At 40.5% G+C, this 142105-nt stretch overlaps 1 protein-coding gene and 1 long non-coding RNA gene across 2 annotated transcripts; one reads left to right on the forward strand and one right to left on the reverse strand.

Moving 5' to 3' along the window:
* Positions 1-19930: 19930 nt before the first annotated feature.
* On the reverse strand, positions 19931-24268 carry etaa1b (ETAA1 activator of ATR kinase b). The gene is made up of 6 exons (XM_058652417.1): positions 24025-24268; positions 23213-23341; positions 22959-23023; positions 22661-22767; positions 21157-22547; positions 19931-20553 (listed from the first exon to the last, which is right to left on the reverse strand). Exons 1-6 carry the CDS (start codon positions 24056-24058, stop codon positions 20441-20443), a joined length of 1839 nt encoding a protein of 612 aa, XP_058508400.1. The 5' UTR covers positions 24059-24268; the 3' UTR covers positions 19931-20440.
* A 32-nt stretch (positions 24269-24300) lies between these two features.
* LOC131474512 (uncharacterized) lies at positions 24301-117693 on the forward strand. Its single transcript, XR_009242296.1, has 5 exons — positions 24301-24363; positions 25878-25935; positions 38706-38782; positions 104130-104282; positions 116874-117693. It is a non-coding gene; the product is annotated as an uncharacterized LOC131474512 (long non-coding RNA).
* The last annotated feature ends 24412 nt before the right edge of the window (positions 117694-142105 follow it).

Below are 142105 nucleotides of genomic sequence, written 5' to 3' on the forward strand. Positions count from 1 at the left end.
GGGTGGGTTGGTCAGCACAGAGCCAGAATGGAGGCCCCACAGATCCAGTTTCTCTGTGATGGATGAGTTTGGCTGGAAACTGTCAGTGGAGCTATGACCCTGTTGATTGCATGCATGTTTCATGGGGTGATGCCGTGGATTGAGGCTACAGCTCCTCTCTCGCTCCAGACCTTTATGGCGCTTTTCTGTTATACAGTTCTAGCACTACTCGGCTCTACTTTGCTCGGTCTGGACAACCGAGGCCTCTGTTAAATATTGAGATTTTAGAAATTTCCTGATGAATGCATGTTTCATGATTTTTAAGTATTTTTTATTGTTCGGCATTGTTCGTTTTGTTTCTTGAGTCGGACGTCGAGCTCATCGTCCAGTGACGACGCTCTCTGCCTATCAGTGTCTCAGCTCGCTTGTAACCAGAGCAGGTACCAAGTACTTTGGGAAAAGCAAAAAAACAAGAGAGTCGAGCCACTTCAAGCCGAGTAGTGCTCAAAATCAAAAAGGGATGCATGCAGTGTACAGGCAGTGGGGTTAACTATTGATTTACCCAAAATTTTTGTTATGCTAGTTGTGTGATGAAAGAAACAAGGTCTGGGATTGTTCACATGTGTGTTATGATTGAAACCTCTCACATTTATTCATTCATATTTAGATTTTGGATACAAAATGACCCATAAATGCTCGGAAATGAACCGGAATCTCATCTGTTAACACTTTAGTGACTCAGGAATGCAATCGTCAAAACCTTCAGCTTTCACACAGTGTTGAATGTTACTTTCTTTCATTAGCCTGAGTACAAACGAGTTATAAAGGAAAGGGAGACAAAACGAAAAAAAAAAAAAAAAAAAGTTTTTGTTTTTTACCTACATGGGTGAATTCAAATAAGCCAAAACAAGCTCCTTGAGCATTTTAACCTGATGAAAATAAATTGTTGCTGGATTCTGGATTCTTGCTCAGAGATCCATATGGTGCTACGGGAGCCGGGAGATGGAGCTCCAGTTTCTTGTCACACCTGGTGCTAGCCAACAGCGGTGCCCAACCCTCTGAGCGCTATGGGAGAGCAGACTCGCCACGGACCGTACAAGCTGTTGTAAAACCCTAGGTGGCCATAATGAGAATGTAGTGTAATGTATCACACTGCTGGCAGTATTGGAACTACAGGCATGCTGGGCTCGCAGCAGACGGGAAGAAAGTTAATCACTGTCTTAAGGGCTATTCTTATGCTTCCTGTATTAAAAATGGAGGAAAATATCTTGGGGATGAAGTTTTTGTGGCTGTGGCTGTGTGGAAGGTTTTAATAAACGAGACGAGGCTGTCTGATAAGGCTCCATATTTACATGGCTCCACAGCAGAGAGTTCCTGAAGCCTACAAATAAGTGAGATGTTCACTGATATGTTACTGTAAGAAGTTTTTACCATAAGAAAGTGTTTTAAGTCACAGTCACACATGTTATGTCATGATAATGTTAGAATGATGCTGGCAATCATTCGGGATATTAAATCTCATCGGTACTGAAAATGCAAATTGCTGTTCACATTTTACAGTAAGTGTTTTCAGAGTCTCCCACAGTCCAAAAAACATGCAATATAGAGATTAGGTAAATTGGTCACTCTAAATTGTGAGAGTGAGAGTGAATGGTTGTTTGTATCTATTTATGTGGCCCTGTGATGGACTGGCTAACTGTCCAGGGTGTACCCTGATGTCAGCTGAGATTGGCACAGCACCCCCTGTGACCCTCCTGTGGAGGATAAAGTGGTAGAAAATGGATGGATGGATGTTTTCAGTACTTGAGGCAGTAAGTCTGGAAAAGCTACACACACAAACCCCTTCTGTTGGCCCTCTCATCAGAACTCCCTCCCAAAACACTGGACGTTGTGGTCCGTAGTGGAACTGGGAATTCTGCGGCTCACTCAGAAAATTCTGTATGTGGCTTGTTTTGGAGATTCAGGAAAGACATGGCCAGGTGCACATATCAGTGAATGATGGACAGGTACATTAGACAATCATTCCATGCAGTTTGGAGACAATAAATGCTCCTTTTGATATTGTATTTTGATGAGGATTACAACAAATGTCATACAATTGTCCCAGTATCAAATTACACACCCAAGCTTTTAAGATTAAAGATGAATATCAAGTGTGTAAATGTGCTGTGTAAAGTCACAACATTGTAGAAGAAAGTTGAAATTGCACCAAAACGTTTGTGTTTTATGTTTAGTTTCCCAGTGTGGCCCACACAGAGCACATACAGAGTACGTACTGTCTGCCTTTACGTGCAGTGTGCCATAACCGATGGTTGTATTCCAATCAGAAGCCGTAAAGCTGTCAGTGTGTGTCTGCGCCGCCAGAGGCCACTTCCTCACATCTCTCACTGGTTTGTGTGCAGAACAAACAACTGACGACAGATAAAGTAAGAGTTTAAAAAAAAACAAAAAACCTGATATAGAGGTCGATAATGACACTTGGGGTTTCTAGAATGACAGGTTACAGTGTGTACGCTGTTAGGTGTGGAGATGATCTTGACAAGTCAGGAGATAAAGAGCACACTGTTTCTGTGTGTGTGTGTGTGTGTGTGCGTTTTAGCAAATGCACTCATGCCTCGCAGGTTGCTGTATTTATATATTTGTGTTTATACGCTGTATAAAAAGTAAATAAAGTTTATTATGTGCATGCAGATGTGAGCAGTTTGTGTCTATGCATGTGCACATGCTCCGTAATTGAGTGTGTCTGTGAGTGAAAGGCCTAATGTCTCTGTATGCATGGGACTGTGGATGGGGCATCAGCCAAAGTGGCAGCCAGTGCACATAATGGAGTAGCCATGCCGAGGTGAATAATTCATGTGTGGATGGGAGCTCGGATGAGGATATCCAACATTTTCATATATTAATTTACTGCACGGCAGATGAAGGCTGATGAAGGCTGAAATATGCTAGAGTGCTTTATTAGCTGCATCTACGTCACTAAAAGGCCTTTGTTTTTGCGAGGGTATGGGGAGGGTTTTTTTTTTTTATTTCTCCATTGTCTCTCCTTTGTCTTCCAGAGTGAGAATCAGGTGTGGAAACATCTCCGCATGTTGTCTTGTTGTTGACTTTTTGGTTTTAATGAAAAATAAACTGATATTCAGTGACTCTTTATCATGAGTTTCCACTGTATGTGTATTCCCTTCAGGTCACTTTCAACAGCTGCTGAATGTGTGAAATGTGAAAAATATGGGTCATGAAGTGTAATGTATAAAACGTTTGAGCGTTATTCAACTTTGATATATTCAACTCTAGATGAATGGCTATAGTTTGCAGGATATCACGATTAATAATGAACAAGTAAGTTTAGTTTCTTAACAAACAGAAGTTAAAGCCTGAGTGTTATTAAACGTGTTTGCATGAGCTCACCTACCCCTCTCTGTGGCACTGACTCACTGATGAGATGGACACATAAATATCACTTGGATGAATGTCAGCTATTAAGCATGCTTGCTGTCCACAGTCCACTTGATGGTCTTCTGATTTGGTTCTTATGGTGATATAGTAGCTTTGATTGCTTAAGTAAATCCATACCTACCAGCAAGCACTAAAGATGAATTCTTAACTTTGATTCCCAGTGTGTCCATCTCTGGCATAATGCCCTTGGGAAAGACAAGTGAGCACTTAACTTTCTCTCTGCAGCTCCGACCCTAATGTGTTTATGTCTGTCAGATGGAAATGTGAACAAACAAATTCCTAATTACCCTCTGTGGAATAAGGTGATCGAGTGCTTTAAGAAAACCCCTTCCACGTACACTTTAAGACTCTTTATTGGGACATGTTATGTGCAAATCCATTGCTTTGGAATGGAGGAAAACAGCATTAGCCCAGAATGAGAAGGCATGAATATTGCATCAGAGCTTTGTTGTGCTCAGAATCTCGTCTCTTTAATGGTGCACTTTACCAACTAGCTATATCCATTAAATGAGTGTGCTTAATGTGAGTGTGCGTGTGTGTGTTCATGTGTGTGTTGAAGGGGGGGGGGGGGGGGGCTTATTTATGTGGAAAAGTGCAAGACTTTCTAAGAGTGTAAAACTGTCCAAAAATGATCCAGTGACAAATTGTTAAACCTTAAACAAATGATTGTTAAAACAAAAGACCTCTTCTGACTTCGGTGAAACTGTAACCGGACGAGAGAAAAAAAGGGAGGTGGAACAGTGAGCTCAGCTTCGACTGGACTTGTGAACAAACAACAAGATAATTCCCAACGCTTATCTTCTAAGATAACAGTTATGGCTGTTTGTTTAACTTCCACTGTGACCTCTCCATTGCTGCTTCTCTCCCCCCCCCCCCTCTACCTCTTCCCCTGTGATCAAGGTTGGGAAACTCAATACCCCCGATGTTCTATGTTTTCACCTGGTCGTCACGGTAACCCCAAAACATGGGGCGGCCGTGAATGAAATTCCTGTGTGTCATCAATCATTGGCCGACAAAGACGGGATTGTTGTGGTCTTTGAGAGACGCCGGGGGAATGTGCTGGCTGAGGCTGAGGCTGGGGGCCTTTGTGTGGTGTGGTGTGGTGTGGAGCAGCAGCAGGCCCTAAGCTGAGACCTGGATGTTTACACTGCTCTCCTGACACTGGCACTCACTCAGGTTCTGTAAAGAGAGGATAGAGAGAGAAAGACTGTTTTCACTCTTTGTATTTGACGGAAGGAAGAGATGGAGTTAATAAATCTAAGATTTGTTTAATAAGTCCTACATTTTGAATGGCACATAGTCTTTTTGTCAGGAAATATTGGAAAATAACCTCATGCATAGTTGTTGATGTTTAGAAATGAAGTAAACCATGAACAATAAATAAATAAAAAGTAAAGTTTTAAAATTATTATCACTACTAAAAAGTGATCAAAAGAAATGATGTAAAACTATGTCAGTTACCCAAGAGTAAAGCTTATGATAAATACATAAACAATCAATTTAAAGCCAGACTAAAATGTTTTTTTACATCTAGAATTGTAATGTGCTCTGTGGTGGTAATAATATCAGGCTGATTGTTTAACTTGTGTGTTGGTAGCAGGTGTGACTGCTCACTTTCAAACAACTTCCAGCCTCTGAATCTCGTCTCTTAGCCCACAGACTCATTACAGTGTCAACACTCAGGCTGCTTTCCTTTGCCTAATCAGCCATGCATCCTAAACCTGGTTATTAGCATGTATGAATGCTAACACGGCTATGACCATGTGCCATAATCCCCCTCAGCATTCCCCTCTCTGTAACACCAGGAATCTGTTTCACATTTGTGCGGCTCACTGATCCATCTTGGAGTGTTTGGGCCAAACATGGGAGGAAGGAGGGTGCTGTGAGATCAAAAGGAACAGTTTCTGAAAACAATGCTGTTATTTTTTTTGTGGTACATCTTATCTATGGAAATATAAATCTGTTCAGAGAAAGGAAAACAAAAATCACTCATGTTGTATGAAACCCTGTCATTCACCTGCCTCTTTTTCTCTTACAAAATGAATGTGATATTTTCTTCCAACTTACCTTTTGTGTAGCCCGGTGTTGTTTTTGTTGTGGTGATTCGCACGGGATAATAAACTACCACAACTGGGAGGAGTAAATTGAGGTAAATCGCCTCTACGACCAGCCGTTCACCCCCCCAGACAAGACACATGTTCTGTCACCCTACCCAATAACCCGGGGTGCCGACAAGGGCCCCGATGTGGGAATGCAAGAGGGGTAGCAATCCCGGTGATACCCGACCTGGCTACGGGCAAACACACATTAACATAGCGCCTGGATCATGCTTGATTATCCGCAGAAAACTACTTGTAAACAGGAGACGGCGGAATATTTATGCACATATTTACTGCTGGTCTATTCGCACGGGATTAGTATTACCTGGGGTAATTCCATCAAAATTTTACCTCAGATTAAAGTCGCCATAATCTTTACTCACGTTGTCTGGTAGTGATTACTGACATGGCACATTCAGGCGGGACTAAAAGCAATAAAGAAAACGCTGTTAAGCAAATGTCCTAAAGTGCTGAATTATCCCTTTAAATGACACTAGGATGGCACTGACAGAACCTAACACTGCAGCCTCTACAACATGCCTCATCTGTCATTCATCACTGATGACTGTACAGAGAACACAGAGTTATGCCTGCAACACACACACACACACACACACACACACACACACACAGCCACAGAGAAGGAATTGCATCACTGCAAACATTGTATCAGTCAACATTCTTTGTCGAGCAAAAACAGTGACCTTTCCTCTCACTGTGGATTGTTTTTTTTTTCGAAAGTTCATGGTCAATTTAAAGGCTCAGAGCACCGCTTCCTCCATTTCCTTCACCATACAAGATAAAGAATGGGGGTCAACACCTGCCGTTCCCTGCTTCTGTTAGTGTTTTGCTGAACTATAAGACACAAATACTGGCAGAAGTGGTGAAATCCAGACGTTCCATGGAAGTACTCCTCTCCTCTCCTCTCCTCTCCTCTCCTCTCCTCTCCTCTCCTCCTGATTTACAGAAGCCAATATGCTCAGGCTTCCTTGTTTTCTCCAGCGGGATGTCTTGCCCTGCCAGTAAATCTCGATCACCAATACTCTTCCATATGGCTACATGAAAATTTTATTGTGGGGAGCCTGAGGGTAAACGGCCTAGCTGGTGGAGAACAAGTGTGTGTGTGTGTGTGTGTGTGTGTGTGTGTGTGTGGGCAATGATTTGTCACAAGAGTCACAGGAGTTTTCTGTCACAGGAGTGTTTCTGTGTGTGTGTGTGTGTGTGTGTGTGTGTGTGTGTGTGTGTGTGTGTGTGCATGAGTGTATACAATCTACTCCATGATATTTCTTATGCGGATGATGCAGCATCTGTTCCTGTATCTATTTATGTGTAATGCCAGATCTGTGCCTCAATCCCCTATAATAAACAGTTTGTATTATATCCTGTCTAAATATGTGAATATTTTGTTGTTATTTCAACAAAGAAAAGCTTCCCAGGCGTACCAGATGAATTTCACTGAACTAAGGCAGCAAAGATGAAGTCAAGTAAGTTTTAATTGTTTGAAAGGTTTGTTGTACTTTCTGGTATTTATTCCCTGAGTTTAACTCCACCCATCTGGATTTGCAGCCCGAGTAAAACAAACACTGGCAAAAAAAAAAAATCAAAAATCTTTTTCTTACTAAAGCAAACCTGGAACAGAATCACCCACAGCTTCTGAAGAAGGCAGCGGGTTTTAACATGTTGCTCTGCCATCACTCAAAAACCATGCAATAAGTGACGCGTATTGCAAAACAAATGCAATATGGTTCCTTGAACAAAAGAGAGCAGGGAGGCTGAGATGTATTTTCTTTCACGGAGGCACACGTGACACAGTCCGTTTTAATCTAGTGTGGGCTTGTGTTGCTGCAGAGGAACTCTCATGTTAAGGTCTTCAGGGAACCAGCCACACTAGAGGTCACTGTTGTAGTTCTGGAGGGAACGGCAAGATCACTGAAACATGAATGTAGACCATAAATTAACATTTCCTGCTGTAGTTTCCTTTTAATTGTCACAGGATATTTGCCTGCGGGTCACATGTATGTCATATGCACTGCATGCGTGTCATGTTCCTTGTCCTTTGTGATTTTTGTCAATTATAGTGAGCATCTACAGAGACTACAGAGGCTTTACTATCAGTACAGATCATTGCAGACACTGAACTTTACCTAATAAATAACCTTCACCGTGTTTTGCCAAATCAGGGAGAGCAGGGTGTTTAATATTTTAATGAATATGGAGTAAATGTGATGCATTCGGTGACCTCATAAATATACAACACACTGCATTAATAAATCCTTTTTTTTGTATTTGTGTTTCTTTGTGTCCATTTGTTTGCTCTTTATTAGTCTGCTGTGTGTTTGTATCACACGTTTAGGTCTAATAAAACACCAGCACTAGTAAGTGAACAACCAGTGGAAATATCAGCAGTGCCATAATTCGGCTTCAATATGTAATCCTCACTCTTACTTCTTGGAAACTGTCTAAACAAAGACCTTTGTTATTCAGATATTACACACCTTGGTGTTGCTACTGGTTGGCTGCGAACTGCATTACCTGTCATTAAACATTCATGAGCTCCATCTGTGTCCTGGACATTTTCAGTCAGCGCCATGCTGGAACAGGAACAAGAAGGACACACTATTTCACATCCATCAGCGAGGGACACATAGGTCACACATGAAAATGTGTTTCAAAAAAAATTATTTGCTTTAGGACACCCACTAAAGACACTGTGGACGAAGCCACAGAGATTTCCAAAAGACTTCTGACACATTAAATCTCTGAGCGGGTCTGGATCCAATGGTTGCGATAATTCAAGCCACTGCTCCACAACAGTTACACTTTTTGTGCCGTTTAATTGAAGTTAGATTATCAAGCAAAGCTGCGGATGTGTGTGTGAGTCGATCTACTTCAGACTTTGTGAGGACAAAAACCTCAGCACTGGACCACCAGCGCTTCCCTGTAATTTGTCATGACAGCAGATTTGTTTTGGTTTTGGTTCTGCATTCTTCAAGTTTTGGTCTGATTCTGGTTTGGGATCTTGGCACAAAACCAACGCAATAGAAGTGATTTAGAGGAATCCCTCAGGATGTGTGTATTGATTGAATTTAAGAGTGCTAATTCTACAAATTTGCTCCGTGTTTCTTTACGTTTTTGGCAGAAAACGTTGCAGGTTCCTTTGATATATTCACTTAGTTCTGTAACCGTGGTGGCAGGTTTCTTGATGATCCACCAATGATGAGTGAAAGCAGAATATGGGAAAACTGCGAGCACAAATCACATAAAAACACAGATGCAGGCATGCACGCACAAACATGCACAAAGTTTGCACACGCAAGCTTGCACGCATACAAACATAGTCACACATGAATTAACAGACACAGACACACACTGAGCTGCAGATCTGTGCTTGATTGTCTTACCATCAGTCATTCTACAAGTGGTAATTGAAAACACATCTACCCTAGCCCCTGGCACCCATTACAAATAAGACACACTGGGGCTTTCTCCACACAATACAAAGCATAATAACAAATAGAGTCAGAACGACCAACAGAGAAAGAGAATCATTCTGTAGTTTTTGGCACAACATGAAGAGAACATTCTCCTAGTGATTGGTGGAGGTCCAAATCCGTTCCAAAAAGGCGAAAGAAGAAATATATGTTTCTCTGACAAACAGACACAGCACTTGTCCCAGGCTGATTCATAAATCGTCATATTCAGAGCTCGAGTCTTTGGAAATTCTATTAGTTCCGGATGTCTTCTTATCCTCTGGTCGCTCTAAAACTTTAAACATGAAGCCCACAGAAAGTCAGATGGATGCAGACACAGGCAAATGGAGTTAACCAACCACAGATACACATATTGTATTTTTCTAATACTGTATAATGCTTTAACAGAGACTCAGTCTGCTTGTGCAGTATCATTTGATCTGAAAACGTATATCTTATATATAAATTACTTCTACCCACACATTTTAAACATGGTGCCTACATTACCCACGATGCCATTCAGCCATTGATGTGTGTTAAGCCTGAGGCCGTTAGCCTCAAGCAGAGACTATTTTCTAACTGCACAACTCTCGTTTTTAAAACATTTTCTACATCAAAAAACATTTTTTACATCACCTTTAAGAATCTGAACTTTAAAGCTTCGTGTTTCGTGATATGGTTGGTGTAATGTTGACGTTGAGGCGTCCATTCATGTGCCGTACTTTGTCTGTTTACCTCTAAACGGTATCATCATTTGCAAAATCCACGTCATGCGATATTGAGGGAGACCTGAGACCTTAACTCGTCAGGGAAATGTTTACATACATTATGACTCCAGTGAGAAATAGACTCAATTTCCCGTAGACTTCCATTCAAACGGAGTCATTTTTGCAACCAGCGGAATCGCCCCCCTGGTGGCTATTGAATGTATGACTTCACCAAGGAAAGACTATAGAGCCTTGAGTCTTATACAAAACTCGCAATGCATGTACAGTAATGCTTCTCATTGTGTAAAATACGCTGATATGATTTACTTCCCATTTACTAACGTAATGTAATTACAAGAAAATGAAGCAACCTTTATAAAAATTCCCTGTATCTAATAATCCCAATACAACACAGCTAAATACAGAAATACAATGATGTGTCACTTCTGCACACACACACACACACACAAGCTCATGCAGGCCCACATGCAGTGGACAACAGGTACTACCTAATGCCTATCACATGTCAAGTCTATTAGAATGCACTGTGTTTTGTCGTGACCTGGAGGTATGAGGGTAAACAACACGAGACGTAATTGGCAGCTGAGAACGATAACACCTGCGAACAGCCCGCGTCCTGTCCATGTGGTCGGAGGGCATTCTCCACACACACACACACACACACACACACATACGCCACCATTCAAAACAAAGGCTGATCAGTGAAGCAGAAGAAAAGTAAGAGGAGATGGAGGAGGTGGGGGGCGGGGGTGTGAAGAGGAAAAAAGGCGAGGCTGACAAGCAATGATTGATGTTCGCCCATCACGCTAAGCCTGACACCCTCACCCCCTCCATTTGCAACAAAGTCACTAGTGTGTGTGTGTGTGTGTGTGTGTGTGTGTTCGAGTCTAAAACCCATTCAATCAATAAAGTGAGGCTCTGTGAATCACGGGCAACAGTCAGATTGCTGACTAGACAGAAGAAGAAGAGGCGTAGGAGAGCACATTTCACATGGAGATTAAAATCCCGCCACGGTAACCTTTAGCGTGGGCTGTGTGTGGGTGGTTGGATGGCAGTGAGTGAGAGTAGGGGGGCTGTTAGTAGCATGTAAACAGGCCTTATATGTCAAGGTGGCATGTGTGACACACAGGACAAGCATGTTTCGTCAACACTGACATGCAAAACTAATGTCGGAGTGAGTCGGTTCACGGGTTGAGAGGGAGCGATACATATGACGAAGGAAGAATCAGGATTCAATATACATGAACAACAAAACATAGGAATAAAAAGTACTTTGAGATTGTATTCTCACATGGGATCACTTGGACATTTTTCTGAAATTGTGTCTAAAGGGGGTTTGTAGAAAAGGTTCTGACATTTGTGGACAATGGTATTCTCACATATAGCGTCCGAAAACATTTTAACTGTCGCAACAATAAATACTAATACTTAGTATATTGTACACCCCACACATAGTTACATTCTAGAAACCTGCAAGGTAAGAACATTTTACAAAGACCAATAAAATAAGATTCATTTAAAAATAAATAAATACATATTGGACTCTCTGACATAGCTACACACACCTGCTTCTTACAGCCGGTTCAAGGAGGAATACCTCGGAATAACCTCCCTAATTAAAGAACTAGAGTATTAACTTGTTGCACCCACTTTACAGAATGATGAGGTCCCACGGCCATTTTAACAGACAATGATGTTTTACCATTTTTAATGTACTTCAGGTACAGGTAGGAGTATGCAAGGAAAGTCTTCAACAACCGCCAAAATTCAAAGTCTGAGGCAAACTCACAGAGGACATTTAATGCCAGCCTCGATTCCGAGGGCAGGGTGGATGCTTCCTGCAGGGTGAACTCACCATTTTGGCTCGGATGACTCCCCTGTTTCAGCTTCTCTTGACAGACTGCAAACTTGGAATGAGCTGCACCCAACACACACACACACACACACACACACACACACACAACAAACAAACAAACTAAAAAAAATGGAGGGTGGGTTTCAGGGACTAAAAGGCATAGTGATTTCCCTCACTGCCAGAAGCGACCCAGTTCCTTGTGAAGACTTTCAAGAGCAAATCTTCAAACAAAAACATACAAATCTGTGTTTATCTCTCAGCGGAGAAAACAAGGAGTGAAGCCTTGATGGAAATGTTTCATTTATTTTTCTTCCCAACAGCTGCTAAACGAGCAGCACAGATCTCTCGATTTGCATCTTTAGTTGCTTTGTTGATTTGATAACACATATTTGCATTCGGAAACAGCTCAAGTAATTTGACTGGGGACTCCAAATTTGCCTTTGAGGAGAAGACTGTGCTACAAGTATTGCTATGCTCCGTGTTGCCATTCTTTTCTCCTGGCATCCAACTTGGCTTATACTGCGTTTGTGTGTGTGCGAGCGAGGAAGGGTGTATATTAGTGAACATAACAAAGAATTATCATCTTATAACTGTGTGAGAGAGCTGTTGATCTTCTGTCCATATGAGCCTCTTTACACCTCTTCTGTCTGTCATAGTTTATCACAGCCAGGAACTGGAATTACTGGAATGAGTGGACTCCACTGAGCTCTGGATATGGACCAACCTGTGACTCCAAACATGGGTTTGTATTCCTGTGTGTTTGAGAGAAGTTACTTCAAAATATCTTTACGGTGAGATGACATTTGTATATTAATTTGTGCTTGTGTAGTATTCATCTAACTAACTTCCATCCATCCAAGAGTCAAGATAGACCCTGGACAGGTCATTAGAGACAACATTAACATTCACATCTGTGGTCACTTTAGCGTCTCCACTTAACCTCACCCCAAATCTGCATGTCTTTGGATTGCAGGAGGAAACTGGAGTAGCATGAACATGCAAACGCTGCACAGAGACACATCGGTGTAACCGGAATCTGAATGAAGAACCTTCTTGGCTTTAAATACGGTGTAAAGCGACTTTTCTCTGCAGCTGATGATCTAACATGTATTATATATACCTGCATTTATTTACTTCTGTCTTTTTATATACTGCATTTATGCCTCTTACAAGTTAGCACCCACTGTTCCATTGTGCATTTAATCATTGTGCATTTTCTTAACTGTTAAATGTCTTTTATGACTATTCTATGAGCCATTGAATTGACCCATGGGGACAAATAAAGTCTTTTGAATCGAATCAAATCAAATTAAATTGGAATTCAATTGTATTGAAGTGAACTGAAGGTGACTCAGCATCATGAACCACTCATCATCAGCATGTGGATATGTGTAGTATCCTGTGTTATCCTGTGCATGTGCGGTGGAGAGGTTGAGAGACTTAACCTATGTTCACACTATACGACCTTCAGAGTCTGAGGATCACGGAGCATCTCCCCCCCACACACACACACACATACACACGACATTGTCTTGTGACCGGGAGTCCATGCAGTCTCTGTGAGTTCACACTTCAAGATTTTTACCAAGACAAGCCCACACAGAAACACATGTGATAAGTAACTCAGGCGATTATTGGCAAAACCAGGCTTGATTTAGCTGGGTTTCCTGTCTACAGATCAACCACAGAGTTTTTATTGTAAAACTCAGTGGTTGATGTGTGTTTTTATTGTCTCTTCTCATTTCCAGCCAGTGTTGGCAACTTAGCGACTGTGTCATAATAATTAGCGAGTATTCAAACCCCTCTAGCGACTCTTTTTAAAAAAAGTGACCAGTGACAAACCTAGTGACTTTTCTGGTGACTTTTGGAGCCGTGAAAGTAAAATTGTCTTTAGGGCCAGACTATAGTTACCATCATTTTCTCACATTGCAATTGACAGTTTTTTTTGCTATTGTTTCGTTTGGTCCATTTAGGTCCATTAATGTAGATTGTATACATATTTTTTTTATAAAAATGTTATGGTTAAATATTTTCACGTTTTACTGTGAATTGTTGTCGGCTCCTAAGTGGATCATCAGGTTGAAAACCAAACCAAGTAAGTAAAAGTGGGTCACTTTAAAGCCCATTAAAAAACAAGAATCGACAGAAGAAAGTCATTTGTAGTTCTAAACATGTACAGACACACTGCCAATTATGCAAATTAGGTGATGACATCATTTAATGACTTTTAGGACAGCCAATAGCTACTTTCCTTACTGAGGAGTTGGCCACACTGTTTCCAGCCATTTAGATCCGTAACGTGTCAGAGAGGAACTGGTAAGTCTCCACGGGCTCGTCTTTGAATATTTCACACTTGGCATTTAAGCCGCCTGCTGATCATGAGCCGATTAAGGGTGATTAGCCGCGACTTACAAAACTCTGGAAGTTTGAACCGGGTTTAAAGGGGCATTAGGGTGGCTAACCTTGGGTCCTCAACAGGAGATGGTGAAGTGGCAGGTGCTTCTGTCATCTGTGTGTGTGTGTGTGAGAGTAAATGTTGATCTTCTTTGTGCATTGCTAAGGGAACCCCTTGGCCCCAACCAGTCTTGCTTTCCCTTTGCATTTTCCATGGTGTGTTTCTACATTGCATCAGTGTGTGTGTGTGTGTGTGTGTGTGTGTGTGGCGGGCAGCTGGAGTTTCACTCAGCTGGCCTTGCTTTATGTAGTCCTGCTTTAAATAATGAACTGTGTCTCTGCTCAGCAGGAGCCATTTTAACTCCAGAGCACCAAACTCCCAGGAGTTAGCAGCACTTAACATTTTAGCCCACTGCTAACGTATTATATCCAGTCTCAAACAAAGCAAACACTAATCTGCAAGAATACAATATTACTTTTATGTAAAAGCTTTGATATGGAAACAATTTACAGCCCTTTTTGCCCCAAATGTTCATAACAATCAGCCAGTAGCAGGGTGTATTAGGAAGCTAATAGCTAGCTTCCCTGCATCTGTTGCTCCCTTTTTCCTCAGGGGAAGATTTGGCACCTCGCTGTAAAGCCCAGCAACAAAATTACCTCAGCCTAAACCTGTCAACAGACCATTACATCCCTTGCTGACTATTATGGGCTGGGGGAAAAAAGGACCAAAGCCATTGTAGCGCAAAGGTGTTGGCAGATGTAGGCCGGAGGAATGTGGCAACAGGGATATTTGTTGGTCGTGTGCAATAGTCCTGCTTCTCAAAACATGGTGAAGTTTGCAGATGTTATCAGCATGCTTGAGAAAGCGTGGTGATGCCAGGGTATCAATATGGGATCTGTTTGGATGGAGACGATTTTTAAATATAACATAGTGCTAATCCAAGCTTGAACAATGAACAAGAATACGGTACTTAGGGAAGCCGAGTTGATAGAAGAGCTTTCAGTTCCCTCATAAATCCTTCAAAAGAGGTGTGTTTTTTTTCTGGTACTCTTCCACCACAAAGCAATGTTTCACATTAAAATAACAAAACTTTGGTAGACATCTTCATGCTTGTTAGAACTACTGTGTTTGGGTAACTTTGACCTTGACATGACTTATTTCCTTACTGTAATAATTTGAGTTGTAAATCACGAGGATTACTTTGCGATATTGCATTAGAATATTTTTGTTAAAACCTAAATAACCCCTCACTTGAATTTTCACATTGAATTCACTTACTGATAAACTAACAAATGGCAGGCAATGATTTAAATTGTTTTAGAATTAACAACATGAGCACAAAAGCATTGAAACACCTGAGGTGACATGTTTTCCTGATAACATCCTGGACTCTAAGAATATATTCTGCTGCAAAAAACAAATTATTGTGCAAGTCCGACTAAAGCCAGACTTTTTAAATATATGTAAACATGTTAGTCTGACAGAGATTGTGCTAAATCAAATTTCTCAAAGTCGGACTAACAGGCCCTGATAAAGCTGCTTCTGTACTGCATACCTGTGCATATGTGCCACACTTCCCACCCCTGGTTACACCTGTAAATAATACGGAGTCGGGACAGAAGAATAAGACAACAACGACAGAAGAATAAGACAACAACCAATTTTATGCTTAATCATCTTAATTGATTTTTTAAGTGAATGGATAATAGGAAGACTGAATGGACGTCGACAAGTGACCGTATGGTAAACCAGAAATCTCCTAATACGAAAAAAGCTGCCCCTAGCAGAGTGGAGAAAGACACACTTCAATAAATCATTTCCCCACCAGTGCTTGTTTCCTGGGACAAGGGCACTGGTCTAAATTAATAGTCAAGACTTGACCGTGCATGGAAACGTACTGATTGTCCACCACTGAGGGAATAGGGGAATTTTACAACACTCGGCTGAGCCCCCCAACCCCCCAGTGGTGAGGGCGGTCATACCTGGGGGCCCATGAATGGAGCCCTCAGGTAAAGCACTGTTGAAACAAATCTAAAGCTGCCTAATGACACACACCGTGAAACTCTTCACAGGTCATTTACATTGCTGACAGGCCACTGCTACAGTGCTGCACACCTCCTTCTCTCACCGGTGTGTGTGTGTGTGTGTGTGTGTCAGACAGAAAGACAGATGTGGAGAGTGACACAAATACACAAAAAGACGAAAGAGCGGCAAAGATAGACGTAGAAAGAAATGGGGGGGGGGGGGGGGGGGGAGGGGGGGTGATGTATGTGTGATATGTATTAGTCATACACTGGGAGGTAATCTGTAAGCTATGAAAACCGTGTTTAGCCTTTTTGCAGCATGGCCTCACAGCATGGGAAAGCCATTAGAGATGCTATCTCCAGCCGCTGGTCTGCACTTGGCTTAAGGAGGCAAGAGCTACCTCGGCTCATATTTCTAAAGAAGTTTCATTTATGTTCGCTGTTCTTCAAGTCTGTTTTGCGGAAGAGTGGATATCCTTCGAAAGTTTTGGCTCGTATCGATCTACTGCAAACGTAACGCTAATCCAGCACACGACAGTATGTGATTTCAGGTCTCATTACTCACTTCCGCTACTTCAACACCACACTGAGATAAGTGCAGAATAGGCAAAGGAGAGGGGGGAAAAGGAAGGGAATATATTTCACTCGTCCCTATATGAGCATCACCATATATTTATAAATGACCAAATTCAATTTTAAAGAGTGTGGTGCTAGGTCAGCTTTCTTTTCAAAGTTTCTTTCCTCACTGTTGGCTTTAAAAAGGTTAGTGTGCTGCATTAATATGTCGTGGATTGTGGCAAGTTGCCTCTGGATCCCGCAAAGAACACTGTTGTTCTTTTAGATTATCATTAATGACCTTTGACTGTCACCTCCCTCCTAAAGAGGAGTAAACTAATCATTTTAAATGGGATCTTAACAAACCATTGTCATTATTATAATTTTAAAGAGAAGTTGTTCCTCTCGCCTGCAAATGTATGTCTTTTTTTATCATTGCAATAAGTTCCTTGTTTTTACAGTTCCTTTGCACTCAGGACATAGCTTATTTGTTTTATTTATTTTACTCAGGATTTTTAACTTTAGCTTATTTATTACTTTTTGTTACTTCTGTTTTATTTTATTTATTATGTTACCTTTCCTCTGTGATGCTTTCTTGCTGGACTCCACTTCTGCACAAGAAATTCCCATGTGCCTGGACTGTACTGGTTTTATGCCCAAAATGACAAAATAAAGAATCTTGAATCTCGAATTTGAACAACCAACTGCACGTAATCAGCTCAAATTACCTCTTTTTTGATTATTTGGGAATGTGGCATTTCCAATAAGGACAGCCTTATCACACAAACCTCCCATTAAAGCATCAATTGTCCCAGTTTTTAATGAGTGAGAGGAAAGTCATTTCATCTGTGATTTGTTTCTCTTTTGTTCTATATCTTTCATCTGGGTCTTTAACCATGAACCTGGGACACCGCAGGGATTTTAAACAAACATTGAGCGTTGATCCATGAAGTAGAAATCCTCCTTTTCAAGTAAACATCTACAGAAGAGATCAGAGGTCAGTATCATCACAGAACACTTTTTAGCTGTCAGGCTGTGAGTACAAATAATAATTGTGTACATGCAGAGTAACATGTATTTGCAATCTTTTCTTTTAAAGGAACTTCATATGCAGTATGTTTTTCTCAGAATGCAGTTTAATTTGTACAGGAAAATCATTCTGTCTCTTCTACAATAGTATCATACTTGCTAAAGAGACTGTCTCACATGTTGAAGATATTCCTGGCAGTTCTGATTTTTCACAAGCTTTCAACAGTAGATCAGATGACACAACACAAATCTGTCCATCACACACTCTCCTTCCCCCCTAAATTGTTACCACACCATCCCAGGCCCTTTCCCAGCATCAATTAATGTCTCCACACATCAGTTTCAAGCTGTAAATTCTCCTTTTTCAAAAATGAAAACATTCACATAAGAATAGACAGTTTAAACAGGTGCCATGGTAACATAATCGTCACTGCGGCAATTACTGCCTTATGCCCGACTAACAGCCATAAATCACTCCCTCTCCACAAAGAGCACGTTGTGGTGCTCCACTCCTTTCCAATAATCAGAAATTGCTCCGTGTATGCCGTGACGAGCGGGCGCTGAAACGGCCCATTCTCCTGTTTGGTGGACGACATTTCGCTCTCTATGGCGACGTTACAGGGATCCTTCAGCAGGCACGATATTGTACCTGCTCGACACCTGTTAGCTTTAGCCGAGGGTTTCATCAGATAGTTGAAATAAATACTGGTCATCATCATAACCATAATCATAGTCATAAAGTCCAGGCGCCTTTATTCTGTTGCCAAATTGCCCTTCCATCTTACAGTAGGACTGGGTTCGAGAGGAGAAACAGAGCAGGATGGGACCTGTTATATATATGCTCAGATATATTCTCAAAAATACACACCTGTAGACCACACACACATACACACACACAAAAACTCCCTCACTCATTCACACACCTGGGAACTTTCACAGGCATGTAATGGCTGTAGAGACGGGCTTGAGGGAGCAACACTGTGGAATTCTCTTGGGATTACAAAGACGAATATTGTGCTACCCTCACACACACACACACAGTGCAGCAGGTGAGTAGAGTGATAAGCGGGCTAGAGGACAAATCAGCCCTCATATTAAAATAATCCCTCATGTCTAATAACAATAATATGCTGCACACTGAGGCTATTGCACACCACTCACAATGGTGTTCCTTTTCAGGCAGCACCTTGTTGAAAACAGATTTGAGTGGTTTGTGAAATGGGCCCATCATGTCTGCTTGACCTGTCAACAGAGTGAAATACACAGAGGTTAGACCAGTGGATGCCGGTAACTACAATACTGTGTTCACTCAAAATCCTGTCCAGCTGTTTGACTCCAAAGTTACATGAATGACGCAGCGAAAAAAAAAGACACCTAATGTCTTTTACAGGTGAAAACAGCTATAAATGAATCATCCATGGCTTCAATTGGAGTTTTAAAAACAATTCTGATCATGTCATCGTCAGTGGTATAAGACATTGAGCTTGTGATTTATATGGATATGATGCCAAACATTCAGCAGTCTGATGCTTGAGTGATCGGTTGTACTGTATTTCCATCAGACATTTTTGTTGGCCTGGAATATTTTCACTTCTGTCAAAACATCTTTATTTCAACTGCGGTGAGTTTGTGTAAACATGTAAAAGTTGTCAACATTGCGGAGAATGCATTTTGTTTCAAACAAATTGCATTAGACACATCAAGGTGCGTGTAGTTTTGAGTTCATGTCACATACGAGATTAATGTCAGTGTTTTGATCCACCTTGATGTGTATTTGGGGGATTTAAGGTAGTGTGATTAGAGCAGTCCCAGATGTTTCTTTCACTTTGGCAGAAACACACACATAACATGAAGATTTGGCAGAAAAATTGACAATTTAAAAAAAAAGTTACATTTGCTGCTTCTTAGCTGCCAACTGTTTTTGGATTATTAGTGATGTATTGAAACAAGATATAATCCACATGAATAATAGATCTAGTGTCTATGTATGTCCTACTAACAGTGGCTCCGTTCAGTTCCTAATGATGTTCTAAGGTACTGAGATAGAAACAAAGACATGAACGTTTCCACCTCGTCACACCTCACTACGATGATATCCCCTGTTGCAAGCCCATCTTCCTCATTTCAGTCTTATCCGCTGCATATATAAACGCATAAAACACACACGATTTATGGCTCTGTTTTTATTGCTGTTGGATTAACAGAAAGTTGCATAGCACGGCTATTACAAATAATCTCTGCTGACAGAGACGGGCCATAACACCTTTGGCATTATAATACTTGATTCTGGGAATAAAAAAGTGAGAGAAAAAAAACAGAACAAAACAAAAACAGGAAATTTTCATGTATAAAACAGACACCTTCATAAATTAACCATGCATTATGGCCCAAAAGAAACGTCTTTGTTTTGCACCACAAATGTTGTTTTTTTTTATTACAAAGTTAGGGAAATTGCCAAATAGTTTGTATTAATAAATGTTTAAGGCACATAATCTCTCTCATCATTGCATGATGGATTTCGTTTCTTGTCAGTCAAACTTGACATGTTCTGTATGGAGCTGAAATTATGATGTTGGGGGGGGGGAATGTCATTAGTTAAAGTGTGTTTTTGCTCAATGGATAGAAACTACTCTCTACTACTCTAACTACTGAAAAAAAAAAAAAAAAGCAGCAAAAACTTCCAGCAGTTCTGGATAAATATCAAGCGCTCACCTGTCCTTAATATTTCCATTTTGTGCCAAAGTGCCAAGTAAAAAAAACAAACGTGTTGATCGGGAAACTCTTAACACTTAACGAGTTGTGTTCAGGTTTATTACAGCATGATAATGTCCCTTCAGTCAGGATGCAGCTCCGTCATGGTTTGGAGGCATTCTGCATCCGCAGTCGCCTCCTGGCCAAAGCTTCCTGTTTCTTCCTCTCAATCTCAGCTGCAGAGCACTTCCCCGCCATCTGGCTTGTGACAAAAACTAGAGAGGAGGAAAGACAGTGAGAGGAAAAAAAAACAAATGAATGGAAACAATGAATATGGTTTCATAAGGAAAGCTGACAATCTCTCTCTGCTTGTGAAGAGAACCTGAAGAGAGAAAGAGAAATCTGCCCTAAATCAAACCATGTGTTCTGCTGCTTCAATTGTGAAGAAACAAAATTTTAATTTGTCAACACAAAAATGTTGCTACCACAACTAGGGCCAGGGGGTATGCATAATGAAACTCATTTTGTACAGACCCCCCCCCCCCCCCCCTTCAATCCCTGTGTCCAAAAAAACAAAATAAATCTGCAGTTTACTGGCAATGAAGCTTCCTGAGGTTTTGGACTCCGTAGCATCACAAATCAAAGACATGGCACAATATTTACTTGCTTTAGGGAGGAACTGTCCGAGAACACATGCACTGAACTGTCAGTGATTATAAGATCATCGTGTGACATCTGTTTTACGTCACTTTATATGAAAAAGGTAGAGGGGAGAAAGGAACTACAATCAAATGAATCATTTAACTGACAATAGGAACAAAATCACTGAAAGCCATTTCATCCTAATGTCTATCAATATCAAAATTCAGACAGCTTACCTTTGCTGCTTATTGCTGCTGAGTCGGACACATTTCTCTTGAAGGCTGTGTGATGGGACTTCTCTGTCGCCCTGGTTGTCACTGTATGTGGCTTCATATCCACATTCACGGCCAGCACAGTTCCAGAGGAATCCCTGCACTGGTTAAATGTGCCCAGACTGACGCGGCTTCCTGGGAGGCTCTGAGACATCCCTGACTTCTTGTTGGCACCTTTCATTTCAATGTTCCATCCCTGATAATTCACAGTTCCACTGCTGGTCCCAGGTAGTGAGTTAGAACGCGCAAAAGCACGTGGGGACTGTTGGTTGCTACTGGCACCTGCTTTTGTTGACCAGGCCTTGCCGATTGGCACGGGTGCGGTTGTTTTTCGCTGTCTCTCTACAGCAGTATCTTCCTTCGCTTGGCAGCTACTGGGGCTCACTTGCTGTGGCTGACTGTTGGAGATTCGCTCCACACTGTCACACACCTGGAGCAGCGCATCGTCGTCCCATTCGTCCCATAAGCCGTCTGAAATGTCTTTAATTGAGTCTGCAGCTACACAAGCCCCCCGCTGATCATTAGCGATCTTGTCAGGTTGAGGAGTAGTCAGCCTCTTTGTGGAAACAGATTTCTGTTCGGACATTTGTGGTTTAGCTCGTGTTACAGTGCAGCTGGACTTGGGAGCCTCTTTGGCAGCCGTCTGCAACTTGAAGTGTGGGTTGGACTCTAACTTGAAAGTGCTTCGGTTGGTCGTCTTTGGTTTGGGGCACAGTTTCTGGATTAAACTGCAGCTTGGGTTAGAGCGCAGGTCTGAGCGTTGATGGGAAGAGTTTGTGTCTGCACTCGGTTTACAAACAGAGGTCGAATGTGCAGCATTTATCTTAGTGTTGGGCTGAAAAGTGTTTGTCGGGTTGGTGTCCTGTTGCTGGTCAGGATTCTGGGTCAATGCCAGCACAAAGGAGTCATTAAGTAGGTCATCATTCTCCCAATCATCGTCAAAGTCATCACAAGATCCCTTTCCTTCAGCAGCTTGTGCAGCTGATCTGGACTTGTGAGCTAACTTGAGCTCCAATTGTTGGGGCTCAGCTAAGGTTGTAGTCGTGGGCAGTTTTTTTAATTCCTGTGAGCAGGCTGACACAGAGGAGCCCTGGCTGAGCGGGCCACTGACTTTCTGAGTGGAAGAGTCAAACAGAGCGTGCAACTCTGCCTCCACCTGATCCGACGAGGAAGGACACTTCAGGTCTTTCACGTCGCCACGGAATGATGTCTCTGTTGGCTTAAATTTGGAAGTGTTCACACATTCTTTGTGGTTACTGTTGACAGTGTTGAGATGCTCGGAAATCTCCTCGTCTTGCTGCATGTTCTTGTCAAACTGCTTGGCCAGTTTCATTAGGTCCTCTACACTGCTCTGCCTGTGGAGAGGATGAAACAAAAGAGAAAAGTAAAACAATCTTTAAACCAAAAGAGGAAAGGATAAACTATTCCTATTGATGACAACTAATCAAGTTATATATTGATAACAGACCGAGACCTCCTCTTGACTCTTGGCTCTGAAACCTCTGGTGTGCAAGGGACAGCACTGTCACCGATCCACTGCAGCAGAGATGAGTCAGTTGCTTTCGGTTTTATGCCCTGTGTAACGGACAACCACAACATCTAATAAGAAAACAGTTCATTTTGAAATACGAAAAGAGCAAACATAAAAGTTTAGGGCAACATACAGAACACTGTGACAAAACTATTTATTGCTCAAATAAAAAGTGAACTTTCAAAAAGGACGGTTGGACATGTTAATTCACTGGTTGGCGGAAGGAATTACTGACCTTTGGGGCAATGCGGTTGGCAATATCTGATATCTCCACAACTCTGGTGTTTTTCATCCCAGCGCCTGAAAACAATGACAAATAAAATCAACTATCATCATTACAAACAAAGTAAATCGCACAAAATAACCATTCACATTCACAGAACAACCTTGTTTTATAATTTCATTGAAAGATATTCATGAAAGCAAGTGGATTTATGTATGTTATTTCAGATATGAACAGGATCAAACGGAATATTTGAAATGTTTCACCTGCGTTTGCTGGAGTGGGAGAGGTCGGATCCCAGATAATGTCTTGCGATGTTTCCGCATCACCTGGAGAGTCTCCATTATTCAGGCCTAGGTACATGCTCCAGCCTTTGCGCTGAGGACTGTGCAAATCTGTGTGTGTTAAACAAATAATAAAAAGGTAAGTGAGGACTTTCAAAAGACATTTGAAAAGTCATTTGACTGCATTTAAAAGGTCCAGTGTTTACCATTAAGGCGGGTTTATTGGCAGAATATATTACCCATACATATGTTTGTACTTTATAATAAAAACGGTTAGGCTTCTGTAGCCTTGTAGAGACTTAATACATACTTAAAGTAAAAAAAATGGAAATGTTGGAGAGTAGAAGAGGAGATTTGTTTGACTGCTTACATCCATAAACACCTTTTAATGCAATATGTAGTCTTGCCATTACATGTCACTAATTCTTAGACACTGTACCTTTAAAGGGGAAACAATATGTGCACTACTGATGTCTAAATATGTAGATATATTTATATTTGCATGCTTGCACTGTTTGTTTTATGAATTAAAGTGCCCATTTTGACATTTGCTACATAAATAATGATGTTATTATTAATTTTCATCAACTGCCATCGAAGATAATACATTTCTAATAAAACAAACAAACAATAATACTGTATTTGTGGTGTCTAACAGAGGTTATTGTTTGTGTGTGTGTTGGAGTTCGATCACAACAGAAATGCAGACGTTTCTAAACGTCATTGGATGTTGCTGTTGTTGTTGTTTTTCCCGTGTAATGGTGTTGAAGCAGCAGTTGGACCCGCAGCCTCACCTTTACACACGGGTGTTGTTGTGGTCCCAGGCATCTGCGCTGCTCTCTCTCTCTCTGCAGCCTGCTACTGTTTTACAGTGATGACGCTTAGAGACGCTGCTCCACAGGTCAGCAGCAGCAGCAGCAGTAGTAGCGTCAGCAGCATCTGTTATCGGCATCAAAAAGGTTCACTTTAACGGCAACAGCGAAGCTATAATGCTCTGCTATGTTGTGTCTATTCACTGCATGATTCCCTGCCAGCAAGCCGCCATGATTGTACGTGACGTCAGCGAACTACGGGTGCCGACGAGGTTTCTCATTTCGCTCGATGGCGGGGTCACGGTTGAGCTTCAGAGGCAGGTAAAACTTTGACTGAGTTGTTTTAAAGCTTTGACAAACAACATCATCGGTATTATAAATACCTAATTGTTAAATTTGTTAAAATGATGATGTATTATGTCTAAAACAACAGTAAAAATCATGCTAGTTGAAGATGCTAATGTGGGCTACAGTCATTAACAAATGTATGTTGAAGTTTAGCACAGTCAAAACAGTTTAGTGTTTTTGAAAAGTTGTCTTCACAGATATTACTGGTGCAATTTAACCTTAGCAGAATGAGAAATTATTTATAATGTGGAGTATTTTTTTGTGATGTCAGACTCCAATTTGCAATTTTAGCATAGTGCTATGTCTTTAGCTACGCTGTGTTGCACACTTGTTGCATACTTTAGGGTGGGAATCACAGGGTAACTCATAACCGCACAACGATATATCACCAATAGATATTTGACCCACCCCTAATTCGTCATTATTTTGCAAGTAAAACATGGCTCCTGCAATGTCTTGTACATCTGTACAGAAACTGTAATCCTTTCTCAGTGTAGGAGCCAGAGTGAGATGGACACTCACACCTTTGGCCTTTTTTTTTTACAGCAGCCATTTGACATGTTTCAACAGGGAAGAGCACATGTTAATTAATGATGGCTCTGTTACATTCCTGTATGTCAGGACAGTGTGGCAGAAAGTCTTCATGCAATCTGAAACTGAGAAAGCTGAATGGAACACAGCCATCTTTAATTCAATTATTTACACCTGTGCTTTTCTTCTGTGACCTGTCAAAATATCTGACACAATTAACCCTTGGCTTAAAAATATCCTAGCCCTAAAAACATGTGACAACAACTTTACAGCAAAAGGTTAAACTTGAGGTAGTGCCGTTAAGAACCTAGTCACAACTTAAAGGAGCTGATGGAAGCATGTTGTTTTAGTTATTTAAACAAGGAAGACACTGGATGTATAAAAAGAAGAAGGAGGCTGCATATGTTCAGTCAAGATAACACATGATAGATAGTAACCCCAAAATATGATAAATAATAATTTATTACTGTGGAGCTCATGTTTACATGAACCTAGCTGACAATACCTACTTTCTGAAGATGATTTACTTGTATGAGAGTATATATAAATCGTGGAATTCTTCTACTTCTTTCAAAGTAATTATTAACTTCATGGGCCAAGGAAAAGACAAAAAGCAGAATATTGCCATAATACAATGAGAGTTAATCTTACAGAGAACATATTAAAATCAGTGAAATAATTTGCACACTAGGTGGAAATGTTTGCTTATAAAAGATGAGGGGCATAAATAGATAAATAAGAATAAAGTAAGGAAACATAAAAATAAAATAAACATCTACTATAATGCAATTTAAAAACACAAAAAACAAAACTCCAATAAAAAGAGGAGGAAATATTTTAAAAGCATTGTGTGGGAATGGCAGATAAAGAGAGGTAAATTCCTGTGTCACTGAAAGTAAAACCTGACCCCCCCATGCTGATTCAGTTCTTGGTCTGAACCTCTGTAATTTAAACAGGCTCCACCCTTTCCCAAGTCTTTTGGCCAAACCAGGAAGGACAGACACAGCAGATAAGGTAACACAAAGCACTCCAAATCAAATGCCCATACTTTAGTTAGAACAACAGTGTTGTCAAAGAAAATTTCCAAATATACTGTTTTATCCAACATTGTTAAAATGACAGTGAAGAAAAGAAAAAAAAGTGTGATGAGAATGTGAACAGACTGAACGTCTTTTCTTTTAATAATGATTAGGAGTTTAGATTTCAGAGTCGGATACAAATAGTGCATTTCCACGTTAATGCTTTCAAACTCATCATAATATACAGACATTCAATTTGAGATTATTTAGATGGCAGACAGCCTGGTAGCTGTTTCTGCCCATGTGTTTGCCAAGTCATCGTCATCAGGCTTCACTGGGCCTCAAGCTTGGTTGTTTGTGGATTCTTTGTTGTGATGCTTGTTGTTAGTGTGGATTACATGACTATTGTCAACAAGTCCATCACACTTTACACAATCGTTTATTATGTGACTCAAACAAATGGTTAGGAACAGTTTGTATTACATGTCGGTTGGGTGCAGATTTTATGTCTGCAATCTGGTTTCAATTTACGAAAGTCAGACTGGTAGACTGTATAATTTTCTACAGTCAGTAATGACCAGATACCAGCAGGTCAGATTAGTAACGGAGTTTAAATCAGTTATATTTAAGCTCATGTCACCTATTAGAATGTCTGTTTCTGCCTACACACCAATGACTGAGAATACGTTGTGCCCTTTTTACTTTGTAAAGCAATTTAGTCTTTTCTATTGTTAGTGTATGGAGGCTTTCATTTTCCACAACACACTTGTATAAGTGTCACACTTGATAATACATGGTTTCTAATCAATGTTCCAACAATTTGTTATATCACAAAATCATTATTTGTCGGAGCAAAGCCTTAAGATCAATGGTCAAACACGCTATTAAATCAGTGCAGTCAGATTAAGGATGACGGTAAGGCTTTTTCATGCCAGGATGGCTAATTGGTCGTTTTATCGTAAATTTCAGTGTTGAAATCTGAGCCTCAACTTAATTTACCCTTATAATTAAAACACCATTGTCAAATGTGACATCAAGGTCTAAGTGTATGAATATGTATATGTATGTGTTGAATTGTGTTTTATTTCTAATTCTCAGTTTGAGAGAGTAAAATAACCGTGATACACGACTTGAGATGATACATGACTTGTAGACACACTAGTGACTATTTCTTCAAACTGAAATGAAATGAAGAGTTGAGATTCTTCACATTTCTGTGGAGTAGTTTCCAGAATAAAGCACTAGATGGTGCTTGTATACCTCAGTGTGTGTGTGTGTAAATGCAGTAAGAAGAGTCAGTGTAGATTGGTTGCAGAGAGATTTGTGTAAAACATATTTTCACTGAGGTGCACTGCTATGGGAATAGTATGTTGTAATTGATAACACACACACACACACACACACACACACAAGCTGCAGTGCATTACTCTACTTGATTATATCATTCTGCTTTGATTGTTTTCATTTGGAAGCAGTTTATCAATATAGGGAATTGGAGAAGCCAATCACATGTGTTTCTTTGATTGAATGCCAGAAATTGTCATGAAGAGACGACCTATGGTCCGAGCCTCAACTTCCCTGGTTCAGGCAATATTCTTGTTTCATCAAAACATCAGGAGATATTTTACCATTGCTAACGATAAATGCATGGGATTTGAGAGGAACTGCAACATGCGTCATCTTTCAGGGAAACTCACTCTGATTTATTGAATGAAAAACATAAATTGAGCAGGAAAGAGATATGTGCAAGAAATAATTTAGGTGCCACAGATCCTTCAAGCTGATATACTAATGTTTAAGAATCCATATATCAGATGTTTAAGATTGACAATAGGCATATAGCTAAATAACTATTGGCAAGGGAAAACCAAACGAGATGACAATACATCCAAGGTACCAGAGTGCTATCATTTATACTACTGCAAGAGCTGCTGGTTTTGAAAAATGTAAATATAGTGTAGGTCATAATTCCTGCATACGACCTTTCTGTACATTTCGTTGGAGAACTGTCTTGTTTGAAAGCGTGAATGGCAGAACTGTGTAAAGCACTACAGTATGAGTGGTCATCAAGTCGAGAAAATTGCTATATAAATATAGACCATTTAACATATACAATAGGTGTTTTCAATTGAATAAAATTATTAGTCATTTAGCAAGCATTTTTTCTAAATGATTATTTGTTTGTCAATTAAATGTCGCTTTTAATAAGAAATGAACTTACCAGTCGCACTAATATCTTAACGTGTACTTTTATTTAGATTTTCTTAAGCAAATGTGTGAAGCACCACACATCAAACAGCGTATCTGTTCCTTTATTCAATGCCATGTTAGTTTTCTGTTGTCAGTGTTAAAGAGGTTAACTGGGACAGCCAGTGTGTATGTAACATAAATTTAATCAACAGTTAGCTACATTTAATCTTGGGGTAGCCCCATTGCTCTGTCAAGCGAGCAGTGTCATATCATGCTGCCACGCATATCCACGCCCAGAGGGCCCGCAGTCTAAAAGTCACTGTAACGCCCTCTGTCACACTGAATGTTAGCATCTCTCAGAAGTGATAGTTGGACCACAGAATAAAGGGCATGGACATGTCACTTTCACTTTGAATATGAGACATCAGTCCTCCACTGCCTTGTTTCTTTTATTCCGCTCTGCCTTTCCTTGTCATGTCACAGAAGAAACACAAATTACTGCCAAAGGCTGCACAGTTTAGCCCGCATGCTCCCTAAGCTAGCTTGATCCTTTCCCAGAAGCTTGCTTCTTTGTCTAACTACCTACCGCCTTCTTCTATTTATCGGTTACACCTCGGTTGTTTAGAAGCAATTAAGGAGCTAATTGTAGAGATTTCTGAGGACTGGGTATTATAGTAAAAAGTAAAGAGCTAATGGCTAATTGCCCAAGCAGCTGCTAGTGTTTATGAAGGAGGAGTGAACATGCCAAGGGATCTGACAGGCGTAGATGGCACGCGTGTGTATGTGTGTGTGTGTTTTTGTGTGCGTTTTTGTGTGCGTTGTTAGGGGGAATTGCACATCATTGCTGTGAATCCCAGGGATGCCTCACACTGGGCGACTGCCAGGTGAGCAAGACAATCAAGACAGAGAATATGGAGCTCATCTGAGAGAAGTGTGCATAAATGATAATCACCTCTGATGGTTGCTGGTGCTGTATCTCCAAGGAGTCGACAGTGTCTCCCATGTTTGTAGGTGACGGGTAGGCTATATATCCCAATGTTTATGCCACCTTCATCCTCTCTCACACCCTACTCACGCTTGAAGACCCCCCTTTGGGTTGGCAGTGCCTCATGACAGTTAGCATGTGGCAGAGCTCTCTGAAGTGGAAGGGATCCAGGATACTGGGTTTTCTGTGCCAGCTTCACCAAGCTGGGATTTCACCCATTTCACAATGTCTGCCAATGGCTGGGACTGTGAATGAAAGCATTTGAATCAATGCCTGCTTCTGCAGAGTCAGATCAGTGGGTTTTAGTAGTAGTTAGATGCAGCCTAGGGTGGTTTGGCGTCTATCTGAAAGAATCCCAGCAGCCTTTTTTGGTCACATGGGGGGGGGGGGGACGGGGGGGACGGGAAGTGCTAAAGGGCATCCAACTGCACTCTCAACCAGCAGTGGATGTTTGGATTGAAGAGAACATCAAAAGCAGGACAGTGGTGGTCTTGTTTTAATTTGCAAACATGACAGGTATGATTTCAGGATTCTAAGCATTGACATTTTCTATTTCTCACTTATGTTGAATGATCCACTACAAAGAGGGAAACATTAAAGCCTCTAAAGAGCAAAGGTGTAAAAGAAAACTCAAACTTCATTAACAGAAAACTCTGTGAAACTGACATCAACGGCCCTGTTCAAATTAACGGATAATGCAGATGACAATGATTAACCTAGCAACAAGGATGGAGTAAAATAATCCGAGTTACCTTTATTTTAAAAATGTCATCCGTTTTTATCAGGCCATCCTCCAAAACTTAATATCTGTAATGAAATAACATAATTTTAGTATATCCAATTAACCTCTGTCTTGACTCCCTTAGGGCTTCACTTAACATAGTTTCAGCTATTGTCTTAACTGCAGCTCTGCTTTAGGTGTTACAGACCTTTCCATCATCTCCATGGTCACCTTGTCTGGGTAAACTTTCGTAATATTCTGCATTATATCTAAACCCTTATCCATTTGCGCTTGAAGACACCGTGTAAGGCAGGAGAGATGGCTGCCATTTTGCAACATGAGGACGCAGCAGCAGCCACGAACAATGGTGTACAGAGGGGCGGTCTGTCTGCATACAGCACAGTGTAGCGGCAGTCTTTGACTGCTCATTTATTCTGTTTATAATAGCAAAGCTGATGATAAATGTCCCGCAGAGTGCACATGTGCTAAAATATTCATCAGTTGGAGGCCCCTTATTTGCAGAGGAGGAAAACCAATAAATTCAGATGTGAGCTACAGCCATGCTATATTTATATTAATATGCAAGATGATGGTTGGGACATTAAGATTAATCTGGCATGTATGTGCTTTTAACCAATTGGGGTGTTCTCGTGTTATAGCAAGGAAGGTGAGAAGGTGCTTTTGTTGTGAGCTTGGATGGAAATTCAACCACAATTTCCTGATGTTTTTGGATTTAATGATCTGAGTTAATGGCAACCTACAAAGAATACATTAATATGTACAATCCTCTGATTAAAGAGGAACTCAGTGACTGTTCATTTTCTTTTAACACAAATTAACAAACCACATGGTTTAGAATACTACAGTTTTCCTCAGAGTAGCACATGTTTCTGCACTGGCAGCTTGCAGGGCTTCCTAATTTCCCCTCCTGCAGTCTACTCTACTTTCTGTCCTTATTGCTTTCTTGTGTTCTTTGTCTCACTCTCTCCGGCTCCTCTTCCCTCTGTGGTTTTCTCCATGTGTGTTTTTCTCACCCTTTCAGCTCAGGTGTGCGGGGCCCAAGGAAAGAGGAGGAGGAGGAAGAGGAGGAGGAGGGAAGATAGGTGGGGAATTCTTCTGTCTTATACCCAACAGAGTCTCACTCTCTTGGGTTAAGATGACAGGAAGTCAGCCAGATGGCACGGAGTAGGTCTGCAGCATGTGACCTCCCCTCTGGGGAGGTAGGGAGGCAAGGAGGAAAGAAAAGCGCAGTGAGGAGGAGGGATGTGGATGAGTTTAAAGAAAAGGCGGTGAGGAGATGGTAGAAAGATGTGGACTGGAGCCTCTCATTGTAGTAGCAGTTGTTTCACCAAATTTGGACCATTTAGATTGTGATTTAATATATTTTTTTAAATAGGCCATAGCATGGTCCTATCTCACATGTGTGAGATATGGAGGTGTACTTACAAACAAGTCGTTTTTATTGTCAACAACGTCCTAGTCGCTACAAACAAGCCGTTGTAATCGCTCATCAGTGACACTCTCGTCAGCCGTGCTGTTTCAGACCAAAATCACACCCACAGAACACGGACTGTCTTGTGATTGGCCAGCCAACGGGAGCTTTCCCACTGTCTTGTGATTGGCCAGTTACCTGGAAGTGACTTAATTGGCACGTCAGCTGTCAGTCCCGCAGCTCCTCCTCTGGAAAGGCGGATGCACCGCTAGCAATTATCAAAACATTGAGTAATGTCCTCGTCACAACCCCTTCGCCGTAATCCCTTACACATTTGATCCGGAGTCTGACCCAGAGTCAGAAGACACTGTGACAAGTGAACCACCTCCATCACAAAGACTGCTGCAGGACGCCTGTAGCTTGGATAACGTTGTGGTTGCAGAGATGATAAACACACATGCAAATGAAACACAAGCGTAGCATGTAGCTAATGCTAAATGACAAAACAAGCACACAAAGACAGTTTTACGGTTTGTAAAAATTGTAATATACGTGTTGTTGGCACTGTACGTCACCGAATGTGCCCGGACTCTAGTGCCCGGACTAGGAGGCGCTGCTGTTCAGAGGAGTGGTGAAATTCACCACTGACGTAACTAGTCAAGGAAAACAATCAAACCCTGCGCTCTCAGCAGTGGCTGAACTGATTGTTATGGACTTTTAGGGCTTCATAAACGAGGTAATGACACAGATACACACACAAACGCAGCGTTAATTGGCACTTCTGGACCAATTTGGTGGAGCTTGGATAATTGTATACCTAACACAAATGCAAAAAAGAATAAATAAATAAATAGATTAAAAAAAACTATATATAATATCAACGGTGCAAACGTGGGCAGGAGCAAAAAGCGTTTACCGGTCAAACTCCTGAATGTCTGGGTTTCCTGGACAGTAGAATTCACTATAACACTGTAACTTTATGTGTTTTTATTCATACTCTAACCTGTTTGTAGCCATCTCTGTTTACCAGTGCAACGTTGATGTTGCCTCTGTGTGTCCTGACATGAAATAAATCACTTCCTGTGAGCAGCGTGGAAACATTGCCGGGCGACACAAGATCTAAACACCGCTATACTGAGAAACAAAGAGAGATAGTTGTGTGGAGCTGATGGGATTAATTGTTTGACAACGCTTTGAGTTTCAAAGTTATGCATTACAATTTAACACAAATGCTACTTTTAACAAAACAGCTGCTTTAGGAGCAATCTAAATCTTTACATTTTTTAATAAAGGAGGTGGAGCCACAAAGTGGTGTCATTGTTTTATAGTCATCGCTGATTGGAATCCCGGGTTGGACTGAGGGCCTTTCTGGGTGGTGTTTGCATGTATCCCCATGTGTGCATGAGTTCTCTCCCTGTACTTCAGTCTCCTCCCACTGTCCAAAGACATGCAAACTGAGTCTTATCTGAACTGGAAAATCTAAACTGACCAGGTGCGATAGCAAGTGCCTCCTTCCCCAGAATCATCAATGGGCAAGCAATAGAAATTTTGTAAAAATTAATGTTTTTTTTTTTGGTTTTTTAAAAAAAAAGGATAACACATTCTCTTCTTTTTTGATTGTTTGATTAAGTGTATGCAGAAACACTAAATAAATATGAAGTTCATAAAGACATGACATGAAAAACCTCAATGTGATGTTAAACAGAGTAATATATTGATGAGTTTGTGATTTTTGGCAATATCATGTACAGTTTGATGCAAAAAGGAACTTTAGTGTGAACTTTTACTGTACTCTTCAACTAATGTTTACAGTGCATCATTTAACGCAGATGGGTTGATTTCATTTTGCTTCCATGCAGTGTGAGAGTGAATTTAGGAAACAAATATAGTGCGACACAAAACATCAAAAGCTTATTTGCATATTTGCAGATCTGCATGTCCTGTCCACTAAATTCAATCTTGTCCAGAGTCTGTTCAGGGAAACGGCCACTTGGAAAATATACAACTTCATTTCCCACAGCTGGAAGTCACATCACAAGCAAATAGCTCCAATCTGGTATTGACATCCTCAGTGTCAAGGGTAAAAAATAAATTGACAAATTTCTCCACTTTTTATTATTAACATCCGCATACACACACACACAGATTTGCTCATCATATTGCGCAAACTTTCATTTCATGCACAACTCCCACTCTGCCCCTAACCAACCCCCTCCTCCCCTCTGTTGCTCTCCTGCCTGCGGTCGCCTTTGATCTTAATTTGGCTTCAGTAAAAGTCTTGTACATAGTCATTTTCATATGGATGCTTTGAACACACTGATGGAGGGCTCGTTGCTGCCGCATTCACTTTTATCGTGCAAGCCTTTTTCCCTTGGAACCCAGCGAGCATATGGTGAACACCCCTCACCAGAGTTTCCTACAACAGAAGGGACCGCCCACTCTTAGCATCTTCTATTCCCCGAGTCCTTCCATCACTCTGGGCGTAGAGATGTTAAAATTGGTTACACTGGTAGAGGTATAACAGCGGTGCTTATGAGGCAAAGTTTATTTTAATAGACTCAAGAGACTTTTAAATTTCCCCGTGTCAGCGAACCTGAAAAATGAGCAACATAAAAATAAATGCAGTAAATTGATATCTTGATCTCACCCATCTGTTCCTTTTTCTCCTGGATCAGGTCCTATGTAGGCGGACATCCAAGTCAACCAACAGATGACACATGAGTTCCAATATTAAATATTGCAATATTGAATATCTTTTAATACAAGAATGGAAAACTGTGTTTGCCCGTCAGAATTTTTCATTCCTGTTACTGAGTTCCAGGATGTAAAGATCATATTTCTTGCTCTGGTTTTTCATTTTACTGAAAAGAGAAACCTGGCCATTGTTTGCTATACAGAGAGCTACAGTCTTTTGCTCTCCTTGTTTTGAACTGTAGAGCTGCCATGTGCTGCCAAAATGTCTGTCAAAATGTCTGTCAAGAGACAACGACCAAAGCAGATCCGCTGTATCACAGACTTGTCTGAGTGAAGACTCTTGCATGTCGGTCCCAGAGCTGCATTTCGCTTACAAATTTAAGGTTTGTGTAAATAGAACAATGATTTGACAGTAACCACAAAGCGCATCATTAAGTTTCAGGAAAAGTCATTCATTTGTATAGTCGGAGTTAAAATTTATTTTTTATATTGCTGTTTCTGGTTAAAAACGGTTTAGACGATGCATTATGCTGCAGTATTTCTGTCATTAAATAAGCATATGATTTTACTTCCAAATGAACAGAATGAACTTGTGAAATAATAATAAACGGTTACAAATAAAACATAATTTGTACTGTCTAGACAGTAATTTTATTCACTTGCTTTGTGGGGATAACAATTTTTATCTTTCTATTGTCTAACTCTCTCCCTAGGATTGCTATTACATTGTACGTGAACAAAATACTCCAGAAGGGATACAGCAGTTATCTCATTATCATTTCTTAAATGTTTACAGCCATTGTCTTCCTTTACAGTGCAAACATCACGCTGTATATGTAAAAACGCTGCTGGGGTTGTTTTCATGCTTTTATCTTAAATACATTCTTTCCAGATTGTTCAGCCCTAGAAACCCGGTAATTACCATATATTATCACCTCCACAAGCTCCACCACTAGGGTTGCCATGTTTGAGGTAATTATATCACTCCCAAGTTGTCTGTGTAATCGCTTAACAGAAGAAGCCGCTCTGTATTTGTGGGAGCTTTGACACAAATGTTTGAAATCCTTTCTTTGTCCTCTGTAGTATGCAGTTGGAAATATTGTAGTTGCTCGGATTTGAGTTGCACTTGTAGTGTGAGCCTCTGGATTGAAAAATTGTAAAAATTGAAAATGTAAAATTTTAAATTTCAGATAAAATTAGACACATGAACATAAAAATACACGTGACTAAGAACAGAAAACATGGTGACAAGTAAACAAGTGCAGCAGCAAATATATTTTGTCGGTTGGGATGTTGGGTTGCGGGCGAATCCACAATCCACAATCCCATCTGTGAAGTCACTGTGAGCTTTTTCTGTATAAAACCAAACCATAATCCTTCCCTTACCTTAACCAAATGCCTAAACATAACCATGAAGTTGTTTAATAATGATATAGGCACTACAGGTCAGTATTGGGCTGCAAGGCCAGATATTTTGGCAGAAAACAATTACAAAGATTGTTTACCTACATATCCAGTATACAGTAAGTAAACTGGGGCTACAATGCCCTAGTCCATTCAAATTTCCTATTTCTAAAGGGGCATCATTAGCAGTCAAGCAAACCCAATCCTAACAAAATTATTGGCATAGTACAAAAAATAATCCACACAGATTATTACATGATGTGGATGGTATATTTAATAAATAATATCAAACAACTGTCTTAACAGCAGATTCACACATAAGCTGAATTCATCTCGGTTGTTAATGGAAATGCTCTGGTGGTCTTCCGTCTTTCTTTCACGAGTGGTCGTAATTGGCTCGACCAGTTCAGGATGGACAGAAACATGAATCAGTTGGTGACATTCAAATCAGTTCAGTTTCAGTTGTGATTGTTAAAATATATAAATAAAATAAGGCTCAGTCGTTTTTTGGTGTTATTGATTGTTTTTAGCCTCAAGTCATGTGACTAATTGCATCTGCCCATGCTCATCTGATGAGAGGAGATGTGGTCCCAGACCCTGAGCGTTTTAACAACCTGCAGATGAAACTCAACAGTTGTATTTTTTTCCTAATGATCCTGCCTTAATAATATCCTCACTAGCTTTATATGTACAAAATGGAATCTGGTAAACAGTAGATTTGCTCTTGTCATTGTGTTGCAGTGGAATGTAAGATTCCTAGTGTTATATACCACTGTGGGACAGGTTTGAGTACAACCAGTGACCTTCACTGTACTGGAGTGGAAGTATACATTTTATAGTTTGGTCAAACCCTGGACAAATAAATCTTTGGTTATGAATTGGGATCCTTACCATGGCAGTAGAAAACTTTCACATTTATGATGTGATGTTTGTGCAACAAAAATGGACACCGTTTTGGGATGAAACCCTTGTGTAACATCTATTCTTGTCGCTTAACCTCACCCTTACCCTGGGCCCATTTGAGGGTTTTTAGATTGTAAATAGCACAACCATGCTGGGACACATCAGACTCTTTCCTGCCACCACAGACACCATTATCATTCCGACGCTTATTTCAGCTGACTGTGATATTGTGCTGCATTTCCGTGTTTGGTGTTGTCTGTTTCCATCGCGCCAGCTGTTGGGTTATTTATAACTGTGGTTGCTGATCTAAATGAGCTAGTAATTAGGCAGCAATGCTTTTTAGGAGACAACCGCTCATTCCCATCAATCCATCCGCCCGTCCCTCCCTCCCTCTCTTCTTCCCTTCCTTCCCTCCTTCCTCCTCTCGTTCCTCTCCTCTGCCCTCACCTTCACTGTCTCTGTTGTCCCCAAACAGGAGACAAGTGGGAGATAAAGGGGAGACTTGACTTCACTGAATAATTGAAGAGGTTTTTACAAGAGAAACGGCTTGCTATCTGACCATATAAAGGTAACACATGGCGCACTATCAGACCTGAGCAGGCGCATACATGCACACAAATGTGCACTAAGGTGCCATGGGGTCAAAGGCACAGCCTAAAAAAAGCCAGACAGCTTTTAATTGGATGCAACTATCAGCAACATCACCTTCTGTCGACGTACTGCTGACACACTAAACCTTCACCCTGAACCTGTTTGAGCAGAGTAACAAATCTTGGCTGCTGTTGTGGCTTCACCAGGTGACTTTTGTTTGTATGTTTTCCGGTTGCTTTAACAGTCATCAAAAAAAAAAAAATGACGAAAAATGCCTGTAATCCCCCACCCATCTCCCTTCCCTGGTGAACAACCCTTTACCTCATGCTAATTTCCAACTTTCAAAGCTTGTAAACTTTATCTAATTATACACAAGTCGACGGACTCCCTCTTCCAGATTTTTGGCAGGTTGTGGTGTTAATTTATGAAAAACAAATGTGAAATATGCAGATGTCTTTTGTTTGAAGCAGCTGTTTGGTGCTGTTGCCAGGTTTCAATCAGGCGGTCTCTGGGGATACCCGTGTGTGAGATCTGTGGCCAAGGCCCCCCGTTTGATGTCTGACAGGGATGGAGGGATGAGGCTCAAGTGCGGGTGCTCATCCACAGCCAATACATGATTACAGTGCAGGGTGTGCGTGTGCATGCTTTTTTACTATGACATGATAAAGCAGGAAATTCCCAGTCATTTATAAAAGTAACGAGGGACAAGATGTAGTCTAATTATTTGATGCAGGAGAATTGATTTTAGTCTGAACTTTGTGTCGCTTCCAAGTCATAATCGTATATTAGATCACCACTAGATTTGTTGTTTTGGCAATGCTATAATGACCAAATAAATCTATTTCTCAATATCTTTATTGGAATGCAACCAGAAAAAAACTGGAAACATGTATGCAGTATTAAAACTGTAGTGTATAACAGATGTCACACATGTCGGTAACATTGAAACCATTGTCAAATGAGTTCACACAACCCCGATGAAGTGTTTCCGCTTCACTCTGTTTCTCAGTAGGACAGGGTTTTGTTTTTGTGTCAAAAGTAAAATGGCAGCAAACTTTGGGTCATGGAATTAACCGTGGTTCTCTGACTCCTGAGTGAGGTAGTGAGATACTGAAATGAACGTATGTTGAAAGAGAGTGGTCCGAATATGGACCTGTAATTGTCCTTTCAGAAAGCTCTGCGTTCTCACCTGATGCATGGAGTAATCTGGGGGTATTGACACCATCCATCCATCTTCTACCACTTTATCCTCCACATGAGGGTCGCTGGTGCCAATCCCAGCTGACATAGGGTGAAAGGTGGGGTACACCCTGGATAAGTTGCCAATCCTTTTCGGCAGGGCTGTCGCTAAATACGCCAGACTCTTCTGTTAAATGTTGAAATTTCAGTAATTTCCTTGCTAAATGTTGGAGATTAACACACGTCTTCAGGATTTTTAAGTCTTTTAGTTTTTAACTGACCGTTACAGTTCGGCATTGTTCGGTTTTGATTCCTGTGTCGGACGTTGCACTCATGTCTCTTCTAGCGACGACACTCTGACCAATCAGTGGCCGACACATCTGTCAATGTCACGTATACTATCGGCTCAGCTCGCTTGGAACCTCGCCAGAGCAGGTACTAAAAAAGTACCAGGTACTGGGAAAGCAAGCACTCTTTCAATCACACGATTCTATTGAAAATGCCAAATATCACAAACATAAAACCAGAATTTTGTATTCGCAAAGCCGCTCCCAAAGTGTGCTAAAACAACACAGGTAGTTGTGGCCACTTTGGCACCGTACTGTATCACAAAATATCTTCTTTATTTTGACCTTTTGTAAAACAAACTTCTTTTATTCCCAACAGTGCTCCCTCGACTGCGTCCTCAGAGGATCCAGTGAAGCAGGCCACAGTGGATTCATCTCTCCTGCAAATTGCATGCAGTAAGTGAACTCTGTAATGATCTCTTTTGATCTGTTGTATAAGTTTAAGTGAGCATCTCAAAGTAGAAGAAAAAAAAGATGAGAAGATGTGAAGTGAGATGCCAGGGTGCATTTACATCGACCGTGCTCTTACAAACGCTGGCAGCCATGTTCATGGCTAATTTATGGCGCTCATTAAGTGACATGAAACACACACACACAAAAAAATGCAGCAATTATCATTTATCTTGATATATTATTTACTAGGGATCATTTTCCTACTTGGTTGGGGACTGGAGTGAGAGCGGTGGAGAGGGGAGGAGGAATGAGATGGTGGAGGGAGGGAGGGAGGGAGGGATGGATGGAGGAAGGGAGGACCACAGGGGTTTGGAGACAGCTGGCAGAGGGAGAGAAGCAGTGAGAGACATGGAGAGAGGGAAGACAAGACAGAAGACAGAAACAATGTGGCGAGGCTGTTTGAGGATTTTTTTTTTTTTTCATGATCAATATCTCTACAAGGTTTTTGTATTAAAAAAACAAAGGAACTTACAAAATCCAAAAGATACTGATATAATCTATTTAATCTCATTGTTCACCTCAGGCCTACTCACATAACCTCCCCAACAGCTAATAAATACAATATATGGCATATAAAATATGATTAGTGATATAAAGACATGATTGCGCCTGGCCAGTTGAACTTGCTTTGATTAATCATTATGAACTATTTGAAGGTGCACTGTCCCACACAGGCTTCCACCAGACATAATTACACAATGTCATACAATGTCATGCTCGCAATATAAATAAGGCTGTATTATGATGATAGCATGTTTAATATTTGAGTGGTAATAATTTATAACCACATTCATTATAACGTCAATTTAATCACCAAAAAAAAGAAGAAGAAAAGTCTGTCTATAACAGTTGACCCTGTGAGCTGCTTGTTTGATTGGAGGTTTCAGAAGTTTAAAACTAAGGCAGCTTCAGAATTTAGTCTCTTTCTACGTCACATGTTTAATCAAAGAAAAACAAAACAATGCAACCACAACTCGGAGTGAAGGCCTCCCTCTCTCAACTAGGAAACGGTCATCACGCGGAAAATGTAAACAGTGGTTGTTGTGTGGCATAGGGAAATCCAGCTGTCTTGATACTATGTTCTAGATACTAATGCAGATGGTTTTAAAAATGACTCCTACTGCTTTAAGATTCAGTAGAGCCGCGGGCGGCGTGTGGCTTAGTTTGCTCACGCCGCCATGTTGGCAGGAAAAGGTTCTGAAAAATGTCTAGGAGTGCCAGTTTCAAGCTGTAAGAGTTCACTGTGCACTTTAAATCTATGGAGATGGAGCAATATATCACAGAACCTGACAGACTGATTATATCTGATTCTTATAATACCCCTGGGTGCTTTATCGGAGCCAACATTATTCCAGACCTGGAGCATTATCATATCTTCAACTTTCTGATCAACTTTTCCTCATTCTACCTCAGAGAATGCGTACATATAGCAATAAAAGCATGTACAATAAAGTATAAAGTCATAAATGATTTAAGGTAATTAGCGCTGAGTTTGTAATGCCGTTGATTCACAGTTTCCCAGTCTGCAGTTAAGCGGAAACTTAAGGGAAATTTAACATGCAGTGTTTGTACCCCTAAATGTGTTGAAGAGAATAAAAGTTTTATGAGTGTCATAGCGTGTCTCAAAATATAGTAAGGCTTTTCATTTTAGTCCAACATGATTTCACACTGGCCACACAGTTCGTGTAGTCTTGGCTTTGCAGCAAGAAGACCTGAGTTCGCAAGCTTTTCTGCATGGAGTTTGCATGTTCTCCCCGTGTGTGCATGGGTTTTCTCCGGATTCTCTGTTTTCCTTTCACATAAAACAACATGCAGATTTGTGGATTAGGCAAATTGGACACTGAGAGTGAATGCCCTGTGATGGACTGGCGACCTGTCCAGGGTGCACCCTATGTCAGCTGGGATAGGCACCAGCCCCCTCCTCATGTGAAGGTTAAAGCAGTAAAAGATGGATGGATAATTTCACACCAGTAACATGTAAACGTCAGTGTCAGTGTCTAGCTATGAGTGTGGTTTTTCCACCTCTGCTATCCTCAGTGATCTGCCATTAGCTTTCCCCTGACTGTTTTGGCATCCTGGTGCACAAGAGCTGTCCACCATCTTCACTTTTTATGAAAACGGATGAAGAGACACTCATATTGTCTGGTATACTGTGTATACAGGGCTTATGTATGTCTATGGATATGAACGGCACAGTCTCCTGCAAAAATGGCGTTGTTTTGGTCTTGACTCAAAACGTGATGGGATTGTGTGATTGGGATTGTTTTACTGAAAACGATAAGAATAGAGCATCCGGTTGAGTACTGAAGACCTTTTCTGAGAGTGTTGATGGCAAAGGTCTTCACGATAACTCGCACAGCAGCGGATCATCTCCCCAATACGTCCCCGATGTGTTGATACGTTTTTTTTTGCTCCTCATTACACCAGGGCTGGCTGTTAGTCACAACAATGTCACTGAGATGGCACTCTAATTAACATTATAAATATGTTGCATTCCCACCTCTACATTTTTCACTCTCTCTTTTGCTTTTTTGTTGTCTGCATCTCAACATAAGCTCCCCTCACTCGTTCTCAATAATTGTCTCTCATTCTTTCCAGCCATACTTTTTTTGTGGATCTTAATTTATTCTAAGCGTCTCCCTTTCTGCTTATTATCCTTTTTTTCCTCCCTCTTTACTCTTTCACGCTTTCTTTCTCCCTCTGTCTCTTTTTGCATCTCCCAAGACCCCCCCCCCCTTTTGTGGGTCAGTGACAGATGCCTAATTGAATGATGGATGTCCCTTTAATATGCTCTAATTGAACTACAGGCTCAGTGATTGGCTGGCGCTCGTGCTGTTGGTCTCATCTGATTGGTCAGACGTGTTGTGTTGAGGGTTCAGGGGTTGGTTGCTGGTTGAGTGCTACTGGCGGCTGGCAGGAAGGCAGTCCTACTCTCCATCTGTCTTTCTTCACACACACACACACAAACACACACTTTTACTTGCGATGACCAACCCACCCCCATCACCTCAGCCTTTCTTCTCACCTCTCCCACGAGGGAATGATATCCCATGCTCCTGTGAATCTTAATAAATGATGGAAATGCAGCCTGTTGAAGCCACATATATTAATAGCACGCACTTCTGTGTTTTCGTGTTGGCGTTTTGCCCTTGTCGGTCTCGTCTTTGTACTTAAATTCAGCCTGATGTTACAAGACCCAGCGTCTTCATCCGCGCGCTTTCTCCTCCAATCAGAAGCACACGCAATCAAATACAGGCGTGCGTTACATTCACCGACACAGAATGAGACACATGCGGGGGACACATGAACACATATAGACATGTATTAAACGCACAGACATACGGACACACACTGGTGGGTGTCTTGGACCGGCCCTGACCTGACAAGCGGGCGATGAAGATTAATGCATCCTCTCTGAGTGACAGGCTGGGGAATTGAAGGGCAGAGGGCCTCGTTAATCAAGAGCTTGACAGGTGCCATTCAGGCCCTCTGAACACAGCCACAGCTCCCACCCACACACACACACACACACACACACACACACACACAGAGTAAGACACAAACATAAAGCTGCTCTAAAACACTCACATTCCTTACTATCACTACCATCGCTCCCCTCCTTCTTTTTTCCTACCGCATCCGCTGTTCCACTTGAACAGTCACCGTTAAGCACAAGCAGACTTAATCATGCACGGCCAGAATTAAAACTCATTCCTCAGGGCCAGGCTGCCGGCACAGAAATAAGAAAATCAATCGGGCACTTGGCAAGGGCTGCCCATACACACCCAGACTCACTTTTCTGATCTCATTTGCAGGGGCCTTGCAGCTGAAGGGGACAGAGCTTTATGGTCATTTATTACAATTCACCAATGATATAGAGCTTCTCCATCATTACTGGCCAACCGTTAATTGTAAATTCCTACTGACGAGTAGGACTCCTGTCAATGTATCTTTTTTGGTTAAATAATTGAACACAATACAGATTATCTATGAGCTAAAATATTATGGTTTCAGATTAACTACAGATTAAGTTATGGTTTAGGGCCAAAAATTTAATTTGCATTTATATGATTGTGACAAATTGTGCAAAAATTGTTCTTAAAACAATTTTACTTGATCAAGTACACCTCAAACTTAAATCCAGTATTCGACAAATGAATGTCTTAATAACGTGGGAGAAGAACAATTCTGACTCAATCCGGATAAGTGTTAAGCTATAATGGTAAAAAAAAGGCTCATTTTATCATTTGTGCTCTCGGCAATTAAACCGCAGACCTTGTATTGTATCTCTTACCTGCATCAGAATGCTCCAGTGAGCCTGCTTTGTTTTTCACAGCCTGCTTTTATTAGCTAATGGAACTTAATATTTCATGAGATATTAATGGAAACTTGGCTCGTAATTAGTACTGCTTCACAGAAATAGGGGCATGTATCTTCATTAGGCATCGGAGCAAGTCTTTTTATCTTCATTACAAGCGTGCTACATCATTTTTCTCCCGCTTATTATGCCTTTGTTTTTGTTGCGCGCTTGTCGCTGTGTGCTCGTTATGCAGTGGGTCGGTGGTCGACGGTGACACGGCCATCTTTTGCAGACGTTGAATAACGATCCTGGTGAACGCTTTGGAATTGGCCCTCTTATCTTCACCAGCAGTGTCGATTTCTGTGACTAAAGTGCACCAGATTCTTTTTTCTCTGGTTTAATCTGAGTAAATACTGATGATGATGTCATTGAAACTACCTATTTATTCATTTTGAGGCCAGTGGAGTAGACGTGACACTGAGCTTTTGCTATCTTGCGGCGCATGCATTGGCAAAATCTGTTTTGTTTTTCCGCGCAGATGATAGGAGATATTAAATAAATTGGGTTCAAATCATTCAGCACATGAGCTCCCTATCTCAGCGACGCAGACACATAGTTAATGACAGACAAGACCATTGACCTTTGGACACTCTACTCGCTGTAATATTATTTGAAATGTCAAGGCATCTTGTAATAAACTAAGGATAAGTCTGTGGATGGTGTTTTGACGGGACACATTACTTAAGGGAATATTTTGTTTAAAGCTTTTTCACAGAGATGCATGGTATTTTCACAAGTTTTACATCACGGCAGATAAATGCAGTTTGAAAAACCATTGTGTAAAGTCTGCCTTTTTTTTTTACTTTTCAGGGGTCTTGTGTGATATTTTTTATTTTTTTTTATCACTGCTCATATCTGGAAGATGACAGTTTCGAGCCAAAGGCCTCAAGGGCGCACACCGTTCTAAGGCAGCCATTGCTCTTTACCATGGCGATTCATGGGGCCTCTATTTCCAGTTGTATTATCTTAATTGTCCTGGCAAGTATGTTCAGTGGTTATATTATCAATTTATGGCTCCTCTTGCCACCCCATTAATCCAGCCGTTAAAACACTGTAACCAGTGGCTCAAACTCCCGGTGAAAGGAACATAAACCTGTCCCAGGACTGCCAGTGGCGCTGGAGCCAAGATAGTGCTTTGATAGACGTGTAGGAGGTGTGCCATTTTTCTAAAACTTTTTTTTTTTTTTACTCTCCAGGTTATAGTTTGCCATCTCTCAGACGACAGTGATGTAAAATCATTGTATGAGGAAAAGAGAGGCAATATAAAAAAGGGATCATTTCCACACTTGTGCTGCTGTAATAACAGCTATTGCTTATGAAGACGGCAACAGGGTTTTACAGGCACATTGCATCTTCAGTAAGGGATTATGTAAAGTGGGCTGTTTTACCACAGATGTATCACAACGGCATGGTTTTAATTTCACCATGAGATACAACATAACTAATCCCAGCTGTGTGGACAAGTTAATTTCATACTGCCAGAATCAGCTAAATTGTGTATTATCAATGGTGCCTGAATGGTATATATTTATACAAGTTTATTTTTTGACTTTGTGAAGGATTAATTTAAATGGTCAACATAAGCTTTTTGCCAATATTGACCAATATGTTCGCTTGATAAGAGTTCATTCACCTACGACCACAGCTTCTACGTACATGTGAATATGCAGAATCTTTAAGTGAGAGACAAGAGTTTGGGGCTGGATTTCCGGTTCCAGTTTGACTAATCATGTCTGAGCAGCTTTGGTTGCCTGCAGGTGAGCACTATGTGCCGAGCTAAGGAGGTAGAGCACATTGATTAAATGACATCACGTATTAGCTTTTCAATGTATGTGCATTTATATGCTGACTCCTGGTAGTAGAGATGAGGCAAAAACGACCTACATTTAAAAGGTTTTGGTCACAGATGGCTTTTTTCACGTGAACTCCATACTTTCGTCTAATGTTGCACGTCGGACTGTAAATGTACAGCAAATTGAAACCTGGATAGCCAGTGTTTATACTGGAATCCCCAAGAAATGTGCCATTCCACGGTTAATTATTTGCTGGACAATTGTCGATGGTTTCCATCATTGATCTCACTGTTAGCAATGGAAACACAGCTGAACTTAATCTGTTGATGGAAACTTAGCTGTTTAAAAATGCAGCTTGGAAAATAAAGCAGATTATCTATATTCCATTGGGATGTATTGCTTGATTATTATTGCTTTATTATTATTTTTTATTCTTGCTCTTACCTTCTTTACTTGGAGATACCTAATCTCTGAATACACTCTGAGTAATTTGGAGCAGTAATACACTTTCGTTGTTGTGGAGGTTTCTTTAATTAGAATCCAGTGTATTTTGAGACCTTGTTCTTTGAGGCTTCTCATGGTTAGAACTGTGAAAGCCACATATATCCACAGCCTGTAGGTGATGTCATATGCCACAGGTCGAAGGTGGCAATGCCTGATGCAATTACAGACTTGTCATGTACTGCACATGATCCAGATGACTGGAGAGTGGTTCTTCCTCTGAGACTCGTCTTCTGAGTATTTTTTAAAAAACAAACACATACAGAACTAACTTTCAATACATTTCCATGCAATTGCAGCTCTGCGCCAAACTCTAAGCTCTAACGGGGGAATCAATTCATTGAGTCAAGTGCCTCTACTATGCTAGGTGGGGATACACCCTTTTCATCTTATTATTTGGAAGTTTCTGGTTTAGCTTGTGGCTAGTTGTTAGAACGTGGGAAGCAAAATGCTCAGTCTTCCATGAGCTTAAAAATATTCAATTATTTAAGATCACTGAGCATAACATTGATCCCCTCGTCAGTCCAACAAAATGTATCAGCCTGCATTTTGTCATTTTGTTATTTGTATTTAAAGCAGCGTTGGGAACCGTGGTGCATGTGCAGAGGCTCTGGTTTCGACTGAAAGTATGCTACAGCAATTCGACTCCCATTCTTGTTTGTCCAACTTTAAGAAATTTGATTGAGCACAATTGCAATTGGATTGTTGTGTATTTTAAAAGTGTGCATAGTATTTCTATTAATGTCATGTAAGCATACTTTTTTTTTGAGAACTTAACAAAAACGGAGCCAAGCAAAATAATTGATTGCTGAAACAAAACAAAAAAAAATATTTTTGGATGAACCTACAAATATATTGAAGTCAATATCAAGTTTGCATTAGTTATCATCGATTAATACCCAACATGTAGGCATCCATTTTGTGTGTTTGTTTGTGTGTCTGTGTGTGTGGGGTTCTGTGTGTACTATCTGTTTCGCCTCTATCCCTCTCCAACCTCTTTGCGTCTCCAGGCTGAAAACTGCACCAGCAGTAATTGCCTGACCTTTACGGCAGTGAGATAGTCTCATTAAGCCTGATGGATAATGATGGCGCCTCTCCATGCTACGTGAACCTCTGTGATAATGAAACAACAGAACAGCCCTGCTGCTCCACTGTGGGGTCACGGGAGAAGGCTGATAACCCAGAGAGAGCAGCCTGTTCCTGGCTAACGACAAGACCCAGAGCCCCCTGCAGTGTCACCCTTCTCCCGTACGTCCATATGGGAGATGGTGGTGTCATGGTAATGTGCTGTTCACATCTCCGTTTTCACATTCCTGGCTTTGATTTGAGACATTGATATTCTTGTGGTTGGTATATTTTCCCATTGAGGAAGATGAGTCAGGGGACACTTAGGGATTGAGAGTGTTTATATGTAAATTAAAGGAGGACTCCTGTGTTATTTTGCACTGTAGCTCATTTACTTCTGCCTGCTCATTTTGCAATGCATGCCATACACAGCGCTATAGCTGTATTTGTTATTTATGTTTTATAGGTTCGGTATTAAAGGTAGCTCATTGTACTGACCAAAAGTTTTAACTTATTTCTCTTGGTGTCACATAATGGACGCAGAGCACGTTCACACATATGCACGAGGAAGCATCCTCTCGACTGCGGCAAACCAGAGGAAACATGTCTCGGAACAAAGACAAATCAAATCACATTAGTTCTAAAAGCCACAACAACTTGCACAAGATTTAACAGTTTGTGAAGCAAAAGAAGTCAATTAAAAGCCAAACACAAGTTACTGCCAAGTGTAAATAACTGTGTGACTTCTCATTACTCTCGGTGCAACACAGTGAGACACAAACGATGTTTACCCGTTGTGAGCTGTCAGTGTCAGCAGATGTCAGTTACTGTCACAAACGGAAACACACTTCTCTTGGTTGAATGAAGACGGTTAACTCAACTAGCACCCGGTAATTAATTACTAGCACGAACATATACAGCGAGCCTTAAGTACTTTTGCAGCAGTGATACAATAATACAGCTGTTTGTTGTGTTTATTTGTCTCTGTGACCATAGATAATTGTGCACATTATATTGTGTTTTACCACTTTGTTAAAGTCATTTTCCACTTATGAGAAGCTGTAAAAATAAAGAAGGAATATGGCAGTCTGAGTGGGATATTGATGTATACATATAAACAGCATATCTCGTGTTCTGTTGGTTTTTATAGTCTGGCTCGTGTTCATAGCGTTTTGTTTATTAATGCTGAAAGGCATCGGTGTAAATGGTATCTAAAGCTGTGTTAATAAAAAACAACTTATCTTGAGCATGACCTTAGGCAAGACATGAACCTACAGTATATCCAGGTCAGTCATCACATATATTGTGATGTGTAACTTGATATACGAGAGCAAACATGTCATTTTCTCCTGCAAGGCCTCTAATGTCTGACATTAACAGAGGAATTATTACACTTGTTTTATTGGACTTGATGTGTACATACAGATACACAAACACTCATAAAATAGCGGGAAGGGTACACGCACTTCCATTAATTATCAGTATCAGACAGCATATGTGGATCAGACAAGGGACAGAGGAACAATGTGGAGCCAAATTAATGAGCAAAAGGTTGAAAGGAAAGGCACTCGTGCATCTCTTCATTCTGTGACAGTCAGTGATTCATGTGTGTGTGTTAAAGAAAAAAAAAGCTCTTAGCATTTTTTCTTTTTAAATTTATTTCCCTGAAGTCACTCAGCGTGCACAGTCTATTTAATGAGTTATTTGGGTAAATGATATAAAAACCTTCTTACTTTGAAGTATTGTCACTTTTATTTAAGGAAGCCATGTCTTCATAAACCCTCTTTGACTTTTCATCTGCCCTGCTCAGTTTGTTCAATTTTAGTATTAATCTCTATTGTCTTTGTATACTTGTGTGCAAATAAACTAAACTTGGATATGCATTTGTGAGTTTTCCATGTCAGGTTTTTAGTATTGTTTTGAACTTTTTTGTTGATCCATCAGGAGGAAAACGGAGTGGACATCACTTATTATATTTGCATGAGTTTGTTGATTTTAATTTTGTAATTATGCAGTTACCACATAGTTGTGAATGGAAGGCAATACATTTTGGACTATTGTTGAGATCTTTAATGAGTGAACTAGACCTGAGCAGTGATGCATTTAGGTTCTGTAGTAGAGTGTCGTAGTAGAATGGGCAGGAGAGAGCTGGGTCGATGGATAAGGGGGTCGACAAGAGGGCATGTGTCCCACTCAGGCAGCCAAAACCAGCAGGGGGTGCTGACACCCTGATAACCATGTGCTAACTCCCCCCCTCCTCCTCCTCCTCCTCACTGTGGCTTGTGGTCCGCAGCTTCTCTTTCTAGCTTTGGGAATAGGTGGATATTCAAGCTTTCTGAATAGTCAGTGTAAACCGACTGCACTGTTTCGTGTTGGCACACACATATTGTTAAGTGGTGCAAAACCGGCTAGATAAATACAAAGCCAAATGATATTTAATATACTTTACATTTTTTTTTTTTACTTTTAATGAATTGTTTTCCACGTTCAGAGGTCAGAGGATTAGATGTAACAAACACTTCCTTTGTGCTTAACGAAATGCCCTAGTCTTGCTTAAAAAGATGCAGGTTCATGTTCACTTAAATTATCCTAGTTTAGTTATTTTTTGTATTAGATATAATATAGTGAAGTGTGTCTCCTGTATTGTGCTGCATGTGGCCATAGGTTGGAATAACAGTCACATATTCACCACTGAAAAGTTTGATTACTTATGAAATCATAATTGTTAATCCAAAATGCCCTAATTATCCAATAGTATTGCTGTTCCACCAATAATTCCCTAATTAAGTTTTATAATTATTATATGTGGCTCGGGCCAGAGTTACTACGCAGTCTTACTTTTTTTTATTAATCATCCTTCATGAGCTCAGAATGTGAAATTAATGATTAATGAAGCCGAGTATCAGAGCTGTAAAAGTTAATTAATAATAATATTTGAAAAGACAATAATTATGGACCTACACGTCATGATAAAAAATCACTTGAATAACTGGTCAAAAGTAAAATCCTGCTTTTTCTGTGCAACTCTTTCTTCATGAAGTCTATGCATTTCATACATGGCATGAGTAGAGATCATATTTACCAACTACCATTATTTAGCAATATTTAAAAGAGCAGGTTTCCAAATGACTCCAGATAGAAAAAAAAAAATTCATATTCTTGAGTCCACATTGGAATATTAAGCCGTATACTCTAATTAACGCTGCAAATGAATTGATTTATGCTCTTAATATTACACTTACCAAGATAATTCTGCCTCAATTTAAGACGTAAGCCACACAGTAACTCCTGCGTTAGGTGACACATAAATGTGATGAGGGAAATTGCCTCGCACGCACGCACCTTCAGCCGCATCACGGATGACAAATATGTCTGGCATATGAGGAAGAAAATTAAAGCAGCGTATTTATCACTGCTACGGAAAACCAGCTGCAAATAGAAATACATACGTTTGTTCAATTTGTATTATATTTATTTAATTAAAAAAACAGCCTTTACACAAAACTGCAGTAAATGCTGCTGCAGCAGAGTGTGAAATGTTTTCTTTGTGTGTGCATGTGAATGTGTTTTTAGGGTTTTACAGTCAATCTCTTCACTAAAATATCTTCAATATTTGTGATTGATGTTTTTTATAAGCAGATGTTGCGCTGGTAGGATTGCATCCAATTTTGTTGTACAGTGTGAATGCGCAAAATATGTTCTATTCTATTCTGAGATCGACTTACCACTTCTTTTCTTTCGGCTTCTCCCTGATATTAATACATGTACAACACTTTATTATTAATTCATCATATTTCAAATTCACCTGAATATTATTCTATTCTTTCATGGCATTTTTTTTTTTTTTTTTTCCAGGCCCGGATTAAAGTCCTTTGTGTATGATTTGCTGGTTGGCGTTTTTTAATGCTGCATCATAGTGTGAGCTCATGAAGTGCCGCTGTGGGTCGCTGGGCTGTTCAGCGAGTGCTGTGTGTTACGTGCCGGCTGTGGGAGTGGGTGGGCTGGCGGAGCTCGGGCCAAACCAGGCAGGCTGGAGTGGATCAGCTCTGTGATAGTGCAACCCCCGGGGCCTCGCGCCCCAGGGAGAGGTCACAAGTTCAACTCCCTCGTCTTCTGGTCACACAGGAACCTCAGGGGCCTCCCTTTGTGTGTGTGTGCGCGAGTGTAGAATGCAGATTTAGCATGTGACTATAGAGCAGAAATTATATTTCAGATTTAATACCGAATACCAGGCATGAATTGGATTACTGCAGCACGTTTTACACTTGATTAAAGGCAGAGGACTACGGTGTACAACTCCTGATTTATTTATTTATTTCCTTTCAAAGTGCTGGCCCCAAGTCTCGGTATCGCTGATCCTGTTTGCGTTTCACATCACCTCCAATACATTTCAACATAGCTTGGGCGTATACATCATCGCTCTGCTGAAATAGCAGCGTTACAAATGCCCCCCCCCGGTTCCTCTCGGAGGACAACATGTAAAACATACCAGGACCTCTGTATATGTATTCAGTCCCTCCTGTGGAGAATTGAGCAGTGGAAATGCCATGAGGCAGGCTCTTTTCCCAACCGTCTCTTTGCGCTGCCTGGCGGACACTCATGGGTTCAAGGTTGTCATCTGTCGCCGTCTCCACAACACCACTGCTGTTTGATTTTCACATCGAGGTGCTAAAAGGAGCTTTAAGCGCGTAATCCCTCTTTGGAAAGCGTCCATTTGTGTAATTGTGATATTGTAACTTGAGAGAAACACAAAGGAACTCACATTTAAAAGGAGCTAATCTTGATAATCTGAAACGCTGAATGACGTAACATGCGGCCTCTTGATTAACTAACTGATAGTGATTGATTCCAACCTGTAAACCCACCCAAGTTCATGACGAGTGTGTGAAAAGTTCGTCTTTGAGTTATTTGTTCAACTAGTATGAGTTTGTAGTTTCTGCCTCCATGGCCCAACCTCTTTCCATATCACTTCCAACAATCCTGGGCAAAGAAAATCTTTAAAATCCAGTTTGGTGTCAGATATCTGCTTTAATTTGATAAATCCCAGTAACCTGGTACTAGGTTACAGCAAACACAGAAATATTTTAAATGCTATATGACCTGTTTCTCGTCATCCATTGTATCCTTATATTAGCAGGAGTGATTTTTTTTGAAGTCTTTAATCAATATGAGCCATTGCAAGCACCGGACAGCATCAGCTATCCATCGCTCACAACTGTTCTTTTTCTTAAAGGAAGGAACATGTTTAACAGAGGCACCTCTGCAGTGATAGATATCCACAATACTTCACCAGCCAGACCTTTGCAAATAGAATACCCTGCTGTGCTAAAGAAAACAATGTGTTTCTGAGGAGCAAAATACAATCCATCACCAAGTCTGTTAGGCCTGAGAGGTGGGAGTGAAAGAGGAAAGACAGGAGGCCGGGGAGTCGAGTGTGGGGCTACCTGGTTTTCACATCAGAGAAGGTTGGGGGGTAGAAGAGGGACTTGTGGCCTCTCAAAGGTCCACGAGCCACGAGTGCGGCACTGAAGGGCTGCGCCATTCACATAGCCGCTCCTGTTGGTAAAACTCTGCTGCGCCAGAGTCAGCTTTAATCAATCAGCGGCCGAGGTGAGAGGAGGCATTCTCTGAGATTAATTGTAGTCTTTAATTCAGGGCCTGATGTAAACAAGGAAGGAGCCTAGCTCATTGTGATTAGTATGTGACACAGGGGGCTGTGGGTGTTTATGTGATTTCAGGGTTAGTGAGCAGATAAGCAAATACCTGGATCCCTCAGACGAAATATAAATGCACATTCACCGGTCAAATCAGAGGGATTTTAATTTGGAAAATAAAATGAAGGAAATATGTCAAATTTCATTTAAAAATTTAATTTTAAAAGTGTAGTGTGTCACGACAAATGTCTCTTTGACTCGCACCATTCTGATTAAGCCTATAAACCCCTTCAGATTCTCTCTGTAATTTGTCCGTAAAGTGATGTTTAGATCTCATGTTGCCCAGCAACAAGTGATTTGTTTCATATCAAGAAAGGAGGCAAAAGCATTGTGCTAAAGTGAGTCGGCATGTGACTGTAAAACAAAGAGTGTAAAAAGAAGTCAAATTCTAGAGTTAAAAAAAAATCCCTATTGTTGACGAGATAAATGCTTCTTGTCTCCACTCGCCCCTGCGCTGCTGCTGTGTACACACAAACACTCCCTCAGTCATGTCTGATAGTATTGCTTGACAGAGCCCCTTTTCAGGTGAAGGACACAGTCGGCAAATTATGTTATGACTGTTCATGAAAAGAAAACGGAGGACACTTCGGACATTTGAACATACAGGGCTTCAGATTTAACACTTTTAACAGTGTGATTTTTTTTTTTTTTTTTTTTTTTTCATATTACAGCAAGAGTGAAACTTTTTGAGCATCTCCAACATGTGGTGCACTTTTAAAATGGCCACTGTTTATCAAGAAGACAGCTCATGATATCATTAAATGATTCCCAGCTGCTCTAAGTGCCATGAGGTGTCAGAGCAGGAGTCATTATAGATTGTTATGAGCAGCACAAGGACAAATCTTTCAGTCTACTGACATTTTAGATGGACCCACCTTTAGGTCGCTTTGCACAGGAACACCTTCTCTTAAATCTTTATCTCCCTCACCTGAAGACCTCGGCATGGATGATGTTGGCCACTCTTGTCCCGTTAGGTTTGCCCTCAACGACCTCCCCTCTCGTTTCCTGTGAAGACTCCCCCCCACACCTTTTCACATCCATCCCCACATCAAAAACATTATGCTGAGTTTTCTTTACACCGACCTGTGAGGACAGGCAAAGACACCTCAGTCATTACCTATGATAACTAATCTATTAATATTGAATGATGGTCTCATTAAAAGGTTCAAGTATAAGTCTAAGCTTATGTGTTAATGACATGTTAATGCTTCTGTCAATTATAAGCTGGGGTAATGACACCTGCGATGAGACAATATCACTTGAGGTTGAAGTCAAACTTGTAATTCCATCTCCAGAGAGGTTAAGTGGAGTGCTGATCCTTGGGTGGTGAATAGAAGATAAATGTTTCACTATGGCTCAGAGTATTATGTTCATGCTGTGGATGGGGAAAGTTAGAAGAAAAGTAAAGTTTAAAGTTGAACACGGGTGGAAAAAGGACCATTAGTTGTATTCTTATATGTAGTCCATATTCTTTGTTTGGATCAGTAGTATAGCTGTTTTCAGTGTTGTCTTGGCTTGGGTTTGAGAAGAGAACAAAGAAAAAAACAAACAAACAAAAACAGATTGTAATTAGAGTTGGACTAGTTCACTTTAGACAATTTAGCAGGACAATTTAGCCCATTTAACGAGACCATTTATGAGACTTTGTAGCAGAAGAAATAAAGTGAGGATTTCTTTGCCTCTTCTTTGCTGATTACATTTTTTACACCAGTTCAATTCCCTTTTTAAATAAAACAATATCATAAAGGGTGACACAGTGGTGTGTTGGTTTGCACTCATGCCAGATAGCCAGAAGTTTTTGGGTTTGGTTTTTTGGTTGCTGTGTTAAATGAACGTTCTTCTTGTGCCTGTGCGGATTTGGTTAATTTGAGACTCTACATTGATTGTAGTCGTGACTGCGAGACAAAGCATTTGTGTCTTTATCTTGGCCATGAGAGGCTGGTGCTCCAGCACCACCACAATGCCCCACATTAGAAGTCTGATGGATGATCCAATCCAATTTCTTTGTAAAGCACATTTAAGAAAACAACAGTTGACCAAGGTGCTGTGCAGTAGTATAACTGTAAAATAACTAAACGGATGTAAAAACAAACAAATGAAAACATAAAATATATGAAATGCAGTCGACAAAACATCTCACCCAGAAAAGCTCCATATTTTGTATATTTTCTAATTGAAGATGTATTCTCCTCAAAAAGTGTACAAAAGAAAATAATAATGTTCGAAGCAATACTATTTTTATATGTCTTTAGATAGAGATGAAATAGGAAAGTCTTTCAACATAGAGATGTTATTAAATTTGAATAGCCTGTACGTTTAGTCACTCTTCTCTGTTCTGGGCTCTCAACTCATACTTTACAGTAAGCACTGTTATACTGCAGGCAAGTAACCGCTTTGACCCAGACAACACGAGACCATTGGCAGCGACAGCCGTGATACATGCAGCTAAATTTTCTGAGACAGCCTCAGCCGAAGGTGAGCGTGTGAAAAAAAACAATTACTTTGATCCAAATGGGATTTACTTTCAGGGTGATATGCAGATGTTAATGAAATGATTATTGGATTTGGATTCAAATTTATGTAGCACGTTAAATCATATCTGTAAAGGTATGGCACCATCCTGAGCCTCCCTGATGCAGGCCTGTCTTCATGTCATATGGTGTTCATATCATCAGCCTGTGCCAGCTGTGCGATCAGTGGGATTGATCTGTTGGCAGCCGGACCATATTCATCAGTCTTCTCTCTCTCTCTCTCTGATCCCCTTCTTCCTCTTTTACCTTTTTACCAACCCCAGTCTTCTCTTCGTCACCATCCTTCTATCTTTCTCCTTCCATCTCTTGTCGTTTTTTCCTTCTCGTGCTGGTCAGGCAGATCGTCTCAATGTGAAATCATGGTTAATGTGCCATGACAATCTGACACAATGCACAGTCCAGGCCCTGCTCCATCTGGTTTCAATTTAATTTGGTCATAGAATCAGGGAGGGGGGTGTGTGGTGATGATGGTGGAGGGATGGGGGGCATGAGATGAAGGGTAGAAGACTGTCGGAGTAGGGGTGGGGTGGGTTGTGCAAGATGAAAGCTTGGTGTGTTATTCTCTGCCGAATTGTCTCACCATCCCTCATTCTGCCCAAATTGCCCTCCCCTCCTTCCATTAAGCATTAACCACCCCCCTCAAAAAGGTCTAAAATGATGCTGTTCGATCAAAGGTCTCCAAAAATATGTTAAAGATCTGCAAGGGGGGAACAGGCCATGGGCTGGCTTATTAAGACTATTAGAAAGAATTACTTGTGTGGTGGTGGTGGTGGTGGTGGTAGGGGCCAGTGACGGATCAGACCATGTTGAATAGGCAGGAGAAGTTTTTAGCCTTGGTACAAAGACGTAATGGGGACATCTTTGTGCAGTTTGCTCTCGTCAGGGCAAGATGGAAGAAATGAGACCATTACTAAACGGTGGACCTGTTAACAGCAATTTTCCTAATTATGGGGATGGAGCGATGTGTCAGTTACCACGGCGAACGTGTCAGCCCATCGGGTTGTGGAGACGGAAAGTGTTAACTCTTTAATGTGACTAACTAACAGGCTTCGCTTAGGCTGAGGCTTAATGACTTAATGGAAGTAATGATCTAAGGAAAGCCATATGTGGTAATGCTGAAGGGGCCACAGCAGTGGTCGCACTGAAGCAGGATACTGTATTATAGGCCAGATCTACATTCAAGGACAAATCAGCACATCAGTGGTGCTTTACCATTTTTGTTGGAGCTTAAAACTTTGAAGGATTGATATCAACTTTAATCCAATGTCTCAATGAGGCTATGTAAAAAAACTTTGATTTGTATGGATCGACAGGAAGCTATTACAATACATTTATTGGTTGAAATCTAATTTTGCATCATGACTAAAGCAATTTTAAATTGTGTGCATATTTGTAACCTCCCGAAGTTGATACTTCTTTTTTTATGTAATCCAGACAAATTATCTTACTGTCTGCTTAGTTATCTGCAAAATTGTAATTGGCACAGTTTGCTAAATTTGCCAGCATTTATTGATGAACTTGCATGTTGCAGCTGCATATCTCTCAGCTCATCTTTTCCTTCAGTTAGCATCAAAAGCCAAAAGATATTACACACTGAACCTTTAATTATTTTCCAACTATACAAGGAATAGATCTTAAAGATACACTGCAGTGATTCAGTAAACACCACATCCTGTATATGTTACATGAAGGCCTTTCCGTACTTTCTGCACTCCCTGACCACAGAGAGTTGTGCACATTCTGCTCATGCATACATGCCCGTGCTTCCATTCATTCTAAAATGAAGGTTTGTGTCAGTGTGGTGTTCCACACATGCTTACCTGATCCCACATCCCATTCCAAAGTCTTGTCTCACGTGGCACATGCGATATGTAGAACCTGTGCCGATAGACCACCAAATATCCTCCTTTTTTGAGATGCAATTTGCATTCATAGTTCAAAGTTTAGTGTTGATGAATCTGTTTTTCTGTTTACTAATTCGTATCTCATTGAGGCCGTAACCTTTTCAGTCCAGGTTCCTGGCCTAAATGAAGTGGTTTCTCAATGATGTGTTGACTGAGTCCGAACCTCCCCAGAACTGCACGTCTGCTCCCTCAGGGTGAGAGCCTGCTCAGTATGCAGCTGTAGCAACAGCACCTTGTTTCCTTATGGAGGTCAGGAATGCTTGCATGTCTCTTGGTATCCCAGTGGAAGTAGATGGAATGGGCCACAGAGATTGGGAGTAGAACGACAGAAAGGGCAGGATTCCCACCTAATCCATCACTTTTCATGCAGGGTCTGCCTCCTCTCCCCAGCCTAGATTTATACACCATCTATTCTATATGACCATTTTTTTATGGACTGCTATTCACCCTCAGCCATCTATAGTGAGGGGATCAGGGAACGCACCGGAAGAAATTAGTTCACGTCAGCTCTCATTTATGATGCGCTTAACTAGTAGGCGATATCGAGAGGAGATGGATTTACATGGCTCTATATTTCTGCCCTGCCCATTTCTCCTAGTCCTAGTCAAATACCCATAGCCATTTTCATTTAAGGTTATCGGGTCAATAAAACCCGGTGACCTCGGCCAATCATAAAACAGTCAATGCGGGAGAGCACGGATTGATTAAGTTCATAACTCGATTTGAGCTGCGTGGAGCCCGGACAATAAAAATTGGAATGAGTATAAATCTAACGTGAGGACATAATCCAAAGAAAATCAAAATGTAAAGTAGATGTTTTTAATGGCGTCTTTTTTCATAATGAGAACGTGGCCTTTTGGCTGAATGACTGTCGATATCTTTGATCCACGTCCTGGCCTTTTTCATCTCGCGTGCTGAATTGGTTGCAGGCCCAAGTTTTTTACTGCAGTACAGTCTTTAATATCGCTTTGCGAGGGTCACGTGACCCCGACTTATCACTTGCTCTAATCAGATCCCTTCAATATTCATCAGAGGAAAGTTATCAGCTCGGATAGATTGTTTATGCTTTGCTGGGGGCGGCGTCAGCCGAATCAACTCTATCCAAGCCACATGTTGGTAGCGCGGTCCCATTCTAGAAATTAGGCACACCTAACCGTGGACTCTGACTACCTTAACGTATTTAATTAAGAAGGTCAAAAGTTGGTGGAGCTAATTCTTCTCAGAAGTGAATTCATCTTTAGTTAATAATGTTAAGTCCATGTTGCAGGGCCTTTAAACATAACTGAAGTAATTGGATAAGAAGGCCAGCGAAGAATGGTTTCCTAGTGGATGTTGGCACGGAGAGATTATAAATGTTCAGCTTTAAAAATGTCTATTATTTTGATATTTAAATGAATAAAAAAAATTATTACTTCTGCCAAAGAGGTTATATGTTCAGTGTCTTTATAGGAATATGCAATATCTGCTGAACTTGTTTAAATGACTCAGTAGAAAGGTGGGTTATGGCTCAGTAACAACCCTTTACATTTCTGGACCAGATGTAATGAAGGGATAGATATAGGACTTTTTTTCTGCTTGCTTTAACATTGTAAGATTGGACATTCAACATTTTCACACATTATATATATGTATATATAATGCAGCAATAATGCTGAGAAAACCAGCTTTACATGGCTAATAGCTATGGAGAGGTAATATTTGGTGCAGCTATATATGCTCAGATCACACTTCTACTTCTATAATTTAAATGCTACGTGACATGCTGAGCTCACAGCTGCACATCTGCATTTCAATAAAAGACACATTTCATGCGGCATCTGTCTTATCCATCTCCTCTTTTTTGAACTCTGCTCTCCACACTGAACCAAACATATTTAAACTATCAGAAAGAAATTTCTTAAAATCTACCCAGGGATCCTTTGGGTGAACAGTGCACTGCAGTCAGCTTGCACAGAGCAAATCCAGCTGACTTTATGATCACACATTTGAGTGGGCATTTTGAAGCATAGGTCCTGGCTGAGCATGTGCCATGGTGGCCTTGTATCCATATACCCACACTGATGATGGCCATCGTGCAGCCTGGCAGATGGCGGGGAGCTTGAACAGCTTTCTGGTGTTTAATTATGATCATAATCAAGGGAAATAAAGATCAATTAAAATGCGAGTGAAACTAATGAAACGCGAGCTCCATGAGCGGGCGGACAGTTGTCCAAAATGTTTCTCATAATAAATGCAAAGTGAGTCCTAAGATAGCATTACTGTGAAGTGCTGGCTCTGCCGTAAAACACTGGTGCTGATGGCCTTGTAAAGAAATATTTGTTTGATGTGAAAGCCAACATATATCAGATTCATGTTACAGTTTTAATCCACGACACTCAATCATAAATAATGTTTGCTCCTCTCTGAGGCTGATATACCACAGTAATGATTTTATGGACTAAGGCTGTTTTTACTTTGGCCAACTTGAGATCGAAAAAAATGTATATTACAAATATATATGGTTAGCAACCCCTAAAGGGTTACACCAAAAGACAGGGAGAGTGTATTTATCGTCATCAAATTGTGACAAAATCGGAGATTTTGGCCCTTTGAATGTCAATTTTTAGGTTATTCAAGCCCAAGACATTTTCCTTGACTTTGAAGGAAGTTAATACACATTCGGCAATTGCTGTTCATTTGCTCTTCAGAGATGGAAATAGCCCGAGCAGCATGTGGCAGCTGGCAACAGCTCAACTGCCTTTCACAGAGCTGCAAAACTGCACAGTCCGTCTGAGTGGGATGCAGAGGCAGGAAAAGAGAGTAGTGGAGTGGAATGGGGGGATGAGATGAGGTGAGGGAGGATGAGACAGGCAGCAGGGTGGAGGAAAGGGGGAGGCCCAAGAAGACAGATGCCACCACTGTGGCCATGGCATTCTGGGATATTAATAGTCCCAAAGCCACAGTGTGCCAACCTTATTGGAAATGTGAGCGCCGCCATGCTGTGCTGCCATCACATGCTAGCATCAAAATGAAATGAGTAGAGGTGTGAAAAAAAAACAAAAAAACAGGCACAGTCACAGGGAGTTCTCTAGAGCCACAGAGGAGAAGTAATGTTGCAATACAGGTGTTGTACTCGTATAAAGTGATTTTTTTAGATAATGTCTTGAATGAATGGGTTCAGGGGAGCTGCACTGTAAAGTTGCAACAAGAGTCATTACAGTACAACATGCTATGTGCAGCTGTTATTGAGTCCTGATTGTAACGGCTTGGCTTCACATCGCTTATGTGTTAAAATGGTCAAATGTAGGTCAAACACTAACAAATATAAAATGTTTTAGTGATTTATTTATATATTTATATATATATAAAACTGCACTTTCAGCAATTAAACAGAAACCAAAATACACTGGATATAGAACCACGAGAAAACAGACATAGCTATTCACAATTTTTCAATTGCTGTGGCACCTTTGCAGTGATGGATGACTTAAAAATATTATCTTGAACAAAAAGGGGGTAATTAGTGACATTTGTTTTTTAAAGCCCTATAAAGCTGTATTGTTTTGTAAGTGCGCAGTGCTCCAGTTCAGAGCAGTAATGGCATAATTTATCTTTCCAGAGAGGGCAGACATGCTGCAGTTGATTGAATCACGCCGGAGTGAAACCAATCTTCTGTGATACAAGATCAGAGGAGGTATGTGTAATTGTTATAGGCATTAAGCTCGGAGGTTGTATACTTTGAGCATACAAAATACTCTCGCATATGGCGTACACTGTTGGTTTTGTGCACTGGAGCCATATGCTGCCACCTCAGCTCAAACACCTCGAAAGCACCATGTGTCCACTGGACAACTGCGGTCCATGACCAAGCATGTGGGACAAACCTAAGAAAAAAGCCATTTGTCCTCACAAATTTTAGCTTGAAAGGCAAAAACATTATATCAAATCAATTCTCACTCACTAATCAGCCAAGTTGTAGTTTTGGAATTTATGCATATGCATGTTAAAAACCATGTTTTGTTTTTTTTTACCATTTCTGTGAAATTTTGATTCTGGACATTTTAAAATAATACATTAGAACTCCATTCATTTGCTTCTTTATGTGAACTTGTTTGGTGTCTGCCTGGAGTGTGACTGTGATTCATCGCTTGTATACACTGAGAATAGAACAGTAAAGGTCACATTGTTTTCTAAATGGAAGTGATTTATCATTTTCGGAGCGCGAGTGTGTTTACCGGACTGCATTGCAATTTGACAGTTAGATTTGGTTATTATTTTTTGTTTACGAATGCAGGAATGCCGGTCCACTGCTGTTGCTAAAACAAAAGACAAGCGACCACTGTTCACAAGTTACACTTCTGTATAGAATGTGTAAACAGTCTGCCCTGAACCACTTTAACTGGGCAAAGCAACAGCAATATTTATTGATGCTTCATCACGTAACTCATAACAGTTGTGTTTAATTGAGTTTATTTGGTAACTGCTACTCTTCCCCGGGTCCACATTTAAGAAGAAACAATACAATGCAAAACAATACATTCACGCTACCATATACTAATAATGTTACATAAGTGTCATGGAAATCTCAGTATATGATATAAGTATAATTGCAATATAGTTTACAATATGAGAGGGATTTTTACATAATTATTCTCATTTTCATTTGAATAACATATTTAAAACGATTGCTGTGTGTATAGGTCAGGTCAATATTTACTATAAAATGGTAATTTAACACACATTTTTGGTATAAGAAAATATTGCGCCTCCTGTAGGCTGTGTTGCCATTTTGATAAAATTTCGATTCATTGTTGAGCCCTAATATGCACATCATTTTATTCCACGCTTTGTAAAACCAATTTAGCACATATAACCTGAGACATGGACTGGACAGAAAAAGAGACCACACTTTCTTTCTCTAGTCTCTGTTTTACTCATCTTGAGTTCTTGATCGTTTCTTTTACGGAGCTGGTGTTACACTCTCTCATAGCACTGCTCTGATGTCCCTCATAGGACACCTTAGAGTCGAACAGTGCACCACATCAGCCCAGTGCCGTCATCCACAGTAGCCCTGAATAATTCAACCATGCACCGCTGCCCCTCGCACACTGTTTGGAAAATTCAGTAATGAGTAAAGCTATAAAACGCCTCGGCGGGTTTTGCTGCTGAAAAAAAAAAAAAGGGGACAGTCTTGGATGATAGACACCAAAGAAGGTGGCGTCGGTACTGGGTGCTTTTTTCCCACAGATTTACTGTAAATGGGAGGGTCCACGAAAACCACAGAGAAAGGGGGGAAAAAAAACTTCAAAAGAGTGACCTGCATACTTTAACCCAATTAGATATTTCTGATGTTACTTTTGAGGTGTGATGCTCAGCCGAGCGTCCTCTGGCAGAACAAAGGATCTAAATGCATCGGAGTTTCTTCCCTCTTGATCATCCAGGGATTTTCAAGGTGTAAACATGAAACTGCTCAGGGAGGAATTATCTAGACAGGGGAAATGTTGGCAGGAGTTCAGAGGAGGCTTTGTAAAGTAAACCAGATTTATTCAGGGGTCTGTGATCAGTTTATTTTCCCAGTCCCCCAGTCTTTATGCTAGGCCTTCTTGTAATTGTCCTCATGTTTCAGCTAATTTCACATTTCCAGAGAGGAGTGCGGAGGTATGAAAGGAGGGAGGAAAGGAATCTGGCAGTTTGAAGGAGTAACACCCGCTGACTTTTATATTTTTGTTGATGTCATTGGGGGCGTTTTTACTGGATTCAGGAGCATTTAGGGGCGGTTTCACCGCAAAACCTCTTGGATTTCAAACACTTTACTACCACTTTTTAGAAATATTTCTAGTGTAATTTTGGGCTTTTGATGGATAATTTCTTACTTAACTTATCCAGACCAATTCTGTGCATGGTTAAATTAACATTGTTGTATCATTTATATTGCACCTTATTCAATAAGTACCATTTATTCCCTCATTAATGCAAATAAAAAAATAAAACATGAACCAGAAATGTACAGAATTAGCACAAATGCGAACAATCAGTATTGGGAAATTTAAGAAAGCCCTATAGTTCTCTAGTACTCGCGTGACCCAACAGCCAGACAATCAGGACCTCTTCTCAGAAACAGTCTGTGCTTTGAAAGCAATCCAAGAGGAGTAGCACACAATGTTGCAAAACTGTTCAAGGTCTTGCATCTAATGTTTCCTTTGATTGTCTCTGGCGGGATTAGGACACATAATATGAAACCCAATGAGGCGCGTTTGCAGGACGGCCAATCTAAAACTGCATGTTACTCCACAGACGTGATGTCACCGCGGTTTCTCTTCCTCAGTGCGGAGGATGTGCAGTCTTTCATGTGTGAAGAAGAGCGCCTGGCTCACGGTTAAAGAATTACTGTATTTAACAAGTGTTTGAACACAACTATATGAAACAATATTTCAAAACATTACTAATGTTTCCCTTGACCCCTCTGTGGGCTTTGTCAGTTACAGAGCATACGTTTAGTTAAATGTAAATAAACCCAGTAGCCACCCACTATCAGATTTCACTCATGAAGATTAACTTATTTTGTCCAGGTTTGTTCCCGTTTACATTTTTCATATTTATTTAGCTTTGGCAGTTTAAGCCTTAATCCATACTACTTTGTTTTAGTTTAAACTGTTCTCTGTAAATGCCTACCCAGTCACATGATGCAAACAAACCTCTAAAACTGAAGTTTTTAGTCTGGATGAGCAGAAACTGTGACTCAGTTGCCCTCCTTCACTTGCTTACTGACTCTTATCAGCTGTAATTAAACTATTAGCTGGACCATTAACACCGACTTTAAGTTTCTGTTTCACCCAGTCGTTGGTCAAAACGAAATAAATCCTTTCTCTTACTTTTCATGACAGTCATCGCTCATTTTATGAAACTAATCAAACAACTGTGGCGGCACACACATGACCAATGTCTGGTAAACGTTTGTCAGATAACTTGGTATGGATACAGATTACTCCTGATATTGAGCTGAAATGCAGGAGGGTGATTTGTTTTTGCTTGGAAAACAGTTTTCTGCTACGGAGAAGGTTCATGGATGTTGTGAAGGAGCATATGATGACAGTCGGTGTAAAAGGACACAAGGTGTAGCACAAGATGGAGGCCTGGTGATCCACTGTGACAAGCCCTAAAGGGAGAAGCCGGAAGAAGAAGTTATCTGCTATATTTACAGCTTTCTTAAACCAGAGGCCTTAGATAAAATGAATTAATATCCCATAAATACCAGCAATCCTAACAATCAGCTTAATCCCTCAGACAAACACTTACCCTCAGTGGTCTCAACTCTAACTCCAGGGGTGGTTGGGAGGCTTGAGGGAGGGAGGATGCCTTTAGAAAAGGAGAGGACCTTCTCTGAACCATTACCCATCAGCCCCTCCGCTCTCAGATGGTTAATCCCAGGGGGAGAGTGGGCGTCCGCAGAGGACACGTTGTCTCGTATGTGTTAATGGGGGATTACACATGTTAACATCTATCTCTCAGTGCGCTTGGCCAAAGGGGCTCTGCTATAGGGCTTTAGCATATGAATAAGGAATAAGGGGGTGATTGAATAGAGGCAATGGCGAGAGTGAGAGCTGCCACTCGAGCTGGAGCAATGGGAGCTGAGTGGTTGGTATGAGACACAAAGACCTAAATCTCTTGTTGAGATGGAGGAAGTGGAGGAGAGATCGCTCTCAGATGAATGACTTCCTCTGACATGGCTCTAGGGTTTCAGTGAAGAAGGTTTATTTCATGGTTGTTCATGAAATGCTGATTTGTACATTTTCATAACCAGGATGTACACTGTCATTGTCACATTAGGTTTAAATCTAAAATAAACCCAAGATACAATGTAACTTGTTTGTTTGATTTTTGGTGAAGTGATAAAATACACACTGAAATAATTCAATAAACCTAAAACAGGAGTGTTATTTGAGGATTTCATTTTGGATGTAGGGTCTTTATTGTGATGTAAACCTACAACTTCCCTTTAATAACATTTAAAACTAAAGTCAAGCTGGATTGAGGGCAGGTGGAGTTGGCTGTAGATACTTGAGGGCATTCAAAAGAAGTCTAGTTCTTAACAGAAGACATGAAAACACCCTTGGGTGCCTCTTGTCCTTGATGCAACTGATCTTAGCTGAGAACTGAGAATCTTCACCTTTGCACCTAATGAATTATATTAAGAATGACTATTTCATCTGCTTAATGGAACATAATATAAGTAAGTACGTTAATTTAGTTGTTCAAAGGCGTTGAAAAGCAGTGCAACGGTTTCATTTGGCACCTAGTTCTAGAGATTGACTGTATCATTTGTCGTAATCAGGGACTATTTTGCATTTTGTCATTTAGTTTGTGGCCATTGTTTTGGAGAAATGATTGTATTGTTATTCACTGATGGTTCTTACTTTCTTCTGAGAGGCAGTGATGAAACTATCATGCAACACAGACATCGACAGAGCTCGCTGAGAGAGCAAGGTGTTTATTTCCTGAAGGTCATGTCTTTTGTCTGAAGAAACTTCTTGCCAGATAAGATAGGCGGGTAAATTGCAGACCTATCATTCCCTCCCAAACTCCTTTTCTCTCTCTTCTCATATTTCCCACCTTTCCCTGTCTCTCGCATTATTTTCCTCTTCAATTATTCTTCTTTTTTTTTTATGCTCACATTGTCGTCCTCATCTTAGGCCCGCCACTGCTCATATTTGACACCGGCTCCTCTGTTCACTCCTGTTTCTCTCTCCTTTATTCTCCCCTGTCCCTTCCTCCTCTACCTCTTTTTCTTTCTCTCTGCCCCTCGCACACTCTGTCTCTCCCTCCGTGTGTGAAATCAGTGGAGTAACCGTTGGCACTGTCGGTGATTTATGGCTCACTCAGAGCGGACTCTTATCAGGTGCAGGCAAGGCTCTCTGTGCTGCTGCCTGCGTCTGAATGACAATGGAGAACCACTCGCATTATGCTCTGCAGCCTCGCCCCTTGCATTCTGGACACTGCAGATTACATCTAGTGCCTTGATTTATGGACACCATTTTGGCTCCTGAGAGGGACATGAAGGGGAGTTTGGAGGCGGGTGGTGATGGTGGTGGTGGTGGTGGTGGTTTCCAAGGCCAGCGCCTGCATTCGGCCAAACATAATTTTGAAGGGAACCTGGTGGAGGTGTGCTTTATATGCATATGTGCGTGGGTGTAAAAGCTGTGTTTGCGTGTACAGGATTTATGTGCATGGATATGTGGGTGTGCAAGTAGGAAGTCATCATTTATCATTTTGTCATGAGGTTTTCTGCACACATATTGACAGTGTCTGTTGTTGGGAGCAGTGTGCTGGCGTATCTATCGACAGTAAAAGCTTAGGATTAAAGTGGATACAACTGCACGCTCAACCTCCAGTGACCAGAGACAAAGTCATTCAATTAGAAAAAAAAGAAATGCATGAATAGAAAACTCGAGTGCATAGACTTTAAATATAAAACATGAAGGAAGAGTTTGCCAGCTTAATGATCTGGTGCTCTTTTCTTCTTTTCTTTTAATTCCTCCTCTCTACTAATTGAATCATTGCCATGTGCATCTCAGGAGATGAAATATGTTATTTGGGTGAATTATTTAAATGTAAAAAAAAAAATGTGTTAGCTAATGTAATTAACAGGGAATTATCACAGCTGCAGTTCTTTGTAGGGAAGAAGTAATTATATAATCTAACACATTAAATGAGTAAAATGAGCATCACATCTTACACTCAGGCACAGCAGGCGTTTTTGCATTCATTTCGATCAGCAGTCAGTTTTTATTGCTTCTGTATTGAGGGGAAAACAATGAAATGTCACTTTTGCAATTAAAGGGCGCTGCTCAATGTTTGGAAGGAGAGAAACGGCAAAAAAGAAAAGCGTGCAAAGAAGCAGACCGAATGTCGAACCTTCCAACATACTGAATTCATTTTCACAATGCTGTGTGTGCAAGTCATCAAGTAAAATAACCAGCAGTACACCAAGCACGGCTCTGAAATATGTGCTTTGCAAGCAGTCTGTAATTAGTATCTTTAAAATGCATGCAGCACTCCTCCACAAAATGAAATTAGAGGAAGATTCCATTCACCTGAGCAAGATGAAACCTTTTTTTTCCATTTCCAAAATGAAAGCTAAAAGCTAAATTAAGTCATACACAAGGCTAATGCCAAACCTAAGTTAATAAACCTGTGGTGTATGCATGAGGCGGTGACCTTTCTAGTCCTCCCACCCATTCACATGGGGTTGCTTTCATTCGGCAACAGCTGTGACAAAATGTAAATATACATGTAAATGTCATTCACTTACAGTCAAATCCACCATCCCTGTTTTCCCTGACTTGGTCGGTAAAATGGCCACCAGTGTGGTCTCCAAAGGCAGACAGCTTACTGATAAATGTCTCCCTGAATTAATTTCTACAGCAATGAAAACCCAAGAATTTTGCGATGAAGAGGTCTTGGAAAGGACACCGCTTGGTAAACCCTCGAAGGGAGGATGGTCTGGAAACCCTCTATTTTGTTGCTTTGTAGTCCAAAGGCAATACGAGCTGTGGCTGAAAGTAGGTTTTTATACAGACTGATGTTTTGGTTCCTGCAGTTGCCAAGTGGTGAAGGGCTAAGTGGAGATAATGTGTCCTTGTAGCTCATCAGAGTGAAGGCGATGTGGGCGGCATGCTTGGTGGACAGATGGCCAAAAATCACATGAAAGATACTGCACACTGACCTTCCCGTGTTTACACGAAGAATCCACAAACAGTAGTACAAATTAACTGGAGGGTCATATTTTGGTGGACCCCTTTAGACTGTTTATGGCTCTTCAAATAAAACAGCCTCGAAAAAAATGCCATTCTGTGTTGTGCACTGAATTCAGGCTATTTTAACAAGCTTATGATACTCACCTACCACGGTAAAATTAAAATAACCATTAGTGACACATTTTTAGTGTGGGCAATCCACACTGGAGTTATTTTCTCAAGAGACAACACTTACAGTTAAATGCCACACTATATTCTGTAACTGGCCCAAACCTAGACATACTAAACTAGACCTTGACTTAAATTCCAACCTTAAACCTAAAACCAAACCTGAACTCTCTTTGAAGACAGCTCTTCAATTTCCGAACACACACACACACCGCACACACACACAGGTTTGCACAGCTATTCTTGTTGGGGCACTGCACGGAATTCCATGCATGTGGACACCCTAAACAAAGCATTATCCCTAACCTTAATCATAACAAGTCAATGCCTAATCCTAACCTTAACATAACCACAATTCAAATCTTAGAAATGAACATCACAAATGATGTTCTGCCTCATTAGGACTTCAAGTCCTGTCAAGGTTAGTGTTTATGCAAGAAAAGGTCCTAACGAGGCAACAAATACATGAACGCACACACACACAAACACGCACAAAGGGGCACCAGACAGGACTTGGAAGGGGTCCTGGACACTGTCATGGGTCCACACGTCAAATGAGCCGGGGAGCCAAACAACAACAATAACAACAGGAGTTAGAACATATGGGGTTCTGTACCAGCTGAGAAGAGCCACTAAGGTCTCCTCTGTGTGTGTGTGTGTGTGTGTGTGTGTGTGTGTGTGTGTGTGTGTGTGTGTGTGTGTAGGATAATAACATTGGTGCCTAGAGAGATGGACGAAAGGAAAACATGTGGTTGAGAGAAAGAAGACAAGAGAATTAAAGTCGGCGTTGCAGGACACAAGCTCTTTTCAAGCACTTTTATTGTCTTGCCTTTTCTTTTCTTTACTTTTTAAGGTGTTCTATGCATCTGATATTTCTGGACAACTGTCCAAATGTATTTTAGCATGGAAGCCTCATCCAGTACTAATAAAAACTGACACCAGGGTGGAAAAGACACGTGCATGCACATTAACTATCACATCTGTTTTAGCTGCTCCGGGTCTTTGCTTATTTTGAGCACATTTAGTGAAAATGTGTTCCTTCCAGAACTGAATGAATTCAGGCATCACACTGACTTTCATCCGTCTTTCTCCTGTTCGCTGTAATTATTTACTCTGCTTCTCACCAAAAACCTTTTGCCAAATGAATCATTAGAACTCACATCATTAGAATTGCCAAATATTTAGAGTCTCCAGCTTCTCAAATCTAAGTTTGCTGGACTCTGTCAGACCTGACTGAGGGAGCGTGTGAGTGTATACAGCTGCAGCACAAGAACGGGCGGGGACAAAAAACATTGATCCCATCAAACTACTGAACGACCATGTTTTTGAAGCAGTTGAATTCACTTGTGAAACTTTTTGTGGGTACTTTGCGTTTTCAGTCGTACTCAAACCTGTTTCACTTTTACTAGTGCAATGTTACTTTTGCCTCCGTCCGCCTCGATGTCAAACGAGTCACTTTCTCTGTGCAGTGCAGGAATGTTGGTGGTCGAGACAAGCTCTAAACACCGCAAACTGAGGAATACTTACTTAATCAGCATTGTGTGAACTCATTTGACAGTGGTTTGAATGTGACAGACATTTGTTTGCCGCAAAATGAAATCAGTAAGTAGGGAGAGGGTGCACTGCTGTTCCTTACGTCAAACACACTTTATAATTATTGAATCTATTTCTTATGCTACAAACTATTTACAACGAATATTGAAAACATTATTTGGTGATATAATTACAGAAGTTTCAGCAAACTGATGTCAAAACTATGGCCGTCTATAACATCTGAATAAACTCCACTGTTAATGTTTGCATCCAGTATAGCCTGGTAACCAACAATACAAAAACTGGGTGACAATAGGGCTATTTGCAAGCTTTAGGAACCATCTAAACAATGGCTTTTACTTTCTAATCTAGTAGTATACTAAGTATACATATAGAGACACAACACTGCATAAAGTACTCGAGTTTCAGACACGTATATACAAAGAAATGGAGCACACATAGCGTTAACCAGACATGTGCCTAAACACTAACAGTACACACTCGGACCCTTATTCCAGCTGAAAGGCCCACTTGTAATGCTATCATTCTCAAAGTCAACTTTTGCACTTTTGCTTCTATAATCCCAATTACAGAGCTCATTCAAAATGATGGATAATGCCTCTCGTGGTGCCTAGTGAAAACAATTTGGCTGCTGTACTTGTGGGGGGGGTGGAACCTAAGAGGAGCGCCGCGCCGTACACATCATTTTTCAGCTTACATTTACGGGGCTCATAAGAGCATGGGTTGTAAAGTGACTTCTGGGCGAGTTGATTTTGGCCAAAATGGGCTGTTGTTTTCCCTGAGAATAAGGACACACGTAGTCATGGAGAGGGAGAGGAGAAGGGGAATAGTGTGAGGTAAGATATGAAGTCAAGAGAATCGGGAACAAACCAAATATACTCAAAGACAGGCAGGAAAACAAACCACCACCCAGTGAGAGAAAGTAAGGATCCTGAACCACAATTGCAGACTTCAGGCTACATAATTTGGATTGAATCTTTCAACAAGAGGCTGGTGTGGTGTGGTGTGGTGTGGTGTAGCCTACACACAGGGCTAGTATCACCGGGTTCCTGCTGACATGACTACTGGGAGTGTGTGGAGTAATTCCTGCAGCCATGGGTTATACCAGGGTTTTTTGGTTTGGCACATACTGATGTTTCCACAGCACAAGGATGTTTTCATGTCATACACTTCTGTTCACTGTGCTTTTCTTTATATGTATTTTTTTTCTACGCTTTTGTAATTTTCCGCCCAATTGTTGAGTGAATTTTAGTGAACTTTTTAAATTTTATATAATTTATAAAAGGCTGTCAGCTGCGTTAGAACATATAACACCCAGAGGAAAGGAGCACTTCTTGTTATTGCAAATTAAGTTTAGTAAAGACTGAAACTAAATGAAACATAAAGAAAAGGAAATAAGATCCTTCAATTATCTCACAATGGTGAAAGAGGTCTTAATGCCCTTAATTTTTGTTTAATCTGTAACTAAATATGTGTTTTTGTTTGTTGGCAAAGCCATTCTTCAAGACTTATTCAAAGGCTACAAAAAACCAAACAGTTTCTAGTTTAATGTGATTATGCACTTATACAAACATACTTTTACATACCTTTTACGTTTAGTTTTAGTTGCGCAAAGACAAAACAAAACTCAGGTATCAACCATTATAGACTGATCTAATACAGACATCCCTGTCTGGTGATAAGCAAGGGCATTTCTAATTGAAAATGATTATTATAGTATTATTGAAATTGACAATACATTTAGGAAAAGCATATTATATGTGGCACCACTATTTTTACCAGAAAATGTTTCTCTCATCCTATTCTTCTGGATCATCTCCCCATCTCTTTGCCCAGAGACAGTATATGATGGACGTAGCCTTCTGAGCCAAGGAAGTAGCAGCACCAGTGGGCGATTCTCACTTCTCACTTGATTTCTAACGTCCTCAAACCTTTTCCCAAGGGGTTAATATTCTCTTGGAGGAAAATAGGACATGGTGCACATCACATGAGTGGACATCAGTGTAATTGACAGCTGGTATCATCCAATAGGAGCCTATAGTTGCAAGTGACACCAGTGAACTTCTGGTTTCCAAAACGGACATGGCAGCAGTCAAATCACAAACCTCCTGGCTTCACTATGGGAGTTTGTTTTACAGCTGGTGAAGTATCTCCTCTGCTGGTGTTTCTGTCTTCCCCCTTAACTCTCCCATGTTCCTCTCTTTTTGACTCTCTTTTCCTTTTACTGCCCTCTATAGCCTGTCATTACCCTCATTTTAACCCTCTTTCCTTCATTTCACCCCATCTTTCTTCCTTCTCCTGTAGGCCTTTTCTTTGGCGCCTTTATTATTCTTCTCCATCTCGCCTTTGTTCCTCACCACTTTCTCTCCCGTATCACCACCACATTTCTCTCCTTTTACTCTCCTACTGTGACCCCCAGATTTTACTTCTCCTCTCTCCCTTCCCCATTATTACCCCCATACACACACACACACACACACACTCCTGCATCCTAGTGGCCATTCCCCAGGCAGTTGGGTGCGGAGGGCGCTGGCTGGTGGGGTGATGGATGACCATTAAGGCAGCTTATTGGAAACAGTCTGATTTATGGGCAAGCACTGCCTCGGACTAATGGCTTCATTTCTTTCTGCCGCCACATGATGTCACAGCCAAGGTCACCGCGGCAACGGCCCCCCTTTGTTGTGGTTTTGCTCGCTGATGACCTGAGAGGGATGGAGAGAGCGAGAGAGAGATGAAGGAGGGGACAGGGAAGAGGTTGTGAGGTTTGTTTGTAAAAGCAGAGAGGTGATGTATGAGTGTGTGCAGGTGAAACGAGTCACGTTCACAGAAATGCTTTTTATTTTGCAAATTTTGTTAGTTATGGAAAAAGTGTTTTTACTGTTTATCTTTCATGCACCTTTCTTTACCCTACCTCACTTGCACTTGTAGTTTTTCCCCTTGCACTCTCCTCCTGTCTTTCCTCCCTTCTTGCCTCAGCAAGGCACACATACACACACACACGCACACACACAGAGCTTTATGGCCTTCCCTCAGACAGCTATTATTCACTTCTACTTTAAATGAGTGCCGTCAAATATATGGGTCCCACCATTTAGAAGCCGATCAATAAAAATGCCATTAGGGGAGGAGTAAAAAATGCTGATATTAGTGAAGCTCAAAACAAAATATTTGATTTTTCCCTCTGATAGTTAGCGAGACGGCGCTCTTGGATGAGGCTTCGAGCAGATATTAAGTCAGTGGGATTCGGGTGCTGGGCGGTTTGAAGGTGTGGCAGTCAGTTATTTACCCAGGGACGTTTATTCAAAGCGCCGCGCGATATCCCCATCTGCCAGTCAACACGAAACTCATCAGGTTACGTCTCAGGAGGTGGCAGTTATAGGTTGGAAGGCGCAGGGAGTTTTCAGAGCTGTTCTTCGATACAAATGATTTTTAAATTCTCGGGCAATATGTTAAATTAGGTTAGGAACAGTCTAGATCTTTAGATCAGTGTGTGGTGCCTCAATATCTGTGCTTTACAAGTGAATTGGCTTGCACTGGTAGAAAGCAGCACCCAGGTTCAGATTTGGGTGCAGCAGTAGATGGGATAGAGCTGCCTTCTACTTAAATGGAAAAATGCAATAAAATACAGGTGTTGGAAATTGCATTCATCAGAACTAAAGTGAAAAATACAAAGTATTTCCTGAACAGCAGGGAGACAGCTGTTATCCTGTTATGTTTCAGGATTTCTTGGGTTTGTGGTTTTATACTGCCACTGCGGCAGCTGCTTGAGTTGTGGATTTGCCTGGATAAATCAGGCGACACAGGTCACTAATTTTGATGGATAAAGCTTGTGGCTGCTATGACTTCAGATTAAAACAGAATCACATAAAAGGTCTTGCTGAGCAATTTGCAGGGAGCGAGAAATGCTCATTCCTAAGCCTGAAACATCACTGAAACTGACACTGCAGCACAAGACTTGAAAAATGCTTTGTTTTGTCCACGAAAACTGGTGTTCACATTTTTTTTCTTTATTACTTGAATTGTGTGATGTCGGTTTCTTATTGCTATAATTTTCTACGGCATGGTGCGGTGCTGCTTTTGGTTTTCAGTGGACATATTTAGTTTTTGTCGCTCTCTAGTCATGTGTTTGTGTGCCTCAGCAGTCTGTAAACGCATACCCATGTGTGTGCTTTCTGAGATTAGCTCCGTTTTTTCTCCACGTACCGTCCACGAGCATAGATGGATGCAGGGAAAACCTTTGCGCCCGTTTGTTTTGTTTAGGTGAGTTTGAGCACCTTGGCTCTGTGCAAATACAGGCGTCTGACATCATTGGTGATTTATTTACCGACAACAGACGTTCAGTATGGACCACCAGGTGCTGGAAACTAGAGATCCTCAGTCTCTCGCAAACACTCAAATTTGTACTGGCATCACGGTGGATGCCTTGTTTAGGCACTCACTATGAATGAACCCACTCATGTGGACAAAACATTATCTTAACTACAATATGACCAATATGACTAATGACCAAGACAGTAGGCTGAATAAGCTGTTATCTCCTTGATTCTTCTACTATTATTTTTTTTTGATGCTTAATTATTGATTTATTTTGCACAATGAAGACATTTCTGCGGCAAGCATGAGTATGAAAAATATTATGTTATTTTAATTCAGAAGTATTAGCACTTTATATAAGTAATATATCAGTATTAGCATTTTTATTATTGCTCTGTTAACTACCCCTTAGTCAATAGCATGTGACACTTACCTAAATACAATTTCTTGGTTCATTAGTACTTCATTTTGTGAAACCTATATAATTTTTAGCCCTCTAAAACCCAATCAATGCCATTTACATTCACACTTAATAATCACACACATATACATTCATTAGAATGTGCTGCACAACATTCACTGTGGATATTGGCTCATGAAGTGTGTATCAAGTATCAAGTCATTTTTCACACCCCATTTATGACATTAGTATTTATCTATTGGGAAAGTTTGTCTTTGCAGAGTTGCACTCCATATTTCATGATTATTTAAAAACATGGGCCACACATGCACCATATGTCATGCCTTGTAAAATGACATGTATCTTGGCTGATGATGAAGACAATTAAACAAATTGCTCTCTCCTTTCCATCTCAAAAAACAAAAACAAAATTGGACTTGTGTTCGCCCATGACTAATTTACTTCAGTACACAGCTGGCTTTACATAAAAACAGCTAATTATGTTGAAAAACTTAATCGACAATGGCACCATTATTCAAATGTTCCTCTTAGAGAGCAACATAAAATAACTTTGACTCTGGTCCAACCGTTTGATATGCAAGTTCTAAACAAAACCCAATGTTTTAAAAGTATCCCTTTAAGAATCTGTCCATGAACTGGAGTGATGGTAAACGAACACAACAGGGAAAAAAACAAACAAACTCCAGGATGAGGATATTTCTCTTTCCTCTGTCGGCTGATGTATGTGGAAAACAACATATGTGTACAGCATATACCTCGCATGTGTAGGTGTGGCTGCAGGCTGGAGCCACAGACCAGGCAACAACACACACCCTTAAACCTCAGGCTGCCGCCCACCAAGCAATCCTCCGTGCCGGCACAGTGGCTCACTCGTGATTTATGATGAATCCCTCTCTCAATTTGTCACTGATGGCAGGAATGTATAATTCAGAACATTTTCTATTTTGCTGTGTGTTGGTTCCCTCTTTCCACCCCCACACCCAACCAATATCACTCTTGTTCTATTAATTTGCTGCATGAACAGGAAATGTTGCGCATGTTTTTCATGAAAATAGTTCTTATTACATGATGGACCTTTCTCGAAATAAGACAACATTTCTGTCTGTATGAAATGTTTAATTTGTTTGTGAGTGAGTGAGTCCTTTCATGTTACTTCAGTGTGTGTGTGTGTGTGTGAGAGAGAGAGAGAGAGAGAGAGATAATGAGATAAATGTTTCCTAAATTCATGTTAACATGGAACACATTTTAACAGTGAACATCATCAGAGGTTTCCTCACCAGTGATGCCTGTTTGCTCAGTGTGAATCCATGCATCAGGTTTTGGTTTTTCGGCCCACAAATCAAGCCTGTAAACCATTATTTATTATTTATTTGTTTAATTTTGTTATTTTGTTTCTTAAGCACTTGGTTAAGGTAAGCCAAGAGGGTTTTTAGTCAACAGTGACTTGAATAGTGTTATATATGCTAGAAGAGCACAGCACTTCCATGACCAAGGAAAAGTTACAACTCTACATAATCCTGGCATCCCCAAAGTGGATTTTGCAAAACAAATAACTAATATACTGTATAAACACACAAGAGACTGCAGGGTTTGTGTCACAATCTCGATTGTAAATCGCACATTGATCGAAACAATGTCACAATCTCGACCTTCGAAAGCAAAGGTGGAATCGAGGATTCAACCACGCCCCCAGTGTGACCTCCTGCAGGCGTGCCAGAGGGAAAAAACAGTGGTGTAATTATAGCCATTGTAGCACGATTACATGTTACCTCCTCCCGTTAACCTGAAGCTGCTGCCAACTAATAGTAATCATGGCAACTGCCCATTTGGGCGACAGATTGACCAAACTCGAACCACGGTGTGTAAGCTATGTTATGTGCATGTAGCGAAGCAGAGCAAAAGATCGAGAATTGAATCGAATCGTGACTTAAAATTTAAAAATGTAATCAAATCAAGGATTTGGAGAATCGTGACACCCCTCTTTTTGAGGATGGTCTGGTCAATTTCTTCTATGATTCTCTATGCCAACATGTATGTACTGTGTGTATTTTATATTTGGCCTCAGTCTGCTGGTAGCGGCAGCCAGGCCTTATCCCAGTGGCGAGGTTAAGATTGATGCTGCTCATCTGCTGGAATGGGGCTATAAAAGAGAGAGTGTTGGACTGAACGCTCGTCCTCCACCACTTCTTCTCGCTCTCTTTTTCTCCTCTTTCTCACTGCTCATTCTTCTGGTGCAGGAAGGATCTATTTGTCTATCGTTCTAATAAAGGAAATTTGAATTTAGATGGGAGACTTAAGACTTGGACTATCTTTATAAGCACTCACTCGTGAGACTTGTTTTTTCCACAATCTTTTTATGCGATTGCAACATAAGATCCATGTCCAAGAAAATCTGGAACTTTGTTCAAAAATGTGTTCCCATGGTTCCTCTTTGAACATGTGCCACATTTGGGAAATTAATGTGAAACAAATGCGGGGCAAATGGTGACTCAAGATACTGGCATTCATCCAGACGCCAGGTTTTGCTGATGTTATGCTTTGTACTTTATGTATCGGTGTTTATATCACATCCTTAGTGCCCAAAGCATAAATCCCTGTGTTGGAAACTTTGTCACAATGAAGCAGTGATCATTTCATACCCACCCAGAGTTGCACCGTGGTCAATAGGTCCACTGTCCCCTCAGGTTGTATGGATGTATATAGTAGGTTATACCCTGTGGATCTAGAGAAGAATTAACATGTTGTGGAGTAAGTGATGGATAGGTTAAAAAGGGGAAACAATATCCACTGGTCTGTGTTGCAATTGTGGGAGAAGTCTGCTTATTTCCCATGGTGCCCTTGGTGGGTCAGTCACCAATGGTGGTTCATGCACAGCCCTTGCTCACAGACTAATTTAGCATCTTTTAATATTGCATGGAGCTCATTTAAGCGTTGTGGGGTTGTGCTGTAGTGCACACACATACAAGTGTGCAAACACAGTTTCTCCATTGTAAATGTCCTCCTCTCCAGGTCTCAAGGGTGTATTTTAGGATGTTGCAAAGGGTTTTGGATTGATGTGGTTACACATTGCAAATGGTGTGTGAGCGTGTGTTTGTTTATGTGTGTGTATACTTGTATTTGTTACCTCTTTAGGACCTTTCCTGGCATAAAGACTGGCCCTGTCAGGACCAGGAATCCAATGAGGCAGAACCTTCTGAGGAACTGGTTAAGTTTGGGGCTAAGATTTGAATGATGTGATTATGTTAAGGTCAGGGTCAGGCATTCTCTGGTTTTAGTTATGGTAAGAGGTAACTCTTTGTTTAGAATGGATGGAACTCAATGTGGTGTCCTAAGAAGAATAGCTGTGCAAACCTGGGTTTGTGTGTGTGTGGGCGCGCTCGTGTGCATCTGCTTTCATACATGCATATTCTCTACTTCTACCAAAATGTGATTCAAACACTCTTTCTGCTGTTCTGCAAGTCATCAATCATGGTGCCACTTTAATTTATGTGCCACTTCTGGTTGCACTGTCATTTATTTTTTGGGGGAAGAATATCACTGTTGCACAGCTCTGGGGAGAGGTAACCCCCCCTTGCAGCACAGATATTGCTTTTTAACCCTTTATGGGCTAATGGACATTCACAGTGGCTGCAAAGTAAGCAATATATTTTCTGTAGACATGCTTATGAAATGTCACATAAGTTAATTCATAAATGTCACAGTGCCAGTGTCAAATATTAAGTGGTTTAATACACGAACAAATTAGCAGAAAACAGAAAAGATCAATGTTGGTTGCTTATTAAAGAAACACCTAAAGACTTATTATGGCTTCATAAAGACGTGCAGCTGTTCCATAACAATTTTGACCCTCTTCTGTCATGTGCAGCAGAATCAGGAACCAGAGGTCAAGGGTTATAAGTTGAGGGGTCATGCAAGTCATGACTGGATGAGGTCAATGTGAGGTTACTTCCGTTTGGGAATCCAGACTATTCCTGTCCATCACACAAGGGGACCTCTTCCACCTGGAGCCTCTGTCCAAGTCCCTGCTGTCAGAGTGATGTACAGCAGAAGGCAATTGATGCTGAGGGTGAAAGAGATTGGAGGGAGTCTGTTGGTGGAAAAATATACACACACACACACACACACACACACACACACACACACACACAGCTCATACTCCCCTTTCAACATCTTACACATTCCACAAAAGGTTTACAAGGTTATTTCCAACATGTATGCCTGCTGGCTCCTTAATATATAGATAGTTATCTATATATATGTTCTATTTTGGCCCATTTTAGCTGTTGCTTTTCCACTTATCTCTTAAAATGTAATTAAAAATACAACACAAAGTTAGCGTACTTTATCTTATCTTAAATTATCTGACCTCATCTAACCCTATTTTGTATGACACTGCAATGCCCAGACTAATTAAACTGACAGCATACAGATCATTGAATCTAAGATATTAGGCACAGGCAATAAATGTGACAGAAGTGAGTAAAGGACACTAAATAATGCAAAATCAGCTGGGGGAGTAATAATGGCTGCTGCAAAAGAAGAAGAATTCCAGTAACAATGTGTCTGTATTGTTTTGAAAGGAGTGTTTGAAGTGTTGAAGAGCGATGACAGGCTCTACTTTTAAAAAAATGCCCCCTTTCTCTATCTTATCTTTGGTTGTTGGGTCTGATACTCGTTTGTTATCACTGAGTAAATCGCGACATTGCTTTTCCGCTTTCCCAGGTAAGCATTCAGACCCCGCGGATGTGTCAGACTTCATATAGCGCTGCCACAATTACACGTCCCAGTCTACATGGAGGGCTGTCTTCATGAAAGCACTTATTCTAAGTTGTGACACTTTAAGTTATGTGAACAGCAATAAGCCGGCCTGCTTTATTGACTGTGAATCTCAGTCAGCACTGATTCAGTGTAGCTAGAAGCTAAACGTACACACTATGTGCTAATCTCCAGAGTATAACTTGATACAGGCTGAGCAGATTTCTCCACCCTACTCCAGGGATCTTTATCTGCGCAATGCGATTGAATTATTTCTCCTTGCTCAGCTGGAGGAATTGAGTTACACTGACCATAATGCACAGCAACAGACTTATTGTGTCACCGACCTGTGACGAGACATAGGTTCTGGACAGGACATATAAAGCTAGATGCTGCTTTTGCAACATGTGAGGACCTACACTCCTCGTCTAAAAATATCAGAGTGACGTAAAAAATAAACCTTATACGAAAGAATATAATCTTCAAGTTATTTAAAAAAAAGACATTTTCGCAATTGCTTCCAAACTTAAGAGGATTGTATGCAGCCTTATTGATTTTCTTGTAGCAGTGTCCGGGAGATGGCGCCGGGAAAATGAGGTCTGGCTTGGAGGTTTATGTCCTGCTACAGTTAGTAGGAAACGTGAGCCGAGGATTCAGCTGGCCTTTTATTGTAAATGTGCTCCCTCTAGAAGGACTTAAAGTGTCTGTTTTCCTGGCTATAGGAGGGGAATTAAATATGAAGGGTATCAGTAAATGGGCAGGAAGACTCCAAACGAGTGCTTAGGGACAGTTTCCCATTATTGTCATCTATTATCTTGGACAGATAGTGATGTTGGCCGCCGAGTCGTCGATTGCAAGCCACTGCACATTGGTGGCAGGCAGACAGGTTATGGGTTATGTGAAAACAAAGTAGCAGTTAACTGTGAAAGGGATAATTTGGGCCTACTTTGCGCTGCAATCAAATACAAAGCATTCATAATTAATGTAGGATGTGAGACAATACAACAGAACAGCACAACAGAGCCTTCGCTGCACGATTAAATAAGCAGCTGATGCTGAACTGCTGCGAGCATACTGTTCTCCAGTACTTTAAAAAATATTCTCAGTTATCGCATGCATGCACATCATTGTAAGTGGGATGATTTGGTATTTGAAGAAGTAACAAACTGAATTCATGAAATCAGGCTTATAAATCCCTGTCAGTAGCCACAAGATTAAGCTGTTGAAAGATTAATTGAGGCTTTGGCCACATATTGTTGTCAGACACCCACCACTCAAGCACCACGTGATGCTGTGCTACTGTATTACTCTTACTGGATGTTTAGCCTGTGACAGTTCTTAGCTTAGTTTTAGTCTTACCTCTGTGTAGCTGCTGTAAAACGCTGGTCTGTACACAGACAGTCACTCTGAATAATAGGCCTGCAAGCCATAAATGTCAGGCCTTTAAATCACACACAGGCCAGTGCTGTGTCCCAGAGAGAGAATGCTTCATCACCGCTTAAACTACAGCCTCCCATTTATTATGTGTATGTTTATAAATCACTAAGGAGACCTCGCATTCCTGAAGCCTGTAAAAACGATAGAGAGAAGAGAGGAAGGACAGGAACTGAAGTGAAGATGTGTGAAGAGTTGTGCGGAGCTGCAATCAACATCATGTCTGACTGTTTCATCCTCTTAACTATGATGAGTTTGGGGAAGTTCAAAAACTCATCTGTTCACAGATGTTGCATGCAGCATCCCTCACTTCCTCTACTGTCGTTGTTTATCTTTTATCTGAAACCTGCAGCCTTAACGCTGGAGTAGGCAACATAAATTGTGTGTTTCAAGGACTTCTGCACCTTCTCTCGGCTCGGTTTTCCCAAGCTTGTTGCCAAGATCACATGTTGCCATTGTGCGTTTCTGCAAACCACAGATCCGTGTGAGCTCACATTTCTGAACCATGTCTAAAGACATACATATCAACGAGATAGTATTTCAACTGCTTTTGACAGTGATGATAACCGTTTCCTGCTCACGAATGTGGTTAGGTTTAGACACAAAAGCACTTGGTGTTTTTCCTCAAAGCATCTCTCCCCATTAAAACACACCAAAATGTCTACACACCACAACAAATCTTTCACAGCAAAACCTCTAAGGTTTGGTTTGGAACTGTGGTCTACATGCCACCACCAACCCCTCCTCCTCCTCCTCCTCCTGGTGAGAATTGTGCCTTAAATACTCGTGAACTACGTCACTTTAGAAATGTTGATATGACGCAAATGAAACCATCTGCAAAAACACAACATTAAAACGTTTTCTTTCTGTACAGAATGTACACCAGTGGGTGACTCCCCTCGATGTAAAGTTTGAATGTAAATCTACGTGATGATGAGCCTACTTCGTACTTGATTTATAATGTCAGTAAACATTTTCCTCAAGAGTTAATCATCTCAATTGCTAGTTTCAGGTCCATTTAAAGAGAAATACATACATAAAGCATGCCACATACTGTATAAGAGAACAGCGCTGTGATTGACAGCTAGTATCTTCCAGTAGGTGTCTGGTTGCAGGTGACGTCTCAGAACTTCCAGTTGCAAAAACTATCATGGTGCCTGTTAATTTGCGAATCTTGTGGATTCAAAACGGGAGGTCGTTTTGCAAACAGAAGACTGCGTCCATTTTATATACTGTGTAGCATGTGACGCTTGCCTTTGCAGCAAGAAGGCTCGGTTTCTCAGAACAAGGGTCTTTATACGTGGAGTTTGTTTGTTCTCCGTGTGTTCTCTGGTTTCCTCCCACAGTCCAAAAACATGCAGATTTGGGGATTAAATGGGATCTAAATTGACCAAGAGTGTGAGAGGGTATTGTTGTTTGTCTCTATATGTTGACCCTGTGATGGACTGGTGACCTGTCCAGGGTTTACCCAGCCTTTCGCACTATGTCAGCTTGGTTTGGCACCAGTGCCCCCCACGACCCTCATGTGGAGGATAAAGCGGTAGAAGATGAGTGAGTGACCTCAAAACATAAGCTGTGTCCGTGCTCATCTGGTGGGAAGAGCTCAGAAAAGACTAGTGTTTGAGTGTAGTTTAGTGTATAAAAAATTAAATGCTAATCTTTAGAAAGTGTTTAGTGTCAGTAGATGAAAAGAAAAGGCTTGATTGTTCACACACAATGCACATAGTTTAATCTGTGATTCAACTTTAAATATACTGCTTTGTTTCATCATAATAAATGATGTACTGAGACGCTGAGGTGAACAGTGTTAAAAGGTTTGATTGTGTTCTGTCCCATCTGAAACAACCCAGTCAGACCATATATGAGTGTAAATTAGCCAGAAAGTCCTGCACAGGGTCTATATGGTCTAAGTGAAAGACATAACACATGTTTAACTGTAACCTATAACCACAGACATACACACTGTACAGTTCTTCAGCTGTGATAGCATACAGGTGTCTGCACAGCATCAAGCTCCAACACCTTTCTCCTCAGACTAACACTCTTTTGTTACGGACAGTTAATATTAACACTTGGCTGACAGTGAATTCCCCGGCGTCTGCCAAAAATGTCTGTCCACAGGCAAAAATAACTCTTCCACCGAGGATCAGTCAAAATAAGCCAATCAGGCCTTTCATCCTTTTACAGTCCCTGCTTTGAGATTTATGACTTAGAGCAGCAAGATGTACGGATATCCAATATAGGTATATACATGCTTTTTATGAAGGAGAGTGCTTTTACTCTCTCCATTCCCCCTCATAAAAGATGGCACATTCCTACACTTTACTCAACCATTGGTCCCTTTACAGTATGTTTGGCTTCAGGGTTTGGGTGAAGGCCGATCGTCTTTACTTTATTCTTCTCCAACCTGTTCTGACTTCTGCATGTAATAAAAAAAAGTATTTTCTCCATGGCAATTATTGGGGATTTGTGATGCTAACCAGCTTTTTGTTGCCCTGATTTCTTTTTTTTTTGGTTAAACCTCAACTACCTGGAAATCAAAGAAATGTTATTTCAATCTTGTTTGCGTTGTGTTAGTAGTTAGCAGTGTTAGTCATTGCGTTGTGGCAAAGTCTATGAGAATGACTGACTTACAATAATGAAAAAATTAGTAATGTCAATCCATCCAACTTCTACCACTTTATCCTCCACATGAGGGTTGCAGGGGGAGCTGTGCCAATCTCAGCTGACATAGGGCGATAGGCGGGGTCACACCCTGGACAAGTTGCCAGTCCATCACAGGGCCACATAGAGACAAACAACCATTCAACCATTCACTCTCATACCTACGGACAATTTAGAGTGTCCAATTTACCCAATCCCCCATATTGCATGATTTTGGACTGTGGAAGGAAGCTGGAGAACTTGGAGAAAACCCATGCACGGGGAGAGCATGCAAACTCCATGCAGAAAGGCAAGAGTGCTAACCACTACAGCAACCGTGTGGCCAAACTGAGTAATAAATCAATTAAATTTAATTATTTGTCTGACTCAGAGTAAAAATCTTGTGTTACTGTTAAACACGCGGCCAAATTGTTTCTCAAAAACACACACGACGGTATTTCTTTCACTCTCGCTGCACAGTGTTCCCTTGCATCAGACACACAATCGCTGGCCCACTTTCTCTTTTCCCAGGCTGCTCTGTTTTCCCTCAGGTGCTGTGGGGAGTTAAACAACAGTGACTGAGAAAACCACATCTCATCAGCTGCTTGGATCCAGTGATCTGCACTGGGACGCATTTCCCCTCTTTAGACTCCATATTCAGGGTTTGGCAAGTCTATTTTTATTTTCCTGCATTATTTGACCCTTGAACTCCAATCAACTGCGCACGTTTTAATCCATCCGTCAAGAGTTAATCTGAAGTAGGTTCTATAGATTATTATAAATTAATAAAACCACAATTCCGTATAACTCCAGTTAAATTTGGACACTTTGTCAGTGAAGTGAGCCTTCCTTTCTCATCACACTGGACATGAGGATATTGATGAAGGTAATGCATTGTGTAAGTGGAAGGGGAAACTTGTCATTAAATAGTCACATGTTGAGTTAAGCAGTGAGGAAATAAACGAGTTGCAGTATAAATTAAAGTTGATAAATGTCATGAAATAAAACCTACATAAAAGGTTCATCCCACGACCCTCGTGTGGAGGATAAAGCGGTGGAAGATGGGCGTATAAAAGGTTCCTGCTGCAGCTCTGTCAGGCTTTTGACCGTTGCTCTCGTGATACTGGGTGCTCGACCCATCTGCATACATGTCACGACAAAACCTTTGCTCTTCTTAATTGAGACGTATATGTATCGAGCAGGCACATCTACAAGTCACTCATTGAATATGAAAAATGAAGTATGGGAGGGAGAGGGGAGGGTGAGAGAGATCAATTATATAGATCTGCAGACTGAGCTTCCATCTTATATACGTGTGTGTGTGTGTGTGTGTGTTTGCATGTGTGTGTGTTGGCGCTGCAGCATTATTGGACTTCTGAATGAGTAATGACATCGTCCCAGACTGGGCAATTACCACCAGCGCTCGTTTATTAAAGAGGGGATGGAGGAAGGAGGATGGTGGCTCTGGTGCCAAGGGAATAGAGGATGAATAGGTGCAGGAAATGACAGACACAACAAATGCAGGAAATTATGTGTTTATTTCATATCACTCACTGCAAATGCATTTTTCCGAAATGTTTATTTTTTGCTCATGGCAGCAGAGCAATGTAGTGGTTGTGTGCTTCTGAAATAACGTGAAAGATGTGGTTGTTTTTTGTGCCGTCACTGTTGAGGTGCAACTAATTTCCCAACCGATATATCTGATCGATTTTGACTTTGGATCATTTTTGCTCATTAGGCAACGGCTATTCATCATTGTCTCGTTATAAGCACATCTGATTAGCACTGAAGCTAACAGATCAAGTACAACCAATTATCAGAGCTCAAAGCTGCAAACAGGGCCATATAACATCATCAATGGAGGCTTTGTTTAATTAGCCTCTGGCTGTATAGCCATGGTATCTTATCCATATCACTGATTCGCACACACACACACACACACACACACACACACAGAAAAGCCTTCTCCCTCTTATTGAATGTAGATTAGACTTGTCGTTCAAATTGTACACCAAATAGTGCACAACAGAACAAAATTTTGCTTCAGTAGCTCAGAATTATATGCTCATCTTATTTGATGAGGGTCATGGAAAGTGTTGTCTTGTCTCATTTGGCTCCACTGTGCATTTTGCGCTTTACAGAGTGAGCTTCTGTGGCAAAACGGCAATGATCTATGTTCCATTAGTGACAGATACACACAATCGAGTGAGAAATGAAAGACACTAACATTTGAGGGTTATAACCGAGAAATGTGACCAAAATGAAGTGGTCTGTTCCATGGTCTGTTACCTTGAAGAGATACAGATTTCTCTGTATTCAAAGAGTGTTGGAAATGTTTTCAACCCTCAACAAAAGTGCAGAAATGTTACATATTAACATATTAACATAGTTTTACTAACCTTTCCCAGTTCTGCAGTGTCCTCTCTAGGTTAAAGTGGAGGCAGAATCACATTGTCCTTTATTGTCATTGTGCAAATGCAGCATAATCACATGTATTAGTGGTACTTCATGTCTGAGTTCATAATGGCACATGACATTAAGTAATGCATCAACTAAGGTACTGGAATTATCATGACTCATGAGTTATTAATAACGTCCATGATAACTTGAGTCTGTAGTTAAAAGGACAAGATAAAAAAAGAACATATTCTGCATGTTTGCGGCCCCTCAAATAATGCTGCGCTCTTAATCTCATTAATAACTCATAAGTCATAATGATTCCAGTAGCTTCGTTAATGCATTAATTAAGGACATGTTCCATCATGAAGTGAATATGTGAATTACTGATAGTTAATCAGGTAATTCATGAATGAATGAATTCACCATTTTTGTTGTGCATGAATTCACGATAATTCTTGTGTTGTTACTGAAAAGCTTTACCAATTAAGCCATTACGTTGTTTCAGGAGCCTCTTAATTAAATACCTGATGAGAAAAACTGTGGCTGCCCTCATGTTTCTGCAGAGCAAAAAAAGAAAGATTTCCTTGCCTTTTCTTTTTGCCTTCCAGTTCCTCACCTCCTCTCTTTTCTCACCCTGTCTGTCGGCATGTCTGAAATGCTAAGAAAACATTGTGGCCATGTTGGCTATGCTGAGAATCAGTCAGCAGCTGCTTGGTGATCAATGGGAAAGAAAACAAATTGTAGCCAAAGGAATTTGGGTTTTGAACTTTCTCCACTCAGAAATGCTGCCAGGAAGGGAAACCAACGTTTGACAAATGACGAGGCTCCTGAAAGTTTTCAGACCGCCGTTGTATATTTAAATAGATGTAATTGACATTTTTGCCAATCACTATTCTCTCATTTACTCATAATGAAATGATTTTGCATTTTGAGTAAAAAGTGAAAATGAATTGTCTTATTTACAAAGGCATTTTGAAAGCCCTAAATAGTGTGTAAAAGTCCCTTTGACATAAATTACAACTATAAATCCTCTTGGATACAAGCTTTGCTCACCCTGATTTCATCCCATTATTCATGACCAATCATTTCAGACTCCATCAGATTGAATGGGAAACATTGTAAACTCAGCTGCCAACTTCAGGTTTTTCCACAGATTTTCTGAGGTGTAACTCTTTAGGACAATTAGAGTCTTGTTCTGGGGCCACACCAGTATTTCATTTCACTATGCTTTGGTTTCATTGTCATGTTGAAAGGAGAACGGAGAACTCCAGGTCACCCGGGTCTTCAGGTTCCTCTCTCTAATTCATCCTCTGACTCTCCCAGCAGCTGAGAAGCCTCCACAGAATCATAATACTGCAACTGCCATGTCTCACTCTCTGTGTGGTATTATAAAGGTAATGTGCAGTGCCTTGAATTATCCAGACACAATAGAATAGTTTCTCTTACTCTGGGTAACTTCATACTGTGAAGGACTGATTGATGGAGAGCTCCTGAAATGACTGACCTTCCAGCAGGTGCTCACATCCTTAAAGTGGATATATGAAGGTGTGTTAGTGAAGACCGACCAAGCCCCCTTTCCCCTGATTACTCACTTTATTTGGACTGCAAACTCTGAGAAGAGTCCTGCAACAGTTCCAGACTTTTTACATTTCATAATTGCTGAAGTCGCTGTGCTCCTCCACTCCTTTAAGACATGGTTTTATAGTCGTGCCTTCACACAATTTTTTTTACCATGTAAGTCTCGGGAGGGTTTCTTGGATTTAATGGCTTGGTTTCACTCCTGACATGCAGTGTGAATTGTAGACGACACAAGGTTTATCCACAGCTTGTGTCTGGATCTGATATACCAGTGTCAAATTTTTCTTACGTATTTTTCCAAAAATAAATTGATTGATTGATGATTTTTCTATTGATATGAAGACAAAAAATGGCCAGAATAACTCAATCAATCAATCTTTATTGAGATAGCAATTTTCACGATGTAACACAAAACTTAAGTTAAGTTAAAAGGATGTAGAAAATGGCATGATCTAAAAATCAGATACAATACAATAAATACAAAACATGATGGCTGATAGGTTATAGCAAATCCGAAAGACCAATAAGCGCTTTAAAAACTGTGGTGTGTTTATTCTACCAGATAGACTCATACAGTGTACGAGATAAATCAAAAACACAACAGTGCCTGATTTGCCCTTGTCCATTTGAGTCCCAGGCTACACCCCATCCCCCAATCCTCACATGAGTATCTGTACAGTGGTGCACCCGCTCTGTTATGTATACACACATTCATAGATTGGCAAGGCGTGCTTGACTCATGACTCAACCCCAGACGTTCGCCAATGCCACTGTGTTGGTCTAGTGGTGCCACAGCTCTCGGAGCATCCTCGCTCTGTTCCTGCCGTGTCACGAACCCACATAGAGGGTATATTGTTCTTCAGGCCTGGGAAAGACCAGAGTTCAAAGACATTAATAGCTGCAATGTGTAATTTCCCCCTCCCCACTCTCTTGTTCCACATTGTATTCATTCAGCTTTTAGGAAATTTGGGTTTTGGAAATGGGGATATTTCATCTGGGAAAGTACCATTGACAAAACATTACTGTACTGTGGAAAAGCAACTGTTTTATACCAAATTACAAAAGTGTTAAGGTTTGCATTCGTAAACTCCTTAAAACACTTTGAAAATCCAAGAAGTTGAATGTGAAATAATGTTTGCTGCCTATAATTTTCATGTTTCAGCTGAAATAATTTAGTCCCAAATGCACACTTTATACCGTAATAAAGCCAGACTCACACACAATCAAATCTAAGTTTATTAAACCCTTTTATTCTATTTTTGTTTCTTAAGCATGTGGGTGACAGCCATGCCTCCTTTGTGAACCACAGAGTTAACAGATGGCAGTTGTTCCTTTCCCAAACAGGCTCTCCATGTCTCTGCATGTGTCAGTGAACAGCTTCATACACTTGTGTTTCATGCGACTTATAGTAATGAAAAAGAGAGATGAAAGTATTCACAGCCTTAAGAGGAGCATGACCTACACTAACACGGGTCCCTTTCTAAATATATTCACCCTTTCTCATCTTAATTTAACACACAAGGTTTTTCTTCCGATCATAAAACAAATGCTTAACCTCCCTCCCCCCTTCCTCACTGTGATGGGTGAGTCTCCATGTGCCAGCGTCACATCTTGCGTGTCACCAAGGAGCCTGAGATGATTAGCCTGAGCTTGTCTCCCGTGCGCTAATTGCCAAACCCAGCATCACCTTCGCTATTGTCTAATTAGTCTTAACAAGATAACAGAACACCAATTAAAATGACCAAATCAGGGCTTTGAATAGAAAACACGTGCCACAATTTTTTTCCGTTGTGTTGTTAAAATGTGTTAAGCATAGCTTACTTTTTTTTTTTTTTTGAGCTGTCATTGATGAACATATTTAACTTTCACTGTGGTACAAAAGTGACCCAAAAAATATCAATATCTCACTTACTGCTCTGTTGTTAAATGTATGCATATTTGGCATCAATCAATCAATCAATTAATCAATCCCCGCAGCCTGTATGTGGTGTCATTTACTATAAATGTCCTCATAAGATAATATGAAAACAGCAGATATATAAACAGTAAAGCACAAAGAGACTAGGGATTATAGACATTAAAAACTATGGGTTGAGTAAAGAGAAAATTATATACGTTCAAAGATGCACCAAATAACACATTTTCTCAATTACATCCTTTATTAAATCAACTTTCAAATTTAAGTTAATACTGGCCTACTATTAACCATGGGTGTGTCTTACGTGACACACATGGTGTAAGATGTGTACTCAAATACACGTCTGCGTTTGTGCCTGTAAGCCCTGAACTCCTTCATATAAAGACCGCTGTTTCATTAGAGGTGTCACAAACATGAATTATAAATCACCATCCTCCTTCACCTCAGTCTTCAGGCCCTTATCACCCCTTTCTTCTTTTATTTTTATGTAAAACACATTGGGAAAGGTCAGTGGAGAGATGTCACCAGAGAAAATGTGAGAGCCTGAGAGAGTCAGATGTGTGTCTGCATATTCTGTGTATGTGTGTGTGGCCTTGATTATGAGTGTGTGTTTGCGCGTCTTCAGTGGGGTAAAGCTCTGTCTCCTGTGCATGCTGTGCTCATTGAGAAGTGGTGTCTTGTGCCTGAGGGGGAGCCGGCGAGAGGGCAGGCAGGCGGCCAGGCGCCAAAGAAAGAGGTCACATCCATATTCATCGCATTGGACATGCACATGTAAACCACATTTAATATGCCGTGACAGGGGAAAGTTGTGCTGGAGCGGAAGGAGATATAGAGAGCATGGGAAGACGGGATGGTGACAAAATATGTTAAGAATAGTTGTGAGAAATGTCCACATGTGCATCTTCAGTAACTTCACTGGTAACGACCTGAATGAAAATACAATGTCAATTTAACAGTACATTTGTTTTGAAGCACTTGAGATTACTGCATAAGAACTGGAAAAAGTCCAGAAACTGATGACTATACCATTACAGAGTAAGTGTCTGTAATATTTATGTCACTTTGTATCACTCTGTGTCTTTTTTATGTCTTAAAATAAGGATAATGAAAAATGTTTTGGTTGAGGGAGATCATTTGGGTCGATAACTAAATCAGAAAGTTAATTTTTTTGTCTGAAAAAGGCAGTAAAAGTGGAAACATTGTAGTACGCACATATTGCTCTTGCCACGAAGTTATTTTGTGCATTGGGTTGCAATAGTTTGTCATCTTTAAAAAAGTGGGTCCACATGTAAAAGCTTTGGGAAACCCTGCTGTATATGGCTTTTTTTACTCGGTACATAATGGATGTGGCTTAGTGGAGAGTATTTGTGCATTTATATTTTAAAGTTGATAAAGGACCACCTGTCTAGGCTTCTTTAAAGAATAAGTGCAGTGGATGGTTGGATGGAACAGCTGTATTCTTGTGTAACATTTTTGTTTCCATTTGTAACATGAATCAAAATATTTAACACTTATTAAAACCATCCATGTATCAGTGGTAATAATGCTGTGCTGAATGTTTACACAAAGGATGAGACAAACTGATTAATCGTGTTAACTTTTTCAGGTCAAAAAGTGTATTCTTTTCCAACTGTTCCTGGAATACGTTTTTTGAGGCATGCCCCTCTGACATAAATGCTCAACCCGTATCAAAAGATACAGGTTTTGTGCTCCAATTTTTTGACTGCAGCACAAAAGAATGAATGCTTGTTAGGGCACATTGAGGTCAGCGATGGCATATCATCTTCACATCATAACGGGGGCCCAGGTAGCTCGTTATGACAGTGTGGCATTGTGAGGCAGCGTTTGAAGCCAGCCAGTGGCAGCCTCTCACAGTATCCACCTGTCACAAACCCCTGCTTTGAAGTTGGCAATAATGAAAAAAAAAAAATGTATTGAAAGAAGAAAAACATAAAAAAGAAATGACCCAACAATAATCATGTCACAGCAGCACCTTAGGTTTTGAGAAGGTGTTATGGTCTTTGTGTGTTAGGTGAGTCTAGAAGGAAGCACGGCTGCAAATCTTTTAAGAGGGATGTCAGTTTAGATAGATTTGGAAGAATGGGAGCTTTTTGCAGGACACTTAACCTCTTGATAACTCACTGGATGGCACTTTTTGACAATGGCACCACTTACTGTCTCAATGTCATGAATCACTGTGTTCATTCCTTGCTCCTGTGGGCCTACATTGGACAGTCCCTTAGGTAAAAAAAAGGGGTTCAAATGGGAGTCAGACTCAAGGGATGGGACTTTCTAGTAACTCTACTCCTCACTTTTGAGACAACACCAGGTTCCCCTGGGCACCTCCACCCTTTATGGGCTAACCTCCAAAAAAAAAAAAAAAAAAAGCTTTGGTGACGACAGGAGCTTCCCTAAGCGGATGAATTATGCTATCAGCTTCCCGGCTCCTGTTGAAGAGTAAGAGCACTTGACTTACTTGTGAAGAGAACTTCTCCATCTGGAAACGTGTTTCGAGTCAAATCAAAGGTGACTTGACTTTGCGAGAACATTTGTTCTCTCTTGTGTATTTAAATTAGCAATGATCTACTGTCTTTGATGGAAGGCAACTTTACTCTGAGGATGTAGTGCTCCAAAACCAATGCCATTGTTTTTGGAGGATTCTGGGAGACAGGTTTATCCTGTCCTGCAGAGCAGTGTGCAGTGAATCTTACTGGGCTCTAACCTTTAGCTTGCCTCAAACAGTGGGGAATCCTCCTCAATCACTATAAGGAGGTCCGCTCAGCTTCACTCATATTTTAACCACCAGCCCCACACCATGGGGTGCTGTGTAACGGCCCGTCAGTGGCTGTAACGTAAGCACCAAAATTGCTTTTTGACGATGTACCTAGTGTTGTTTTAAGAGCCCCCGTCTGTCCTGCTCAGCCCCCACCCCTGCAAAATATGATTTAATCATTTTTCTCACTTACTTTTCTCAGCATGCGAGCAAAGAGAAAGGAAGAGAAGGAAACTTAGAGGGGCTGGAGGGAGGCAGAGAAGAGCATTCCAAAGTGGTGAAGAAGGGGAGACATTACGGCAGTTATTTCCGCAGTGAAGAGGAGAAAACCTCTTACAAGGCAGTTCTTAATAAGATCTGGTCGCTGAAGCTGAAGCCAGACTACTCCTCTTGAGAAGTCCTCTGGGTGAAAATCTGAGCAGGCTTTTAATCAAGAGGCAACAGACATTATACAAACAAGAGCCTGTGCTGATGTCATGCTGAAAAATCGGTTCCTTTAAAACTCTAAACTCTGCTTCATTAATTACATTCAGTCAGGTTTCTTTCTTTTTCAACTGTTCTTGGGTAAGCTGCGGCTCGTATTCCACGCAGAGTCTATCGTATGGAAATCTGACTGTATCCATTTGTGTTTTTCAAGAGTTGTATAAACTACCTGTGAAAAGCAAAGCAGATGTCTTTCCATCCTGCCCCCCTATATCTCTGGAAAGCAGAGACACCAAAAACCATGCTGATAAATGTACGTTTTTCTTCAGGTTAATGTGTAAGCACACAGTTGATTTACATCGTAGATATAGAACTGTGGCCTAGACATTACTATATGTTCATAGAGACAGGTTTGGGATTAAATCCAGGTAATAGTTTGCATTACCACCCGGCCGCTGAGGTCTGCTAGGGTCTGCGTGGCGTCAGTGTCATCATCCACCGATGTCTGCAATGGTACACATGGACATGTATGTCGACATCTGCTTCAGCCTAAAGTCATAACCATGCAGACCATAGGCACTGACTGAACATGCTCCAGGTTGGACAATATATTGGAATGGAATAGAATGTGAGATAAGGTTGGCGTACGTACAAACCCAGACTATTGCAGACCTAGTAAAGTATACTTTTAATGCAGCCAGCAATTTGGTCCAAGTATAAGAATACACGGAGAAAGACGTTCATCAAACTGACCTCTGAAATAAACTCTGAACCAGTCTTTTATGAAGTACCTTAAAGGGATACTTGAGTATAAGATGTACTGTACTTAAGTATCAAAAGTAATTTTCTGATATAAAATGTACTAAAGTAAAAGTATTAAAAAAGTGAGGAGCAAGGATTGAGCCATGGTGGCTCAGTGGTAGGGCGAGTCATCGTTCAACTGTATGATTGTGGGTTAAATTCCTGCCTCTGCTACTCTATATGTGTCCTTGAGCAAGACACTTAACCCCATGTTGAAGCGTGTGAATGGGTGAATGGCAAAACTATAGTGTGAAGCAGCTCATCAAGACTAGAAAAGCTAAAGATAAATAAAGACGATTACCATCTCTTCTTCTTTTGATTTTTTTTGGTAGTAGCAAAGATAGTTAGAGGAAATGTAGTGGAGTAAAAATAGAAGTTTAAAAAATAAATAAAGTAATGTACATTTGCTTAAAGATATGTGAATTTTGTACTTAAGTAAAGTAACAAAGTATTTGGGTCAACGTAGACATAGTTTTTTTTCCCTTTTTCTCCATCCAGGTGATGTGGTAATCTATTGTCTTTTTTGTATGTTTCTTTTTAGTTTAATACATTTATTAATTCAACAACTGCTCTGCAGCAACTTTAGTCCTCTCAGCAACTCCCAGGTTTTAGTTGCCTATAGTAACAATGGACACAACAGATGCACCTTGGTTGAAAGCATCTTTGGTTGATGCATGTGAACAGCCACCTTACACAACCCTTCAACTACCCTTTTTGGCTTTTGAGTTTTGAGTTTCTCTTTTGACTTGTTTTCTCATCAATTACAACACGTATGTGTTTGAAACCTCTAGAAAACCTATTGTATTACAAAGCTGAAACAGCAGTGATCCTCACAAGCACCTCTCAATCTCTCAGTTCATTTCTTGTGATCCTACTCCCTTCCTCAGGAGCAGATCATTCCCACACCCCGCCAGCATCGGTGGTTGACACCCACTTGAGAGCTCTGAAGCACTGTGTACATATGACCACAAGTGGTGTTACTGTTACTAGGGATCACCTTACCCACTGCCATCAGTTATAAGTCTGACGGAGTCTCAGTGTGGGATAATGGGGGTTGCTGTGGTACATACAGTACATTATCCGTAAAAGAGTCTGACCTGACTTCAGGATTACTGTTGCGTAGCTGAACCACTGTTTTTCCTGGAGTGCAAAATATAGAGTGCAAATATGCCTACATTTAGAAGCTGGGTGACTGAAACCAGGGCAGATATGCAACTGGGGCTGATTTGTGATGGAAACGGTATTTAAATAGATATCTGGAGGAGTTGGAGTGTAAATTGTGAGCTCCCAATCTGGTGGTTTAGTTCATTTCAGATTATTTACTGGGAGGGCAAATACAGTTAGGTTGTGTGAGGTGTTGGTTGTTATTGCTGCCCTGTTTTGTTGCTGTCTACAGGGACACGGTGGAGACCCACATGAGGACACAGCTAATTTGGCTGACACACCTCATCCGTCCTTAACCATAGGCCACCATGAAAATGCAGACACAAGGCACAACATTATCATTAATTAGGAGTCACGTTTCTGCCCACCTGACACATGTTGTTGTTTCTCTGTTGTTTGGTGATCAACTGGCTTCTGATTTATACAGTAAAGGAGGGCACACTTGGAGAACTACTGTATGAATGCATTAAGGTTGTGTGAGTGCATTAATGGAGGAAAACGATAAACCAAATACCATGTGGGACTGAGCAGGTCAGGTTTAAAGGCAACCCAACGACCCAGGAGAAACTCTCACTGTATAGTAGGAAAAAACTTTACATACAGGGATTTATAGGGGTGACGTTGAATGACTGGATTTAAAACAAACCAATGAAATAGAAAAGGCATAATGCTGCACAGTTGTCTGGTTTAAGTTTCTGTGTCTGTCATTGATGCTTTCCTCAAGCTCTGCTTTCTGTAACAATGATAAATGAATAACATCTTAAGGTCAGCACATAATAAACTGTACGTTTCCCTGACATTATCAAGATGAGATTATATTTCCCATTGATCTTCGACAATAGGTCACACACTGATCATACAGTTGTTCAGGGATGAAGACCTGATCTTGCGATCTTTTTTTCCCCGGAACTTTATGTAGAGGAAGCCCCTGCTACGTTCACTGTTTCCTCATGTGAGAGACATGAGTATCCTTAGCATGAGTCAAACTTTGGTGCCAGCGTCCTTCCATCGTGCCCTTGCTCCTTCACACAACACAGCTCCTTCTTTCAACCCTCCGGTGCCTACCCGACCCGTAATTATAATGACGAACATCATTTATGCAAATGTAATTAGGCCAAGAAACACGATAGTGGAGTGCAGGGTGCCAATGGAAATTTATCACTGAACACTCAGGCTCTAAACATTCAATTAAAATATTGAATTTCACCGAATTTAATCTAAACGTAATAAATTAAGCAGTGGAAGGCAGGTTTGCAGTGGGGCAGGCTGACAGTTTGGCTGTCAGTATCACACTTAGAGGCCGTCATTGATTCCACTACAAATCCTCAAGATGCAGACTCGCAGACAGAAAATGAGTCGAGAAGGTGATGTCTGCGCCTCATCTCTGTATGTGGGTCAGTGTTTTGTCTGCGTGCGCGAGTGACGGTTGCTACTGTAACACACCAAAAAGAATTCGGTTGATGTGCAATTTGATATGCAGTGCTGCTCTCAAATGATCTAACTGCAGTTTAAGAGGCTGCCGTTGAGCTTTGTCCAGGCCACTAAGATCAGCTTTTATTAGAAACACCATTGGGGAAGTCAGGGTACGTAAAGTGGGACAAACAGGTGTAGAAAGGACAAGTCACGTCATGCGGGAGGCAGAATTTGAATATTAGTCATAATGACTCATAATAACTCAACTCACCACAAGCTACAAGGTGATATGTTCCTATAGAAGCCAAAATCCTGTATGATTTTGACTGAGCGTTTACTTGTCAATCCTCATGTGTAGAGTACGCTTCTACCATGGAAATGTTTGACACGATTGCAAACAACATGTCAGCCGAGATCGGATCATTTAACATTACATTGCATCAACCACAAAGCAGACACGGTGTCAGTGTCTAACCTGTTGTAAACACCGGTCCATAAGTACAAGACACATAACTGGAAGTGGTAGAAATGGTTTGCGTTCAGTCTTTCACAATAGTTAACGAGATGTATAGTTCTAGAATAATTATGTACACATGCTTGCACTTTTTTGTTTTCAATCAAAAAAACATTTTATGGCCATGATTGATCTTGTAACAACTTGGCCTGGCATTAAGAAAATTAACCAGAGCCAGTCACTGATTAGCTGTGTTGTACAGGAAAAAAATAAACAAATAGTATGTGATAAATCACTGGCACAGAGGCCAAAATAAGCACTTTTCATACAAATAAGTGAATGGGGTGACTCTGAATATTTGACTTTGTGGTGTTAAGTCGAACTGTGCAAAGAATTCTAAAATTCTAAGTCTCTCTGCTCTGTTGCTCCTCATGAAATACTGTATTCACAACAGATGTTGGGTAAATTAAGTCAACTGAAAGGACTTGACAGTGGTGATACTTTGTGAGATTTGTGGGCTGTTTATAATTCCCAAACAGCATGTGTTTGTTTTCATCAGCCTGGATTTCTTTTTTTCCTTTTTTTTTTTTTTTTTTGTTCGGAGGGGGTTGTGGGGTGGTGACGGTAAGAACATGTAATGTGTTGCTTGCGGATGCGTTTCCAAGGTGTTCACTTTGATGGCGATGAGAGGTTGGGAAACTGTTGGCTCACACCGCCGTGCGTGAGTTCATCTCCACATGTTGACACACTCCAACTAATTTATACTAGAAAGAGGTGAGAAATGTTTGGAGAGAAAAAAAACAAATGTGCTGGTCAAACAGGTTCGTACCTGCACAACAACAACCAAACAACGTTGTGTGTAATTTACATTCAATGGTGTACAATGTCAAGTGAGGTGAACAGTGTCCCTGCTTCATGTAGCGTGAGTGCTTTTGGAGAACCGTGTTAATAGAAAGAATTGTTATGCTCCTGGGAGCTCTGCACGTCCTACTTGTTGTGAAACAACATCAAAGTTTGCCTCTTGTAATCTGCGTCCCTGGATTTGCATTTACATGTGGAGAACATAGCTGCCTGCTTGCCTCATTTTATGGTAATAAGCTGCCATTGTCCCAGTTCTCTTAATATCACATTAGAATTTCATCTCAAGAGGCCAAGTCAGTGAGTGTGAGAACTTTGTATGTTTAATGAATAAAACTGGGAATGAGAGTGTCTTAATAGTTGCATTAAGGCTCTTTTTTTTGTTCCTCATGCCTCTGTACACATCGTGCATAATATTTAACATGGCCTGATTTCTTCTCCATTTCCATGACGACCCTCTGGATCTGTGTGGTATTTTGTCTCATTTTGTGCTGCATTGAAAAGCAGAGGGTTATTCTTAAAAAGGGTCTGTCTATGATTCATTGGCACGGAGAACTGTTAGTGATGCAATGTACAGATGCCCTTCAAAGATCCTTTGAATGCCTTGAAGACTGTTTTCACAACTTTAAGAAATTCTAACAGTGATAATAAATTGCAGATGTTGATTACAACTTAAACATAAAGGTTTTTATACTTGGAAAATAAAAATATAAGTAACTGTTTTTTCACCCAGTAAATATAAAATAATTTTGGAAGAGTAATAGGGCCACATTCTGACTTTATTTCTGACTTAGAATTCTGACTTTTTTTTTCAGAATTCTCACTTTTTTCAATTCTCAGAATTAATGGTGTTTTTTTTTTACATGTGACTAATATCATAACTCATGATAATTATAAAGGTAATGTTATCCAGGCCAGTTTTGGTCCTGTAGTCTAAATAGATTACGTGGCCGAATGTACAGCTACTTACTTCTGTCACACTGTTTCTATTAAATGATGGAACAATAAAACAGGGTTTAATCTGCAGTAGCTCAGATATGGAAACATGATATTCAGGTGGATGTGCTGTCTACACACTGTTAAAGCCACAACCAAAAACGGTTCAGTTGCTACCAAGTTTGAAAGAGAAGCTGAAGTGAGTGAGAGTGTTTCCTGCTTCCGATGCATTGTTATCTCATGCGTTGTTTTCCGTGCATCTGTGACATCAAACATGGGAAACACAGACGATCAAACTCCTCCACTGGCACTTAGAAAGGAGCCAATTGTCAATTTTAGAACATGGCTGCAGAGATTTGCTCTCATTTATTTACCACATATCAATGGAATCGGCCGGTGATGTCAGCTGATGAGGTCTATTTCACAGTGGGAGTTACGTTTCACTTCCTGGATGTAACTTTGTGTACCATCGCATGACCACTCAAAACTAGTGACACAAAAGTGGAACTAGACTTCAAATGTTGATGCAGAATGTGGACATTGCAGAGTTCTGTAACACTGTTAATGTTAGCAAACACTAACAAATCCTGGTGACGTGTTGGTGCAGCACTGTAGCTGGATATCTCCTGTGTGTACTATACAGTTCTTTTAAGTTTAATCCATTATTAACTTTAATCTGGGACTTGCTGTGCCTTCGATCCATTCAATCGACACCAAACACCAACGCTGGTCACCAGCTGATAACCCGTCATGATTTATTTATCTCCAATCCACTGCTTTGCATTCAAATTCATGAAACTATAGACCGGAATAGACATAACTCATTCCTGTATCTAGGCCAGTGTTTAGTCTGGGACATCCAGGTTCATTTAGTTCTCTGTATGTGATAGTGTCACAATCCATTATTCACCAATGATCAAGTTTTATAGCAGGCTTGTTGTGCAGTTTTACACAGACAGCTAGAAGACAAAGAGACGTGTTTAGAATACTTTTTCTCTGATGGATAGCTGTTTGTTTTATTTTTAGGGTTATTAGTGCTTGCAGTTTTTAGATTAACAAGTCACCTTACGTCTCTACGTTTTTGTATGTATTTTTTCTTATCTATTTTATTAAAATAAAACACCTTTATGTCTCTACATTTTATATATTTGTATCTACTTAAATATATTTATACTGTTAAAAAAAGTTTAACCTCTATCAACTATTCTTCCCTCAATCATCAGATAAACACCATTTCAAATAGATTTAAATTTTTTTGTACTTAGTTTATATATATTGTATACCTTTCTTACTATGTGCATACATATTCTTTCTTTTCTTTTATTTCTTCAGTGTTTCAGTATTTATTTGGCTTTTTTCACATGTTCTAATAGGGTTATCACTTTTTCCAGAAATCTAATTTTGTGCAAAAATTACATGATCCTTTGAAGATATTGAGATAATACTTGCCCCCTGCCTGCACACAAACAACATTATTCATTATTACACTTACTACGTGAAGTTGATCACTTGCTGTGCTGCCCATCAGGGCTAAGATGGAAATCAAATGTAAGGTTGAGGGTTAGATTGCTGGCTCCACGAGTGCACATGCTGATGCGTCTATGGGCAAGACACTTAACCTCAAGTTGCTCCTGATGGCTGTGCTGGCACATGGATATACTCTATGAATGTTTGAATGCATAGGTGTGAATGGGTGAATGGCAACACTGTAGTGTGAAGCAGCTTGAGTGGCCATGAAGACTAGAGAAGTGCTTTATAAATACAGACACATTATCTGTGAGGCCTCTTCTGCAGTTTCACTCAGGTGGAGCGAACAGCGAAGCTAACATATCTCATATCTCACTTACAGAATTGACAATTCTTCCACGCACTGCTTTTCAGATGCCTTGGAGTTTAGTTTCACAGCAAAACTGGAGAAGTGGAGAAGTTGACTCCTGTCCTAAGAACAATATTACTGTTTTTCTGATGGATTCAAAGTGTATGGGAGGCGGAGCTGCACCGTCCTCTGCCAGTCCACACAGTGAGAACTTCAGTCGGTGTGATGAGTTTCTATGCTGTATATTTTGAACAAATGGGTTTTTAAAGTTCACGTTCGAATTTTTCCCCCCAAAGTTCACATATATCTGAGGTTCAGATAAAATGTGACAGCCCAGTTTGAACTCATTCACTGTAAAACAATGAAAATGAATAAAAGAAGCTGATGTGTTACTAAGGACATCAATTAGATAGATAAGTTTGCTGGATATTGCCCATAGCAACACTGTTTAATCAGACTGTCAACCTAATGTGTATTATCATATCCTCCTTGAGAAATGTAAAAATATTTTAATTGCCCAATCTTACAGTGTCTTATACCCTCGCAGCTGTTTTCCAGGATCAGACTTTATGACTCACTATATAAATATTTTATCTGCACCGTAAATATAGCTCCAGTCTATGATGTTAGCTTTGGTCAAGTGCTTATTTTGGATCAGGCAAGAGCTGCAGACGCTGAATTGTTTTTGGCTCATCTATCTTTTTCACATTTCACCTCTCTCGCCTTCTATTTTTCCTCAACTGTGTGAGACCTCGGAATTGTTCTATTTTTGTTGGCAGCCGAGAAAGGAAACACTAATAGCAACGAGCAACAATGTAAAACAGATATTTAAGGAAAAAATGGTGTCACGACCTGTTTTCGATAAGAGGTGTTGCGCTGTCATTAAATATTTAATCCAGGGCAACCTCTTACTAGGAGTTAACCAGTTGATCGTTTTAGTCAGTTATAGGGTGCATTCACACCAGCCCACGCTGAACCAAACTCTGATGCACACAAAAGAAGCAAACTTTAGTTTACCTATGTTTTTACACTGGTTCCCTTCGAGTGAACCTAATGCAGGAAGCGGACTACAACGCAGGGCTTTGTGTTGTAAACACAACCAAAACATACGCGCATGCAGAACGATAGCCAATGGCTGAGCCCATTGTTGCAGCGTATATGTGTCGCATGTTCACATGAAACGATAGGATTTGATGCAGCTCCATGTTTTGTTCTTATGTGGAGGAATCGGACGTTGTCCTGTTTGTCTCGTCTTCTCCTTCAGTAATTCTTGATGCAGCGCCGCCTCAGGCATGGAGGGGAATACATTATTCAAAAGGTTCGGTTCATTTCACTAAAGTGCAGTGTGAAAGCTGAATGTTGCAACCCTCAATTGTAGTCTGGAGGACTATTGGGTGTGAAAACAACCATCATCGGTACAATCAGTATGAGCGGCCACTAAAAATGTTTGCATACGATGCGATTTTCTCCCGATTATCAATTTATGTTCCTAAAAACGAGCCAAGCAAACTTTGAACTGTGACCTATTTCCAAATTTCACCAGTTCAATCCAATTTTAAAGTTTTTGAGAAATTGATTTAGTTTTCATATAGTGCTGCTGAAAAAAAGGATGTAAGACACCTATACGTTTCAACATAGTTGAAAAAAAGCAGCCTAAATGCTCTGTGTTCTAAGGGTTAAAGGACAACAATGTCTATATCTCTGCAAACACACATAGTTTGAAGCTTGTTCATGCTTCACCAGCCTTTAAAAATCCACTATTAGTCGACCTCTACTTCCAAATGTCTACTAACATCTCATAGTCTTCAAACTTAGTCTTATGTGTAATACTACACATTCTAAAGACTGTCCAAAGGTTTTATTTACCTGACGAGCCTTACTGTATATCGGCTCCCTGATTTCCTCTGTTGTTGCACAGCTTACCTTGAAACATGAGCCGTGCTCTTATCTGATGCTGCCCACGGTGCTCGCCAGCCGGCCGCTGACAGAGGTGCTGGAGGTGGCAGACGGGGTTTGTCTGTGCTTGTGCAGAAATGTAGCTGTAAGCATTTCTGAAGGTGCCTCTGCACAATAGTCATTCATATACGTGTGTCTTTGTGTGTTTGTTTATGCGAGTGTTAACATGCGTGACAGGTGCTGACTCCTATGTCGGAGGTGAGGTCCCACCCACCCTCCTCAGTCTAGGTGTCTGCAGAGGTTTGTATCAGCTCAGCAAGTGACAGGGTGAACACCTTTTACCCCTACACACACACACACACACACCCTGCCCCCAGATATCATTAGCCTTTACACTAACAGCAGGCCCCAAGACAACTTGGGAAAACGGGGAGGGTCATGAGCATGTGTTTTTAGCGATGAATACAAATGAAAATGTTGCGCATTTCTTGCTGAATGTCAGTAATGTCGCTGAAGTTGAAATGCCAGATGACGCTTATTGGCGAGGATGTTTACAGAGCGACTCACTCTGGTGATGTGTATCAGCTGCTTAGAAATGGAAGTGTCGGTACTTTAATTAATAAGCATTCATCACTTTTAAGGATGGAGTCACACATAAAGTGTATTAATGTGTCGGAGCGCCTGTGTTGCAGAAAAGTTTTATTTCTGTAGTTTTCAGAGGAGCAAAATTCTTCAAATAAGTGAAATTACATTTTAAGCAGTTTTTTTCTTGGATTTCTGACATATTTGCTAAGTACAAAACTTCTGGGTTGTTATCGGCTTCATCTCAGCATCAGTGGGAACACAAGACCCAGGTGAACGAAGGTTGATTTCTTCGTGTTCTACAAATTCCTGCATCGTTTCCAGCGCAACCTTATGATGCACATTCATATTTTGTCCATTAGCACAGCTGTTAGCCATGATTGGCTTTAGTGAACCTTATTTTTTGCCATTTGGAAAATAACTCAGTAAATTTCCTTTGATCCACTGCATGAAGTGAATCTTTGATTGCAAGAGGGTCCAAAGTGAAATATACAGCAATTTTACATTTTTGGCGCTGCATTAAACAAAAAAAACACCACAGGGCAGATTAACCACTGGCAATGGGAATGGTCTTAATCACCTTTTTTAGCTTACAAAAACATTGTGACCTCCCATGTGACCCTGTCTTTAAACCAGTTTAGGAAACATCCTCTTGAAGATGGCTAAATGCATCCATAAAACCTTATTTGTCCCTCACAATTCAGTTCAATAAACAACTGTATATTATTACATATTTTGGTGCCACTAAATGGCTCAAATCACATCACATTTGTCTCTCCTGTTCGAGCTTGATGTGGAATTAAAAAACGACAACACTGGAACATGTGTTTCACTCGTATTTGAGTTTGTTTTGAATCAAACTTTAATTAAAAAAGGTGCTACAATTATACCTGTTTTATTTTTTGCTACTCATCTGCTCTGATGTGCTTTCACACACATCCCAGCTGCTACCTTCTCACTTTTCTTAACGTAAACTCAGCGGTAGCTTCACTTAGCAGTGATATGTTTGAAACCCAAACACATCACTGAATCTAAAGTGCAGCACAGTGATCGTGCAACACGTCGGATGTGACATATGATTTACACTAAAAAGTTGTCATTTACATTTTCATAAACAGTCGGAGAGAGAGAGAGAGAGATAGATTGGTCTCGAAGCCCATGCACATGGCTGCTGCTGGCCTTATATGGGCATCAGGTGCTGGCATTGCAAACTGTCATTTCAAGTATCCATATCCTGATTTAGGTCTCTGTCAGTTTAAGCTTTTATATACACACACAGCTCTGATAGTCACTGACTGAGGAGCTGTGCTGCCATGAATAGCTGCACATAATATACAGGGGTTTAATGCAATGGAATGAATAATGATCCCTGGCATGGAGTTTCGTTGACATCTGATTTTTGCAATAATGCTGTGAGGAGCTGAGTTTTAAAACATGGCGCCTACGTCACCTGCTTAGTATAGACACATAAATATACTGTAAGTTTATTAAATAATTTATTCGAACACCTGTCATACAAATGAGAACACATCAATATTTTAGAAATCTTTCAAAAACTTGTTTAAAACTAACAACTGTATTGTTATTTATTTGACAAATAACAAACTGAATTCAACTTTTTATAGCCAAATTTAAGCCGGCTCACTGGGCTTCTTCTCTGAGAAGTCAGAAATGAATCAAACACAACTTTCAACCACTAAAACTAATTCATTCTTTTCAGTAATGCAAGTAAATAACTATAATGTGACATCTTAATCAATAAATGATATATTATATTAATATATAATATTATATTTTAGTATTTAAACATACATTTCAGCTTCTATATACTAGTGTATGAACCTTTACAGAGACATACAAATCTATTTTGATAATTGCCAATTCTAGGGCAGTCTAATATAACAAATATTATTTGTTAAGCACGGTATGTTCTCAGAAGCTGCAGGAACCTCAGACAAGGCACCAACATTCAAAGATCACGTTGAGAAAACAGCTTGTTGTCATGGCACGAGAAGTGTCTGTCCGCTGTGACTTTGCCTCACAACACTGTCCGTGTACAGAATGAATTCATCATTCATCATTAGAATCATTGAGTAAACGCTCTTTGATTAATCAGACTGAGCGTGAGACTGTTATTTCCTGTAAATATACATTCACACACTTAATGTGACTTTGAGTAAAGTTTGCCCATCAATTTTTGAGTGATTTTTGAGTGATTTTAGTTTAAATATTCACATCTGGTACACGTTGTGTGTGTGTGTAATATTCATTTTACAAATGCAACAGGTGGCCCAAATGGTTTTCAGCCTGCAAATGTTCTTTTCCCTGTCACTGTTCAACCTTACAGTATTTATTTACACTTTCTTTCTCTCACACATTCCTTCCTAGTGAGCCAGGCCTTGGGCTGCCAGCGGAAGACGTGAAGTCAATCCAGGGAGCCAAGGCCACCGTCAGCTCTCCATGTTTAGAATAACCCAGTAAAAACTCCTGGGAACTGGACTGTGATCACACCGGCGCTTGGCAAAAGAGAATGACTGAGAGGTAAGATGAGTGAGAGGTAAGTACACAAAGGAGGGTTTTTTTTTCTCTCCCTTTTTTCAAAGAAGAGGTTGAAGTTGTAACTGAACCCAGGTTGGATATGTGGCGAAAAAAAATACACATGGCAATTAGAGATCTCTTGTGGGTTTGTTATCTACTCAGACGTGAATATCACATAACTCTGATCATGACTGTTTATCCTAGTGCTTTGGTTGTGTCATATGAAAGGTGAAAACTATTTAAGATTCAAAGCCTACGACCCCCCTGCCCCGCCCCCGCCCCGCCCCAGCCCCACTCTCAGTCAGCCACTTTCTTTTTTTTAACATTCACTTCTGAGATGATGTCATTTTACTGTTTTCGCTTAACGTCTGAGTTTATTATCGTTTAATTCAAACATTATCAGTGTTTTTTACTTTGAGTTTGCAGGTTTTAGAGCATCGGCGTTACTCGGGTCAGGCACTTTTAACAGATGGGTTTGTTTTGTGAGTCTACACATGCTTGCAACATACAGTATGTATAAACAATGTCTAAGACTTAATGATGCGGCATATACACGGCTCATTTGGTTTTTATCGCTCTGCATTTAATCATCGTTGTTTCGAGTATTTAAAACTTTATATATTGTGTTTTGACGAATCTCGAGACGGATTCCACTCTCTGACGAGTGGATCGATTGCATCAAGAGTTGTTTTCACATTGTTTTCTTCCCGAACCGACTGACCTTTTAGCCTTTCAAATATGTCAAAAACTGCATCTCTCGTCCTTAACTGCAATATGAGCAAAACTGAGTGGAACGAGTTGGAGTAAATTGGCCACCGCTGTAATCCGCTGCCTGTGGATCTACAGTGTATACCGCCTCTGCGCTGACACGACTCCAGCAGTAAAATGTCACATATTATTTTAAATCTCTCCTCCGGCTCATTATTCTGAGGCGTGCGGGCTCCTCCTCGGTGCCCCTGCGACAGTGTGTGCCTTTGACACGTGCGCAGGAAGGACGCACTATCAGTTTTTCTAATTACTTATTGGTCATGATCAATTAGCAGCATTTTGAGGCACTACGGTAACCTTGTATAAATACATTGGGGTTCAACAGCCATCATGGTTGACAATTAAATTGGTCTGTCACTGCTGGGCCCTTCATTAATCTCAACTTGTCATTCTTGTTTATGCTGGTTATAATGGTTGTGTGGGTATGTGAGAGGACTCCTGTGTGTGTGGTCTAGGTATTACTCATGTTGTGGGGACCTGAATTGCTTCACGCGGTGACATTTTGGGTATTTGTCTCCCTTATGGGGACAAAAAGCAAGTCCCCATCACATAAATCAATGAATTTAATGTTGATGATAGCCTTTGTTTTTTGGGGAAAGGTTATGGTGAGCTTGAGGTTAGGGTTGGGATTTGGCACAAAGCAGTCACGGTTGGGGCATGTGTGCGTGCGTGTGTGTGTACGGGGGTATAATCAAAACAGATTTGTGACGTGAGAGAGGTTAGAAGTCGTGTGTATATATGTGCGTGTCATGTGCACACGTGTGTTTATTTCGCAGTGGATTTACACATGTGCATATATTTATACATGCATGCGCATGGACGTGTGGGATGAGGAAATCTTTTTTAATCGTAACTGTCACGATGAAGCCAGTTGGCACCCTGAAGCAATTACCTCACGTGTCCTTGAGTGTTTTCTTTAAATTGCTGTGCGCTGTTTAGAGCCTTTCCAAATGACTTTGATAATCGCGCAGTAACGTGGCCGTTTACACCACATTAGAAAAAGCCCCACTCACTTAAACCCACCTTTACGTCGATTGAATTAGACAGAAAGGCTATTGTGTGTTGCGTTTAATTTCAAATCCATAATCCTCTCACCGTTATCCCTTCAACATTTGTGTAAAATAACAGTTTAATGGGTAAGTCAGAGGCTAACAATGTGAATCACTTTTATTATTGGTAATTTTATATGATTTTCTTTGTTAAAAGAGTGCTGAAGTGATCTCTTAAATGAAGTTATGAACACACACACACACACACACACATATATGTAGAGGCACACTCTTGTGTTCCACTGACCTTTTCCCCCCTTCTCTGTCATCTGACTGTCTTGGTGTGACCTCCCTCTTGGCAACAGGGTGGGTTGGCATCTCCAGCCCCCCCCCCCCCCATCATTGTTTGAGTGTATCTGACTGAAGACAAACAAAGAGTCTTGTGGACGTAGGGTCACCCTGGATCGTATTTACATATGAATGTCAGCACCTATTTTATAACTTGTCCGCTCCGTATACACACGGCTTTCAACAGCGAGGCCGTGAGTGTGTAGTTTTTCTGGATGTGTGTATTTATATGTGATCGTGAACAGGTAATGATACGTGGTGTGTGAACTTTTTAGAATACGTCTCGTGATTTTTTTTAAAAGAAAACAAAAAAGAAAGAAGATGATTCGTGATAAATAATTACTCAGTAATAAATTGAGAACCCATGGATACATTTCAGGCAGAATAAATATGGCTACTGCAGTGACAAGGCACTCATATATTTACTTACCTCATGTGGCACAAATATATCCCAAAATGTAATTGAATTACACAAATCTGCAGTGTTTAGTCAACATTTTACATTTGAGTTACTTCCTGTGATTAGCTAGTTTTGATAAGTAAATATAACAATACTAGTATATATACAAGTTCTGTTACCACACGTGTGTTAAAATGATTGAAAAGTCTGATTTAATTAGTAAAGATTAGTAAAGAAGTAAAGAAGTGACCTGGTAATTTCGAGTACGTCTATTTATGATTGAAAAACATTTCTGAATTAAATAGACAGCAGTAACAAGCGCAGTTATTTCATATTAGTCCTTTGTTCTTAATTGCTGCCAAGAATAGACCAACAAATAATGACTTGAGGAGGGGGGGAGAGGAGGGAGAGGAGGGAGGACGGTCACACTAATGCAGACAGACTTGTCACAACCCTGGGTGATGGGCATATGGACCCAGACACAGAGATACTCCTCACTAATTATGACTCCCTTCTACTAAGTGTCATGTCCGTGTGTGACTTTATGTAAATGTGTCTGTATACACCGTGAGGTGTGAGCCGTGAGCTAAGCTAAGGTGAGACTCCAGCCTAACAAGTTCTTAGTGTTTTTCTTTATTTTGTTTTATTTTATTTATTTATTTTTTTTTTTTTTTTAAGACACTATCCAACTTTTAATGCTTGCCAAAGCTCAGACTCGTTTCACATTATACAGTCTTTTTGAATTTTTTTTTTATGTAAATATTGAGCATGTTTGTTTAAAAAAAAAAAAAAAAAAAAAAGATGAAAAATTAATTGCAAGGTCAATTCCTGATTTGCACACACTCTGAGGAGGACAAGATGACATGAACAGCCTGTCCTCTGGTCTTACGCTCGCCATGGCCCCAACCCTAAATATTTAGCTTCATAACTCAAAGCGATCAACTAATAACACTTTATAGCTCACAATCTGAGGCTACTGCATCCACTGTACACGCGTAACTTTTACATTTCATGCAATAGTTTGCATTGTGGTTACAGTGTAATGCAGAGTAGAGCTTAATTGTGACAATCTAAGATTCTGTATCTTTGCTGCATATGAAACTCTTTAATCTCTGTGTTCTCTGGAAATGTTTGCATTTATAACATGAATAAAAAAAGTTGCTTGCACCATCGTTTCCCCCGTCCCACAGCAGACAGATCCTTGTTAGGTTTGCCAGCTGATAACTGAGGGTAATAACTGAGGGAGGCTGGTTAGCTGTGATTAAAATTCATATTCTACATCTCCATCACATTTGCATAGCCACGGGACAGGCCTGCAGCTCTCAGTGTCGGGGACTGAGCTGGTGCTTTTGTCAAAGGACGTGATGGATGAACACCACTCACACATCAGTGAACGTATGAACACACGTAAACACATAATGCATACGCACGACCCGTAATAACACGCTCACAGTCAGCCTGCGTCTCCCTCCTCTCCTTGCGTTCCAGTTGAGTAAGAACAGGCCTGCATCATTTCACCTCAGGGTGCCTGCCGGGGTCAGAGGTCGTGTGTAATGGCCCACTGCATCTCCCAGCACAGTACGTCTACTCCAGGAGTCGACACACTCCGCTACTCCCTTTTCCTCCTCCCAACCATTTTATCAAAGCCAATGCACTGACAAGGAGTGTGTGCATGCGTGTGTGTGTGTGTCACAGACATTTGTTACCTCTTCAGGACCTTTTCTGCCTTAAACACTGATCTTTACAGGACTTACAGTCCTTATGGAGACCAAAACCCGGTCCTAATGAGGCAGAACCTCATTTCTGAGGAACTGTTTAAATGTAGGGCTAAGATCTGAAGTGTGGTTAGGTTAAGCTTAGGGTTAAGCATCAGTGGTTATGTGTGTGCATGTGTGTGTGAGAGAGTAAACATGTGACAAATGACAGTCAAATGTCTCAGTCTTGCAGAACTACAGAAGAGCAGAAGAAGCTATGATCTGTCCAGCACCCACTTCTGAGTCTTCACTGTGTAAATAATTGGCGACAGTTATGGTCTGCCGACTTTATTTAAATTACATGTCAATTAAGCAGAGATCAGTGTGAAGTTTATAGTAATATACAATATAAGCACAATATAATTGTTATATGTGATGTTTTAATGTCATTATTTATTGTCATTAATCTGACAAACAAGAGTATGGCAAGTCATTTTTACTTTTCTCTATGTCTCATGAAGTTGACTCATAAAACATATGGAGACATTTAACTTGCCACAAATTTACAGTAATTAAATTAGATTGGAGACATTCTATGAAACCTATTTTCAACCAAACGGTACACACAGCTTATATATAACAATATGATCAACACAAGTAGTGTAAGGAAAAGTTCTGTAAAAAAAATAAAAATAAAAAGTAAATGTTCCACTCATTTTTTCAATCTATAAATTTATCGTTTCCATCCCGATGAGATGCAGTGATTCTTTTAGCTGCTTCATCGTCAGATCATTATGGGATGAGACACTTTCATGCACATTTAGTTAATTTTGTCCACTACCAGTAGCAGATACAAACACAGACTCATCAGCAGTGGCAGGATACATTCCAAGCACTCACAATATAGTGTATTTTTTATTTGCATTAATTTATCACTGCATGTATATTGTGTTGAATAAAACGGTTGCAGTCGAGGAAGCGGGGAAACTGTCACAGTTAATATAGACGGGGGATTAATAATATCCTCTGGCAGATAACAAATTGTGGTTTGATACGATATTGGTTTACGGATCTCCTGAGTTTCACTGACGACCGTGTCAATACTAATCAGGAACAGGTGACAAGTGACTGTGTCTAAGAGGTTGCAAAAAAGTTTATTCTATCATTTATTGAGGATCATGTGTGTATTTTATTTCTCAGTGATTATCCTGTTAAACTAACACAATGTTATTGTTTCTCTATTTGCCATTTGGAAGTGGATGCAGCATAAACTATGCTGTCCACTGCTCTCTCGTTAAAGACGGTATTTTTCCTCAACCTCTCCGTCTAATTCTCACCTCTCCTGTTACCAGTTGTCACCCGTGTTCTCCTCTTTTGTAGCAGCCTCGCTAATTACATCAGTCGTAAGGAAAACCCAGGGACATCGCTGAGATGTGTAACGGCAGACCAGAAAAAACAACTATAATACATTGGGAATCATTATCTCTCGGAATTGCTTCAGCAAAGTACACATTCTTTACTTCACTTTGTTGTTTTATTTCCCCTGTTGTTGCTGCTGCTGAAATGTGTTGTTTTGGGTGAGATGACACATAGAAATTGGGCCATTATAAAACTAATGGCTATACTTATCTGGAAGAATATACACAACTAATGTCTGCTTAGTGTTACATGCTTTTATTTTTATTCAAAAGAGGCAGTTTTTTTGTTTTTTTTTAAGTGCAAACATCTGTTGTGTATTTTTACAATGGTCTAGAAACATTTCAGTGTTTGTTTGTGTATGAACAATCAGCGTATGAAGACACTAACCTCCAAATAACTCAATATCAACCAACACCAAGGTCTCACTGCTTAATTGAAAATAAAGGAATAGCAGCATTTATATACTGGCTTGGAGGTTTAACGTTACAAATGGTCACATAAATGAAATGGTTAAAATGCACTCAACCTTGAAACAAATGGGTCTTATTTCTGTTTGCTTGTTTGTGGGAAAGCAGGCTTGTGATAAATCCGCTTCACATATTGTGTCACGCTTATATGGAGATCACTCTTTTACACCCTGGACCAAAAGCTGTAGTGATCAATTCCAGGCCAGAGTCTTCCTCTCATTAAAAACTCAAATATGGTGAGAAATACGGTCTAATGGCACATTTTGGTTGCCCGGCTTTGTCATGTTGACACATTTTAAGTGAACTGCTTTTCCCTGGTTACTGCAGCGATGAAAGTCAGCGGAGAGGCGGACGGTGATGGCCTCTCATGCTAAAGACCAGGGATTAGCGTGTGTACTGTATGTGTGTGAGAGAAAGAGAGGTAGCTGTAGCTAACTAAGTGACGCAGTGATGTCATATCCCTCGTATTTTCACATGGTAACCCGATAGCTCGGCACAATCCAAAGCGAGCAATTTTTGGCTCAAGCACACTTGACATAACAGAGAGATAATTGTAGACTTTGTGTCCGCGGACCCTCCAGAGATTCACAGGATCAAACCCTCTAAGATTTCAGACACTTTGATGATGTGTTAATGCCTGGAAAAACATTAACCGCTTCAGAGATCACACATGGAATGATGTAAATGTAGTGTGGTTCAAGTTAGCTGCCCCCTCGTTTTAGGAGATGATGTAAATTTAGTTAGTTTGCTTTCTGAGATATTTTGTCTCAGCTGTTGCCAGGGTGTTGAATGGAAAATGCATTAATAGCATTTTTCCATTTTCACACCTTTGATCCACTAAGTTGCCATTATAAATGACTTAGCGGGTGAAATTCTTTTGTGTAATGTAGTAATGGGAACTGCAGTGTATAGAGACTAATTCTGTTGAGGTCAGTAGAACTCAGTAATTATCATTAAATGCCGGATGACAGGAGTCTTTAGCTGATTTTTCAGACGGGATGTGAAAATAACGCAACTGTAATAGTAAATTATTGAGATGTATTTAACTTTATGTGCACTGGTGACATTAGTTGGATTACACATGGTGTTTTGCAGCAGTTGCACATATTCACACCAGGCAGCTGGCTGGTAATGTGCATTTTGTGTGTGCCTCACTAAGGCCGTAACTAAGATTCAAAGCATTTTATGAGAATAAATCAGAATACTTGAATAACCTGATAAGTTTGGATCATTCAAGAGTAATAATAGTTCTGGACCGCTACACACTCACTGGCTTCATGCATGACTCTGTCCTGTGGAGGTCCAAAAAGACATCAAAAGAGAAAGTTATTCAATGAATTAGATAAAAGTAACCAACTGCTAAACCTCAACTTATTTTTGCATTCAGACAATGTGAGTAAAAAAGTAATATCTCTCTAAATACCAATATTGACTACAAACCCAATTATTTCTCCTATGAGGACAGAGATTAATAAAGAACTGAAGAAACACCAGAAACTCACCTTTCATAATTCTGAGCACTGGCAAATCTGCTTCTGTTCATTAAGATGGACAGAAGAACAGATACATTTCTGGAATTTTTTAATCCCAAACCAGGAAAAAAATCCACTTATACAGCAATAAAATATCGAACACATCAAAAAAAAAAAAAATAGAAATACTTTAATTTATACTCCACAGAACAGAACTATTAACAGACTAAAAATGTGAAGAAAACCACAAGTACAATAATTATTATTAACACTGTACGTCGTGACATGGGGGGAGTGGCACTTTCTTTTACAAGGATACAAAAACTTTTTTCAAGTTCACTTAGTTGCCTTGAAGCTACACAGGAAATGGTAAAAATGTCTTTGAAAAGTGGGAGAGTTGCGTGAAGTTTAAAACCAAACAGTTACGTTTATATTGCATGACACCTGGCATTAATGACAAGCTTCCACGAGTTAGTCACTTTTCCTTAAGGATTTTCCATGAATAGTCTCATCAATATTTAGCCCCGGAGCTGTATTTGTTTTATTTTTTTATTTTTTTTGTGGAAACGTCTCATTAGTTTATGAGATCTGTGTTCTTAACCACACGCTGTCTGAATGAATACAGTATAATGACTACATTCAGAAATGCCAAAGACACTTGATGTATTTGAACCCATCAGTGATATTAAAGGCAACTTGACATCAAAGCATCAACAGCACAAAGAAAACAAGAGTCTCCAAATTGCTCTGACATAAATCAATAGTAATTATGGATATTATTTATAATAACGCTACCAAAGGAGTGATGGATATCAGCACAACTGCAGGCCAGCTGCAGAACTGTCGCCCTATATTAAATGAAGCTTTGTAAACAGACTCATCCCAGAATTTGAACTCTTTTTCCTCCGTCATCTGACGTGTTTATGAGCTTTAGCATTGTCAGTTGTGTTATCGCTCGCGTGTGACTGTGTTTTGATGCGGCTTATGATGAACATGTTGCCTGACGTTCATTTGATTAATAACTCGGAGACAAGATGACAAATTAAAAGTGGCAGCAATGCAGGAAGTAGCACCAGTAGTAGTAGCAATATCAATGGAAGACCATGTCAATTAATTGTGTATATATAACAACAGAGGGAATTGTAGCAGGCGTTCTGTGCTGGAGGAGATAACTTTTGTTGCGGTAACCATGATAATTTGAATAAAATAAATGTCAAATGTCAGTAAATATTTTTTTTTTTTTTTTTAATCACTAGCCTTTGGTTGGATGATAAAATAATGTAAATGCAATGTCCAATTACTGCCTGTCCTGGAGGTTTCACTCACCTTTTATGGTCTTCACGCGCTGAGGCCACTTACAGTCTGATGTGCAAATGAAGATGCAAGTGGCCAGAGAGTGACACTAGATTATGCACAATTCTTACTCGAAATAACACTGCTCTTGCACTTATACGTATATTTATTGTCATATAAAAGTCACCTTTTATGGGGATTATTCCCAAAAGAGTGGAAAAAATGCATATGTATAAAAATGCATTCCTAGTTTCAGTCAGTGTGCTTTGTATGCTTGTGTGCGTCCGTGTAACAGCAGTTGCATTGTCAGTTGTGTTCATATTTCTGCGACGAGCCTCGTATATAAGCGTGAGTATGTGTGCTTGTTATTATTTATTCCAGCTGACGTGTCACATCTTGTGTTATCTGTGCATGTAGGAGTTTAGGCTGCTCACCCTGATTTATGGCCCTGAGGTTTAACTGTGTATATTTACAGTCTCATGACCTGAGAATGACACTCACTGGGCTGAGCAAGGAGGGGAGAGAGGGCCGGGGGGGTCATGTACTGTAACACACACACACACACACACACACACACATAACATGTTTAATCTTGTACAGCCACTGCAGAACAAATATTATTCTGCTGAAATCTAAAAATCTTTTTTCCTTTATTTATATATAACTCTACGAGTGAATGATAATGCATCCGTTGTTGTGATACACTCGTGTTGTGATCACGGTCATTATTTACTGTGATTAAGTTAAACCTCTTAATGGCGGTTTGACAAAATGTATTCAGGGAAATGTGGGCTAATTGGAGTTGAATTAGATCGCGCAATCCTGGAAAGAGTGGTTACTAAAAATGCAAATGACAACACTTCAATATAATCAAGAAAATTACTTGGCGTTGCAGAAGGAGACAGAAGAAAGAAAAAAAAGAAAAACGCCTGAGCGTTAAATAAGATGACAGCTTGTTGTTTACCGATCCCAGCACCCGGAGGTGATGCTGGTGGTTCGACACCTCAGCTCCAGGCTGTCATGGGGCCCATTTCCAGGGAGGCAAAAGGTGCATGGCAGAGAAAACAGTTCACATGGATTTGATATCACCACTGGTGATAGTTTGTACCTTTGCAATGTCGTGCTAAAAATGTTGAGGGGTCAGTGTGTGTGTGTGTGTGTGTGATTTACGCGTCTGTGTGAAACTCTATCAGGATAAATCACATGGCCTCATTTGTGGCCGACACTGTCGATACAGTTTCTCACCCCCGTTTCATTTTTTTTTTTCTTACTCTGCTGTCACAGCGTATATGCTGCTCTTTTGTCATTGGCTTCTGTTCTCCTCTTTTGTTTAATTTTGCTCCTCCTCTTTCTGTCTCTACATTTCTTCCTGCTCCTACAGTTGAGCTTCACTGACTCCTTTCCTCAAGTTCTCTCTTTAAGAGTAAGGACTGAAGTGATCATTGTGAGTCACGCTTTTGTTTTTAGTGACTTTGCTTGAGTCACGATACCGTTAGTGTAGCTTAGCAGACTTTGATGCACCACATTATTGTTTAGTTAATAGCTGGAAACTTTTTTCGCTGTCGTACTCACTATGCACATACATAGACATAAAAACATACAATAAAACAACACAAACATGAGATAGAGGTTTAAAAACAGGACGAGAAGAAGCCTGTCTGAGATACGTAGCGTGACGATGCACCGGTGCACTGACAGGCTCCACCTGCACTGTATCATTACTCTGGTAGCCCAAGGGAAGGGTACTGAAAAATGGAACCGTTAGCGCCAATTATTTTGGTACTATTTCTAATGGAAACGCAAAAAATATGTACCGAAACATGCCAACAGCTCCATGCTCAAAACACTTGAACTCATCATCTGCGGTTGAAATGGGAATTCCATGAGTAGCTGACTGATTTCTTGCTGCTTCAGTGGCGTTTGCCTCTTTTGGTTTTGTCGTACAGACTGAGAGGTCAGACGTGCTGCATGCAGGTATAGGCAGGTCAGTTAGTGATAGACAGGTACGGCAGGGATTTGATCCCCACACTTTTATGTAAATGATTTGCCATGTTTATCACATATATTGCGAGGGCTACGCAAGACAACAGTGTTTTGCCTTTTATTGTCAAACCGCTGTATTTATTGATGGCTAACCCTCGCTTTAGTGAACACATGTGAGATTGACATTCATCTTCTCCTCTCGCTCTTGGGGTAAAAAGAAAGAAAATAAACTAACAGTTATTTTCTACATTATTGAACTACTCCTTTAACTCTGCTTCCCCCCCCCCCCCCCCCCCGCTCCTTCTCTCCCTCCTCTTTGCTCTCTGTGTTTGGAGATTCGAGCAATCTGATTGGTCCAGCAGGAATAAATGCTGTGAAGCCGGGCTTGGAGAAGGAGTCACTGTGTTTTATGAGCCATTAAAGTTTTATTCATCCCTGCACCGAGGCAGCCTTCGGCCATGGGGTCACCATGCTTTAAATAAACTCCCATCATTCCTCTACCCCCCTCCTCTCCAATATCTGCCTTGCACCCTCCTAAAACCCCTCCACCCACAGACTTAATGGACTGTTTATTGTTTGATGTTCAAGTCCGACTTCATCATTTTTTCCCTCTCCCTCTCTCTCTGTTTTTTGCCCTCCACTTGTGTTCAGTGGTATAGAGGTTTGACTGATGTGGTCGGTCCGTGTTTTCGTAGTACGTGAGTGTGTGTGGAAGAGAAAGCGAGTCCGTGTCTCTGCTGTGTGCGTAACTTACCGTGGCGTGTTGTGATTTTGTCTCTGTCCACTCCTTCAACTCTGACGGCTGCATTCTCAAACGTGCGAGGGAGAAGCGTCGTATAGCAGTACATCCACTGTTGTCCAACAGAGATTATTAAAAACATCGTTCCGCGACTCACATCTGCACTGGACGACATTCCTTTATTGTCTCAATAACTTTAAATACGTGTTAAATGGTCCTAACTTCTGCGAACTGTCATATCGCAGAGTGATGATGATTTGCTGACTGTGGTCTGCCTCCTGAGAAGAAGATGCAGCATCATGTGACAAGGTGCCACTCCTGTTTGTTCCCTTTGTGAAGTGTGGGCTGTATCTTTACCTTGTGAAAGAACACTGTGATGACTTTTCACGCTTGTAAATACCAGTCTTGCCGTGTTGGAAACAGCTAAGCAGTGATTTAACCTTTAACCTAAACTATTTATCAAAGTGTACGTCCTGCACCATCTCACTAATGTACATCCCCACATTTAAAAAAAAAAAATACATCTAATGCCAGTACTGTATTACTGGTTCCAGGCTTTTCATGGGATTTGTTGACAATAAGCTTATCTTTATACTTTGACGATGCAATAGTTCACCGTCCTGGAGCCTGTGAAGATCTTTCTGGCCAAGAGGGACAGGGGAGTTTGCAGAGTTTCCCCTTGCATGTTGTGTTACAGCTGACCCTGTCCTCAACTTTGACCCATGACCCCAGCAGAGATCTGTCATGAAAGGGAGCTGCTTAACACAAAATGGAGCCTGGTTCAAGAGTCAGAAAGCGAGAGGGAGAAACGTAGACAGAGCGAGAGAGGGAGAGAGGCGCACAGGCGACTCATTTATCTTCTCTCGCGCTCTCTCAGCTGCATTTTTTTTTTCTCCCCTGCTCGCGTTTGCTTTCTCCTTTGTTTTCTCTGCACAGAAACAGTTGCTCTTTCTTTCCTTTACTTCTCTGTTAACACTCCCCGGCTTTCTTCTTGCCCTCCCTCGGTTTCCTTTGGACAACAGCATGCAATCATCAGTGGCCACCACAGGTACGGATTCATGGCAGCCAGGACCAGCAGGATTCTGGGAGGGAATTTGTGAGACGAGGCATTAATGAGAGGGACAGAGAAAGGCCTCGTCAGCCGGCGAGAAATATATGCAAATGAGATGCACACACCAAAAGGACCCTGGGTAGGCAAGGCAAGCACCCGGCCGAGATCCCGCTGAGCTCTGAGGAAGATGAGCGGCTCAGGTCAGAAGAATGGCAACAAAACACCTCCTACTTCTTTTCTTCTGCTCTTTCTTTTTTCTTCATCCTGCATCTGAGAGGGCAGAGAAAATGCAAACAGGTTAACACAAAAGCGGAGAGATGAAGTGGTCGTGTAACAGTGTTGTTGTTGATGTTTTTTTTTTTTTTACTACAATTGCTAGGTAGATTATTTATTTATTTATTGATATAGTTTTATATTCATCTGTGCAGGAGCAGATTCAACACGTGTGTTTTACATCAAAACGTTGCACAATTTCAATTAGTCAGGATTTATGAGAGTTAAAAATAAAAGATAAAACTCAAATTAAGCTCTGAAATTGTGCTTATTGAAGTCATTTTTGTTAATAGAAAAAATAATAATAATAACATTTATTTCCTATGTCACATAATTTGGTAATTAAACTCCTAACATGTTTATTTAATCATCATAGTTAAGAGTTTATAATGGCACATGGTATAAGTTTCAACAATAAAATGCATTTGTGTGAAAAGACAAAAGACAGTTGTGATTGGCAGGATTGTTTTTTTGTTTACACATGTGATGCTGAATGTGGTTTAAATTCACTTTCAGTATTTCCAGGGCTGCTTTTAATTTTGTATTTATTTTTTTTTTAAGTAGTAAAATGCTTATACTTTTACATTAAGTTTTTTTTTACATTTTTAAAATGAAACAGTTAATTTTCATTTTATTTATTTGTTTTACAAATCTATGGGAATAATTGGAATATAATCACATTTTTAATAATCCTTAAAACTAAAACACAATTTACTTTGCAATAGGTAATTATATTTAATTTGGTTTATTTGCATTTTTTCGTCAGTGTCAGACAGAAGATTATTAAAAAGTCCTGTTGCAAACATTTAATAACAAATAGTTTTTTTTATCGTAATTGATTTAAAATTCGTAATTGTATAGTCCACGTGTTGTATTTCTAAAATAATGTCATTTTCAGGGGTTTGTTTGTTTGTTAGTTTTTTATTTTTGTCGTTTTTTTTAACATCCACCACTGCTCCTCCTCTCCTCCCCGCATCGCTCCTGCGGGAGTTAACGCGCCGCTGACTGTTTCTGATGTAACTGCCGCTGCAGAAGAAAAAAAAAAAACAGAGAAGGGAAATAAAGAAAACGAATAAAACTCGGGATGACACATCGGTCATTGCCTTGATAACGTATGGGGAGCGTTAAATGCGCCGCAGCTGGAGAGAGAGATGGCGCACACATGAAAACCTCCAAACACCGTCTCCTTCGGCTGTAGAATAAACAAGAGGAAACAGGAGGAGAATAAAAGAAGAAGAGGGGAAAAAAATCCATTGAGTCTTGGGGAAGAAAATGAGAGTGGCACCTGATGATGTCGACTTTGACACGTGTTAATTGCTGCTCAGCTCTCCTCATTAGGGAGTCTCAAATTATTTTAGCGCTCCGGGCCACAACGGCTTGTTTGGTTTGTGAGGAGAAGAGGCAATCTGGCCCAAAGTTAACCAGGCGTTATAGAGCACAATTTAACTGCCATGCAATATTAGGCTATTAAACAAACATCTATGTAAAAAATAATAATAATAGGTAATTATTAAAACCAAACACAATAGAAATCATACAATTTAAAAAAAAAAGGGAATTAAATAATGTTTATAAAGAAACAAGGCATTTCTACAGCACTTTATTTTATTGTATTGTTATATTATAATACAGTGGAATTATTTTTTATTCCCAATCAGAACATTTTCTCTTCTGACAACTTTCCAGACACAAAGTGTTGATTTTGATGTGTGTATGTCTGTGTGTGTGTGCTCCACGTTTCGCTCTGATAATCAAAGATTTACAGTGACTGTATTGCTAAATCAATAACATGCTGGAAATCAATCACATCCTCTGCGGATCAAATGCTCTCCTCATCAGTATCCTGCATTTAAATATGACAATATGTGACTTCAACCCAAGAAAGTATATTCACATATTCAGTGAACAATATCTTTTTTTTAATTCCTTTTTTGTGTGTGATTATAATCAGATACGTGTCCGTCTGCAGCCTCGAGGTCAGACTCTTCCTCTATCCACACACACACACACGCTGATTCAGTCCAGTGCTCGTGCACCCTCCCTCATCCATTCTGCAAGATTACTTGTTACCTGTTGACATGTATTTATATGGCCTTGCATGGTGAATTATAAAGCCTTTGTTATTGCCCTGGCTTGGGGTCGGGCCTCTTGTTTATGACACCAGTAATGGCGGTAATTGTTATTGTTGAGATTACCTGTCAAGAGGACCTGGGTGGTGAGCTCGGGGAAGGCGTCCCTCTCTTGACAAGGGGTGACAGGGGGACGGCGGAGAGGACAAGGGGGTAGAGAGATGTGGGAATGGAGGCTGGGACACCCTGATGACTTCTCCACTGATAATCAGCTGCCGTGGCCTGTGGGATAATTCAGCTGTCAATGCCACCTAGCAAGGCCCAGCATCAGCCAACTGGGCCCCAGCTGGCGTCACTCATTTGGACTGAAGATGGGGATGGAGGTGAAAATAAGGGTGAAGAGATGCTGGAGCAGGAGGACATAAAAGGTGTGGAGACGGTGTCTTCATGTCGCTCTCGCTGGGTTGGCCTTCAGATATAATAAATTGCAGTTTTTATGAAACATTTCTTTGCAGATTGGAGGAGGAAAAATCTCAGTTTACAAATGTTTATCACACATGCATCTACTTTTAGGAGCCTAAAATAAACTTACATCTCTCTTTTCAATAAGTACACATAATTACAAGACAACGCAATTAGCAAATCACAGAGGTTGCAGTTAACATTTTTGTTGTGTGCCTATTTTCTTACAAAATTAGATATTTTCCCCTAATTGTTCAGCCATTTTCAAGCATAGCAACAGCGAGTGCATCAGTGTTTGTCGAGGATTTCAAAGGCCACATATTATTCACAATTTCCTATGGTTTACAAATGAATATCAAATTGTGGATATTTATTGAATTTATTGAATGAATGTGCAACTGATCAATTCCCACTCGCGTGAACCTGGAGAGTGGAACAAATCTACAGTTGCATGTATGCAACTAAAACTTCAAGATTTGATTGAAAACACCATCACATTAACAGCATCAACGCCAAATTTCTGATAGTGTTGGGTTTAATTTTCGTTAAATACTTTATGGACCTAAATGAGATGTTTGTGGCCTTTTGTTTTTTTTTTACGGTGCAACTTAATTCCTTCTTGTGCGAGGAGAGATCTCGTTGTCTCCCCGGACACGTGTGCATCATAAAGAGGGCAACAGCAGCTAAAATGGCAGGCAAATCACTTTTCGAATGGTTTTGGAGCAGCTATCAGTGTCATCCCTGAAAGGCTGTCTTTATCAATGATTCTGCCTGATGGAGTGGAGGGGTGGGGGTCGGGTGGTGGGGTGCAGTGTCCTATCTGTCTCTGAAATCATACATACTTTAAGGGCTGGGAGCTGCTGAGTAACGGTCAAAGATTTGGAAAAGCCGAAGCCCCCGGGTAGCAAATGGCAAGCTGTTTTTTTTTTTTATCTGTATTCCTCTGTTGCAACACAGGGTTGTAACACTGCACCACTGCTACTCCACTGGGATAATGACACTGAGGAAATAGTGCCAGGAAATTGTCTGCACTGCTTTTTCTTATGTAGGATATGAGGTATTTTATGCACAACTGAAAGATTTTTGGTCCATATTTTTTATTCACCATGCAGAGCATGATTTGAAATACACAGGGTTTCTTTTATCACCTTCTCAAAATGTAATGAGAGGTCTGTGGGTATCATTCACTACTATATACTGTTCACTATTGTTAAAGCACATTTAAGATTTATAGTTTTTGTCTGCTGAAAAAGAAACAGATTTTTAAGTGAATTTACCCATCAATGCATACAATATTTCACTCATCTGTGGCTGCAACTAATCATCCTGTTCATTATTTTCAAATATTTCTTATGTGCTAAACTTCAAACTGTTTACAAATGTCTTCTTTGGGCTACAAACCAAATATAATAGATTTTTTTTTATTGAAATAGAGGAGCAGAGAAAACAAACTATCAGAAGTCGTTATTTAAATAATTGAAACTCAAAGCAATTAATTGAATTTCACAGTGAGCAATTAATTCAGAAGTTAATTACTGTAGCCCCAAACTAGACTTGTTTACTCTTTTAATTTACATTTATATTGCGGATCTCACGTTAACGTGGCACGGCAATATTTCTGGATGTGACAGAAGAGAAAATAAACACGACATAAACGCGTTTCACCATTTTTTAGTTTCTTAAAGCATTTTTTTTTGCAGATTTGCAAGTCAATAAATCCACTTTGTGTCTAACTCTTTTTTGGTTTTTGAACCACTCCTGTTTGTATCTTGTCGTCAGTGACCATGAATCACACAGAGTTACTTCATAACTTGCATTTTGCATCATCACATGTTTATTGCAATGGCCTTTGGCTGATTGACAAAATGGAACATCATCATCATCAGCTTCATAATCATCATCATCATCATCATCATCATCCTCCCGTCACGACTCCACCACCAAGATATTTATATTAACGCGATCATTCTTCGATATTAAAATAAAGCACAATCTCATTTCTTATTCAAATGATAGCATTAGCAAGTATGCATTTATCACCAGATACAGGAGTGAGGTTATAAACAATGCCATTCATTATCTGGCCCAGATGCAGGGCTTGTTGATTAAAGGGCTTTGAATGTAACAGCCATACACACACGCGCACACACACACACACACACACACACACACAGATGGGTGGACATTAGGAAAAGAGAGAGGCCATCTGAATAGGCTGGAGGGACATTAACGGCAACAATGATTGATATTTGCCGCACAGGCTTTTTAATGGTATTGTTATTCCTCAGAGTTATACCCCGTCCTCCCCACGTCTCGTCTCGCAGATAAATGGAGGTGTAATAATGAATAGAAATTATCCTGATTATTTTGGTGGAGGTGGCGAGAGAGCAAGCGAGGAGGGGGGGATGATTCATAATCTAACGCCAAGCTTCGAGCTTAGTCATCAGTCTGCGGTGGATGTTCTCTAATGTTTGACAACTTCCTTGCGATGCAGGGCGCAGCTTTGAATGCTGGATTCATTTATTTTGTTTAATGTTTATTCAGATTTGTTAATATCAAGGAGCAAAAATGCATTATGTGTGTCATCCCATAGCAAGTAAATGAAGGTACACACTAGATTGATTACTGATCCTCGCCGACATATGATGCACAAAGAACACTCCCCCTTTTACTTCATTAACATCTGTGTTAGCATAAATGTAAAAAATAGTTTTCTGCATTTCGTATAATTTGGTAACATAACTGTGTAAGTTGCATTTTTGGTTGACTTATTAATAGCTTAATACCGGGCAAACAGAACCATAACTAAAGCAAAATGCTGTGGTGATGATCAGAATAACTACTGTGGTTGTGTTTTCTTGGGAGCCTTCCCTGCGGCTGAGTGTTGATCGTGTGCACAGCTGAAGTGGACAACGCCAAAACACATCATTTGATGTGGGAGGCCAGCTTGTCCAAAGCAGTTGTGTTTATTACGCACTTCTTTTGGCACCTGCTGCAGTGAGTCGGCCTGCCAGGACGCACACACACACACACACACACACAGTGTCTTCCAAAATCTCACCATTTAGCCACTTTCCACTTAAATGCTGGCCATTATCACTTTTCAATTACATTTGCAGGACTCAGCTGTTGTTTCAGTGGTGTGCGATGCATCCAAAAACTACATTTCATTTAAAGTCACATTGACACTTTACCCAACTGGAAGGCTTCAATAAAATTTACCGGTTTGAAGAACATTAAAAAAACACCAGGGGTGGTGAACATACTAGTTTCTAAGATGCATCGCTACATGGACGCCTTGAGAGTTTTAGTTTTGTTTTCGCGGGTGAAACGCTCACATTCAAGCTCGTATTTATCTGACTGCTCATGTGGATTGATGAAAAAGTAGCCGCGTGCATTAATGTGGAAAGCAGAAGATGCGATGCGTCGTGGAATTAAACCGCTCACTTGATAATTGTAACCAGATCAAATCACGAACCAGTGGAGAGGCACAGCCCGAGCATATGCATACAGTGTCTGATAATGGATATATGAGGGTGTTGTTTCTGCTCTAGCATACAGTGTATTTAAAGTGAAAGTAGGTTTAAATGAATTAAAAAAAAACGACCTCATCCTCACTGTATAAAGCTTATTCTTATTACTTTTGCTGGAAAATGACAATGTCTGGTATAATCTGCTTTATTGTGTATCTGAAGCAATGAAGAGAATAGTGTTCGTCCTCTATCTTTCATGTTTTTCTTGAAGGTGTCCTTATTATGTCATGACACCGGCCCTGAGGAAGAGTGCATGTGTCCTTATTGCCGTCCTCACCGCTGCTGTATCTGTGCAACAGTCACCAAATAATAAACCACCTGGAACCACGAGGGACATGGAAGTTGTCTGTTGCCTCTTTAACTCTGGTCTTGATGCTCGTTGCCTGTAGCTGTCACCTGTTGTTACGTGTTCTCTATTTCTCCCCCTGTTCCGTTTTGTCTCTCTTTATCTGTCACTGTTGTGTGTTTTGCTCACACCGGTGGAAACTTTCATTCCTCTTGTTTTGCTCAAAGGAATAATTCTATTGGCTTTGTTTTTCAGTCGGTGAGGAGGATATGACGGTACATACTGCTTTCCCAGATTCTGTTCCCTCCAATATCACTATTCCTTCTTCATCCTCTGCTTCACCCAAACCATGGGGATATTTCCTATCCTCCTTTTGTCTCTTTTTTTTTCTTAAATCTCTCCAATTCACTCTTCCTCTACTTACTCCTCCTTTTCCTCCTCTACATGTTGTGCATCCTCCACTCCCTCCATCCCCGTCTCTTTTTTTCCGTCTCCTAGGGTGTAATGGTGTGATGCTTCCCTCCCCCCCACCCCAGCACCCTTCCACTCTCTTTCAGTAATCAGGGCCAGATGGAGGCTGAGATGGAGTGATGGAGGGAGGGAGGATTGGGTTTGGTCCTAGCAGTGTCTTAGATCGTGGGGAGCTGTCAGCCCTGCAGGGAGAGAGGAATTCTCCAGCAATAAAATAAGGATTTATCACCACTCTACCACAGCGAGAGAGGAGAGAGAGATGGAGAGAGAGGGGATGTGAGGCAGAAAAAGGGACAAAGAGATCAAGAAAGTCAGATAGAGACGGGTGACGTGTGAGAGAAATGGATAGAGAGAGGCAGAAAGAGAAACCCACAGAGGGACAAAGAGAAAGGCAGGAGAAAAAAGAAAAAAACACCTCATGGAAGACTCTTCATCATTGAAAAGCTTCAGACAGATGAGGGAGGTTGAAGGAGGGAACATGCACGATGATGGACTGAAAAAGGTCTGGAAAGAGGACCAAGCCAAGAGACAAGAGGAGAAACAAAATTAAGAGAGACAGTTGTGTGATGACACCCGCAGCTCATCTGCTCACTTTTCAGCAGCCTGACAATTTCTCTCTTGCCATCTGTAGCGTCAGGAGAGGCTAACATCTGTCCAGAGAGTAATACCCAGTTGTGCTCATGGGGATGGGGAGTTAAACAAAAAGACTCAGCCTCCCCTACTGGGCCAAATGAACCTGCTAAAATAACTGCTCCCCACAATCGGCTGTGTAATTGAAACCAGAATGTGCAGGATTTGATAAATTGCTTGACCCTGCAGGAATGTTAAGGTTGTAAATTTTTAGTGCATTTTGGCCGTGCTGAGGTGTACATAGGTGTATGTTAAGAGCTCGTCCATTAGTGTGTGTGTGTGTGTGTGTGTGTCTGAGATTCACAGAGAACGGCTGTGTCTGCGTTTATTGTTTCAAAACATAAAGGTCTGCCAAAGTTGTGTTGGGATTGCGAGACACACACTTGTATTCACTCACATGTGTGCGTAACCACAGCAGTGCACGTTGAGGAACGCGCACATCGCCGTTTGCACACACTTGGAGATTATGTTGCACCTTGTATTTTAGTGACTTTAATGAACTATACATTGTCTGTTTTGCATCTACAGTGCTTCGAAGATCTAATGAGACAAATGTATAGTGTAGCTGCTTCGTGAGGCTCTGAAACACATTTCTATGCATTAAGCATAAAGCATGTATTTATTTAAAAAAAAGCAATCACTATTAAATGTGATGCCTAAACAGATGATCAGGAGAACATGTTGTCAATGCATATATTTATTGTCAATTATTAATTGATGAAACCCTACTTTAATCATAATAATAGGCCATGTTTTGTTACTTTAGTAAAGTGTGTATCAATAATCCACTATAAATCCACTGATAAATGTACCTGGGTGAGCCCCAGTCTCAAGCAACGTTGCTTTCCTTAGAGTTATTTCTCAAAATGGCTACATTTCTTACGACATCTTCCTTTTTTTTTTTTTTTTCTGGAGCAAATGGTTGCAATGAGTGTGTTTCATACAACTCTGACTTTATGACTGCTGCTCAAATGCCGCTCCAACTCTTTCAAATATTTTGTGGCTGGAAAAAAAAAAAAAATCTTTTTTTTTTATGCACTCAACGGTCTTCTGTTCACAACACAGTTTGAAAGCATTTCAGAAAATGTGCGCCAGTGTGTAAATCACTAACCCCGGCAGACTAAAAATGATGACTCTGCAGTCAGCTGCTCTGTGCAGGGTCAGGTCTTGAACATTAATGGTGTTCAAGAGTTGAGGGATGTTACACACGTTCATTCAGGCCCTTTATACTTGTGGTGTTTTTTGTGTGTACTAATTTTTCTTTTTATTTCAGCATGTTCAGCATATACATGTTATGATGTTGCAGCAGGATAAGGTTGAGATCTCCTGGTATTATAGTGTTATACCCACTATAACCCACAAAGATGACTGTCAAGTAGAACAATGTAGTCAGCATGATTGCACTGTCAACATCTCTTTCCAACATCCAGTGTTGCTCTGCATCCAATGTGCAGTTCATATGTTTTACCTTCTCTGGTCAGTTCAAACGTTTTCCTTTTTTTGCATAAATACTGCTCTGCGACTTGTCCAGGGTGTGACCCCGCCTTTTGTCCTATGTCAGCTGGGATTGGCATCAGTTCCTCCCGTGACCCTCATGCGGAGGATAAAGTGGTAGAAGATAGATGGATGGAAATTGTGCTCCGGATGTGCCTGTCCCTGGTGTTTTAGAGCCCCAAAACTGAAAAGTAAGGTAATTCAGGAACAGCAAAAAGACCAAAATATACACTTACCCATATTCAGGCTACCTCAAAACAGTGCTGTAACACTTGTCTGTGTGCAGATAGTTTTTATCTGAAAATGAAATACAATGTATGGATGTATCCCAGATTAAAGACACACTAAACTTAACATTGCCAAAAGTTTTTTTCTTCTTCTATGGTCTTCTGCAGGTGCCGCACAAAAACCTTTGGCAGACCTTGGTAGTTGATTATCCGATGGTCAGATCCTGGTCCAAAAGTGGAAAAACTGCACCTATATGTTCTTCTTGCTGCCTTAGATCCTGTGCAGCTTCCTGGTTGTGTAAATGCTGTTGAATGGCACCGACTACAGTTACATTGTAAACACGGTTATGAAGAGAACAATTGCAGCGACAGATTCCAAAACCCAGTGACATCAGAACCTGAACGATAATAAAATTAGCCAAATGCAGCGATTACTAAAGTGATGGAAATAGAAAATGTGTCGGCCAAAAACAGTTCATGCCTATGTAGAATACACTCCGTCTTTCTGTATGTCAACATTGCTGAGGACATGGAGAGCCCAGCCAGGACCAGAGGGCATAGAGGGGTCAACACAATGTAAACACAGAGTGCTGCACAATTTATGATGTTTTGTGGCTGTTAAGACGAGGGTCTGCACATTCTCACAATCATAATTGCTTTTTGCAGCTTTTCAATCAACCCGGCATGGTGGACATTGTTTTTGTATTTTCTTTCATTTTTCTCACCCCTTGTCATCAGCGAGGCTGCTCTGTGTGTCAGTCGCTGCTCAGTTTGCTTTGAGCTGCAAATCTCCAGCAAAAGCCCCAAACTCCCAACTTTCTCTCTGGTTTGTTGTCTTGCTATAATTCTCTCCCACTGTTTCTCTCTCTGTTTTTGAAAAGTACGACTTTAGCCACTCTGGGCAACAGAAAAGGGGGAAACCCAGTCACATATATTGACATCTGGTTGGACGCAAAGAGCATGCAGCTGGTTGGAAAACGAGAGAGCATGCAGCAACTCCCCCCCCCCTTCATCTGTTGACAGTCGTTACCTGTGCCCCAGCGGGCCCTCGCTGCCCCTAGATAAAACGACCTCTATCCAGAGCCAGACGCATAAATATTTCTCTTTCTATTTTCCAAAATAGCTTTTAATTTTACAAGTTTTATGACCCTAATATTAAGTGCATATGTTTTACAAGACAGGGTGTCCTCTGCTTCACCCCGCGGGTTCCCTATTGGACTTTTTTTCCCCCTGTCTTTTAAAGAAAGAAGGGAGGAAAAAGCAAAAGGCATAAATGGAGAAAAGGTAAACCAGAGGAGGATTTTACCGCAAATCTACATTTCACCCGAATCCCCGTAGGATTAGTTAAGGTTACATGTGGCTTTTCTCTCTTGTTAGCAGCAATGCTAATCATTTTGCACCGCGCAGAAAGCACAAACATAAACAATGGCAGACATGAACATAAGCATCACAAGAGGGTACACAATATGTAGAAGGGTATGGCGCTAAGTATCCCACGTGTTGGCTTTTAGAGTTTTCTCTGCAACCGTTTCGCTGTTCCATGTGTATCTGTGTTCTTAGCCTCCCCGTGACCTCTTTCTCTCTCCCTCCATCTCCTCCACATCACCCACATGTGTTTCGGTGACCAGTATAGGGCACAGAGCTCTGATTCATCTCTCATGCCGCAGATTTTTGATTTTCATCAGGATACAGTATGTAACCAAACAGCATGCGGTCACTTGAAAATCTCTCCATCTGAGAAAATGATTGAATCAATATACACTTTATTCGGAGTGAGAGAGAAAAATTAAAAGCTTCTCAGAATCTTTTTTTTTTATCTTCCTCTTCCTTCACAGATCTATCAATCTAAATAAAGTGTGTATTTATATAAAAACACGAGCTTTAGTTTACATTTAATGCCACTATGGGTTTAAAAAAGAACGTTTTAACGTTTTTCTCATGTTTTATGAGTTTTTTTTATTCACCATACAATGCAGCAAACCTGGCTTTTCCTCGACAGACACAAGAAGTGTCTTTCATTTTATACACAAACGGCCTCAGTTCCTCGTGGCAGAACGTCCACAAATGTTGGAAACTTTCTTTTTGAAATGTGGGTTTCACACAGTGAATCTCTCTGTCCACCACATCTCAACGCTGTCTGACTGAATGCTGACTTGGTAAGTGTGGGAGGTCAAGGAAGTGAACTCATCACCGTTTTGTATGTAGACAGGTGGATTCTGCTTCATGGTGTTGGCGCATTGTCATGTTGGAAGTTATTATTAATAATAACAATAATAACTGATTTTATGGAGATTCTCCTCTACCTGTCAGCACAAACCCATCAGACCTTTCTCCTTTAACCACTACTCTCATAAAACCATTGCTGTCTACGGATTTTTATTTAATTTAATTAATTTTTGTATTGTTTTTGGGCACTATTTTGTCTTAAACAATGCAGTAGGCATCGGTCTGGCACAAACAATCTTGGCACATTATTGCATTTTTGCGTCAGTATCAGTATCTGCGTGGTTGCATGTATTTTCAGAGACATTTAGATGCCTACATGTTATTTTTCATTGTGGGCTCCCATACAAAAATAACAAAACATAACAAAATGTATTCCCATAGTAAGTCATCCTGAAGGATGTTCATGTCCACATAGTGCAAATGCAGGAAATCCAGCAGATGAACAAGTGTCCCTCATAAAGTGCTCAGTAAGTACAAAGTAGAATGAATTAAAACAAAGCTTGATACTGAAGGATCTTTGTAACTCAATCCTATTTTCATATCATTGCACAGTCAACAGCACAGCGTGTGTATGTGCCTCTCTGCAAGACATCCCAGTTCACAAGTGCAAAACAGACATCAGCACAGGTCTCAGATGAAATACGCCACGATAAATCCCCCGGTGTATATCTCCAACATGTTTGCATCACACCGTCCGCTGTGCTCAGATTCAGCTTCCACTGGTGACATGAGTTATAGCACTCTGTCTGAAACTACCTTGTGAGGATTTATGACCGTGGCATACAACTCTGAATGAAGGAATATTTGGATCGGGGGGGGAGAAAACTGAAGAGAACTAGAGAAAAGTGGGACAATTTATTTATTTTTGCTTTAGATTGAGACAGAAGCATTTGGATGAAGGACAAAGACAGGATTGTGGCAAAGATAGAGAGTGAACAAATATTGTTATGTTGCAAAATGAGGTCGGCGCTGTTTGATGAAGCACATCACAAGAGGATTTATTGCAAAATGAAAAAAAAAAAAACCCAAAATGATGGTATTTTCTTTGAGAATATCAAATGACTGGATGTCATCGATGGACAAAATGATGAATCTTTAATGGCACCGTTCTCTCTATCTTTTAGATATATTGACTGAAGAACTTTGGAATTTTTCGGCGAAACAGATGTTTTCAAATCTTTTTGATAGATCGGTGATGTTTCTGAGCGACCAGTGGAAAAGCCATTTGTTTTATAGCTTCCACTTTACAGATGTGGGGAGAGGGAGAAATGAGAGTCGGGCAGAATAAAGAGACCCTCATTTGTTCTTTACGTTGTCTCTTTAATACTTTTTTTACAATGTGACTCTACATCTCCTCGTGGAGAATATTGCATGGCAATGTTGAATAGTTTGTTTGTAATATATGAAATACTCCCAAAACTCTATAACCTTTTCAGGAACTCAAGAACGTTTCCTGAATTTGGCAACAGTTAAAATGTGGGTTGTAGGTCAGTTAGTTGGCATTTATGTTCAAACAAGCACACGCGACCAGAGGACATAACAGACTTAAATAAGGGAAATTATGGCTCAGTAGTATTGATTGAGTATTTAGACTTCCAACTGCTGTGAAATGAATTCATACAAATAAATTAGAGTCTTTTAAATTATACTCTAAACAAAAAATCTTTCTGTTGTTCAGTCTTATTGTTGACCTCTATCTTATTTCAGAATTGTGTTCTTTTAGCATAATATTACAATTATTATGTGAATAAAACTAATTATTGAAGCTCTGTATTTCTTCAGACGTTGGCAGAGACAGGTAGATCTGCATTATGGTCAAAAGAAAAACAAAAAACATTTGCACATAATCTGTTCTCACCATGCAACAAAATCAGAAGAGTAAACGGTCTGTGATGATCACCGTTCACCATGCAGCCACTGAGACAAACAGTCTCACTTTTATACAAACTGCGACCAAAAGCAGGTGCTGTCTCATGGAAAGCTGCCTCGTGTAAAACTGCTGCTCTCACCAGCAATTTCAAGTGTTAAGTGCCTTGCTCAAGGACACTTTTATAACTCTGAAGAAAGAGGTTAGTGTCTCTTGTCCATCTTGTTCCATCCACATGTTTTTTTTTCTGTGTGGGGGGGGGCAGGGGGCAGAAACAGTTTGGCCAAGAAACAGAGAGACGAGTGAGGCTTCAGGGAACTTGGCCCGGGGCCGTTCCCCTACAGGGACGAATTGATGTCAAGTCTCTGTATCCTCGAGGATTAAGTGTGTGTTTGCTTTGTGTTTGCACGTGGCACCGAGGGACAAAACCCACATGTCGTCGCGACTCACAAAGACACCAATGATTAAGCCCACGCAGACAGGGAGGAGATACGTAATCTCTTCACCTAATCTGTATATACATACAAATGCACGTCGTGTTTCTGGACAATTAAATTACCCCAGGATAGAAGCTCTGTCCTCAAACAGTCAAATACACTGCTGTGTACCTCGTGTGTACCTCGTGTGTCACATCTATAGAATATTATTTAATGCAGCTGGATGTTTTGTACCAATTGTTTTCTTCATTTTTCACTTTATAAGCCCACACAGCCAACAGTGTGGCAGACATGCAGCCTCTCTCGCATGATAAATGTTCCTTTTGTTCTTCTTCTGATATCCAATCCAGTAATTTTCTGATATCCACTCTCGTGGTTTTAACCAGTATCAGACCGAGTATAGTATTGGCTGATCTCTCGCTCTCTCTCAGTCTAAGTTGCAAAACCGGAAGCACAAAATCAAGCTGTCTCTCGTTCGTGGAACTTTGTGAACTGATGCTTCAGTTTTCTCCTATGCTCTGCTACAGACCATAAACCCCCATGGGCTTGCACCGCAATCCTCTAGCCTGTGTGTTTTAGAGAGCCTCCTTGTCCATAATGCCATATAACATAAACACATTGCATTTGATTGGTGGACATAAACATTGACTGTGGCTGGAGCACAGTTTAACACCAGGCCACAACTCATGGGCCACTGCTAACGGGCCCGCTGCCATAACAGAGGGAAGCCAAGGTCGACCGCTGCCCTGTGCACTCAGGGTCACGGAAGAAGATGAGAGATGAGAAAGCTGATGTGAGGAGAGTGTAAATAGAAATTACACCTGGGTTTTTTTTTTTTTTTAGACATCAGTAAATTGAAAAAGGGGTAGAAGATGAAAAAAGTATATACATTAAGTTAAGGTCACAATTTTACCAACACTACCGACATATTTAGCTGTGGCATAAGGAGCATTTTACACATATTTGCCGGTTTAGTTTGTGCACTGGACAGTGAAAAAGTACAACCACTAAGGGAATTATCTGGTGCCTTTCCTCCCAGTGCCAAAAATACCTCTCTTGAGCACTTTTGAGTTTGCACAGCGTCAACACAGCTTCACATGCTGGCAGGCGTGGAGGTTATTTGCAGTTGATGTTAAGCCCGTGGCAGTCTGGTGTGAACCGCTAATATCTGACTGTGCAGAATATGTGTGGTACTCGCGTATCTATAGACAAATAGGGAGTCAAGAGCAAGTAGGTGGTGAAATAAGCAGCAGTCAGTTAAAGGGAAGTTGCATGTTACAGGTCAAACCAGTCTATTTAGATTCAACAAACACTTTAATCTCAATCTTTAATCTCAGTTAATTGTATCGATTAAGCTTTTACCAGTGTTCTATTTACTATAGTTTATTTACTGATTGAAATATTTAATAGTTGCTTAATTATTCTCTTAGTGATCATTTTAGGAGCTAATTTGCATATTAGGTATAATAAAAAAAAAAACATTATCTGAATTTCAGGACACAGGGCCACACGGTTGGTGTAGTGGTTAGCACTCTTGCCTTTGTAGCAAGAAGACCCCGGTTTGACCCCCGTGGGGTTAAGTGCCAGGAATCAAACCCACAACCTTCAAGTTGATAGCTACCGTCGGCCCCACTGTGACAGATCACCAGCAATAAAGAAACATAAATTTGCCCTCACCTGAAAAATGTCCAGGGTCAACCAACGTTGATTAAACCCTGGGTTGTGTCCTGCAGCCAACTTGGTGTCCATTGTTTAGAAAATGTCATGATCTATATCACTTAAAATAACTTTCACGTATTCGTCCTCTCTTTGGATTATCATCATAATAAAACCGTTTACAGCAAGAATCTTCCTGTCGGTCCTGGTAGTGGCCCTGGATGACTTGCTAAGTGATCTGTGACACACCTACATAAGTAGGAAGCATTTTGTAATTCAACTCCCTGTTTATGCTTGATTAACCAACTGCTGGCAACTATGTAGGTGTCTCTGGTCTGATGTGCTTGGATTGCTACGCTTACTGTCCACTTTGTCGCAAAAATGTCCTGCAAGAATTTGACCAAATGTCCTCAGTTTACTACTTTATATATGAATCACATCACTTCGCTAGCAATTGATAACTGGGAGTGGTGGATGTTATATTTAGAGACTTTACTTTCAGGACTCAGGTTACCATCTCACACAAGTGCCTCCTTGTTTACCTTGAGACTGTGTTTGGCTCATTGACGTCCCATTCAGACGCAGTGATCCCGCTTATCCGGAGCCTAATAAATTCAGCTGTGTTTTAGTCGGTTAGCACTAACGCACCTCTGTTTCATCCATCATGGAGCTTAACAACAGCCATGTCTTCAGCTGTTTCTGCACTGCTAAAAGCTTTTCATGTGAGACCTGCAGACGTGCTGTGTGTGTCCTGAGGGGTGCACGTGTTAGTGTGCGCTGAGCCTTGTGTGTGTGTGTGTGTGTGTGTGTCTCCTGGAGCCTGCAGCTCTCTCTCAAGCCTCTTATCAGATGGATGTGTTTGATAACTCTGCTGCCAAGGATTTCCCATCTATACATAAACAGACCTTGAAACACTGGCAGGTTGCACCGGTGAAGGCACATCATTGAACTTCTTACATGTTTAGCAGATCTGTTTCAGCGCTCTTATGTCCCCCACTCTCCCATTCAATCACTCCCGATGCTTTATTAAACAATATATACTCGGTGGGAGAAAGACGGCCTCATACTCGATTAATGTCTCTCACTGACATCAGCGCTTGTTTATTTAAACGTCGTTTGGAAAGGGGGAGAATGTGTGAGCGAGTAACTCACCGCCCTGACCGGACCAGTGACGTCTACATTGATGTCAAGCTAACTAGCAGCTTTGGCTTGCCATTGTCTTGTGGGAATCAATCATCCATTTGCATAACAAGCCGTCCTCATGACACCGACGCCTCCACAGATGTCAGGCTTGTGAGGGAAGTTGCTCCATTTTTTGATACAAACATTAACATTGTGGTTTCACTGGAGTCGCCCGTGTTTGACGCAATGTCATAAACATCATCTTAGGACATGATAAGATGATTTTTCATACTAGAGCTTTTGGAATTTTTTTATTTTTTTGGTTCCTGCGAGCAAATCCATCACCGTATTACAAAACAGTTCTAACTAACATATATTATTACAACTCCTCTTATAAAAGCGGTAAAGTTTGTTTTTAGGATTGTTTTTATAGAACACCGACATCTCCTAACAAATCTGCTGGTTCAGCACAATCTCCAATATAAGCGTATTGAATTTGGTAGATTTATATTGAAACAAGATGATGACAGCATTGAATATGATCTTAATACGAAAAGAAAAGTCAATTTATTTTGTAAACCAGCTAAGACTTGTTTTAAAAGTGGATTATTTTGCACTTGCATTGAATGGTTGTAAATGATGCAGTTGAGTACAATGCTACACAAAGTAATACGTATACATTTATTACTTGCAGTCAGTCCCGGTTTTACTTTTATGGCTGAATTGGTATTAGACCAATGTCAACACCCCCGGAGACTCCTGCATGATAAACTGTCGATGTCATAGTCTTTTCAACAATTATCCTTTACATCCTGACTCAAATGCCATCGACAATTACTTCTGGAAAGTGAACTGAGTGATGAAGCAGCCAAAAGCACCACAGACTCAACATCTCAGTGTTTCACACAAGTCAAACAAGAGGGGGAAAAAAAAGTCATGGCAGCTCAAAGACTCTCTTTCATATTTGGTTGGAATGGTAAGTGGCCGTTGGTGCTCCCTGCTGTTTTACGTCACAGGGGAAACATCTTTATCAGGGCGTATATTATTCCAAAACACAGCATCCTGCATGGAAACCATCCCCTCTGTCCTCGCTCCTCCGGCCTCTCTGATAGACTACATTGCTTCTTATAAACTGTCCATGGTCCATAAATTGTGCAGCGCTGAGCATAACACTGCACAGTGTCGGCCTGCAGGGACATGCACGCTCATGGCCCCCGCCTCTTCTCTCTCTCCCCTGGCTGAGATTTGCTTCGTAAATTGTGCAATAAGATCCCGGGGTTTTTGAGGAAAGATTGTTGTGAGGCAGAAGTTTAAAGAGTGAGTGAGTCAGTGAGTGAACTCCAAAAATAAATATAAACATTGTGAATGTCTCGTATATACTTGATAAATATTATTAAATACTATCTGTCTGTCTGTGGTTCATACCATATGACGTAAGTCCCATTCCTTTACCACATATGCCATAGTTTTTTTGTTGTATTTCTATATTCACAGGCTTGACTTGTTTTAATTATTGCTGACTTTGCATATTGTCGGTTGGTAGATTAAGTGGCTCGTGACATCCGGTAAAAATTACAATGTCAAGGCCACTGTCATGCCAATCTTGTAATTTGCTGTTTTGCATCCTGTCATGAGACGAGAGTTGTTTCATTTTGTGTGTGTGTGTCATTTTCAAGATAACACAAATACACAAAGAGTCAACATGCGGCCTTTAAGAAAAGTGGATTGTTGGCATGTAAAATCATGTGCTTTTCAGCGGAGACACTTCAATGACCACCAGTAAGATTTATGACTCAACGTTCCTTTTAAAAGAACACACATGCACACACACACACACACGCGCGCGCACACACAAACAATAAGCAACAAATCTTATTCCAGAAATAACATCTGTGTTCTGCTGAAGAGTTGAAATGAATGAATTGTCAGACCGCAGCAATGGGGCAAGATTCTGACATCCAAAAATAAGAAAAGAGCCCAGTGGACAGAGAATAATCACAAACCCATTATTAGACACATCACATCTAAACGTGTAATCTGTATGTCTGTATAAAATAAAAACTGGAACTCTCACTCCATTGGAGAAAAGTGTTAAATCACAAGAAGCCAAATGCTATTCATACAATAGTGAGGTTGGTCCTTTTACTTTATTCACATCCAAATTAAATCTGAACTGTTACTCTTCAATGACAAGGTCACTGGTGCTTTTATTGTCTCAGTTGCCCCCATGCTCTCTCTCCCTCTCTCTCTCTCACTCTCCCACACACACACAAACTAGAGGCTGCAATTTGAGCAGACAGCGAGAGAGAAACCGAGATGAAGACACAAATTGTCATGGTTGGAGAGTGGAAAGCGGATGACAGGGTGAGAGCGTGTGGAGCTGACATTTCTCTTTACCCATCACTGTTGTGAGGCTGATGAATATGTGAGATGGGCAGCACATAATATTCACAGAGTAGAGAGGAGACTTTTCACAAACTAGTTCACTTTACAGCTTTACTTAAACACAATTAAACATGCAATTACCCTTCATTTGAAAAAAAAAAAGATTTTCAGGAATTGCTATTTTTTAATATTAAAGCAATTATCAATATAGAAAGAGGCCTATTTTTAACTTGCATTTATTGCTTTAACCTGTTGCCTTTGTTATTATTATTATTATTATTATTATTATTATTATTATTATCATTATCATCATTATTATTATTATTATTATTATTATTATAATCATTATTATTATTATTGTTATTATTATTATCATTATTGTTATTATTGTTTTAATAGTGGAAGGTTTATCTAATTATAAGCCTAAATTGAACCATGAACTAACTCTTGGCCTGCACATATTGACCATAACAGGCTGTGCCATTTATACATTATTATTTATAGAAAATGTAAAAATGTAAATGTGTATAGACAAATGACTTCAAATAAAATAAAGGATATTGACAGACATAACAGAGTTTTAAACTGATTTAGGGAGGAAAAAAGAGTTGAAGTACTAATGCTGTTTGTCTATAAATGGGATATTCTGGGAAATGCATTCTTCTAAGAGAGCTGGATCCTATACACATTTTTCATCCGACTTAAAAATGATGAATTAAATCTTTAGGATGCTTTCCAGCACATCATATGTCAAGCAGTCACACTGCCTTTGTGGACAATCACGCTCACTTACTTACTTACAATTCCCTAAAACACTCCCAATCACCACCCAAAACACACTTCTGAGATGAGAGCAGAGAGTGGATAGTGTGATGAATGGGCTGAAGTCGCCTCCACATATAAATGAACTAATGAAAGACGTGGCTCTGGGCCAATCATTTATCAGCATTGTTGCTGTGGCTGGAATTCAGCCCCTCATGCCCAAAGTCTGCACTTGCTCCCTCGCAGTTTACTTTTGGAGGCCGAGCAGTCCGTGTGTGCAGTCACTGCAATTCAAACTCAACACCTGCGCATGAGCTAATTAATGAGGGCGGCTGCTGGCTCACACCTCAGACTGCGATGCCTTTTTTCTGCCTTTCTTCCCCCTGGATAATGATAATGAGTAAGTGTGTGGAAAAAGAATAATGATGACCCTGCTTACAAAAAGATTATTTTCATTTTGAGACTATACTGCCAGATGGAATGATCCCTTTTTCAATTTTCTGGCTCCAATTCCAGATAATCTAACCTTTCATTTTGAATGAAGGGACGGGTTATATACATAGGCTGATATGACTTGGAGCAAAGAGGAGCAGCAATGAGTATTCTACTCAGATCCAGCGTTATAATTAGTGTATCCACTACAGCAGGTGGCGTCGAGAGGTTAAGGTGGACACGTGATCTTGTGTTTGAGATGTGGAGGAGGGGGTGGTTGCTATTGGATGCGGCCTCACAGGTGAGCTGATCCTGCGCTCTGCTCCTCTGGCCCCGTTTCCCTGCTGACTCTGCCAAGGTGACTTTTCAAAGAGAGAGAGAGAATGAGAGGAGGAGGGGTTGAGGAAGGTGCTGACAGGAACATCTCTGGTTGTGAACCAGCCGCGCGGTTTGTTTCTCGCTGCCAGAGACCTGCGTCTCAATGCCCGCAGCTGCAGCAGCAACAGCCATATCAAGATTTAAAAAAAACACACACCGGGGCCAAAAAGAAAACGTGTTGTCCTTCCCAAACACCGACGTCTCTGCAGCCATTCATCCACAAAACAGCCCGAGCTGAAGAATGCTGCTCAGTTTCCGCTTGTCCACAAACCAGACACTGTGTGTTTGTGTGTTTACCTGTAAGCAGCCTGTGTGCGCCCTGAGTCAGAGCTTGTGTCTGGCGCGCACTCGTACGCATGTCTCCAGTGTCTGGCCCACATATCCACACGTTCAGACTTGGCTGCTCCCCTTGGGCGCCTTGACCAGCAAAGGGTTATCTGCAAATGTGCCGGGCATCATAGCAGTTGCAGCCTCCCAGATCATTATTATTATTTTATTTTATAAACCTATATTAATCCTAAATTTCTAAAAATAAAAAAATCCGTTTAATTTATTTATTTTGGCAAAAAACAACCGAATATATTTATTTATCACATTCACAAGACATTGTATCTGTATTGCTCATAGTCCATGTGATATTTCAGAAAACCGTCACTTTGTTCCAGGGTAGAAAATACACTGAGATGATATTTAATTTTTAAATATATATGTTTAAATACATCTCTGCACGTCTCCTCTTTAAGGATCACACTAAGGAATGTGTATACGTGTGCGCGCTGGAATTGAAAGATGAAGAAAATGTAGTATGGAAATGCAGAGGAAACTGGATCTAATGACATCATACCCCCCATGAAGGGCCATGTCCCATTAATGCGCCAGAATTCAAAACTTTATAAAAGTCTTAAATCAAACCTGAATCAGATTATGCTGCCGTTTCTTCATCTGCATAATGAGTTACATGTTACGTACTATGACGTCTCCAAAGCAGCGTAAAGCTGCTGTGCACTTTAATTCAAAATCTCGTTTTTCAGACTTAATGGAACTAATGGCATAATACTTAATCACGTTATACTTTCTCTCTACCTCGTTTGCATTTCTATTTTTTATCTGCAGTGGCTTGAGGTTAAACAAATGAAACGAGCTTTTCCCTCCTCCTCCTCCTCCTACTCCTCCTCATCTTCTTCTTCCTCTTTTCTGTGAAATCTCAGAGCAGACCTAACGTTCTACGTAGCCTGAACGCAGAGAGGCTGCAGATAATGAGAGCCTGGTTGCATTAAACGGACAAACAGCAATCCGGCTGCTGCTGACCCCTCGATGCTCCTCTCGGCTCCATTGATCATCCCCCCTTATGAGATAATGCAATTACAAACATCAATAAGGAGCTGCGAGGGGAATCATTATGTGGTGACAGTGATAAATGATGCTGCAGAAAATAGCGGCTTCTTCTCAAACAATCCTTGCGCCCAAGGGGCTTTTGAGGGCCGGGGCCCCGTCGCCAAGGAGACAGATGACATCCAAAATGGCCCCAGCTCAACAGTCTCTCTCTCTCTGTATATCTCCCTCTCTCTCCCCTTCTCTCCACCAACAGATTTTAGTTTTTCTCTCACTCCCTTCCTCTTTTTCCCTCCTCTTTTTGTTTCAAACCCAGCTGCCATGCGACCTTTGAAGGTGCAGTTTTTGGAGGGGGTTTGTAAAGTCTGTCCTGCGTCGTGTTTGGATGCTGCAGTTGTTGCTGCATTGACAACACATGTCATCTATGTGTCGGCTGTTTCCTGTGCAATGTTTTTCGCTTCAGAGACAATGAAAGTTGAATATTAGAACGTGGGATCACGGGATTGCACATATAGGCCCATAATGAAGCCGGACCAATCTGCACATTTAATGACCGGCATTTAAATTCTGGCTCTATAAAAAAATAATTTATTACACCTTGTTATAACCTGTGGTTTTTAATATGATTTAATTTCAGTCATCAAACATAAAACATCCATATTGGCTGTGCTGTGACACGTTTCTTTTTTCATAAAATACAGTATCAGTAAGAACACGTGACTATGATAAATCATATCCGACGCATACTGTGTGTGTATAAAATGCATATGAATACGACATGAGATAAAAACAAACCAAGTTACAAGTGAAGTATTCACTCAGCACACACATTTTGCCTAAAGGCCCCATGCATTCAGCATGCGACCAATCGGCGGTTAAAATTAATGAGGTTACACACATAATTGCCGCTGAGATTTGTCAGGGCTTGTGCTGTAGTGTTGCACAGAACACGAGGCGCGCGGTTACGTGTCCAAGTTCCCATTTTTCTGCCACAAAGACGCACAAATATCTGCCTTGTTGTGGGAGTAGGAGGACAGGCCTGTCCGGGCACCTCCACTGCTCTGGAACACATTTCTGCTTCATTCATTACAGTTCACTCCGCGGTCAGTCGGTGTGTGCGCGCGTGCCCGTGTAGTCGGACGAGTATATAGGCCGTTCCATACCATCATTAGTGAATTCAAACTTCATGCAATTCCATGCGTACAATCTCAGATTTGTAAATACCGCACAAGCACGCAGAATGTGGGTCAGCTGTAAAGTAAATAAAAATAAACAAGCAGGCACAAACACATTTGTGAAAGAAAAGTTTTCAAAACACGAGACTTTGCACTCTTATTTCTAAAGAAGTATTATTTATGAATTAATACTTATTTCTAATGAATTATAAAAGCTTTAAATTAATGTTATTTCACTGACTAAACAGATTTAAATATTTCTGTATTCCAATGGACTGATGTCACTCATGTATTAAAAGTTAGATAAACACAATCTCTTGATTGAACATGCACTAAAAACAACAATAACATTCTATTATATCAGTTAATGAAATCCTAACTTGTGATTATGGGAGATATAATAATAATAGTTCTAAAAATAATTTCCTTGTGTCTTGTTTTGTCTTTAGCTGTGCACTCTTCTGTTGCAGCAACGCATTCTTTTAAACTCGTCTTGCGCTGTTCACCCGTTTTGGTGCGCTTTGCGTCCGTGCGTAAAAGAAGGAATGGTGCTGTGCGCCATCTCCAAATGTCCCTGGCCCGGACAGTTACCAGGCCTCCCTAAAGAGGGCAGTCAAGTATGGGCTTTCTCCTCCTGTCTCCACAGCTCCCAGCGGCCACGGGCTCAGGAATTCACATTTCACAGCCTCGGATTTTCCAGCCGCGGTGGTGGAGAGGAGAAGCAATTAAAACGTCGCCTGGGTTTTTTAAGAGCGTGTCTTTTCACCGTCTCCTCCTCCTTCTTCTTATTCTTCTTCTCTTTTAGTGTAAATATCATTCAATTCTGCAAAGGCAGTAAAAACACAATAGTTGCGCGGAGGAGAGATGGAGAGAGAGAATGGGGAGAGTATTGATTTATACGCGTATATTGTCGTGGATAAAACAGAGTCTCTCTTGTTTGCTGCTTTGGAAAAAAACAAAAAAACAAGACAGTGACTTTGGGATTCAGAGCTGCTCACTGAAATGTTTTAATCAGACTGAACTCAGCTCGGCGCGTCTCAGCCGGCTCAGCCTCTGCCTCCTGAAGTGCAGTGTATCAGGGAGACAACATCGGCTGCAGAGCGGAACCCTTTGACTGCGGGCAACAAGGCGTGAGGGAGAACTAATCTTCCCATTTACATGTTTGTAGCACTTTTACCTAAATTAATTTTAATGCTAAACGAAGGATAATTCGTTTTCTTGCCGAGCTCATCTTGTGTCGCTTCCCAGCTCCACGTGTGAGACAATTACAGCATTAAGTATGCATTAGCTGTACCCATTATCTACAGCAATGGGCTGAAGGTTAACTTAAGTGCACATTCCTTCGAGTCTAAATTGATCTGTTTTCTTCAGTGGACATTTGTTGACATGTAAATATGTTTGTTTACAGCATCCCTTGTCTCGTTATTTACTTTTCCTTTATTTAAATCACTTCACCACTATGGTAATAAGTATCGGTTTTAAAAGTTCTACACACGCATATCATGGGAGACTAGTTGTGATTCTGTTACTTGAAGAAAAAAAAGTATTTATTTACGACACAGATGCACATATATACCCTTCAAAATAAAAGCATAAGAAGCAAGACGTCTTAAAAGATGTGCGTTATACATGTTTGAAGCAATGGATGTAATGGATGTGTTGATATCCCACACAAGGATTTATGCACACACACAACTGTCACACACACACACACACACACAGTCTCTCTCTCTCTCTCTGAGTGACTTTTACATTCTCCCCTGTCTGCTGATCAGTATTATATCATGAATCAATCACGTTAAAAACCATGTTGAAATCAACGTGGATTGTGGTATGTGTGGTGTTTTCTCGTAGCCTCTGCTTCTCCATAAATCTCTGTGGGGATGTTGGTCCATTCGGAGATGTGAGGGCTCAGAATTTTGACATAAAACACAACAAGAGGACACTGGAATAGACTATGAGAGGCCCTCACTTATGGACACAGAG

The sequence above is a fragment of the Solea solea genome, chromosome 15 (genome assembly GCF_958295425.1).
Source record: "Solea solea chromosome 15, fSolSol10.1, whole genome shotgun sequence".
Taxonomy (NCBI): domain Eukaryota; kingdom Metazoa; phylum Chordata; class Actinopteri; order Pleuronectiformes; family Soleidae; genus Solea; species Solea solea.

Bases quoted from the DNA above. Each gene is read 5' to 3' on its own strand.
- etaa1b (XM_058652417.1), bottom strand. From the start codon at position 24,058: ATGCCTGGGACCACAACAACACCCGTGTGTAAAG. The intron at 22,548-22,660 runs GTCTGTTATCAA...TCCTCTCCACAG, and splicing joins AGAGTCAAGAGGAGGTCTCG to GCAGAGCAGTGTAGAGGACC. The intron at 20,554-21,156 runs GTAAGCTGTCTG...CCTCCTCTCTAG, and splicing joins AGCAGCAATAAGCAGCAAAG to TTTTTGTCACAAGCCAGATG.